General features: G+C 36.6%; 2 pseudogenes; one reads left to right on the forward strand and one right to left on the reverse strand.

Annotated features, from left to right (window-relative positions):
- Positions 1-30,966: 30,966 nt before the first annotated feature.
- LOC149210021 (uncharacterized) lies at positions 30,967-98,217 on the reverse strand (annotated as a pseudogene).
- Positions 98,218-129,712: 31,495 nt separating this feature from the next.
- On the forward strand, positions 129,713-130,859 carry LOC149210022 (mannosylglycoprotein endo-beta-mannosidase pseudogene; annotated as a pseudogene).
- Positions 130,860-144,179: the final 13,320 nt, after the last annotated feature.

Genomic DNA, 144,179 nt, shown 5'->3' on the forward strand with positions numbered 1-144,179 from the left:
TGGCTAATAAATTTACGGTCACAATGGTTATTTACCAGAATAGGTTCATTTTTTAATGAGCTTGAACTCTGGAGGAAACTCTTGCTCGAAAGCTTATGTTTATTTTTTAACGAGCATGAACTATGATGCTAAAACTGCTCGGATCTCGCTTTTCTTTTTTTTAACGAGCATAAATTCCGTGGTAAAACTGCTCGATATACCAGTCATAGGATAAGAAATGTCTTCCTGCAAGATTCCAATTTTTATAGAGCTTGAACCTCACATAAGCTATGCTCCATCTCATCCTTTCTTTATGCAAGTTCGGAAACGGTTAATCCCAAAAACAGATAAATAACCGTTCCTAGCTTGCACTCCAAAAGGTTTGCATGCCCCCAGGTATAAAATACAATTTCAAGGCTGCCCCTACTTATCCGATAAAAGATTTGTTTTAAAGGGTGAGGCTTGCCTCTTCCTGGTTACCCAAAGATTGTTTTGTTAACACCATCAAACGAAAACACTTCCTCGGCACTGTCTACCGAAGTAGACAATGGTGAATGACCTTTGTCAGACAAGTAACCTTATCAAAAGAATCCTGTTCCAGAACAACCCCTCTTCCTTCTTTCGGACGGGGTACGGACTAGTCATACTCTTCCGCGGAAATTCCATTTTATACCCAAGGTTTCCTCTGCCCGAAGCAGACCAGGATGCATGCCCCCTGGGTTCCAGTCCCATCTTTCCAAATCACTCGCACTCATCGGGAAGGAGGACTGGGGGTGGAGACATTTCTTGAGTGAATAGACCATTGAGGGTTGGTATTTGACTATTTGCGATGCGTGATCCCGGAAATGAAAGTTGGTCTACGAGCTTGACCATTCTTCCTTCGTGTGGAAAACACATTACTCTAAAGAGTGAGGAGACTATAGCTCCCATGCAATATATATAGTCTCGTCCAAGGAGTAGGTTATAATCCAAGGGTCCTTGAACAACCATCACGTTCATTTGAACGGTCTTCCCTTTCAATGTAACAGGTGCATTGGGGAGGATCCCTAATGGTCGACTGGTTCCTTTATCAAAGCCCGAGAGATTTCTTATCTCAGGCAAAAGCGCCGGGGAACCCAATGCTTTCCAAGCAATAGAGGAAAGGATACTCACAGATGCCCCTTCATCAATGATAGTTCCAGCCATTACCATCCTGTAGATTTGGACTATGATTCTGAATGGTACACTGGCTGGTAACCGGGGTCTGCCTAGTTGGTTCCAATCAAAGGACACAACCAGGTTGCTTGGTGGTGGGACCGAATACACGGCCGGATACGACCCTGACGATGTTCCTTCCTGCGATAAAGGAATGGGTGCATTTCCCTGATGCTCATCAGAATCTGTGTTGATGAAAAGAATCTGGATGGTGTCATCCTTTTTCTCTTCAGTGAGGGTGTCATTTGAAGATGAATCTTCAGTGACGGTGTCATTTGAGGATGAAACCTCTGAAGGAAGAACCGGGTCAACTGCCGTATTGACCTTTAGACTTTCGTCTGGTCTAGATTCAGTAGGTTCATTTTCAATGGCTGACGCTTCAGCTGACCACTTGAGCGGGCCAGCTGCATTTTCAACCAACGAAGGACTTGGCACAAGTTTTTTGTATCCAGGAGGAAGTATTACTGGTGAAACCGGACGATCTTCCAAAACTCTCTTCGCTTCGTCTAAGAAGGGACAACGGTGGATGGCGTGATCGCCTTCACACAGTCTACAGGGGGATCTTGATCCCTCTCTTTGTCTTGGACCTTCACTTTCATTGGTTGAGGGTAAGCATTCAACATGGCTATCAGAGGTTGATGCTCCCAAATTGTGCAAACGAGGGGACCAGTCCCTTAGTATCCGGGGAATACAGGGACAATCTCTATGGAAGTGGTCTCCTCTACATATGACACATGGCGATTTAGGCCCGGTCTGTGTTGTGTGTGGATTTTTGTCAGATGTCTTTTGCTTGCCCCCAGTCGCCTTAGGCTCCTTCTTCTTCTTCTCTCTCTTCTTCTTCTCCTTCTTCTCCATGGGAGCTTGGCTTTTGCCGGCTCTACCTTGCGAAGATGAAGGATTGGAGGAAGAGTTATAGGAAGTTGAAGGCTGGTGGGCAGCTCTAGACTGGTCTAACTGTTGACTCGACTGCTCAGGAACCATGGTGGTCTGAACTACATTAGTTGAGAATAGCCAAATAGGCAGGCCAATTGTCAGTCCTGGAAGCGACAATGTGGCCATGTGGGGCGCACCAACTTCTCCCCAAGAGGAGAATGGACTAGGATTTCCATCATGTGGAATTCCTTGGTTGGGGCGTTCCATGTTCTCAACCTAAGATCAACGCATGAATAGGAGGTGATTATGTTCCGTTTAAAATAAATTTTATAACGACGCTTAGACACAGCTTGCTTTTTCACTTTTTAAGAGTTGAGAAAAAGCTAAAGATGACTCTAGTCTCCTTCGATGTATTAACGAGCCCGAAGTGACAAATGCTCGGTTGGACTTTTTCAGTTATAGAGTTTGAAAAAGGCCAAAAGAAACTGCTCTGGAGTTCTAGGCAGAGGGTGTGCCAAACTTTTCGCAAAACCACATAATACGTTTTACGGTACGAGTGGTCGATCTTCGTGAATGCTGTGTTCACTGCATTGCGATCAGTAGGGCGACCGACACGGTTTCCTATTGGATAAAGGCTTTATTCCTATAGGGGTCTCCCAATATATACGCGACGTTACGTGGGAGCACAAGTCCGTATTGATACTTATCGCTTCACCGTGGAGGAATCACCCAACCACTCAATGCTAAGATATCACGTTTAACGACGTCGGAACACGTCTCTAGCTTAGACCTCTAGATGTTTGCGTTATGTTTCAAAGCGTTGTTAGGTTCATTCAATATATTTTAAGTTGATCTTTTTAAAGTTTGCCTTTCAGGGTTCACCACGAGATGTATTGATACAAATTCCTAAATGCAGTCTAAGATGAGAAGCAAGCTTTTTCAATCTTTTCGACTTATGAAAATCTTAACTACTGAGGGAAAAGAGAGACAAAATCTTTTCACAAAGATCAAAGAGCACTCGCTAATGCACTTTTTCCCTAAATCAACATACAAACTTATATGCAAAATGCAAAGATGCAGGTATTTCTTTTCTCTTTCTTAATGTTGGCGTAATGCAAAAAGAAAGCTGTTGTATAATTTTGAATTCAATTTCAAGTGAAAGAAAACAAGCTTGTCCAAAATCAAAAGACACCTTAAGATTTACTTGTTTCGACACTAGAAATATATAAACTCAAACCAAATGACGAAAGCAAAAGCCCAATCAGCTATGAACAACAAACAAACTAACTCTTAAGATCAAAACGACACTTTATCACAGGTCTAGATCTAAGAGGTCACAGCAAGACTAGTTCACTTTCGTTATGGGAAACTGTAAATGTACAAGAAATACACAAAGAACAAACACAGTTTCTTTATACAACTGAGGCGGAATAGTGACAAGGAAAGTTGGTTTCAGATAGGCACACTGACTGGTAGCAAACATCAAAAACAAAGGTGAAAACAGGGCAAGAAACAGCAGGAAACCGCAGTAGCACAAGGCAAGACTGGTCCAGCACAGGTGGGACACTGCCTGTTTGACCTTCAGTGCAGGTAGCCCCTTCGGGAACTGCGCTGAAATGCAAACAGCCATTGTACAGCCTGCACTGAAGAACGAAACATTCATTTCTCTTGGTTTCCGTGTCACAGATTGCTCAAATATTCACAGTTTTTGCTCAAATCAGAAGCTATCAGTCAAGGACACACTAAGGGATGACAAGGAGGATGAAAAGCTATCACTAAGAGCTTATTAGAGTCCTTGTGTATCAGCTCTTCAAATCATAAACTTGCCCAGAAACTGAGCTAGAGTAGCTGCCCTCTACTTTGCATTTGAAAGATTCAAATACAGTTCGATTCGGTACTCCCTTTGTTTATGAAATGAATAGCAAAAACACAAACAACCAACAAGATACGATCCCCAGCGGAGTCGCCAATTTGTTGTTGGGAAAGGTATCCAATACGGAATGACCCTATCCCACTATAAGGGTGATAGTACCTCAGCAACAACTGAATGCAAAGCTATTCAAGATTACTTCTTTATGAGATGTAAGAGAGAGGAGAAAGGGATCCACTAACCGTTGTCTTCCGCTAATGGTTGATCCAATCTTCCCTCTTTGCTGCTTGCTCCCAGCTCCTTGCTCTTTCACTGGCCCAGCTACACAAAGATGCTGCAAAAGCACAAGAAAGGGAAACTACAAGAAGCATACATCCATAATTGATTCAAGGATTAGAATAAATCAAATATACAAGCATCAATACACCATTAAGATACATGCATATAGAAGAACCTCAAATGCTTTATTAATGGAAGAAGTAATGTTCTGAGAGTGTTACAACCATAAGAGGCCTAATCCAGCAACACCTCCCAGCAGAGAGAAATCTCCTCTTCACCTCCTTCAAAGCAATCACCCAATAGTTCTATGCACAAACCAACAACACTTCCTTACATTCACAAGATTCCAGCCTCCTTAGACCTCATGAGAGAGCTCTATATATAGGAGTTTTGGAGAAAGGATGAGTCAGCTTGAGGTTGGCATGAAGCTGACTAGTGTCCTCTCCCACTTCAGTTATTCTTCAGTTCTTGAATCCACTTGGAGTTTCTTGCTTCCACTTGGAGATCTAGATCCTCTTACTCATCACAAGGCGAATTCCCTGATCCAAGTGTCATTTTGGAAGCTTCCTGGGCATTTGACACATTGCAGAATGACTGTGCCACTTGGCCAATCTCGCCCAGCGCAGGTAGCCTTCATTTCTTTTGACATTCAGCGTAGGTACAGAGTGGAGCAGTTGACATTCAGCGCAGATGCTTAGTGGAGCAGCTGACATGATCCAGAAATAGCTTGTTTTGGAGTGTTTTTAGGTGGAGAACTGATTTTCAGTGCTGTGGTTTGCTAACCTTGTTCCTCTAGGGGTAGGAACAACATGTTTAGGGACTTTGGATCCCTCAGATTATTGACATTTCATGCTTCATGCTGTTAGGCACAAAAATGTCTATAACAGTTCTGACCGGGTCCTCTGCAAGATACTCCTTGAAATGATAAAGTACTTCACCCTTACTAGATCATAAAAACCCTAATCTACTACAGGCTTCGCACTTTAGGGGGCAATCTGTTACACTAAAAAATGTCACCATGACTATTTGCAGTTAGTATGGCTCCATCCACTGTCATACTATCCTCCTTGGCAAGTCTCATGCCTCTGCTCTCCATGTCAAACTTCAAGAAAGAGAGAAAAGTCATTTAAAGTCAATTATCTCCGGTACGCAGTTTCTCTTAGCCTTACCTGCGGGTACGCAACTCAAGTTCACAATACCTGCGTACTTGTACGCTCTGTATGTAAAGGGGTGGGTGCATACTCCTGTAAAGGTCAAAAAGCGCAAGTTTCACTCCAAAAAAGTTACTTGTGGTCATTTCTAGAGTCTTCTAGAAGCTTGTTTGACGTGTATGAAGCGCCTCCAGATGGTTCATGTATCCCTACCAAAGAGGAACTTATCCCATCAATAGGGGAGCTATCCCATCCAAAGAGGGGCTTATCCCATTGATGGTGGACCTGAATAACTTCCTCTAAAGCACTATAAATACAGGCATTGGGCAAAAGGGAGGGGAGGTTGAAAGCCGAACATTCCTAAGGGTAGATGCTGCTGGAATTAGGACTTCCTTGTAGAAGCTTGTGAGGAGAGATTACCATCTTTACTTGTTTCCATTGGGAGGTGGGTGAGCTGATCAGAGTAAGGGAGAACTCTTGTAGACCCTGGGAGGAGCTTGCACAACACCAAGGCTCAGGTTGTAATGGTTCCTTTTGTTACCTTTTAATACAAATTAGTCCATTCTTCTCAACAATTTGTTATTAATGAGTTGTTTCATATACTCCTTGGTCTATATGTTAAATATGTTTTATTTTATGTGATATTCAGGTGCTATTTAATCGTTTGATTGTTGGTGAATGCAGGTTTCGAAGGGAAGGAGGAGCTCATCTAGATCAATGAAGCTGGACTACTGCAACAGCGTTGGATTACAGGTAGGATCTAAACACTTGATTTCTCATATTATAAAAGCATATTTAGGGAAGGATTGCTCTTATTTGTCTTTTTTGTCATTAGAAAGTCTTAGCCTTTCTAGGAAGGTCGGTTGTGTCCGCACTAATGACTCTTTCCGCGTGACAACCAGACTTACCGTTCGCTGTCTAGATACTGCTCTCTAAGCCCTGCTATCTGGTCCTTACCAGACTTAGCTTTTCTTTTGGCTCCTCTTTCACTATCTAATCCTCACTGTCTGCAACTCTCTGGCTATACCAGAGTCACGCTATCTGGTCCTTACCAGACGTAGTGGTTCAAGAAGCTTCCGCCTTCCAAACACATGCCATCTGATCTTTACGAAACATAGCATTTTCTGTTTCCAAAGAGCAACTCTCTTTTTTTTTTCTTTCTGCCATCTGATCTCTACCAGACTTGGCATAACCTTTTTCCCCTTTTCCTATTGGGTCTCAACCCTCTCGTGAAGGTAGTTAGGTTTTTCTTTTTCCAACTACCTGAATAGCTACTAACAACAATTAATCAACATACTTAATTAAACAGTAGTAGCAACAATTAATTAACATAATTAATTAACAGCAGTAGCAACATAGTTATTTTAATTTTACCAAACATAATCTTAGTCAACAGTTAAATTTTACTGCCTTACTTAAAACATTATCGATTTACTAGGGGCATTACATCTCCCCCTCCTGAAGTTCAACATTGTCCCGATGTTGTTGTTCACCCAGAAACAATTTGGGATAGGCTTCTTTCATGCTCTGCTCATCTTCCCAGGTGGCCTCATCTGGCCCAAAGTGCTGCCATTGCACTTTAACCTGGGTGATGACTCTTTTCCGCAGCTCAACCCTTCTCCGATCTAGTATGTTCACTGGCTCGACCAGGAATTCTCCTTCCGGTTCCACCTAAAACACATAATATTCAGATTAGCAGTTTCTTAACAATCCATCTTTATTTTATGTTTATCTTACAACATCTTCCTACCTGAATGTCCTGCCAACTTATTATGTGTCTAGGGTCATAAACATATTTTTTTAAAACAGACATGTGGAAAACATTATGGACCCGGATGTGGCTAGGTAGGACTAGTTGATAAGCTACCGGCCCTACTTGTGCTAAGATCTGGAAGGGCCCACAAAAGCGGGGTGTGAATTTGGCACAACCATTCCATTGTAGAGTACTTCTCCTTGCCCGAATTCTGACATATACATGTTCACCCACTTGGTACTCTCTAAAGGTCCTTTTCCGATCTGCAAAACTTTTTTGTCTATCCTGGGCTATTTTTAAATTAGCCTGCACTCTCTTAACCATTGCTTCCATCTCTTTTAACATTTCAAGACCCAGTATGAGTCTGTCTTCTGGTCCACCCCAACTGGATGGCGTGCGGCATTTTCGGCCGTAAAGTACTTCGAATGGACTCATTTGCAAGGATGCATGATATCCATTGTTATAGGCAAACTCTACAAGGTGTAAATATTCTTCCCATCGAGTGGGTTGTTGCATCACATATGACCTCAACATGTCCTCCACCACTTGATTCACCCGCTCAGTCTGTCCGTTAGTCTGTGGATGATAAGCGGTGCTAAAATTCAATTGACTCCCCAGTCCTTCAAACAAGGTCTTCCAAAAGGCTGATGTGAATTTAACATTGCGATCAGATATTATAGTTTTTTGGTAGCCCATGGAGTTTAAATATGTTATGCATAAATACATTTGCAATTTGTGCTGCACGATACGTAGATTGAACTGGTATGAAGTGGGCTGACTTACTGAGATTGTCCACTACAACCATAATAGAGTCATTATTCCTCTTGGAGTTTGGTAACCCTGTAATAAAGTCTATGGTGATAATCTCCCACTTCCATTCTGGTATAGGTAATGGCTGTAGCAAACCCGCAGGGTGTTGATGCTCAGCCTTAACCTGTTGACATTCTAAGCATCATGCCAGATATTCTATTACATCTCTTTTCATGCCTGGCCAGTGATATTCCTTCCGAAGCAAAGTGATTAACTTTTGATAACCTGGATGTCCCACATAAGGACTTTTATGATATTCATCTAGAATCTTTTCCTTAATATCACCCTGATTAGGTACATATATTCTTTTCTGGTAGCATAAAATGCCTACTGCATTTAATTCATAACCTTGTTGCATTATTTGGATATTTAAGTTCTGCACCAATTGCTTCTTTTGTTGGTAGATTTTATCTTGTTCAACAACCTCTTTAATTTCTTTGCCAAGGGTAGAATATCAATTTCATAAAGACAATACACCTTTCGGCTGAGTGCATCTGCCACTGGGTTTTCTTTTCCTTTTAGGTGTTTGATTTCAAAATCAAAACCGCCCAAAAAGTCCACCCACCTAGCTTTCCTAGCGTTTAAAGTTGGTTGACTAAAGTAGCTAGTTAAGCTATGGTGATCTGTCATCAATAAAGATTTTCTTCCCACCAAATAATGGCGCCACATTTTTAGTGCATGTACTACAACAGTTAGTTTCAGATCATAGGCAGAATACTTCTCCTCATGTTCTTTCAATTTTCTGGATTCGTACGCGATCACTTTCCCTTCCTGCATGAGCACCCCACCTACACCCTCTTTGCTTGCATATGTGCAGACTACGTAATCTTTTTTCGGGTCTGCAATACTCAGCACAGGTGCAGTGGTGAGCAGGTATTTGAGCTATTCAAAGCTCCATTGACATTCTGTTGTCCACTTAAAATTTTTCCTTTCTTCTGCAAGGAGGTGATAGGGTATGCAACCCTGGCGAAACCTTCCACGAACCATCTATAATATCCAGCCAACCCCATGAAAGACCTGATATCTGCCACGTCCGTTGGTGTTGGCCATTCCATTATGGTTTTGATCTTTTCAGGGTCCACAACAATGCCTTCCTTGGTGATGATATGCCCCAAACACTGGATCTGCTCTTTATAAAAATCGCATCTGCTAAATTTACCATATAGCGGATGTTCCCGTAGTGTCTGTAACACGAGTCTAAGGTGCTCCTCATGCTCTTTAATATTCTGAGAGTATATAAGTATATCATCAATAAAAATTAATACGAAATTTTTCAAGTACTGATGAAATACACTATTCATCAGGCACATAAATGTCGCAGGTGCATTGGTCAACCTGAAAGGTAGTACCACAAACTCGTAATGCCCATAACGGGTTCAAAAGGCTGTTTTGGCTATGTCCTCCTCCTTAATTCTGATTTGATGATAACCAGACCTCAAATCGATCTTCGAAAAGATTGTCGCCCCTTTCACTCGATCAAATAGTTCATCGATGTGGGGTACTGGATATTTATTTTTAACTGTCAATTTATTCAGTTGTCTATAATATATGCACATACGGAGGGTTCCATCCTTTTTTCTAACAAACAGTACAGGGGCTCCCCAAGGGGATACGCTGGGACGCATATACTTCTTGTCTAACAGCTCTTGTAGCTGTATTTTTAATTCGGTTAATTCTGGCACACTCAGCCGGTATGGTGCTCGAGACACTGGGGCTGCACTGGGTATCAATTCTATGGTAAAAGCTAAATCTCTTTTGGGCGACAGCCCTGGTACTTCTTCGGGAAATACATCTGTAAATTCTTGCACTACTGGTATGCTTCCCATAGCAGTAATTTTATCTTCAGATTTGGCATAACCTACTTGTACTGCATATATTTGACATTTTTTCCTGATGCTTTTAGCTAACTGTGAGGCAGTAATTGGCCGGATCTACACTGGTTTAAGGATACCCTGAATTTCCTTTTCATTTCCCAGTTTGTCCCGATAAGAAAATGTTTTTGTCTTGCAGTTTATTATAGACCACCGTCTCTCCAGCCAATCCATCTCGATCAGCACATCATACGAACCGAGAGGGAGTACATTCAATTCTGTCATCACTGTCTGACCGGCTATCCTTAATGGGCAGTTGCTGACCTTAGCCAACACTCGTCTTTTTGCCCTGGTTGCAAGCTATACTAACCATGGATTCTTAAACTTAATGGATTGCAAACTACAATTTTCCACAACTTTGGGACTAACACAGCTTAAGGTAGCTCCTGGGTCTACTAAAATGGAAACAGTTCGATCAAAAAGCTTGCCTTAAAATTCTATCATCGTTGGCTGGTAATCAGCTTGACGATTCTCGAGGGCAGCATTTATTCTGGGTATGGACCGAGCCATGTCTCCCACTGTGGAGGATTCATAAACCTGGGACACCTGATCACTTTCCTCTCGGTGAGCGCAATTTTTAATATAGTGTGGCCCGCCACAACCCCAGCACTGCACTGGTGGCCTAGCTAATCCCTCATTATCAACTCTACCCTGCTACTCACTATATTTAGATTCATTAGGTGGCTTTAATCTGAGCTGATTTTTGGAATGGCTTCTATTGCTGGCCCCTTTGGAGAATCCCTTGTTGAAATTGGTGCGAGCTCCCTTAACTCCCACAGTCATTCTACTTCCTTTTTTATCTACCCAGCACTTCGCAGAATTTTCTCCTTTTTGTTTATTCTGCTGATAACATATTCTAGCTTTCCATCTCGCTTCATCCATGGTCTTCGAATTATCAAATTCGATCCTTTCCCGCATTGCCTAGAGTAGGCTACTAACGAACCGCTGCACTTTTACCTTTTCCTCCTCAATATACGGTACATAGTGAAGCAAAGATGTCAATTTAGTAATGAATTCATCCATGGTCTGCTGCCCAAGCCGCAGATCATGGAATTCCCGTGCCTTTTCATCGTAGAAATGTTCAGTCAAGTTTTTCTCCTTGGAGTATCTTTAAAAACTTTCCCAAGTTACGTCTTGCTCACTCATTCCCCGCACTATCTTGACTTCCTCCCACCATAGAGTGGATTTTCCTTGCAACTGGAAAATAGCGAGCCGCGCCTTAAGGTTGTGATCATATTCGTAATCTTTGAAATACTTGTTCATATTAATTAACCAAGCTTCTATTGATTCCTCCGATTCCCAATCAAAATGTGGTGGCTTGATTTTCCGGAACTCACCCTACAACTCTATTCGCTACCTTTTGGAAGTTCAATGTTCAGAAGCATTATCAGATCGCTCTCCCCAAACCTCTTCCCTTCCTTCTGTCTCTTCCCGTTCAGTGTGATAGCCTTGTTCCTCTGATACATGCATTTGCTCTAGGCTGGGATTCGGTTGACGCTGGTTTTGTTTATCTGACAAACTTTTCAGGATCTTTTCCTATTCCAAAGTTAATCTGGTGTTATCCTCACGTAGACGATCCATCTCGTTCTTCAGCTCCTGGACTACCTCCAATATGGTCAAATTAGTGTTACGATTCTCTTCCCCCAATTGCACCCAAATTTCATGATTCCCCTGAGGTTGAGTGATGGTCTCTGGTCTGGCCTCATTTCTGTGTGGATCACTGTTTGATCTCCTCATGATTTTGCTGTCACGTGCATTTAGCAGATTAGTACATTTCAATAGATATGTGACATCCCTGTCTGAGAGACCTTAATTTTTTTTTTTTTTCAGTTATTCATATTTCATCTTACTGCTATAGTTAATCCCGAGGTCACAGTGTTGTAACCTAGGCTCTGATACCACTTGTGATATCTCTCATTAATTTTTTTTTTTACATTCACACATACATAAGAAATAACTTTGATTATTTTATTTTTGATATCATGACCGTAAAGTTCTTGGCAATAACTATGGTTTGGCTCTCGAAGTTCGAGGTCCTTATTGTTATTAAGTATACACATTGCATGAGATATATTAACCATGCTTTACCATTGGCGCCGGTTGGGTTCTCACGCCATTACATTCCCGGCTGTCAACTCAAGGATTATATTACTTGGTTTGTATTTATTTGGTTTCCACCTGGCACTTGGAGCAGATGTCGGCCGGGGTCTTCACATGGCCACCATGTGGTCTTTGTTCCCGCAAGCCGAGTTGGTGTGCTCAGCTCACCTCTGTGCAGTACTAGTGCCTACCACCAAAACCTTCCTCGGGGTTTGCTATACCATAAATCAACGACGAGGAGGAGCTCTACCATATCTATGATTCACGTTTGGTCCGATGATAGAGAAAGGGTTTTGGGAAAGGTTTCCTCTGTCATTCGAACTTTCTTGGCTGATCTTATGGAGAAGCCACGGCTTCCACAGAACCTCGGCGATCTGAGTTTTCCACCCTTCGGCATCTTCCCAGACCACCCTCGCTACCCTGGATTTTTCGTTTACCACTTATCAAAGTAAGTTGACATGTTTATTGCTCTGATAATTAGTTTACTTTCGTTTGTGGAAAACATTATTAGTTTTTTCGCCGTCTTTTTCCTTACTCTTACAGTGGAATTCTTTGTTATCGCAGGTGCATGTTTAAGGGGTCGTGACCTGCTTCCGGGTTGGCGACCAAGCCAAATCTTCCATGTGGACTTCGCCCTCCGGGTAAGAAGCGGTTACCTTCATTGTTTTTAGGGAAGAAAACACAGTGATTTCAGATGGGTGGTGGAGCTGCCCCTTTCTCTGGGCGAGACCACGGGGGGGTTCTCTTTCTGGTTACGGTGTCACCATTTGTTTGATTCTTTTGATAGGGTCTCCGGCCCATTCCGATGTGTGTAAAATATAAATTTTGTTTCCAGAACAGTTACAAATTTTAAGTGCTGGGCACTAGCACCAGTTATTGACTTTGCTCTTAATGTATTTTTCCATATGGGGCGAGGGTCAAACCCTTGAGTTTTTCCCCAAACTGCCATCAATATATTACTATAATTGCAGGACTTCTTTCTCATATGCACTCTTTGGATTTGTTTTGTGTATTATTTTCATTAAGCCACAAGGAATTGTTTAATATATTTTGTGCCTTTATAACCCTGCTCTATTTGGTTTGCTTATTATAACGCACTCTGTGCGATGCGAAAGGTTGTTTCCTTCCATCGCAGTCTATGCACAGGATTTGGTATCTAGGTTATTTTTTAAAGTTGTTACGCGGTTTCCCAATAGATAACTAATGATTTCAGGGGATAAATGTTTTGTTTTCTATTCCTAAATTTCTGTACCATTTCAAGTCGGATATCATCCCTCATTTTGTGGCAAGCTTGTCACAACTTCCTGTGTAGCTTGAGCATGTTGTCTCACTCTTGTTTACTGAGTAGTGGTCTTTCTTATGACTATGGTTAATCTAAGGTTTGATGTCCTGTTCTTAAAGGTTGTTACAGCCATTTCTTGAAGGAAGAAGCTTCGGTGTTTTCTTGAAAGTTTCTTTTTTTAGCTTGGACTCTTATATGCATAAGGCTAATTTCATTGTAATGACTCTACTTACAAACCCTGAAAGCTCTCGTGTACAGGTATAACCCAGTCTTGGTTATCGTTTGCAGTTATTATATGTATATGTAAGTAGTAAACGAGCATAATTGTTTTGTGCTTACTCGGTTGCTACTAATTACAATAGTTTATCACATTTACAAATAGAAGAACACGCTTGATTCCTTTCTCAATTTTATAATGATTACCTAGCGCACTTAATCATGATTACCCTACGCTTATATTAAATGCCATCATTCATTGCTTGTTCAGTTCATAATTCTGTCATATAAATGCTTACAGTCATAACTCTATTCTCTTTTCTTTTCACAATCAAAGAATTCTGTGCTTTTAAACTGGTAAAATCCAGAACTGTTAATTTGTTAATCAATTCTTACCTGATAGAAAGAAAATCACCTTATTATGCTTGTCCTCCTCCCATCCTTAGGAGGGTCCTGCTCGACCTTCCACCCCCAAGCGCTCCTGCAAGTCTTCTGTTGCTTGCAAGCCTTCTAGCGTTGCTAAACCTGAGCTATCTAGTCATTACCAGACATAGCAGCTCTAGGAAATTCTCTGTTTTCCAGTTATACGCTATCTGGTCACAACCAGACTTAGCGTTCACTGTCTAGATATAGCTCTCTGAGCCCTGCTATCTGGTCCTTACCAGACTTGGATTTTCTTTTGGCCCCTCTTTCACTATCTAATCCTCACTGTCTGCAACTCTCTGGCTATACCAGAGTCACGCTATCTGGTCCTTACCAGACGTAGCGGTTCAGGAAGCTTCCGCCTTCCAAACACATGCCATCTGATCTTTACCATACATAGCATTTTCTGTTTCCAAAGAGCAACTCTCTTTTTTTTCTTTCTGCCATCTGATCTCTACCAGACTTGGCATAACCTTTTTCCCCTTTTCCTATGGGGTCTCAACCGTCTCATGAAGGTAGTTAGGTTTTTCTTTTTCCAACTACCTCAATAGCTACTAACAACAATTAATCAACATACTTAATTAAACAGTAGTAGCAGCAATTAATTAACATAATTAATTAACAGCAGTAGCAACATAGTTATTTTAATTTTACCAAACATAACCTTAGTCAACAGTTAAATTTTACTGCCTTACTTAAAACATTATCGATTTACTAGGGGCATTACATATGTTGGTATAGTGCATGCATACAAATTAAAAAATAAATTTAAAAAATTACGTTAGCATTTATAAATTATGGATTAAAAATCGACTCTAATACGTCAAAATATTGACGGGTAATTTTAAGACGTTTCAAATAATTTAATAGCCGACAAATACGTTTAAAAATTGAAAAAATATTGTCTAGCGTGGAATTCCAGGATTGAGTAGAACCCTAAATAAAGTTGATGTGTATTTGGACATCGTTGTTATCCGATTGAGGTACTTTTTAAAATACTTTTCGATTATCCAAGGCTTTATTTCTTTGCAACAACGCCTCACTTTAGTTAGACTAGATTATACTTAGCTTAGTCATTTCTCGTTACATCTTATATCATTCTATCAACATTATCAAATCACTCGTTTCTCGGAAACTGGTACCATTATCAGAGTCGGAGCCACTATACCAAATGGAAAAGAAGTTGCTTTCAATATCCGGACTGGATGGATTTCCCCATATTGTCACACTGATTTTTGAGACTTCAAGAGGACCGAGCACGTCTAGGGACCTCAAGCATGCCACTCATTCCTCTATTACCTAATGATAGTTTGACATGTTATGAATGTTCATATATCCTCTAACACATAGCAGCACTAACATATGTCATTTGTCAATCAGCTTTACATAGCTCGCAAGCCAAAAACACAAAATCCACATGAATTTCCTCCACCTTGCACTATCATGTCTCCTTTCTCATTTATATAGCTAATATATATTTTGTATCTCGATATGAGAATATTGAAGGTTTTGTGAAGATTCTTGAATTTGGAAAAACAGAAATATGTATGCAGAGAGGGCTTAGACACTGGGTGTTAATACTCAAACTCCTTGTCACTAGTTGCTCCAACTCGCGCCCATAAAATATAAGATATTGGAAAAATATGTGACTACTTTCCTTTCCAAAACAACGGATACATAAATGTGTTGGGTGAGCTTAACATTCAAGTGTTGAATGGTAAGATGTTATGAGCAAGACCTATTACTAGTTTTGAGGTATATCGAGATATTGAGTAATCCTATGAGCTTTTTCATTGACAAATTATTATATGCTGAGCAATTCATAGATGGATTAACACTTGATTTTGGTTTGTTCATTTGTTGACTATGTGTGGACAACAAAACAATTAATTTGAGGGTTTGTTAGTTTGTTGACTAAGGGTAAGCCATAAAAATTAGATTTTCGGATTGTTCAATGTAGTACAAAATTTAAAATGTGCTCCATTTAATTTTTTATATCTTAAAAAATTATTTGGCTAGCCTCGAGCTCATACCACCATGTTGCTTTGTTGCTCAACTTGGCTTCATGTAAGCTTTTTCTTTTAACTTGAACTTACAAGTTCCTTTAAACCTTGATATCAATAGTGTTGGGTCCCTATAATACTAGTGATTACCACATTACTATTGTAGTTATACCCCTTATTTATATTGTTGTGCCCCTATTACCCTCATATTGTTATTTCTGTGCCCCATAGGATCCCTCTATTGTTATTTTTGTGGCTTTATATTATTATTGTTAGGTCGGATGGATTATATTGTGACTCCTTAGACTCCTATATATAGAAAGGAGGTTTTGTCATTTGTATCATCCAAGAATTGTTAATTTATGTAATGTAAAGGAGGTTTCCCCCTCAAAGAGGCTGAATTCTAAGCCGTTGATCTATCTTTTCTATCTTTTCTTGAGCTGGTTTCATAACATTTGGTATCAGAGCTTTGGATTCTAGGGTTTCGCTGCTCCAAACCGGTCATCGTGGAATTTTCGCTATAACTTTTTTTCTGTGACGTTTCAGAAGTTGCAAAAAAATCCCATTTGAGAAGAAATCACGCGGAACCTTGTACCCGAATTTCAGATCTTTTCGTGTGATATTTGCGGAGATATGATTTGAAGAAGATGGTTTGTTTGCAGACTCCTGAATTACATTCAAAACAGGTGAGCTGGGGAAAATCATCATAACTTTCCTTCTGGGGATCGGATTGAAATTTCGTAAGAAGGTACAGAAAGAGGACGGACTGTAGCTTGTTGTGTGTGTGTTTTAGATTCAAAGGTTCAAACAGTGACTCATGGCACGTCGTACAAGTTCGCTCTACTGAACCAGTCTAAAAGCAAGTCACTGTGGGAGATTTCACATAACTCTTCCTTGAAGAATCCAATTTGGCATAGACTTGTGGCATTGGAAAGAGGACGCAGAAGGCTACTACACGTAGCAATTTCAGAATTGGATGATTTGAAATTACAGAGATACATCAGATTCAATATCAGGCTTCTATCAAGTGAAAAAGAAGGTGTGTAGTTTTTTTTTTAATTTTTATGTAAGCTTGGTTTAACGGAATTCAAAGAGAATAGTAAAGAATTATTATCGGAAACTGATGCCCCAAGGAAAGAAAATCAAAACACCTAGTAAGGAACCTGAAAGCTCTAGCATGACTCATGAAGAAGAGGAAGAAATGCTACATGATATATCAAAATTACAAGAACAAGTGCAACAAATGTCACGCTCACAAATGCTAACAGAAGCTAAGATAAGTGGTGTGGAATCTAAGATAAATGGCGTGGAATCTAAGATAAAGGGCATGGAAGCTAAGATGGATGATTCGAAGGCAGATTTGAAGAGAGACATGGCAGATTTGAAGATAGATTTGAAGACAGACACGGAAGAATTGAAGAAGTTGCTACAAGAAAGGGTCACTAATGGTGAAAAGGTAATAAAGGAAACTCATGATGAGAACAAAAGAAATGTTAATCATGATTCCATAGATGCTAATTTTGGATCGAAGAATCACCATATTCCAAAAATCGATATGAGGAAGTTTGATGGCAAGGATCCCGCCACATGGATATTACAGATGGAGCAATTCTTCGATCTCAATAATGTGCAAAACGCACAAAAGGTACGTATGGCAACTGTATATTTGGAACCAAATCAGTTTGTATGGTATCAATGGCTTTGCTCTCGTAAACAATTTATCACTTGGGCAATTTTTACGGAAGAATTGATAGCACATTATGAAGATACAAAAAGCAACACTTTTTTTAGCCAATTGATAAGTCTCAAACAAAAGGGTTCAGTAATGGAGCACATTGAGGAGTTCCAAAAATTGAACATAAGGGTAAAAGATATTCTAGAGGAGCATAGGATTGATGTGTTCATAGGGTCTTTAAAGGATAATATCCAACATGATGTTCGCCTTTGGGAACCTGATTCATTAGAGAAGGCATTCAGGTTAGCAAGAAAAATGGAAAGCAAAATTATGGCAACCAGGAAGCATACCACTCACAACTATAAAGACGGAAGTGTTGTTGCCCCTAGTCTTCCACAACCTATAAGGTTGACACCACAACAATTGGAAGAAAAAAGAGCAAAAGGGATTTGTTACAGTTGTGATAGCAAATACACTAAAGGTCATAAGTGCTCTGAGAAGAAATTATTCTACATAGATTGTGAAGAGGAAGAAGAAAAGGAGCAAGAAAGGTCAAAAGAAGAAGATATACTCCAGGAACAAAGCCTAGATAAAGAAAAAATAAATCCGACCATATCTTGTAATGCATTGGCGGGAATTACCACTCCTCAAACCATCAAGATAGAAGGACAAATCAAGAAGAAAAAGGTAATAGTGTTGATTGATTCAGGAAGCACCCACAATTTTATTCATTGTAGTGTAGCAAAAGAATTGAATTGCTTCCTATATCCAGCACCAGAGTGTCAAGTGATGATTGCAAATGGAGGAACAATAAATTTCTCTGGAAAGTGCCATAATATCAAGCTATCCATGGGAGAATATGTATTGACTAGCCCAATGCTTTCCATTCCAATGGGAGGTGCTGATGTTGTACTAGGAGTCCAATGGCTACAATCCTTGGGTACAATAGCTTTTAATTTTCAAGAACTTTTCATCAAATTTTCTACGGAAGGAAAGGAAGTTGAATTAAGGGGTATTGCAGGGAAACCAGGAAAGATAATCAGCTCTAATGGCATGACAAAGCTTCTAAAAAAGGAGCAAAGAGGTGTAATTGCACAATTATGTTCGCTAGATGTTTCCACATTGGAATCATCTATTTCTCCAGATCTCCAAAAAGTCCTGGACAATCATTCCAAGGTATTTGAGACTCCAAAAGGTCTCCCACCTATGTGTGATCATGATCATGCTATTCATCTGATTCCAGGAAGTGTTCCTCCAAACATCAAGCCGTAAAGATATCCCTATGTCCAAAAAAGTGAAATTGAACGTATGGTTGCAGAAATGCTAGAGGCTGGTATAATTCAACCGAGTCAAAGTTCTTTCTCAGCTCCAGTAGTATTGGTGCACAAGAAGGATGGATCATGGCGCATGTGTCCGGATTATAGGGAGCTCAACAAGCTCACTATTAAAGATAAGTTCCCCATTCCTGTTATTGATGAATTACTGGATGAATTGCATGGATCAATTTACTTCACCAAGTTGGATCTTCGTTCGGGATATCATCAAATCAGAATGAAGATTGAAGACATTCCGAAAACAGCATTTAGAACTCATGAGGGTCATTATGAATTTTTGGTCATGCCTTTTGGCCTTACCAATGCACCTTCAACATTTCAAGGTTTGATGAATTCAATTTTCAAACCATTCCTTAGAAAATTTGTGTTAGTATTTTTTGATGATATACTAATCTACAGCAAGTCTTGGAAGGATCATGTTGAACATGTTGACAGGGTGCTACAACTATTGGAGGAGAAACAATTATATGCAAAAAGATCCAAATGTTTCTTTGGAGTCCAGGAGGTGGAATATTTGGGTCATATTGTATCTCATGAAGGAGTTAAGTTAGACCCTAGCAAAATTAAAGCCATTAAGGAATGGAAAATCCCCACATCCATAAAGCATATGTGAGGATTTCTTGGTTTGACAGGGTATTATCGCAAGTTTGTTAAGAATTATGGGAGAATAGCAGCACCTCTAACAACATTATTGAAGAAAGATTCATTTTCATGGACTCTGGAAGCAACAAAGGCCTTTGAACATCTTAAAGAGGCAATGTGCCAAGCACCAGTCTTAGCTACACCGAACTTCACAAAAACCTTTATTGTGGAATGTGATGCTTCAGGAAATGGAATTGGTGTTATTCTAATGCAAGATGAAAAACCCATTGCTTTTGAAAGTCATCCAATCAAGGGAAAGTTTTTAAACAAAGCTATTTATGAGAAGGAAATGTTGGCAATACTCCATGCACTTAAGAAATGGCGACCCTACCTAATGGGAAGACACTTCAAGGTAAAAACAGATCATGATAGCCTTAAATACTTTTTAGAACAAAGATTATCCTCTGAAGAGCAACAAAAGTGGGTCACAAAGATGTTGGGTTATGACTTTGAAATCATCTACAAAAAAGGGAAGCAAAATGTGGTGGCAGATGCACTCTCAAGAAAGGATGAGGATGTGGAAGCATTGTTGTGTGCCATTTCTATTATCCAACCAGATTGGATAAATGAAGCAAGGGAGGAATGGAAGAATGACGAAGAAGTGTGGGCACTTATTCGAAAGCTACAACAAGATTCCAGTACTTCTGATACATTTAGCTGGAAAAATGATTTGTTATGGTACAAAGATCGCTTATACCTCTGTAATAATTCCCCGCTAAAACAAATGATTCTTATGGAATTTCACACTTCTCCCTTAGGAGGGCACTAAGTATTTTTAAAAACATACCACAGGGTTAAGAAGGATTTTTTTTGGGATGGCCTTCAATCAGATATTTAAAATTTTGTGGCAGAATGTTTGGTTTACCAACAAAATAGAGTTGAAACAATTAAGACACCGGGTCTATTACAACCTTTATCCATTCGAAGCCAACGTTGGGAGGAGGTTTCAATTGATTTTATCACAGGTTTACCCAAGTCTGAGGGAAAGAGTGTCATCATGGTGGTAGTTGACAGACTTACCAAGTATGCACACTTTTGTGCATTATCACATCCATTTAAAGCCAGTACAGTTTCTACTGCATTTATGGAAACAATTCAAAAGCTACATGGAAACCCAAAGATTATTGTAAGTGACAGAGATCCCATTTTCACTGGAAATTTTTTGACAGAATTATTTTCTTGTCGTGGTACTCAGTTAGCTCATAGCTCATCTTATCATCCTCAATATAATGGGCAAACTGAGATAGTAAACAAATGTTTGGAAGGATATCTTCATTGCTTTGTATCTGTTTATGGGTCAAATGGTTGCCTCTGGCTGAATGGTGGTATAACACTTCCTTCCATACAACAACAAAAATGACCCCATTTATGGCACTTTATGGGTATCAACCACCATCCATCGCATCATATTTAAGAGAAAATTCTAAGGTTCAGGCAGTGGAACATCACATCGAACATCAACAACAAGTCCTCCAACTCTTAAAGGATAACCTCGTGTTGGCACAAAATAGAATGAAAAACAGGCAGATCAACATCGCAGTGAAAGAGGTTTTGATGTAGGTGATTGGGTATTCCTACGGCTAAGCAAATGTCCCTAAAGCAAGCTAAGAAGGAGCTTCCATACAATGTGTTGCAAAAGATTGGTAGTATGGCATACAAATTGGAGCTTCCTGCAGCTTCTCAATTGCACCGAGTTTTCCATGTTTCATGTTTAAAGAAGGTTATAGGTGACAAGCTCCCAATTCAAACAATATTTCCAGAACTTGACGAGGAATGAAAAATTATATTGGAACCGGAAGCATTCATAGAAACAAGAATTCGACAGCTACGAAATCGATCAATTTCAAAGTATCTTATCAGGTGGAAGAATTTATCCGCTGAGGATTCCACATGGGAGGATGAGAATTTTATGCAGAAGTATCCAGAACTACTCAAGCGTTGAGGACACCACTTTTTTGAAGGAGAGGGACATGTTGGGTCCCTATAATACTAGTGATTACCCCATTACTGTTGTAGTTATACCACTTATTTATATTGTTTTGCCCCTATTACCCCCATATTGTTATTTATGTGCCCCATAGAATCCCTCTATTGTTATTTTTGTGGCTTTATATTATTATTGTTAGGTCGGCTCGATTATATTGTGACTCCTTAGAGTCCTATATATAGAAATGAGGTTTTGTCATTTGTATGTAAAGGAGGTTGCCCCCTCCAATAGACTGAATTCTAAAGCGTTGATCTATCTTTTCTTGAGCTGGTTTCATAACCAATAGAAACACATTGGTTCAACATTTAGAAAATAAAAACCCTATCTTCCTTGCTTTTAACCAAAAAAACAACCTCTTATTACAAATATATTAAATTAAGCCTCAACCATTAAGCTATTAAATTGTCCGACTTAATGAACCGCACTAATGAGGACATGGAAGGTTAGAAATTTCAACGTCTAAAGGGCTAGGGTGGTCGCTCCAAAATTTTGCAGCAATCTCACCGGCCTCAACGAAATGCCTTATTCTCATAACATTATTCCGAATGACATTATTTCGAGGTCATGCTTGCACAGACATCCCATTTTTAATTCTGTAATTATTGATATGCTTAACTCATAGATTTACTCCTTTTTCAAAGTTAACCTATGGGAATAGTAAATACAATTTATCTATAGATGTGAAACATATTAAAGTCTTATATACACATGGATTGTATATGTGGTTAACATTTTTTTGAGCTGTAATTTTTCAGATATATTTTATTATGTAATTAACTTTGTTCATTCATATATATATATATATATATTAACTATTAATTATATCATTGAAGTTAATGTCTAATCCTTGCATGAATAATTTTATTGCAAAACGTTAACTTTTGTGGAATAGATTTATTTACAGGTGTTTATGTGGGTCACTTTTAGCTGGATGGAAAATTCTTCTATTCTGAAAGTCTAACTACAAAGATAATATTAATATCGATTTTGTAGTTGGGCCGGCATATTTAGAATCTACAATTTCTAGTTGGGCCTTCATATTTAGAATCTACAATGTAAATAATTTCATATGTCTGTGTCTTTTGAATTATAGCTGGGGCACAGTCCAATTCATGGAAGCTCCAATTCGGCTAATTCATAATTGAGATAATCTTGGGTATATCACTTTTCGCATATAGAAAATTCTTTATAAATACTTAATTTGCCATTGTAATTAGACCATTAGATTCAACAAATCTGCAATCTATATAATCTGAAGAAGTCCATTTCTTTTGAAGTACAGCGAAATCTTCATAAACTCTTAGATATATGTCTTTAATTTAGATAGAATAGTGTGATATTGAAGACTAGTTAAGAATCAATACCCACTTACGACATTAAGAATCAAACAGTTTACATGGATCAGTGCATTACTCATAAAGCGAATTAAATTTGAATGTCAAGCTGACGTGCTTACTACTATTATCCTAAGATGCGCCGCTATCTCCACTGAAAATATAAAACATTTAACTGCCATGATGTATCAATATCTCCACCGAAAGCAGAAAAGATGTTAACAACTGCAATATATTATCCGGAAGATTTCAAAATCTATGTGAGAAGACTGAGAAGGACTTAGTGCAGAAGGATAAAAGCAATATGAAATTAGGTTCTATGCTTAATTCTGGTTTTTAAAATTTTGGTGGATGGAATTTATTTGTAAGTAGTCTTACAAGTGTTCAAATATCTGGAGTCACTCATACTTTTGTAGTGCTGAAAGATATAAATAATATGAAAGTTCTATCACCAACTCTACTCTAAAATTTTGGTGTTTAGAATTGATTTTACAGATTTTCAAATCTCTAAAGACCTAACCATTCACTCATAGTGTAAAAGATACAGATAATATAAGGAAAAATCCTATCACCAACACAAATCTCCATAATTTTGATATTTAAAACCATGTTCCACTTCCAGTGTGACATTGTTTAATTGTTAAAGAAATTTCTAGTACATACGTTTACGGCCTGTGTAATGGTTTAAAGTAACCTCTTTATATGAAAGGGATGTGTCGAAATCTCTGCCAATTGCACGTGAAGGTCTGTGCACGAATGGCTTGGGACTATAAGGATCCTTTTGAATATGACCTATTCAGTAAACAATACGTGTTATAATAATAATGTCGATAATGTGCGATCACCTCATTGCAGAGCAAATTCACATTCTACAGCCGTCGCTCTCTCCCATTGTTTTGTCTACTACTAGACTAAAACTCATTAGGAGGGAATAACTTGTATATCTCAAGCCTTTTAACCATAGTTACTAAGTTTGGCAGTATTGGCCATAAAAAATTCTCCGAAAATTTGTTAATTTGAATTTTTTTATAAGTTTTGTATATATAAAATTTAATATTTAAAAATAAAAATTATTTTTTATGTTAAAAATGAATTATAATAAGCCTTACATCGTAGTTAGTATTTGGTTGTTTAGTCACATATAACTTAATTCAATTAAAAAATAATAAACACAAACAAAAAGAATTATTAATGGTTGAATCACAAAAAATAAGAAATATTATTAATTAAAATTATTTGTATTAACATATATACATTTTATATATATGTTTATTATATAGGTTTTATTTTTATTAATAGATATAATTTTTTTAATTAAACTTGTTAAAATATGTTTTAATATAATAATAGTTCACTTTAAATTAAAAATATGGAGAAAAAATTATAAATCATGAAAATTGAAATAATAGAAAAAGAAAAAATAATAAAAATAAGAAAGTTAAATAATAAATAAATAAAATGAAAATTAAAAATTAGTAACTAACAAAAAATGAAATGTTGGTAAACAACTTATAATAAGACCTCAACCAATCACCTTACAAATAAATAAATTTAAATAGTAATAATAAATAACAAAAATTGAATTCTTAATGTTAAACTATGGATGTACATCATAAATTATGTAGTCAAAGGGAAAACTGAATTGTAAAGGGCACATTAAAAACAATTATGATGAAATTTGGTAAAATATTTAATTAATATAAAGTTTAATATCTAGATTCAGGGTTCTTTCATCCATATTATTAATATTGAGAGATCTTTCGATAAAAATCACATAAAAAACTATAATATTAAAAGTATTAAAAAATTATAAATTTTTATGTTAAAAAATAATAATTATGATCCAGAAGGATTTTTGTGATAAAAAAAAGTAATATTTAAAAAAATAAAAAAGAAAATATTTATATCAAAAAAGTATAGTAAATAATAAATTGCATATTAAAAAAATTACAGTTGTGAAAAATAATAAATTTGGTATTAAAATATAGTACAAAATAATAAGTTTGTAGTTGTTAAAGATAATAAATCTCTATAACAAAATATATAATTTTCAATTTTTTTTTTATATAGTGGTATTCTTTTTCAAAATTGGTAAGTATGTTTGTTATAAATATTTGTAATATCCAATTTTTTCCATATTGACTCTAATACATTTTTTTCATATTGAATTTTATAGAGTAGTACTCTTTTATAAATTTGGAATGTATGTTTAGTAGACTCCAAAGCTTCCCCACCTTTGTCGAAATCAACCATCATGAATTATGTTTTGGGTGTGCTTCTATGGTGTTGTCTAATTTTGATTGAGTAGAATGTGCAATTTTCAACGAGGTAAACAACTTTTTCAAAGTGTGCTTTCAACAATCCATAGGAAAGGCTAAAGCTACAAAGAGAATTTTAGGTTGTTTTGGTTCTTATAATAATGTTGTTATTTTTATTTTTAAGAGATATTAAAATTTATCGGTTAAAGTTGTTATTTATTTTCTAAAAAAATATTGTTTTATAGTTTTTTTAATAAAATTATATAACATTACACACATCTATACATCTATAATGTTTTTAAATATTTTAAATTATAAATAATTATTTCTTATAACTATTTTAATTTATAAATAATACAATCATGAAAATAGGAAGTAAAAGTATAAAAAATTTCTTAAATTTTAAATTCTTATTTTTTTATATAAGATATATAATTCCTAATTTTCTCACACTAAATTATACTAATTCGAATTAGTATTCGTAGTCATATTTGAAATTTTATGCTGTTATAGCGCACGCATACAAATTAATAAAATTATTTTACCATTTATAAATAACGGATTGAATTAGTATTCGTAGTCATATTTGAAATTTTATGCTGTTATAGCGCACGCATACAAATTAATAAAATTACTTATACATCAAAATATTGACGGCTAATTTTAACACGTTTCAAATATTTTTTTTATATACTGGTATTTTTTTTTTAAATTGGTAAGTATGTTTGTTATAAATATTTTCTTTATTGAATTTAATATATTTTTTTATATTGAATTTTATAGAGTACTATTCTTTTACAAATTTGGAATGTATTTTCAGTGGATTCCAAAGCTTCGCCACCTTTGTTGAAATTAGCTATCATGAATTATGTTTTGGGTGTGTTTCTTTGGTGTTGTCTAATTTTAATTGAGTAGAATGTGCAATTTTCAAAGAGGTAAACAACTCTTTCAAAATGTGCTTTTAATGATCCACTTGAAAGGTTAAATCTACGAAGAGAAATTTAAGTTGTTTTGGTTATTATAATAATGTTGTTATTTTTATTTTTAAGAGTTATATTAAAGTTTATCGTTTAAATTTGTTATTTATTTTTTAAAAATATATTGTTTTATAGTATTTTTAATAAAACTATATAATATTACATACATTTAGAAATTTAATTTATAAATAATCATTTTTTATAACCATTTTAATTTATAAAAAAGATAGAAATAAAAATATAGAAAATTTGTAAAATTTAAAAATCTTATTTTTTAATATATAAGATATATACTTCCTAATTTTTCACACTGAATTATACTATTTCAAATTAGTATATGTAGTCATATTTGAAATTGTATGCTAGTATACCTCACGCATAAAAATCAAAAAATAAATTAAAAAAAAATAATTTAACATTTATAAATTATGGATTAAATTAAAAAAATTTACTTTCCCATTTATAAATTATGGATTAAAAAACGACTCTAGTACAACAAATTATGGATTAAAAATCGACTGTAGTACAGCAAAATATTGATACGTAATTTTAAGACATTTCAAATATTTTTTATATAATGGTATTTTTTGAAATACCAAAATTGGTAGGTATGTTTGTTATAAATATTTGTAATATGTAATTTTTTCTATATTGAATCTACTATATTTTTTTCATATCGAATTTTATAGAGTAGCATTTTTTTACAATTTGGAATGTATGTTTAGTAGATTTCAAAGCTTTCCCACCTTAACCATCATGCATTATGTTTTGGGTGTGCTTCTTTTCTGTTGTCTAATTTCAATTGAGTAGAAGGTGCAATTTTCAAAGGGTAAACAACTTTTTCAAAGTGTACTTTTAATGATCCACTGGAAAGGTTAAATCTACAGAGAGAAATTTTGGTTGTTTTGCTTCTTACAATAATGTTGTTATTTTTATTTTTAAGAGTTATATTAAAATTTATGTTTTAAGGTTGTTATTTATTTTCTGAAAATATATTGTTTTATATTGTTTTTAATAAAACTATATAATATTACATACATTTATAGTATTTATAATTATTTTAATTTATAAATAATTATTTCTTATAACTATTTTAATTGATAAATAATTAGTTCATAAAGATAAAAAGTAAAAATATAGAAAATTTGTAAAATTTAAAAATCTTATTTTTTTCTCTTGTTCGGGATGAGGAACGGGGTAGTTGAGGATGGCATGAGTGATCATTATCAGGGAAGGACAGCCGGAAGTGACCACATGAATGAGGCCATCCTCCCAACCAAAACAATGAGTAATCAGCCAGCACATGTTTCAAGAAACCGGAGTCAAGAAGGTGGAATGAGAATGATTAAAATAGTGGCGACGGTGGTGGCAGAGTGAGAAGGGTGGCGAAGAGGCATTATATGAAGGTGGCGGAGGGTAAAGGAAAGGTTAGTGCAGATAGTCGAAGGAGTAGCTGAATGAGGAGCAGCTAGAAGGAGCCACCAGGGAGGTCTACGTTCTCAGGTATGTGCAACATGCGACCTCTGTCTTCTTAATATCTATCACTATAGGTAGAATGGATAAGTTTTATTATTGCGAAGGACCTGTTGATGAAAAGGGCCTGAGTGAGCTAAGTCATCCCTCCATAAGGCACTGTGAGGGTCTTCGGGGCTTGTCTCCCATTCGGAATCCTGAGGAAATTTGCAGTGGGGAGCCCAGTTTAAGGATTAATGTGGAGAACCAAGGTGAGAACTCCATGGTAAGAGCAGAGGGGTTGTCTGGCAGTGGGGACTCGAAGATTTTGCCCTTAGCCCACCATTTGATCCGCTTCACAAAGGGCCTAATACATCTTTTGCACCCAGGGAATGATTATCTATGCCAGTTTCAAACAAACGAAGAGGAATTCAGTAGAAGTAGAGGAACAACGAAAGGGAAATTGGTAAGCGAAGACGAGCAGAAGAACCTCAAAAAATTGACACCTGTGATTGATGATTGTTTACAAGAGAGGGTAGGAGAAAGGATGGCACGATCGAGTCGTGGAAGAGGACATGGAGACAGAGGCGTCCAAGACAAGGGAGCTCGGGAGGCAGACCAACAGAAACACCAGGCAATCATCACAGAGGGAGAAGGTCCACCATGACAGTGGTTCAGGAGGCGACACGAGCTTACCAGGAAGGAACAGATGAGGATATTTGTCATATTGTCCAAAATATGGAATCCAGCGTGTTGGAAGAACACTGAGAACTAGAGACAGAAGAATGGGCAGAAATGGTTAGCGACCCAGGAAATACCAGCGGAAGGAAGACACTGTACACACAGTCTCTGCATATTTATTGGGTCCTAAAATGCCTCCTGGCAAAGGCTTTAAAACAGGTAGCAAAGGAAATGGCGGAAATAGCCAACGGGACGCCAAATTTACAAAAGGAAATGAAAAACTTCAAGGTAATCATGATCAAACAAAACAACAAATTGGAGGAGATGTCTCAGCTACTGTCTAGGATGGTTAGCATGCACCCAAACCAGGAGGAAAAATGGATATCCCCATCAAAATGGACCCGAATACTGGACCCAGAAAGGAATGATCTTCTTGAGACTTTGCTATGGTTTTTTGATATTCTCCTTTTTACAGTTTTATGCAAATCAGTGGTAGCTTCATTTGTATAGCGCATATAGCTAGTATGAAAAGACATGTCAAATTTTGTTTTTGGAATGCTTGTAGCAAACTCGGGTGGCCAACAGACCTGGTTTCCGGGTGGCAAGGTGAGGCCACCAAAACGTTGCATCTGCTCTCCTTGTTTATCGTAAATAGAAAAGCATCTTGTTTATAGTAAATAGAAAAGAATCTTACTACCTCCAAAATCTTATTTTTTTTATATAAAATATATACTTTCTAGTTTTCTCGCACTGAATTTTAAATAGTCAAATTTTATCTATATAGCGCACGCATACAAATTAAAAAAATTACGCTACCATTTAAAAATAGACTCTAGCACATCAAAATATTGACCGGTAATTTTAAGACGTTTCAAATAATTTAGTAGCCGGCAAATACGTTTAAAAATTTAAAAAAATATTGTGTAACGTCGAATTCCAGGATTGAGTAGAATCTTAAATAAAGCTGATGTGTATTCGGACGTCGTTGTTATCCGATTGAGCTACTTTTTTAAATACTTTCCGATTATCCAGTGATTTATTTTTATGCAACAACGCCTCACTTTATGGAAAATCACTTGTAGAATTTAATAGAGAGTAAATGTTTTCCGATGGATAAGACTGAATTGGCGATGTATATGTGTCAAACCAAAATCCTCATTTTATATTTTATTTGTGCAGCTTTTGCCCATGATCTACAGTTCTATAACGCCACTCAAAACTTGACAGCAGCAAAACGTCTACGTCTTTGGCATTGATACGTTGTTTTCAGCAATAACAATAAACCAGTAGCCTGCTGTAAGTTGATAAGAGAATAACGGCTACATCTTTAGGGATACGATTTTATTTTCAACGAAAATTATTGATCACACTTAGTGCAGGTCTGTAGCCTTTATGAATTATTCCTCTTTTCACCGAACATATTTTTGGAAATTCATTTACGAATCAACACTGCAAAAATTAACTCGTTCAAAGGCCAACTGACCGCCATGGGTTATAAACTAGCGAAGAAAGTAGCATGCTTCTGTATGACGACTACTCTGGTTGACACTGCACAAGCACATTTCCTTAAAAAAATTACAAATTCTGCTGCAGTGTCGTCCTCTCTTCTCCATTTTTAAATTTGAAATACGTCCGTACGTATAAAACTATTAAAAACAGAAGAATTCTGATCATCACCCAATTTTAAATCCTGTTCTATATCCGCCAAACACCTTTCCTATTAAATATTACAAATTCTGTCGGACTCGGAGTCTCCTCTTATCATCTGTATTTTAATATCCTTCTAGGAATCACATGCTTCTGTATCTACTAGATAAAATAGATTACTGCCTTCTGTACCTTGCGTAGGATTCGATGGTTATATTGCCAGCTTTAAAATCCGGGTTTAAGAAGATTGGCATCTCACGACATGACAGAACTTTATCCAATCACTGCACAGAAGTAATGTTTTCGTCTTCGGGTGAGCATTTGTGTTATTGGGTTAGTTTGGGGTGAACTTTGGGTTTTCCGATTTTTAATTTGTTAGATAGTAATGTTTTATCTTCTTTCAAGTTAGATGTTGTATTATTTTGGGAATTCGAAAAAAAATATTTCAATTAGCCGTCACGGAAATTAGATTTGTTTGCTCGTAAAAAGAGAGAAAGTTTCAACAGAAACATACATGAACCTTTCATGGCAATGCCATAGTTCAACAAGACTGTATCATATAGGAAAGAAACTACTTAAGAGTATGAGTAGAAGCAAGGTCCCGTGAGCTTATACCAGTTGCTGTATAGGGTTTCAGCTTACATTGGAATTGGAAGTGACTCTCGGTGTGGGATAAACCACGATACAATATGTCAAACAAGATAGTTGATAAAGCTGTATTTTTTTTATTTCATTAAGGAAAAAATTGTAGCCTTTTTATTTCATTAAAAGGTTGTATTTTTGTTTATTTATTAAAGGAAAAAAAATTCATATAATTTCTGCTTTTGTGTTTTTTTATGGTTTAAATTATATTTTTTATTTTTTATTTTTTAAATATTTAAATTATATAATTAATAATTTAAAATTATATATATTTTTTATTTTTTAATAAATTTTATAAATAAAAATATATTCAAAAAATATATCAATATATTTACAATATTAAAACTCTATCTATTTTTTTTTTTGAAGTTTGTTCAAATTATATTTTTAAATTTTTATTTTCTTAAATATTTAAATTATATATTTAATAATTTAAAATTATATTTTTTTATTTTCTAATAAACTTTATAAATAAAAATATATCATCTCTTTACAATATTAAAACTCTACTTGTCTCCTTAGTAACTAATGAATTAAAAGGTCTTGAGCTCTGCAACCTCAGAAGCCCGCAACCCGCGGGAGCCGAGACTACGTGCGCAGCCGCTCCCCTCGCGCCCTGAGACTACGTAGGTGCCCCCGGGAAGCCTTGCCTCGAGCCTGCGTGGGATCTCGCGAAGGTTTTGTTTCTGCGCCTGCGGGGATCCACCGAGAGGCCTGCTACAAGCCGCGGCTACCCTGGCTGGGGTTTGATTCTCCATGGAGAAGCCTTCTCCTCCTCCCCCTTCTGCAGCGGAAGCCTTGAAAGCCCTCCTAGCCTCTCTGCCCAAGAAGAAATGCTCAGAAGCAGCGAAATTTGTGAAAAGCTTGGAAGATATCCCGGAGATCGCCCTCCCACGAGAAGTGCCGATCCAAGTAGCTCTCTCCTTGGCAGATCGGGCACTGGTAGGACAGTTTACAGGACTCTGGCCTTCCCCGAAGAGGACCGAGAACTGGGTTGCCAGGAACTGGGCACCTCTGATCCAAAACAAGGTAACCTCTTACTTCCTCGAGAAAGGCTACTTCTTGTTTGAATTCTCTGCAAAAGAAGACAAAGACCTAATTTTCATGAATGGCCCCTACTTCATGGGCCCCCAAGGGTTGTACTTAAATAAATGGACTCCGGACTTCGATCCGGCAGTTGACGTGCCAACAACAGTCTCGGTTTGGGTAAGGCTTCCCAACCTACCAGTTCATTGCTAGAACTGGGATTCGTTAAAGCACATTAGCAACACCCTGAGAAAATTCATATACAAGGCCAATAGCAAGGATCAATACTACTGCGCCAGAATCCGTGTAGAGGTAGATTTGGAGGTCGGACTACCTGAAGCTGTCAAAATAGTGGTTAGTCCCTAGACTCATGTACAAAAACTCGATTACGAGCAGCTGCCATTGAAATGCCGGAAGTGCCACGTCTACGAGCATTTCGCAAGGGACTGCCTGTCCAAAGGGGGGGAAGAAAAAGGAAAGCAAGAGGGATGGAACCAGGCAAAGAGATCCAAAACCTCTCACAGGAAAAACAAAAATGGCAGTGCCAAGAACCCGCAAGAGGGTATTGCTCAAAAATCAGCCAGGGAAAACCAAGGTAAAAAATTTGAAATCCTTGGATCTGAAGTCATGACCACATAGGAAACATAAGTGCCAAAGTAGATCTCTGCCTCAAAAGCTTCCCCCTCCATCCAAAGCATACCAGAGGAGAAGACCCCAGAAGAAGAAGTGGAAACCCAAGAGTCTGAAGAATCAAAGGAAGAAGGGGAAATTGGGGAATCCCAATCCTCTCCGAGAAGGTCTACACGAGGGCACAAGACGGCAAAAGAAAAAAGAGAACAAGAAAATTACAAGGACAAACTCCATGGTAGCCAGCCAATGCTAGAGAAACTCCTTTCAAAAACCCCGAAGGTGATTAGGATTCAATCACAGGGCTCTAAGGGAGCCCTCCAAGGCAGAAATACATAATGAAGTTTGTCTCCTCGAATTGTAGGGGGATGGGTACCTCAGCAAAGGAAGAAGCGATGAGTAGCTTAATAAGATTGGAATCCCCAGATATCCTCCTCATGCAGGAGACCATGTTGGAGGATTCAACCTTCCTCCAAGCAAGCAAAAGATGGTGGAAAAAGAATGGAGCGCATGGAGGGTCGGCCCGGGGAGCGTCGGGAGGACTTGGGATGCTCTAGAACTCAAACAAGTTTTAACTAATCTCTGAATCCCTAAATACCCATTGGATCTTTTTAAAATTACAACATCTAGAAACAATGGAGATTATTTGTATTTTCAATGTGTATGCTCCTAAAAATGCAAGTCAGAAAAAGAACTGTTGGGATTCCATGAAAAACCTAGTAGATCTAGAAAATTTTTGAAATATTATCATTGTCGGAGATCTAAATCTCACACTCCGAACCTCAGAAAAAAGAGGAGGCAGCATAGTTAGGGATCCGACAAGAGAATGGGCCGAAGATCTCATGCAAGAATGGGATTTGCTAGATATAAAACCAGTCACAGGCACGTTCACCTCGTTAAACAAGAGAGTGGGGCTGGGATACATAGCATCGTGACTGGATCATTTTTTGGTCCAAAGCTCCTTCCTTCTCTTGGGGCTGGAGGCTAAAATGCGCATTCTCCAAAGCAATGTCTCGGATCATAAGTCCATCTGTCTAGAACTGATTCCTTCAAAGGATCTAGGGCCTATACCGTTCAGGTTTAGTTCCCTATGGACCAAAGAGGCAGATTTCATGCAAAAGATTAGAGAATGCTGGATGAAGCTAGTCAAGGGATCTCCATTCTTTGTTTGGGAAGAAAAGCTGTGCATGGTAAAAAAGATGCTAAAGGGTTGGATAAAAACCTTACCTAACCCTGCAGTGGATAGGAAAAAAACTCAGCAAGAGCTTTGAAATTTGGCACCTTCATCTGGAAGTTGCTGACATCACCAAAGAAGAGCTAGACAAGGAATATCAGCTGCAGCAAAAATTCCATAGGGTATTCCTGGCAGAAGAGGAATTTTGGAGGCTCAAGTCAAGGAGTCTATGGCTCAAGGCTGGAGACCGTAATTCCTCCTTTCTTCACAAGCAGGCCCAAGATAGAAAAGGTCGTAATAGTATTTCAGAAATTAAAAATGAGGAGAACACCTTAAAAGACTTCATCAGCATCAAGAAGGCTGCATCAAAACACTTTGAAAAAATGTATTTAAAGTCGAGGAGATCACCAAAAATGGCAATCTGTTAGACAATGTCCCCAAGCTAATCACCGCAAAGATTAACCAGATGCTAGAAGATAAAATTTTGAAAATGGAAGTCAAAGAAGCGTTGTTTGCTATGGAACCCCACAAAGCTCTGGGCCCTGATGGATTCACACCCAGGTTTCTTCAAGTATGCTGGGAGATAGTGGAGAAGGATTTTATGAAAATGATAAATAAATCCCAAGAATGCAAGAAAATTGGGGGTTGTACAAACTCAACCTTTCTCGCCCTTATTCCCAAAGAAAAAGGCGCTAACACCTTCAATAGATTCTGTCCAATATCCCTATGGAATATTAGATACAAATTGATCACAAAAGTTATAGCTAACAGATTGAAGAAAATTCTCCCAAAAGTCATCCTGGAGAATCAAGGAGGCTTTATTCAAGGAAGACAGTTGGTAGACAATTTTATCCTGGTCCAAGAGGCAATCCACTCGAGTCAACGACGCAAAGAACAAGGTATGGTTATTAAACTCGATCTAGCTAATGCATTTGATTGTGTGAGACATAAATTTTTCTTTGATGTTATGTGCAAACTTGGTTTTGGACAAAATTTCATTAAATGGATCAAAGCTTGTATCTCTGAACCCTGGATTTCCCCTCTTGTGAATGGCAGGGCTGCTGATTTCTTTAAAGCATCTAGAGGGCTGAGGGAGGGGTGCCCCCTGTCACCTCTCCTCTTCGTGCTGCAAGCCTCTGCCCTTAGCTTCCACTTAAACAGGAAACATCAAGACCAAGAGATAGCTGGGCTATGCATAGCATGAGGACAAAAAGTGTCAACCACGCCCTCTTTGTAGATGATACGCTGCTCCTGGGGGCTGCTTCTCAATGGATGGCAAGGAAATTCAAGGAAGTTTTTGAAGACTACTGCCAAGCTTCAGGCAGTGAATTAAACAAGGGTAAGTGTCATACTTATTGTTGGAATGTCATGGCAGTTGTTGCTAGTGACATAGCCAGATGCCTGGGATTTGCTGCTTCAGCATCTTGGAATTCCTTCAAATACCTCGAGCTACGTGTCTTTCACAAGAAAGCTAGAAGCAAGGACTGGTACCCTCAGATTGAAAAAATCAAAGCCAAAGTGCAGGCCTAGGGGTCAACATGGCTCAACTTGGCCAGGAAATCAGTGCTAATTAAATTAGTGTTGAGTAGCTTGCCTCTCTTTCAATTTTCTATTCTCTTGGCACCAATGGGCATCATAAAAAGAATAGAGGAGCTAATCAGAAAATTCCTTTGGAAAGGAGGAAAAAATAATGAGAAAATGCTCCCTTAGTATACTAGGAAACAGTCTCAAGGCCGTTACAAGAAGGAGGACTAAATTTTAAAGATCTAAACTCTCAAAATTTAGCAATGGGAGCCAAACTAATCTAGAAGATTATAGCGCCAAAGCCTGGTTGGGTGCAGTTGGTGCTGTGGAAAAAATACTTCAAAGGCCAGAGACTCAGGTGTTTGGAACAACAAAAAGAGCACTTCATAACCCCTCTCAACAACCTTATCTCCAAAGTCGGGCCTCTTATAAGAGAGAACGACTATTGGATTCCTGGGAACGGTAAACACATTAAAATTTGGGAGGATAACATCATGAACAAACCTCCACTATCGAACTCGAGCCTAAGCAAAGAGCTGAAAATGTGGATGGACGAGGCCGACATTAAAATGCTATGGGATATTTCGACCTGGCAGGGAGATAGTTGGGCAGGCTGGAAATCAGATGTCCCAGCTATGTGGATGCGAGAATATGCCACGCTCCTTCATCTACTCCATGGAGCTAGCCCTACTCATGCAAAAAAGAAGGATATGAGAGGCTGGGGAGAAAAAAAGTTTGGTTATTCAGTATCGCAGGGCTACATCAAAATCAGGGAGAGACCCCACGTTCCACCCAATCTGGCGCCTTGGAACAACATTTGGAATTTCCCCACTATTCCAAAGATTGACTTCTTCTGTTGGCTGCTATGCCACCAAAAAATATTAACAGAATATAGACTACAGAAAAGGGGCTTCCATGGCCCATCAAGATGCATCGCATGCAAAGAAAATTCTGAAACTGTTGGTCATATTCCTCTGAATTGCAAATTCACAGTCCAAGATTAGCAGGAGCTCCTCGGATCGTGGAATTCGATGCTCATCCTTCCCCAGGCTATCCCGAATTTGTTCAAAGGATGGGTGGCAAGATTCTGAGGCCCATGTCCAAAAAACAAGATTGTCAAACTTGCTTGGAATGCCCTGCCCAAATTTATGAGTTGGCATACCTGGTTGGAGAGAAACATAAGGATCTTCAACGGTAAGGATCAGAACTACAAGGTAGTCGCAAATACAGTCAAGGGGCAGTTAAATGAATGGCTAAGTGATAAAAAGGATGATACAAATCCAAGCCAAGATGACAAAAAGTTCGGAGCCGCTCTCAACCTTAGCTTCCAAAATTCGATGACACCTCTCAGATGCCTTAAAGACTAGCAAATAAGGAAAAACAGGGCAGAGTTTCAAGCTTGGTTATTCAATCAAGGCCTTCCTTCTCTGTTCTTTGACGGGGCAGCTAAGGGGAATCCACGAAGAGCTGAAGCTCGAGGCATAATTATAAACCCAAAAGTTTCTTCCACTCACAGATTTGGATGGGGTCAAGGCCACACCACTAGTATCCAAGCAGAAGTCATGGCGTTGCTCCAAGGGATCAAAACACTTAAGGCCCTAGGGCACATAGAAGCAATTGTATTGGGGGATTCACAAGTCATTATCAATGCTATCTTGACCAAAACAAATCTAGTAGATCTTTGGTTGGCTAGGACAATCTTAGGAATTAAAGGTATGATCATCCGTGAAGCTGGAATTTTTCCATGTCGTGAGAAACAACAATAAAGAAGAAGAAATAAGGCAGCCCAATTAGATGCTGGAACCATTCAGAGAGACAGTGAAGTCTCATGGGACCCAATCCCTTAAAAAGCGATATGTTCTATCGTCTTTTGGTGAAGTAGTTCGTCTGTATATCTAAGCTTGGAAAATCAGCGGGAAAAGATCAAGAAAAAAATTGTAAAAAAATGAGATTCATAAATGAGTGTGCCATGTTCAGCTCGTTGGAGACAATTCAAGAAACCAATCTCAGCTATTGTAACCCAATCTATGGCATTTTGCCTTCAGCTAATGAAAGAATCATACCCTTTTATGTTAACAAGAAAAACTCTACCTAGTTTTTTTTGAAGATAAGGTAAAATTGAATGTTAAAACTTTATGTATTTTTCTTTTAATTTCATAAATTCAATGTAAATCATTTTGCAATAAGTTGAATTTCGTAAAGCAATTGTGAGCGATCTAGTTTTTGTTTTAATAACATTGTCCCTAAAATCATTATCATTTCAGTTTGGAAAAAGTTTAATGCAAGTTATTTTTATTTAAATGTGTAATAGATTTTATTTTTGTTTGTATAAAATTTTATTGGTTACAAATCAAATGAAGATAATTAAGAAGATTCATTTTAATTATTATCAGAAGCTTTGAATTTTTATAATAAACTTTGAGGTTGATTGAATTTATTATTGTTTATTAAAATTGAAAACTTTTGTTAAAGACACAATTATTACTTTGTTTTATTTTTATAACTAAATTTGTACTTTTTAGACTAAAATAATTGGAAAGTGAGTTGGCTTTAGACTTGCACAGCACCGGGTTGGAATAAGACCACTATAAATCCTAGCACAAATGAATATTTTATTTTTATAACTAAATTTGTATTTTTTAGACTAAAATAATTGGAAAGTGAGTTGGCTTTAGACTTGCACAGCACCGGGTTGGAATAAGACCACTATAAATCCTAGCACAAATGAATCCGAAGAGATTTGAACCTTAACATCCTAGCACATCACAGTTCATTTTCATAGTCATAGCAAATTAAGTTTTTACATTGGGTAACTAAATTCATCCATTAAAAAAAATTGATTCTAAATATATATTCAACCATGTATAATAAGTATAAAGTGAAAATTAAAATGATTATTTTTTAAGTTTAAATAATTTTATAAAATTAATATAAATTTTTTTATTAGGTAATATTTAATATTTAAAAAAATATATAAAAAATATAATATATTATAAAAATAATATTTTATATTATTTTTATAAAATGTTTAAAAATATATTTTAAGGGTGGTTGGTTTTCATTTTAATTATAATTTTATTTTTTTAATTAATAATTATAAAAGAATACCAATACTAAAAAACAAAATTCCATAAAATAAAAGTATTAGATATATTTTTGTAACACTTTAAAATTGCATTAAAATTACTGAGAATCACTAAGCGAATCTTCACTAGATGTTCATTTAAGTTTTAATTCATTTTGGTGTTCAACATTAAAGGATTGAGGCTGGAAGGCCAAGAAACATTTATTATAGTTATCTTGTGATTAGCTAAATTATTGGTAACACTACTTTAACGAGAATAAAACTATTTTTTAGTTAAAAGAAATGGTTACCAAGAAGCAATTACCCTTTGCCTGAAAAGGGAAATATAGAGAGGGGAAATGGGTAAGAAAATATGTCCTAGAGGTCGGTAGAATAAACCAGTTGGAAGGTTGCTCAAGATAGTCAAACAGATAGTATGGAGATAGAGGTTGGACAGGAGTCCACAAGCCCATGGTACTAACTGTAACTGCATATTAATCCAGTGTGCAAGGTAGAAAATGCTCAAGGGAGAGCCTGGATGTGATTGCCACACTCGTGGCTAGGAAGAGAGACTTTTTGAAAACTCTTATTATTATTATTTGGAGGATAAAGGTGAGTAAGATAAAGAACTTCAAAGATAATTAAGACAAAGGACCTCAAAGATTTAGTATTGGTCTATATATTTTTCTCTCGACTTACAGGATAATATATTTATTATCCTTAATATAGAATGTTGTTAAAGATGCTAGAAAGCAGATGTTATCATTGACTTGCAAGTTAGATAAATAAACAAAACAAAGGGCACACTTCTATGTAAAAACCTTCAAATATATGATGGACAACGAAGCGGACATAGTGGAATTAATTGTTTTGCAAATCCGAACCATATTATGAAATATAACCCAACAATAAAACAAAGGAATTGTAAATATCTTTCTGACAGACTTCAAAGTAAACATAAATAGTATTAGAATAGCAGTTTGAAAGGTTGAGTACATGTTAAACAATTCTCCTACTCTAAGTTAAGCAAAGAACAATTAAACATATATCATGGCAATAAGAACCATCGGGATAACCTTTACCCATAAGATTCTACGTAATAAATAAATGCAGGTATACACAGTAGATCACTATAAATAATTTCGCTGGAACCCTCATATTTGAATATATATACTGTGTACATATGAATAAGGTCGCAGGACCTTGAATCCTGTAGTATTGAGACAAAATGAGTATATTATATTAACAATTGTATTAAACAACAAATACACATAACTTAACAATTCAAAGCAATCTAAGAAACATCAAACGCTATCCAAGAGGCCACCTAGAGGCACTGTCGACTCTTGCATGCATTTAAGAAGGAATTCATCCAGTCTTTCTTTAAAACAAAACTCAAATCTTGGAACGAGTCACAATATCAATACATTTATATTTACAACAAAAAATATGTGCATTCGATAGCCAGAGCACATCGTTTTCTAAACTTAAACAAAAATGAGTAGTGTATGCATGCATAACTTAATCTAAATCATAAGGAGGAAAAACCCTCTATGAAACCCTATAATGACAGGTTGGAATAGACTATCAAAGGTCTCAGGGCCAACTTGTAAAATGATTGGAAGGTTGTAAGCCCTTACAAAATTAAATGTTGCGAATGCAAACATTAGGATTCCCGTAAGATTGCTTACCTATCACAAAACAGCATGGATTAGTAAAATCAGTGCAGACTGAAACCCTTGCGGTGTAATAATAAATTTGCTAATGATAATAGGGATTCTTACCTAGGATTGAGGCATCCTCATGCTGAAACGATAATATGCAGAATGACGAAGGGTTTTAGTGACAAATCCAGAAGCCGAGGGTAAGAATACATAAACTAGTAGTAAAACTATAATGAGAAGGAAATTGCAATAAGATCTATGGTCATGGAAAGAGTACCTTTTTCTAGTGTCTCAGAGTGTTGGTTGCTTTCCGCCACTTCTGCAACCTCTGAAGCCATGCCTGTAATAGGATGATGAACCTTAGGACAGGTAGGTGCTTGAAACCCCTGAAATGGTGTTAAAACCTCAAGGCTGAGAAAATAAAAACCTTTGTACATTAAGGTCATTGACATACCTACTCCAGGAGGTTCCACCTTCATCCTTGTTTGGAACCAAAGAACAGAATGTATAGGGTTGAGTGCTACAGAGAACCCCGGCCATAATAGAGCAGTGCAGGAGACCGGAGCGGCAGTAACAATGAACCACCAGAGGCTCGAATGTGAGGGGATGGTTAGAGAAACTAAATCTAGCCATTTCCCATCGTTAGATCAACAAAAGAAGATGAACGATGCCAGAGCAAGCCATATGGTGGGATAGAACACCAGTACCACACCTCAGTCAGGTTTGTCCCTGCGTGTTACCACCTATGAGTGTCAACCAACAAAATCTTGCCTTGGATAAATGTGTTCATTAAATTCAGAGGATCCCCGTTCAGATTTTCCCACCTGAACATTAAAGACCACTTGCAATCACAAACAAACGGTTTAATCTTGAATAAATATATGTATGCATGATGAGGGGTCATTGTGGGCTGATGTTATAATCTTTAGGATTGCGGCTGTATACTATTAATTTTTATTTGTTTTGCATTTGTTTTCATTTCAATTAAATTTAATTTAATTTGTTTTGCATTTGTTTTCATTTCAATGAAATTTATAAGTGTTATGTGAAAATTTGTCATTTAGCTTTTAACATTTCAAAATTTAATGAACAAACAAATAATCACCCTAGGTAAATTTTAATCAACAAATAAAATAAATATCACACAACTTGAACCCAAGTACAATATAAGAAAGCCTCATCTATAAACCTTAAGATGAAAGATACTTCTTAAAAGGAAAGGTTCCCTTTAGAATTTGGAAGGTAAAACAATGTCCTATTAAAACAAAGGCAAAGTTCCCTTTAGAGTTTGGAAGGTAAAACAATGTCCTATAGAAACAAAGTCTAAATGCCTTTCAATCTAGCTACAATCAAGTTACAATGTAAGAAAGTAAATATTATACATTAGAAAGGCTTCTTAAAAGGGAATGTTCCCCTCAGATTTTGGAAGGAAAAACAATGTCATATTGAAATAGAGTCTAAATGCCTGAGCCAATTTTGTAATTCTATTTTTTCATTTAAAAAATTCCACTCGCTTTTAAGTGTCTTGATTGAGCATATAATGAATATATTTTAGATTAATTCTTGAAACTTTTAATATCATTCAATTATTGTGCTTTAATATCTTAATTTCAAAATTATTTATCATTTATAATTTGTTTTATTGTTAGTTGTTTTCAAATGAAATTAATTGTATAAAGTAAATGGAATTAGTGGTGTTTGCATGTCCCAATTTAATGTCATCCAAGATCAAAAAGCTTTTATGTAATGATTCAAATTCCATATAAAAGTGGAGCAACTTATTTTCCATAATTCCTATATCTTTACGGAAGAAGATCTTTGTTAGCAGTAGCAATGAAAATGGTAATACAAAATATACTTTAAGTGAAAATTTTAATACAAAATATCCTTTAATCACGTCTAAATGATTGTAAATAGAATTAAAGATTAAGAAGCAAATACCTTATCAATGCATTGAAATATTTTTTTTTTATTAAAATCATTTTGTAATATCAATTTATCGATTTTGAGTAGACTTCATGATTTAAAAATGTCAGAAATGTCTTATAGAACGAAAATCACTTTAATCCTATTTTCTTTCTTAAAAATATTCAATATTTTCAAAGAGAATGTGAGTAAATAATTTCTTAGAACTTTGCACAATAGGAAGCCTTTTAGATGTTAATTAATCTTTTAGGATATTATAAAATATTTGTTTACAATTAGTTTATAGCAGTTAGCAAAACTACTAGTTGGTCAATTGTAATCTTGTAACTATTTTGGACTGTATAAATACTAGAGGATCTAATTTAATAAACAACTGATTCAATTGTGGAGTTCATTTTTTGGTCTATAGCTGCAAGGTGAAGCATCAGAATAATGATTCACGGTTGGTTTGAATTCGAATGAATGTGTCAGTGGAATGTGAACGTGTGAGGTCGACGTAGAGTTCGTGCAGTTGGAAAATCTGGTACGTAAGACAGTCGTTGTTACGTGGATTGACCATATGTCGAGGGTTTATTGAATCATTGCAGGTAGATTTCGAAACCTACTTGCGTTCCCCCACAATGAATGAGGGTTGTTGATTTCCACACAAAGTTGTTTTCCTTAAAGCATTTACGGGACTACTCACCTCATTAACGATTGACGAGTCTGGTGCCTCCGTGCACCCTCAATCCGTACTCGCACCATTGATGGGACGGAAATTCCTATTTCTTACCCTATAGGAATTTTAATGCGGCCTGACATGGGGCCGCATTAAGGCGATACAACACGTCGCTAAGTGATGAGAGAGAAAAATCACTTAGCGGCGTGTTGTATCGCCTTAATGCGGCCCATGTCAGGCCGCATTAAAATTCCTATAGGGTAACAAATAGGAATCGCCTTGATTGGCCCATGTCAGGCCGCATTAAAATTCCTATAGGGTAACAAATAGGAATCGCCTTGATTGGATTGACGTTGTTTGTTGTAATACCGACGACCGTTGTACTGGTGTGTTGTCCCCCGTTGATGGTGTTGAATTGTATGTTGTCGTGTGATGTCCCTTCGTTGCATTAAAACCGCTCTTGCTAGATTGAGTTGGATTAGATAGAATCGTAGAAAAGCTAAAGAAGAATATTTAATTAATTATTTAAATGGTTATTTATTAATAAATAAATAGGTGACGTTCATTTAGTTAGGAATGAAATATATTTTTTTCAAAATAAAATAAAGATTAAATTTTATTGATGAATGAGATTTGATAATTTTAAGTATTCTAGAATAAAATTTTAGATAAGTTTAATGGATGAGAGAGAAACATCCATTAAGTTTTGTAGCTAGAGAAATATGTTAATCTTATAAAAGTCTAAATGCACCACGAGAGAGAAAGGTAAGCTTTTAAGGAAAAGCCTAGAAAAGTGGATAAAATGATCGAGAAAAGCACGACGCCGCTAAAGGAAACCTGATCAAGTGGATAAGTATTCTCAACTCGGGGGGAACTGGAGGTAGATTTCATAGTTGGGTGGCAAGTGTGCTCATTAAGTACGATTCGATGCAGTGATTTCTAGTCAAAAAATCAGCGCATAATTCTTTCTTCAAATACTTGTGAAATTATTTTGATGCATCTAAATTATGCCATTCATTTTTATGCATATTAATATTGCAATGGTTTTATCATATATAAATTTTGTTGTGATTTTGATTACCTGGATTCTCGAGTTATCTGATTTATGGTACATACGAATTCTAGGATTGATTCAAATGCTTATAGATTTTGGGGTTTTTCTTTTAATGCATATGACCAAATGTATAATGTTATTAAAGGAAGATATATAATTTGTAATTTAAGTCAATAGTGTATATGAGAATGTCTAATTCAAGGTAGAATGTTACATCCCTATGTGTGGATTACAGATGACATGAGTTGGTAAAACACTTTAGGAGGATAAAATTTAGTAAGGAAAAATATTAAATATATAGAAATGAAAGAGAGAAGTTGTGTAGTATAACTTGTAGCATTTACCCCTACAAGGTAAAAGATTAGTGCTAGCATCCTCTTCAAATATATACATATATACATATGGGAAAGAAAGTAGATTGGAAAGACATGAGCAATCACATAGGTGAAGGATTTGCGAAGAGAGTGATATTCATGCAAAGATATTGACATTTCAATATTCGACAAAACTATAAAGATGGTATAGTTCAAACATATGTGCCATGTGTTATATGATGAAGAATGAATTTCAGGTGTTGAACAAACTTGGTGAAGATGTAGATTGTGTAAAAACATTTTGTTGAATAAGAATTTAGATATGTTAGGATAACCCTAACAGTCTATGTTGATATTGTAAACTATTGCATCTCGGTTTCCTCATACTTTTATAATCAATTCAAATAAATCAGAGTAGACTTGACTAATTCACTTAGGAGGATGACTAAAAATCATATAATCATCATAAGAATGGTAGAGACAATGGATTACCTTGCGTTGATGTAAATTTAAAAAATTAAAAATTGATACCATGATATCAAAATAACGACATCAAGCTGAATGTTGCAAATGTGACATTAATATTTATTACCCTTGTTTAAGGGATATAAAAATAATTGGGCAGCTAGTTATTCTAAATTAAACTGGGAAATCAATATATTACAGTTAAAATAAGTAGGATTCCATGTGTTAGTGTCGGTATCTTCATCCCTCCGTCAGAGATCAAATTATCTTGTTGCATTGCATATTAGGTGTCTCACTCAGTTAGCTGCATTCCATTAGGAGCATGGATCATCTGACGGTAGTGGCTTATTATAAATTTTCCCTCATGTCCTTTACTTGCTGGCCCATTTCCATCTATCAAGATTATTTGCAGTCACTTTTGTCTTTAAATTTGCAAAAGTCAGTTCTAGGGTTTCAGTTTCATTAGGTCTAAGGTTTCATTTAAAAAGATCTTCAAAATTTCCAATAGCAGCCAATAGGCACATGAGGAGGTTGAATAAAGTTCCAGTACCAAGAAATTTCATAATCAATTGCTCATAAATGTATTTTTCCTCAAAACTTTGTGTATTTTAGGTTTTTATTGTATAAATTCATGTATTTTCAGTTCTCTTGTATGTAAATCACTTCAGTGGCAACCCTGGTCACCTTTCCAAGCCTCAGTAGCTCCATCCCCTGCAAGGAAAACAAAAATCAAGTCATTCAGTTCATCAAAAGGCTCAAATAAAGTAAACTGCTCAAAAAACAGAGGTGAAAAGTAAAGTCGCATGGCAAACATTATAAAGGTGGGTTTTATGAATCAAAAATTAAAAATATCTTGTATATAAATCATTTTTTACATTTAAAAAGCTCATTGGCATTCCAAGAAGAAATATTGAGCAAAGTGAAATCCGTGTTGGAAAAAGCAAAGCAAATTGTAGCAAAGGCACTCAGTTTTGGAGGCGAGGCACACTAGGTGAGAGGCGTGGTGCATACCAGAGGCATGACGCAAAGGGCCGCCCTCCTCAGTGTTAAATTTGTACTGGTGCAACGCACACAGGAGGCACGGTACATAGAGCTGCCAAGCCCGATTTCCTCAAAAATTCCCTCACATTGCCAAAATCACTCAAGTCTTTTACTGTGCAAGTAAGTCAATATCTTTTCCTTGCTAGTGAAGGAGTTTTTATTAAAAATTTATGGTGGTTGTGTGAAGAAACTCAAACCCTATTTCCTTGAAATTCTCAAAAAACCATTGCCTAGGGTTTGCATTTGTCATTTTGCTACCAAGTTCATTCTACCACTCCCTCACTTTTTCACTCGTCCATTTATTTTCCCAGCTTATCCACTGATTCCCTAACCCCCATATTCCTAAAAATCATTTACCCTGTCCCCAAATCCCATTTTCCCAAATCTTAATTACAAATCCCCAAACCCTAATTGTTGACCCTAAGCTTCCATATTATTCCCCAATCCCCTATTTCCCACAAAACCTGTCATAATAGTCCCAAAACCCCTCATATCCTCTCCCTCCACAATCCCTCACATATTGTTACCCTTGGTGCAGAAAACTATAAAACCCATAAATCTCTTCATACTCGTCAAGAAAACTCACACATTAGCAAGCATGGAATCTAATCCTTCATATGACTGAGATGAAGAGACACACAATGACTCTCCTACAGAAATGCATGCACCAAGGAGACCTCACAAGGGTGGCAAACATATACGAGAGAAGCCTACTTCACTTGCTAAGTTGCAGGCCTACCCTTTTCCTATCACATGCTTCCAACACCAATCCTGTTACCAGTTCTGTGAGATGGTTGCTAGAGTCCAATATCATCATGAGTTAGCCCGGTTGTTTGTTCTAGCTGGTGACATTTACCTTAACACCGGAGTCTATTTCTCTAGCAACTGACATTCCTAATGTTGGAGAGCAGTGGAATAAAAGGTAGAAAATTGACAGGGAACACTATAAACCATACGTCAAGCACAGTTATTTGAGACAACTCAGTAGAGTTTTTCCCTTTCAATACTTGAAAGACTCATATGATCCCTTGATGAAACTCATAATGAAGTATTTCAGCTGTGAGGGTCGGTTTTATCGCCTCTATGCTTATCATATCAGATTGTTGATGCACTTTACCAGGGTGAGAATGATGAATCTCCCCTACTTCATGTGCCGAAATATTGAGAAGATGACCACCCTAGTACAACGGAAGACTCCTCAACAGCAGTTTAACAATATATACCATTTTTCACTCATCAAAATTGTGGTCATGCATTAGCTTGGTTTGCAGGGCATCTCATGGGAGGATTTCATTTCTCATGCATTCTTCATAGCTCCTCAGATACCTTCAGAGTCTTTTCATGAGACAGTTGGGCCTTCTCATCAGCAGGAGGGTCATGAGACACAGACCACTAGTGTGCCAGTATTTAGCACATATCAAAAGGGCACTAGATGGTTTTTTGCAGCAGCAAAGCGAGTATTATCTCCACCCGGGGTGGAAGGGGTCTCGGTTCCTTCATCAGCACAGTAGGTTCAAGACAAGGGAAAGATCCCATTACATGATGAGGGGCCTTAAGGTGAGAAGGAAACTGATTTCATTCTCATTCAGGACGATGACACAGATGTGGGCCCATAGAGCTCAAAGCTCAAGGAAGTCATCCAAGAGCAACAGGCGGACATCAATTCTTTGTCCATCAACTTTGAAAGAGCCGAGTGGATAATAAAGTACCTGGAGCAAAGAAACAAGCAACTAGAGGATCAACAAACCATAATGGAGCTAAGAAACATACGAGAAAACCGACAAGCTGCCAAACGGAGGAAAGTCAAGTTCACAACACTTGAGCAAGAAATTAATGTTGATCGTGAGTCTTGGTTGGAGAGGACTAATATCCACTTAGCGAGGATGTTGGAGAAAGCATCAATGAGAAAAATATGTTGAGAAACATGGCATATCATTATTTGTTAATGAATATGGTGTGCCAAGCTAGAATCAGGAGCTTGAAGGCCAAGTTGAAGAAGAGATCCAGGAGGCAAAATGCACAAGATAAAATTCAGATCTTGGTTGAGGCTTCCTTGGCCCAACATAGAAATTGATGGGGAACACTCAGCCCAAATTTCAAAAAATTTGGGACACTTTTGCATTTTCAAAACTTTTGGGCTAAAACACAGAATTTTCTGTCCAATGCGTTGCGCTACCTGGCAATAGCTTTTAATGGAGGCCTCCAAATGACAAAAAATCAACATCTTTGGATTTTTCTTCGAAAAATATCCATGCCTACCAATGGCCAAGAAACTTTGACAGGTTTTGAGCCCCCAAAAAGGTCAAAAACACCCAAAAAATGACCTTACTACCCCTATTTTGACACACAGGAAGTAGTGTTGGGAGAACTCAGTTTTGGAGGGGAAAATGGAGGCCAAATTTAAAAATTCCACTTGTTCTGGAAAGTAGATCAGCAGATATTTCCAACAAGTACATTTGGAGCACATTTGGACACAAGGAAGGCCTCCAAAAGTTGCTGCAAATAGGCAATACGCATAGAGAAATCAGCTCAGCACATAGGGGAAATGTTGCTTAGTTTCACCAAGTATACTCTGTTTTTTGCATGGTTCCTTGACAATTTGATTTTTCTATTTCTTAATGTCAAACTCATGATATAATTAGATGTAATTTGATGGATCTTGATGTAATTATGTTTAATTTTCACTCATAGAGGTAGACTCATCCATGAAAAAGTAGTTTGCAACTGAATGAATCAGTTCCCTAGTTTTTAGAGGCAAGCTGCTCTACTACCTAATTTGTAGTTCTTAGTTTAGAATTAGTTGAAACAACTCCTAAACTCATGAGCTTGTCCTCTAGAGGCTAGGATGAGTTGTTGTTTGCCTATATTTTATGGTTTTCAGTCATTAGCATGGTTTGACTTTTGAGAAAGCTTGGAGCTTCATTGTATACATTTTCTCAGCAGTTTTGGCTAAGTAATAGACCAGGGTTTGCAACACTCTATGGGATTCTTGTGGCATGTTGCTTTAATATTGTGTTTCCTTCTGTAAATGTAAGTTTGTATGTGTTTTATGTATGCCATTATCTCTCTTGCTTCTTCTTAACTAAAACAAACAAGGATAAAGGTAGAATTCATTGAAATTGTAGTGCTCTAACTAGGGTTTACTTAGTTATTGATGTTTTTAGCTATTTGAAGAGGATCCTTGAGGTTTTCTTGCCCTATTCAACTCCTCACCTGTCTAAATATCTCCATTTCATTCAATTTGAAGTATCTAATCACTTGCCTACCTTGGCCCATTGAGATCTCTGCAAAACTGAACCTCATTCCCAAGACCCAAAAACTGCCTTTCCATTTGAGCCAACAAAATATCATCAAATTCAATCAAACCCTTTTGCACAAATACCTAGCCTAAAACCAGTATTCACATTAGTCATCTCAAACCCTCATTGATCATATTTTGCTAAGATTGACAAGGAGAGAGCCCTCTCCTGATCTGGTAGGGCTAGCTACCAGGTTAAGCGTGGTTTGATGTTACCCTAGATCCTACCTTTCTCAGCCTGAGGTAGATTTAGGCCCTAAAACCATAATAATGGCATAGTTATGAATAAATATATCACCGATTTAGAAATCCTAATGATACGAATAGAAGCAAAATGTCAGTGCGCTATGGAACCCGAATGAAATATTCGAGCCAAATGCCTAAGCTACAAATTAACTCCTAGGATTAATGCCTCTGGAGTAATATATTCCTCTAATATTATATGGGCGAACTATGCAATAATTTAAAGAAATTCAATAGGGAACTGAGAAAATCACTAGATCATTCCTTATTATATAAATAACTAACCACACAACGTTATAAGTATAGAAAAGTATTGGATCAAATAAATCATTCCTTACGGAACATTATAGACACACACAAGGCTACTCAAAGAATCAAATTAAGAATTATATATATATATATATATATATATATATATATATATATATATATATATATATATATAATATTGAGAATGAAACTAACATTGGACTAAAATCACACAGTTCAAGTTCATTTTTAAAATATCCAAAGACGATATGGCCTCATATCTAGGATAGTCCTAAAAATCTTACTTTAAAGAAAAAACAAAAAAAAAACATTAGAAGGAGTCATGCAATACAAAAGGTGCTAACCAACAGTTAAGAATTATATAAAAAAGGAGATCTGAATGGGTTTCTTTCTTTAAAACAAGTATTAGTTCTAAATACATTTAGAAACTCAGTGCATCGCTAGAGATAGCGGATGCTGCAATGTTTAACCAACATTTAGGGTAGTAAATTAACTGCAAAGTTAAATCTCATTCCCAATTCAGGGGTATTGGAACGAATTGACTCGAGGTTTCATTTCATCCTCTCCTAAATATTAATGAGTGAAGAGAAACAAACTGATGTTCCTAATTCAAATCGATCCTGGAGGGCAACCGTATGATGAAAAATGCCAAGACGACAAACATGTTGAGTAGCAAGAGTTAATTAAGCGGTGAAAGAATCTTGAGATATAGAGAAAAATAAAAGAAAGGGGACTGAGTTTCCTCAAGTACCTATATATTTATAAGGATATAGGAGAACATAAGAACGTTGGAAGAAGAGTGTGTACTACAAGTGATTGTGAAAAATAAAATTGAATAAGTTTCAAGAATGAATATTGACGACGATGCAGAGCATTACATGATGACATGAAAGGGTCTAAGGCTCCACATTCCTGAAGCAAAAAGTAACTGTAAGAGAAATTGACACAAGAACATCTGGAAAAGTTAATCAACAAGCCACGAACCAAATGACATTTTGTATACAGAGTTGTTAGATACTTTGTGAAGGGTACTATTTCAAGAGGGATACGTTCTTTATCCAAATCGAGGGCTACCGCCATAAAGAATCAATCTTGTCAAAAAGTTTACTAGGAAGGATAAGATGCAATTAATATTGACAACAAAGCACTAACGAAGAAATGGAAAGAAGAGTTAGGAACTCACTAGAATAGGGAGGATCCATATACCGAATAAACTAACAAGGAAGAGGAATGGAGTTTATAAAAGGGATTTCACAGAGAGAGAATGAAAATCAAAGAGAAAAAGGAATATAAATAAAGGAGATACATGGTATATCCAAATCTAAATCATGGTATGGTCGCGAAGCTCGGTCCAAATATTAAACCCTTGCAAGGGTGTTCTAGATGCTAAACTCCTGTATATCGTTCCTCATGTCACATGGAATACCATACACCTGAGGTTTCATATGACCAAATGGAAATAGACCAAATGAAAGGCATGCTAAGTAAAATTTTGCGTCTACGGTTTGAAAAAAATCCCGGTCGTTGAACCTATATTCCCATCTGCACCGTCGATTAGAAATGTTGAAAGGTTGAGAACTAGTAGGCCATGTGAGCATGGCAGGGTGAATGGGTAGGTATCAAATTCATATTGATTGCCCATATCGAGATTGTGTAAGTAGAAAGTGGTGTACCACAATGGCAGTATAAAATTTATTAGTTCATACAAAAAAAACGAAGAGAGAAGGTATGTTTTCCTATGAATCTTGGGATCTACACAAAGGACAATATCATTTCAGTGAGGATCTATTTCATAGTCTAAGAGAGCCATTGTTGTAGACTTCAGAGATCAAGGTAATCAGATAGAAGTGGATTCCTGTATCTCCAACCTAATATGAGTCATAGCCGACAGGACACCATGATTAGAATGTCAAAAAATAACTAGCACACCATGGGGAGGATTTTAACCTAGAAGGTATAAAAATTAAGTATATTTATACCATTATTCATAAGGTTAGGGGAAACAATATCAAGCCATTAGTCATAAATATCACCAACTCGAGGGGATTGATTATGTTATAGGATACCTTAGATAATAAATAGACCTTTTGGAGAAATGGCATTGCTTATATGTGTCATTAGAAGGAGGTTAACAAGCAATAGGCAAGCTAGGACCTATACAAATATACATGTATATGTATATGTGAGGGCGAAGCCTAGAAGAACACAACATGTGGAGCATGAGAATTATGTTATAAGCATAAAAGAGGTATATAAATGATTGTAGCAACACGTAAGCCACATGTATAAAATACATATATATAGAAAGAGGAGTTCTGACAAGTGGTATCAGAGCTTAGGCTCAACCCTTGGGCCTAATGGGCATCAAAACTAAATGAGAATGGTGCATTATCCATACAATTGTCGTAATATTTTTCCTGGCAATCGATTTTCTAGGTTCAACCCTCAGACCTAGTGGGCATAACTATACAATTAATAATTTCTTATGAAAATACTAGGTTACTGGACTTACATTGGTTCTGGAACAACAATATGGAGGAAATAATTATAATAAGTATGTACTAAATAACCATTGAATGGTAAAGGAAACATATAGCTAATATATATGTATATATATATTTAAATCATTATAGATGCACATATGGGGAGTATACAGTAGGTCAAAAATTTTGACCATCCTAAATAATTTTGAGATAATGCTTGAACTAATGAGAATACCATTTCAAGTGGGAAAACTGATAGGTGGATTATAGAAAAATTGAAGAAGCCAATGGGTGGTGAAAAAGAAATTGAGAAAGTTGGCAATAAAAATTGTTGCTAAAGACGACCCAACCTAAAAATTTTAATAAAAAGGATTGTGCCAATTACAAAGGGTGGAGTGGATAGTTTTGTTTGGTTATCACTCGCTGATATTTTATGAATTGTACCAATTCCTAGTAATATACCACAAAATATGAGAAAACTAGAAATTTTTCACTTCTTGATCACCAAACTGAGGTAGAAAAATTAACACTATCAATAATAAAGGGAAACAACATACACCCACTTGATATATGTTTGGATTTGAGGGGAAAAAGTGGGTTCTTACAATTACTAAAGCTTGATTGCAAACAGTAAAGAGATATCTGGATGAACATCTTATCCAGTAGTTAAATAAGTTCTCAAGAACACTGAAATTTAAATTTTATGTTGTGGAAGTTACTAACAAAAACAAGAAATGATATTGTGGTACAAAAAGAGGAGTTATACAATATGTAAGCTCATAAATCAAAAAATAATGGACCCGACCAAATATATAAATAGGTCCAGTCCTGTATAAACTCAAATAGTTCTTATATATTTTACCACATTAGCGTTATTGCAATATCTCTTTTGTTATTTTAAACTATATGAGATGAAGTTTCAAGGAATTCATTCATTTGATTGGTGCCACAATACTTTTCCAAACTACAAGTATACAACCTTATGTCCTACTACTCTAGTTGATAAATAGTGTGTGGTTACTTTGACACTTTCGTTATTGTATACATGGGAACAAAGATTTAAGTATATAAGTGTAAGTTACATTCCATTGTTATAAAACATATTTGATGATAGAAAGATATAATTAAGGGGCATTAGTAGTTGCAATTTGTATGAACATCAACTCATACCATATTCTAAGATAATTGTGCTCACATGAGGATTGAGATCAAATTTGGTCGCACAAAAAGGTTGAAATAATATAAAGACACACCCATGATATGGAATGAGACTTAATAAGTGTTCCTATGAGAGTCACAAATTATCTTCACCAAATTTAGATTGGGAATGTCTAAGTTGACCATTTATGTTCATCAAAAGTGGATGGAGTTGAGCACAAATAATGGCATTGTACATTTTTATTTGTTTGATTCAAGTGCCACTACACTTGGAAAATGAGTCTTTGAGGTGTGTATATGTGGGAGAAAATCTATGAGGATCATAGAAGGAATAAAATAAAGAGACTGGATAGGGAACGTATAGTTATATCCTATTCGGTAATAGATAAAAATTACGATATATCTATATCTATATATATATATATAATGCAGAAAAGTATGCCAAGGCCGAGCTGCAGTTGGAAACCAACGCTGGAAAACATGATGGAGTATTAAAGAGGGTTCTTGTAGTTTTAAACCCCTTACAAAAGTTACCTGCATACGAATTCTAAAAATAGAAAATAAACGATGGCAAGATCATAACACATAAATCAAATATACACAGAGATTTCCCCTTGGATCTCGAAACCGAGACTACCAGATTGATTTTGCATTATGTTCCTTTCAATGTTACAATACATATATATACATGCTGAATCATCCATAAACCACAATCCATTAACCCTGATTAGAACATAACAATAGTTCTTTGACCGGATCTACAAAATACCATGGACCGAAAACAATCGCATCCAAAATAATAGGTAGGTCTGCCCACCTAATATAGGGTCGAAAGAAAAAAAATTCCTCATGGTTTGCCCCCGACCTCGTAGATGGGAGCTATTTCCCCGTCAAACCTCGTGATGGGGGGGCTGCTACCCCCACTGTGAACCCCCTGCTGTGCCCAGTGCAATGAAGGGTGCACTCCGCCCCCCCTCTAACCCCTAGGATAGACTACTGGGGCTAGTCGTGGAAAGAATATAACACAACCCAAAGTTCTCCCACTTGTTGCTTTCTTTCCAAAGGGGGCCAAAAGAGAGCTTAGTCATTGATCCAGCCCTATAATGCTCATTGTTTCTATAAACCAAGAGAAACTCTCAGAGCTCATAGCTTTTGTCAATGCATATGCATTATTCTTCAAAGTTTCCACCTTTATCAGCAACACCCTTTTTTATTCTACCATATCCCTCACAAAGTGATAATAAACATCAATGTTCTTTCTGTTTAAATGATAAGCATGGTTATTTTCCAAGATAATTTCACTTTGGTTGTCATAGGCTATCCTTATAGCTCACTATACTAACCCCATACTTGAATGGAATATCTCCACCCAAACTGCTTCCTTTCTTGCGAGAGTAGCTACCATGTATTCTGCTTCTGTAGTTGAAAGTACCACTACAGATTGTCTCTTACTCATCAAACTGACTACACCTCCAAATAGGCTAAATAGATACCCACCTGTAGATCTTCTCTGATCTAGATGTCTAGCCTAGTGTGCATCAACAAAGCCATGAATGTCCAAAACTCTGTCCAATCCTTGTCTTCCTTGGTAGCGCAAACCATAATCACTAGTGTCACACAAATACCTAAAACCCCACTTCACTATTGTCCAATGCTCCTTCCCTTGTTTTGACATAAACATGCTCAATACTCCCACTACATGTGTAATGTCTGGTCTTGTATAGACCATCGTATACATCAGGCTACCAACTCCCGTTTCATATGGAACATGAGACATGTCCTCTTCCTCTTCTTATGTCTTGGGACAATATTTGGAAGATAACTTTACACGCATAGGAATAGAAACCTTCACCGGTTTACTATCTTGCACATTAAACCTTTGTAGTATTATATCGACATACTTCCTCTGGTTTAACAAGAGTTTCCTCTTTACTCGATCTTGTTAATTTCCATGCCCAAAATATAGTTTGAGACACCATCATATTTCATGTCAAACTTGGAGGAGACTTGGGACTTCAAATCCTGGATAATTTCTTTGTCATTTCCAACCAGAATCATATCATCAACATAAAAGACCAGATAAATAACACAGTCGCCAATTAATTTAAGATATACGCAGTGATATGATTTTCTTCAAGTGAATCCAAGCCCCAGTATAAATGTATCAAATTTATGGTAACACATCCTTGGTGACTGTTTTAACCCATACAAAGACTTTTATAACTTTCATACCAGTTCTTTCTTAGCCCTCATCACAAAGCCTTTAGGTTTCTTATGTATATCTCTTCTTCCAGATCCTGTGAAGAAATGTTGTATTCATGCCCATCTATTCTACCTTAAAATCAAAAGTAGCGACAACAAATAATAGCAATCTAATGGAAGCTACCTTGGTAATAGAAGAAAAAATATCACCAAAATCAATTCCCGGCACCTGGGAATAACCTTTTGCTACCAACCGAGCTTTGTATTTCTCCACCTTTCCTTCTACATTCGTCTTCTTCTTGAACACCCATTTGCTGCTAGTGAGTTTCCTTCTAGCCGAAAACTCCACCATATCCCAAGCCTCATTCTTGTGAAAATATGTCATTTCATCAATGATGGCCTCTTTCTAGAGTTTGTCATCCTCTGAATCTATTGCTTCCTTCAAAGTTTTGGGATCATATTCAGTAATAGATAAAGCAAAACTTGAACCAAAAGTAGATGGACTATATACCTTTCTTGCTGCCTTCTTTCTTGAATTGGTCTTCTCACAACCGGAGTTTGTGACTCTTCCTCTTCTGATTGCTCTTCTGTTGTAGAGTTTGATTCGTCCTCCTTTAGCTCAAACTCTATCTTCTCAGGTTCCTTTGGTAGGAATTCATGTTTAATAACACCTTTCACCTCTCTAAAAGCCACATCTTGACTATACACAACCTTCCTTGTTACTGGGTTCCAAAGCTTATAACCTTTTAAACCATTCTTATACCTAATAGAGATTGAATTTTCAAATTTACTATCCAACTTTGTTCTTTTCTTGTCTAGAACATGTACATATGCATCACATCGAAATACCCTCAAATGTGAAAGAGAAGGTTTCTTACCAGTCCATACCTCTTGTGGATTGTTATCCTCCGACGCTGATGAAGGTGATCTATTGACGAGGTAACATGTAGTCTCCATCGCCTCTACCTAGAATTCTTGTCCTAAATCGACACAACTGAGGATGCTTCTTTCCCTTTCCATCAACGTCTTGTTCATTCTCTCTGCAACTCCATTTTTCTCAGGTGTGTATGGAGTAATATTTTGGCATGCTATACCACACTTCTTACAGAACTCTTCAAATTCCTTCTTGCAAAACTCTCCACCGTTGTCTGTCCTCAACACCTTTATCTTCTTCTTTGTCTGGTTTTCCACAAGAGCCTTAAATTCTTTAAATGTGTCAAAGACTTCAAATTTCTTCTTCAGGAAATATATCCATGTATTCCTCGAGAAGTTATCTATATATTATACATAGTACATAGACTTACCATATGTTGGAATTGACATAGGTCAAAACACATCGCGGTGCACAAGCTCCAATATTTGTTTAGCCTTGTTACCACCGCAAGGGAAAATCACCTGATTATGCTTCCCATATATACAATTTTCATAGAAATCAAAATCCAAAGATATATTAGAGATACCTTCTACCATACCTTTACCATGAAGCATTCAAAGGCCCTTCTCTCTAATATGTCGAAGCCTTTGATGCCATAGCATGGTATTTTCTCCAGAGACCACTAAATTTTCTGCTTCACTTTCAAGAACCATAGAACTATTGCACCCATCAATAATAGTGCTACCTTGCAGGTGTATGGAGTTCCGATATGAACTCCTCGCACCATTACGAGTGCTCCCTGAACCATCTTGTAGGTATCTTTCTTGAAAATTGTTTCTACACTTGCATCATCCAACTTACTTACAAAGATCAAATTTTTTGCCAATCAAAGAATATGCAAAACACCCGGAAGTATTCTAATCCTTACACCTTAAAACTTCAAATTGACTTCTCCATTACCAACGATTCTAGCCTTCCTGTCATCCCCTATGAAGAAATCACCACCATCATACTTATCATACTCGCAGAACCACTCCTTATGGGGAGTGAAGTGAAAGGATGCACCCGAGTCAATCAACCATGCCTCATGATCTACATGTGTACTTGAGGAAGTCACCAAGTACACATCCCCATATTCATCTGAGGTGGTTTTCACCTCTGCAGAAGGAGGGTCATTAGATCCTTTTCCTTTCTCAATATTTTTAGATTTATAGTCCCTTTTGTAGTGCCCTTCCTTTTTGCATTTACAATACACCTTTACAGGTTTTCCTGGATATTTAGATCTCCCTATAGATTTAGATCTCCCACTGGAGGAATTATTTTTGTTTTTGTTTTGGGACCGTCCTCGTACAGAAAATGAATCACCATTTTGGCTCTCCATATTTGTCCATCTCATTTCCTCTATCAACAAGGATGAGACTATTTCATCAAACTGCAAGGTAGTTACATTGTTGCTTGTTACAAAAACTAGATAATCCGATGAATATGGTACATAACAAAACCAACTGATGCACTTATCTTCATCTTAAATTTCAATATAACAGATAATAATTGTCTTACCACAGTATTAAATTCATTCAGATGCTCTGTCACGGAGTCTCCATCTTTTGTCTTCATGTTATAGAGAGATTTTTGTAGGAATAGTTTATTCACCAGAGACTTAGATCGGTATAAAGCCCCTAACTTGTCCCAAAAAGCCTTTGCTATAGCTTCCTCTGATACATTTAGCAATACTGAATCTGAGACATCCAATCATATTATGATTTTTTCCTTCTGATCCAACATCTTCCAGTCTTCATCAGACACTGCAATTGGTTTAGTACCTAGATCTACTACAATCCACTAACCTTTATCCACCAACAAATCCTCCATATTGAGTTTCCACAACTCAAAACTATGACCATTAAATTTCTTGATCTTTATCTTTCCATTGATCACCATCTTCTTTCACCACAAGAATAGATCACATAGATCTCCCACTGAACAGGGTCTACCATAGGCCAGAGAGAAACCCCTAAGTGGAAAAGCAGTCCCCTTGAAGCCAAAACAACTCTGATACCAAATGTAGGTTTTAACCCCGTACAAAAATTACCTGCATACGAATTCTAAAAACAGAAAATAAACAATGGCGAGAGCATAACACATAAAACAAATATACACAGAGATGTTTCCTTGGATCCCAAAAATGGAACTATCATATTGATTTTTCATTATGTTCCTTTAAATGTCAATATATATATATATATATATATATATATATATATATCTGTGTGTGTGTGTGTGTGTGTGTGTGTGTGTGTGTGTGTGTGTTTCAAAGCATCCATAAACCCCAATCCATTAATCCTAGATTAGAACATAACTGTAGTTTCCTTTGGCAAGATCTACATAATAGCATGCACCAAAAACCATTGCCCCCAAAACCATGTGTGAAATCCATGCAAAAAACCATAGGTATGTCTGCCCACCGAATATAGGGTCCAAAAAAAAATTTCCCTTTGGCGCTGCCCCGGACCCTATAGAGGGGAGCTACCTCCCCTCTCAAACCCCCAATACGGGGGGCTACCAGCCCCTTTGTGAACCCACTGATGCCACAAAGGGTGCACTCCGCCCCCTATTTAACCCCCTAGTTAGACTACTAGGGCTAGTTGTGGAAAGAATATAACACAACCCAACAATTCCTTTTAGCTAAATTACAACACATAATCAAAATTTATATGGTATTTCTAACTGTGTTGAACCCTATAATACGAAAATTTGTAATTGACAATGAACAAATATCATGTTTTGGGAGAGATAGGTAGCTGGGTTGAGAAGCTAGCCATATAAATTGACAGTTGAGGTTCAAATTTGATGGATAAATTTTATAGCAAGGTGTATGTGTGAACCATCATACATTTATGAAGGAAACATTTTATTGACAAACAAAATGGAGGTACTAGAAGACAATGTAGAAGCAATGTAGAGATTTTCAATAGTATTCTTTAGTGAAGTATTGAATCAACGTGTGAATCCACATAAATTTGCAAATAATTGAGGAATTTTTGAATATGAACAATTATGAGAAGGTGGATTGAGATTATGCCACTAAGGAATCTAGTGAGGTAGAAGGGAAATCAATAGAGTAGACCATCAAATGAAAAAAACTTAAGAAGGAATTAAGGAAAGGCACATCCAAATCATGGAGAGGAAGCCTTTAATCTAATTTTGTAGTAATGAAAACATACTCATGAGACTGAAGACAGTTTGAATAGGTGAAAATAAAATCACTAATGCATTATGAGTGGATACGTCTAAAAAAATATTAATCAAGTAAGTATATATGCTGGTGATGTTTTAATATCCTCGCTGGCTATCAGAAGCGTATATACATATGTAACAAAAAAATTTCAAGGAAATGGATTAAGATCACGTTGAACAAAAAGAAGAGAATCTGAATTGGTCAATAGAAGATTATCTCACACTGAAATACACTTGATGGTTGCGTATCGGCTACAAATAATGAACTCACAACATAAAATAGAATGATTAAAATGGTCAGGTAATTATGGTGCCCGTTTGTAAGCAATATGAAAGGGAAGTGTGAAATTCCTATATGGAAATTCATAATAAATCACACATATGTCATTAGATATAATTGTGAATAACTCGAAAAAGTAAAAATAAATCTATGGCTTTGTTAATATGTTATGTTAAATGTTAATAACATTTTTGAATGCATAGGGATAATGTGACATATGTAGATGAAGTGCAGGAAGCAAGTGTTAGAAAGAGTGCAAGCATATTGGGAAAAGAAGGCAATTTCCTTCTGCCATTAAAAATAGTTGAGGGTAGACATAGCTAAGCTCAATTGAAGGATGGTTCATTCATTATGTAATAGTCATGAAAAGGGCCAAAGCAGTAAGTGCACAAATGATACTATAATATTTCATGTTTAGACTATTACACATCATCCCTTAATAATTGTAATTTTATGGGAGAAATTTCAAAAGAAATATACAAATTTCTATACTGAAGTTCACATGTATGGCCACGAATTTTATTATAGTAATATAGCAGTAGTACTCACATTGAGAAATGTATTTTAATAGTGTGTTCAGTGCATGTGGGAACAAAAAAAAAAAAAATAGGAGGCACATGTTTGACAGATATGTATATGTATCCCAAGAGTAGCATGGCATAATTGCAAGAATATGAATTCCCCATAATTGAGTCACCATGTCAGGTGAAAACAAATAGTTGAATGGTCGCAGGAAATATAGGAAGTAATTTTTTTTCTTAAGAAAGGATGAAGGTTTGTGACATCATGAGGAATATAGAAAAGACATTACTACGACATTAAACCGCCAACATGGGAACCATAGTGATTGATTAGTATTTATTTGTAATGTCTTGTATATATCATTACCTAATAAATAAGGATATGATATATTATATCTAAGCTATTTAGAAATTCTACAGCTGACGTTAAGAAATAGACTTCTCGATGGTATTCAATGCATCTCAGAATAGAAGAAAATCTAACTCTAGAATTTAGCTATGGATCACGATAAAGTCCAATGGGAGAGTATATATTTGAAGAGGCTACAGGGGAACAAAACCATGAAAAAGGAAAAAGTTACCCAACAAATTTCAAGGAAAAAGTAATTGGACAATGAACACCGAGAACGGTGTTAATAAAAGGGGAGTTGAATGTAATATTCCTCTATTGCAGTAAATCCACTTTGGTTACACTGAGTTAGGTTAGAAATAATTGTGTGAAATCAAATGAATGATATTGAATTAATTATGTGAATGGTTATTTATTAATAAATAAATAGATGAGATGTATGTACTTAAGAATGAGACACCTAGAAATGAGATTCTTGCCAAAAGAAAATAAAGATAAAATCTCATTGATGAAGGAGATTTGATAATTTTTTTCATGGTAAGTATTCTAGAATAAAATTCTAGATAAGCTTAATGTATGGGAGAGAAATATCCATTAAGTTTCTTAGTTAGAGAAAGATGCTAAGGTTAGAAAATCCTAAAAGCACCATGGGAAAGAAAAGAGGGATTTTATGGAAAAGCCTAGGCAAGTGGATAAAATGATCCATAAAAGTGGGATGCCGCTAAAGGAAACCTTATAAAAAAAGGTATTAAATACACATTGAAGAGATTAAAAAGAGGTTCTTCAATCGTGGGCAAGTACTCTCAGCTTGAGTGGAACTTGAGGTACAGTTCATGGTTGGGTGGAAGGTATGCGCATTAAGTACGATTTTTTGTGTTATCACTCATATTTTCCTAGAAGTTGTAAAAAGAGGAAATGCATTCGAGGTAACCACAAATCAACTTTTAGATACAGAATCTAGCCAATCTGTATCCATAGAGGGCTCTCTCTTTAAGGTTTACATTTGTTTTGATAGATATTAGGCTAGTTATGAAAGCTTGGGGTTTTGATTGTGACGGGTGGTGAAATTCAATAGCAAAGGGGTATCATTGAGTATTTTAGGCCATTAGGTTAATGGAGTCAACAGAGAATGGCTAAATTGGATTAGGATTCACAGCAAAGGATGGTTTCACAGGGCAAGATAGCTAAAACAGGGAGCAAATTATAACTTGATAGGATGGAATGGGCTCAAAGAGGGAAGAAGGGAAATTAAGAATCCTTCCACATGTTTTGAGAAGAGGGAAGTTGGATGATCACTAATAAAATCACTTAAAGATTTTTACCAAATGATCAATAATCAATAAACTAGGAAACATGAGCAATTAAGAATTCATTGTTCATGCTAGTTTAGAAGAAAAAATCAAGAATACTAACGATTGAAGACATATTGCAATGAATCACTTTTTGAATTAAGCATTTTCGTTTGATATTCAGACACGAAACATAATTTAAATATTTAAAAAAGAGAACAATAGCACATGAGTTATAAATACTTATTTTTCCGATGTATTTCACATGAATCCTAAGAAAAGTCCTTTGTATTAATTCTTCATCTAGCTAGCCATGCAAAATTTGTCCAACAACACTTTATTCCAAAATAATCAATTTTATACCAATGTCTAAGAATCCACCCCTAATACTCTGAATGAGGGTGTATTTATACAAAAAATTTACAATGAAATATCTCATAACAAAGTAAGATATAATCTGAGATAACTAATCATATTTTACAAGAAAATACGGCTAGATGACTTCATAGATGACAAATAAAGGCAATCGAATGGTTTGCTATCCCTATTGTTGAGAGTGTGCTGGAGTTAGGCTCTATGATTTTGCCTCTTGTTGTCCTTGGTGTAATTTTGTGCTGGCTGCTCTATTTTTATCTTCCTATCGATACACTTTACCTGCATCTGATAGCCTTTATCTGTTTGATCTCTGTTCATCCTTTTTACCCTCATTGACTGCAGTAAAAATCGAAATTTACCTTTTACGAAGGATAAATTACAAAACTCCAAGAATTTATTCCCACCATTTTGGCTGTGGTATTCTGGTTTTCAGGAGCTTTCGGAGGGTTTCATCTATTTTTGTGTACCTGAAGAAGGTAGGTTGAATTGGGAATAAGTGATTTAGTTCACGCTCCACATAGAACATGTTCTCTAGACTATCATAGAGAACTCTACCTGTAGGGAGTGCTTTTATTCCTGACGCACTTGTTGATGAACTTGCTCGATTGCATACATATTGATTCAACTTATGCACATAGTATATATGCCTCATTAATTTGTCATTAATCACTAAAGGAATAGGTAGCCCCTTTCTCTGCAAAATGGTAAATTTCTCTATAAAAGCATTAATCTCTACCTGCATGTCATGACATTTTCTTTCTGAATTTTACATCAAAGTTCTTTTGGTTAATACCCTTTTGCTTTCTAAAATGGTCTTTGTTCTATCTTTAATGCCAAGTTCTTCAAGCTGGTACTTATTCTTACTATTGAAAAAATTTACGAGCCTGTTGGCTTCTTCAGGCATTCTTCCTAATTCTGCTCTTGTCCTTTGAATTTCCTCTTGGGATGCCTTTATTAAATCAATCTACTCAAAAATTATTTGGATTGATGCCCAAACATCATTTATTGATTGAGTGATGTTGGCTCAAAGAATTTTCTTAACTTCTGACAGAGGCTTGTCAAATGTAAGATCCTTTTCTAATGATTTCGCTTTATTTTCTAATCCATTAATCTCTCTTGAATTTTCTGCAACATTTATCTTTGAGAGATCATACCTTTGCTCTAAGTTGGCATATTTCTCTTTTACCTTATTTAGCTCTGAAACTTATAGTTTCATGTCCTCCATTGACTTTATTAGTTCCTCTATGCTCAAATTGGCAATGCTGTCCTCTGCTAGTTCTGTTGTTCCTGTTGTTGTTGTACATGTAACCACCTTTGTTGTGGTTGTTGGGATGTTTGTTGCTAGTGTTGTCCCAAGTGTTGAAGGGACTACGGTTGAGACTACTGGTATCACACTGGGAGGCTAAGAGGTAGACTCTCCTTCCTTGACATTCAATGCTTTTTCTAGTTCTTGTTCAGTCTCATTCAGTTGTTCATTAAGCTTTAAGAGTAAATCCATCAGTTTTTCTTTATATTTTTGCTTTATGATCTCAACAGTCTGTGGATGCCTTGAAGGAGGCAGTTTTAGCTGTTTCCTCAAGGCAGTAATATCTTCATCTTCCTTTTTTCTAAGGCCTCTGTAGGCTTCACATCTTTGGGATCATGTCCTAATCCAATAATTATATATTCTAAAGACCTTATTCTATTATCTTTAGCTTGGGAGGAGGCTTTCTCCAAATGTAGTTGGGCAGTTGTGTTATCCAAAGAATTTTGCAACTTTTGGGCCATCATTGCCTTACCAGTCAAGGTTGAATAAATCATTTTTCCAATTTGTTTATGCAATTCAATATGATCCAAAGGATGAATATCCTTTGCCATGACCTAAAAATTTGTTCTGAGATCATTTACTACTAATTTAGGTTGTTGCACCTTTGGTTTGAAATAGCTCATTATAATTTTGCCTTCTTTGATGTCATAGGCTGACATCAACCTCTGTTGATTTGTGGGGGCCATTTCCAAATATTGATTATAAATTTGAAGCCTCAATGGATCATTCCTGGCCTTTATTTCTGTAAATGTTTTCTTTATATCTAGGGCATCTTTTCCTAGTGGCCTGAAAGATGATATCTCTGCACTTTGTTGTCCTTCTAGCTCCTGTCTCTGTGAGCTAGTGGATATTCCTCCTACTGGAAAAGTTTGCTACATATCTACTCTTTCTTCCCTCTGACTATTTGCAGTCTCTTCAACAAATTCCTCCTCTGAAAGGGGATTTAGTCTTTTCCTTTTTGTTCCAAGCTGTGTTGAAGGTCCACTGGCAGGGGTAGTTGTTTCCCTCTCTCTCTTTTTGTTTCTTTCCTCATTTAGAGGAGTTTTCAAAACTAGAGGTTCTCCCACATTGCCCTGAGTGGGGGGAGTGTGCATTTGGGTCTGTTCCTTGGAAGTTTCAGGCAGTTTTGACATTGTAGATTTCTCTGTGGCTTGAAAGTTGGTCTCTAGTTCCTTGCCTTTGGATGTTGTTGTAGATGGTATGCTCGTTTCCTGTGACTGTTGCTGAGAGGTTCCAACAATAGATGCACCAATTCCTGATCTTTGTACCTGTCCAAAAGAATCCAAGTCAAGTGTTTTCTCAAGATCGCTCATAACATTCTCAATATTGACTTGTTCAGTATCATTTTCTACCAGGGTACCTTCCCTCTATTCATCCATATTTGCAAACTGTTCAATTTCTGGGAATCTATGGTGAATGTAGGGTGACAATCTATTCTTCATTCTTCTATTGCATACAAATTTGTTAGGGTCATATGGCCTCCACCCAAAACTTTTGTTCAGTTTAATATTATCTTCTAGAATTCTCTCTACTTCTCTCCATGCTTCTCTATCGTTGCAAAAATAAGGGCCTAACTGATTTTTAATTATAAGTTGAGCTTTATTTTTGGCTTTATAAAAATGTACGAAGTCTGTATGTATCATTTGTCTAAAGTATTCCAATGCAAACAGTCTCATTGGAACATATTTTGGTAACTTGAAAGGGCAAAGCTCACACCCATATATCCTGATTTCTGTATGGTTCTTGTACGGGTACCAATCACCTATTTTGTACTACTTGGAGAGATGTAGGATTCTCTTAATGTCAACACTGATCCTAGGAGGGGAAACCCTTGTCAATAAGGTGGTTGTTGGATGAACAAATTGATCAATGAACTCATTGTATGAGTAAGGGTTTTCAAAGGATGCATGGAATATGGGACTCTAAAAGATAACAAATCTTGTATTGCCTTTGGTGTCAAGCTTCCTGACAAGAAAAGGGAAGTTCTCTGACTGATAGTATAACATAAGATGATAGATTAAGGTTGTGTATCTGAAGACTCCTTAATTGTCCAGTCTCATGAATTGGTCATGAAGTTTATTGGAAATATAGGAGGCAAAGTCATATTTAATAGCAGGTGGTTGTCCAGGATTAAAAATTGACAACAATACTAGGGTTACCTCATCAACATATTCAGTAGTGTTAAATCCCATATCTAAAGATATCATATCCTCTATAAGTATTCCCATATCTGTGAAGAAGGTTTGTCAATAAGGGGGTGGGCCCTTGGGCTGATGTTTTTCTAACATGAAGGTCTGACAGATGTGAATGAGTTCTGATTATGGTAATTCAATGGATTTCTCAAGTAAAAATCCCACAGAAAGGGGAGTGAGAGCTTGACCAGGGGAAAATTTCAACATTAAAGTAATGGATGCAACTGTTATGGGGAAGAGGACTGCTTAACATAGGGACATGACAACTCTGTGGTTAGGGTCATAGTTTGCTTGGAATTGATGAATTAGATAAGGTAAAACATGGACTGAGGGGAGAAAATACTTGTGAAGGTTCGATTCCCATAGTCCCAGGATGTATGAGCCATTTAGGTAGTTGTCTCTGGCTTGGCAAAAGACCTTAAGGTGATTCTAGTCAGTGGTTATGTCCTTTATTTGGAATTATTTATCTGCAAGAGCTAGATAAGCTAGGTCCTTATAAGGGGCATTGATAGGTGCGACATTCAAAATAGCGAGGGTTTCCATTTCTGGTTCTTGTGGATTCAGAAAAGGAATGTGGATTTACTGTGGAAAATGGGCAGAATAGCAGTTTTATATGGTAAAACATAGACTGAATTTGTACTGAATTTGGCCTTTCCCTATGGATTTTATAATGTAAATGAATACTTGCAGGGTTTCGGCGGAAATTGGATAAATACCTATATTTGGTGAGTGAACAGTGCAATGACAAGTACTGGTAATGGATAATAGGTCCCGGGTTGCGTCTGCTGCAAGTTTCTTAGCAAGGTGGCAGTTGGAAACCTCAGACAATTGAATTGGACGTTCTTTGCATGGGAGCATGGGTTGTTGTAGAGAATAATGAAAATTACGTTTTATTTGTTTTATTTAACAAACTCAAGGTTGGCAGGATTTTTTGTTATTCGGGTGGATGACGTGTGCGAAAAATGATGTTTTGTCATATGCAGAGGGTGGTAAGCAGTATGGTATTGCACCACTTTTGACGAGAGGCAGTATTTGGCTGGGAGCCAGTGCTTCCACAGGATGCTTGACGCGTGGCAAAGGTACAGTGTGAAAACCGCTTGGTGATCGCACATTAACGCATGGTCACCAAGGGTCGTGCGATATCAATAACAATGTTGGATGATGGGGGCACGATTGGACGGCTGACGGGAGACGTGGTGCAGTGGAGTTTAGCTGCGGCAGGCCCAACATAATTTAAAAATTAATGAATTGTATCAGGGTAATTGTGAATGGATGGGGAGGTTATTAATTAACCATGAGGGTTAATTAATTCCTTTTTATGGAGTGGGGGGGTTAGGCTGTTAACTAGTTACGAGTTAACTAGTTAATCCTATTTAAAACATATTTATGGTTATAATTAACCAAATGGGCGGTATATATAGTAATTTGGGGATTTTTAATATATTTAAATATTACGGGAAAGGGTGGAATTGTGCGGGATTTATATAATACATAGGTTAATAGTTAATATGAAAATGTAATAGAGAGTGCTAAGTAAAACATTGGGACTGTGTATTTAACTTAGGCTTAAATGGAAAAAAGGGGTTTTTATGTAATATTATGAGTTCTTCCTAAGTAAAATGGGATTTTACTTAGGAAAAGATTTATGAAGGTGAATGAATGATTTATGGATGGTTTTAAGTACATAGGCCTTTTAAATTATTGGGCCAAGGGTCTGGTCCCTCTAGAAGTCAGAGAAATACTCTAAGCCCCTCCAATTTAGTAAATGCCTTAGTTCTTAGGGGAAATTAATGAATGATTGGGGAAAACGAGAAGGGGAGTTAATTATTCTGACATTTCTTTGCTTGAAATACTTTCCATGTACTATGTCCCTTGGCCTTATGATGAAAATGAAAGATTAACACATTTAGAGACATTAATCACCACACATAATTCTGGAACATCAACTACCTACCCTACCTACTTTAACCTAGCTTTTTTAGTTCTTTATTAGGGTGCACATAGCCTGGCAAACCCTTATCAAATCTTCTTTTTTCTTTTACATGGCAAATCCTATCTACGTCTGCACTTATTACATCTAAGGGCTCATATTAAATTGTTGAGCTCCTTCTATTAACTCCACCTATCTACTTATCTGCCAAGATTACACTATTTGGTCAGATATTTATTCTCTATTTCTACAACATGAAATTGAAAAATGAATTATCCAAGATTAAACAGTTTGACTATTCATGAATTGTCGCATAAATGACAAGCTCCACACAATTGTTTATTTACACAAAAGTAAAAGTAGTGGAATTTAGACTTGCACACTTTCCTGGTCCTTCTTTTGTTTGGGGTTCATTTTCTTTCATTTTTTGACCATTTTTTATTCTTTTTACCCTTTGATTTTTCTTTTAGGGTATACCCTCTTTACATTTTTTACATTTTTTGATTTTTTGAAAATATGGAAAACCTTTGCAATAAGAAAAGGTATGAACATATTACATAGTTCATCAAGTCAATCATGACATATGACAGCTATTGGTATAGGGGCATAATAGTGGCTCCACTTGGGGATGGCTTTCCCTGGTGAAAAGTCAATAACAGTAGATCAAATGGCCTTTGGATGACTTTGACTGTATTCTGCAATCTTCTTCTTCCTGCTACTTTATTATATGTATGACAATGATACTTATAAAGCTTAGGACCTTCTCTTCGGGCTTCAACCCCAAAAGTCACGGTCCAATCAAAACTCTTACATTACAAAGGATATAATATGTACATGTTAATCATCATAAAAATCCTAATAAGTAGGATGAAAGTAGTGTTTTAACATTTGATGATTGATTGGTCGTTCTTTTGCTTCTGTGCCATCCAAGTTTTTTAGAAGCTATGTGTCGTTTCCTTGTAAGGCATAAATAATATATGGCCCTTTCCATAGGAAGTCAAACTTCCCATATTTCCCCTTATCTTGTCTTTTGGAATTCCATCTTGGCACTTTATCTCCAAGATGGAAATCTTCTGCCTTGGTTCTTTTGTCAATATCTTCTTGAAATTTTCCTACCATATTTGGGATGTTTGGTACACTTCGTCTCTAGTCTGCTATAAATTGATGGTCTGACTTATTCTTCTTTGGATATCATTAGGTTCCACTTGATCTTCTTGAAGTAATTTCATAACAAGAACTACTAATGATGAAGGAAATATAGCCTCCATGCCATAAACTAACTCATAGGGATTGGTGCCAATAGATTTTTTAGTTGTCAACCTATCTGCCCATAGTGCATTCATTAGTTTCTTTTGGCAAGTCTTTTTATTTTGTTCCAATAGTTTTTTAGTGATATTAATAAGGCTTTTGTTGGAAGATTCAGCTAAACCATTCCCTTGTGGATAATAGGTTGTGGAATGGCCTAGGGTAATGTGGTATTTGTTGCAAAAACTGATCATCTTTCTTGATTTAAAAGCTGCAACATTATCAGTTATGATTTTAGTAGGGCAGCGAAATCTGGACAATATTTTGGTTTCTAGGAAACCTATGATTACAATGTCATTGGCTTGTCTTGAGGGGATAGCTTCTATCCATTAGGTACAATAATCAGTGGCAGTGAGAATCCATTTATGCTGGCCAGAGGAGGGAGGATGAATTTCTCCAATGAAGTCAATACCCCATTGTTGGAAGGGTTTCTCAGTAGAGATTAGTTTCAGGGATAAAGGCAATAGTTTTATCTTGCCCTCAAAATTTTTTCATTTATGGCATGAAGTAACAAATTTCATTACATTAGCAAGAAAGGTTGGCTAGCAAAAACCAGCCCTTAAGATCTTATCTGCAGTGGACTTGAAGTAGAGGTGTCCACCACAATCTCCTACATGAAATTCTTGTAATGCCTTGTCAGCTTCATCTTTTAACAAACAATTTAATAATATTCCTTCATGATTCTTCCAAAAAAGAGCATTATCTAAAATACAAAAAATTAAAGCTTGCATCTTTAGAAACCTATTTTTCGTTCTGGATAACCTTGGAGGAGCCTTCAGGATTTGTAGCACATAGATTATATCAACATACCAAGGTGAATCTAAAAAGGCTTGGCTGATTTGTGAAGTCACCACCTCCTATTCGTCATCCAGTTCATTTATGTCCAGGGCTTGACAATTTGCTTTTTCCATTAGTTTAGCCAACCCCTGTCCTTTTATTAGTTTTGTAGGTTTTATTTCAATATAATACTGTAAAATGGTAGTAATCCATTTGCCCCTTTTGCACTCAATTCCATCTTGAGCCAAGATTTCCTTGACAACAAAATTTGGTACATAGGCTATCACATGAGAATATAATATATAAACTATAAAATTTTTAATTGCTTTAACAAGTAAAAATGCCTGTTTTTCCATGACCTTGTAGTTCAGTGATGCATCTCTTAGGGCTTTACTAAAAAAGGCTATGGGTCTCTCACATCCATGGTCATCCTTTTGTAGTAAAACAATTGCTATAGTGTGCTCTGAGGTGAAAGAAAAAATTATGAAATATCTTTCAAATTGGGGACTCGTAAGGACCGGTGTTCTAGTCAAAGCCATTTTAATTTATTCAAATGCTTGTTTGGCTTCTATTGTCCATTTTATACTTAATCCTTTCTTAACATATTACTGAGTAACCTAATTAATTCTACTAAATTAGATTTGAATATTCTCAAAATCTTTATCTTTCCTAAGAAAGCTTGAAGTTCTTTGATACTTCTAGGATGAGGTATCTACAAAATTGCTGCTATTCTAGTAGGATCGATCCAAATGCCATCCTTTGAGATAATTTGACCTAAGAGATTTCCTTCTTCCAGTCCAAAGAAGGACTTTTTGGGATTTAAAGAGATACCATATTTTATACACTTGAGAAACACCTCTCTGAGATGATCTAAATGCTACTTAGTTGATTTAGAAAAAACAGTTAAGTCATCCAGATATATGACAAGAAAATCATGAATCTCTTTAGAAAATTCAATATCCATTTCTCTCTGAAAATTATCTCCTGCATTTTTAAGTTAAAATGGCATTTTAATATACATAAATGTACCCCATGGTGTGATAAAGGAAGGCTTTTCTTGATCATCAGGGTGAACTAGAATTTGGTTATATCCTGAAAATCTATCTAACAAAGAAATTCTAGAAGAACCTACTACCCTTTGTAAAATATGGTCCATCTTGGGTAAAAGGTAATTATCCTTCAGAGAAACCTTGTTCACATCTCTTAGATCTATACATAATCTGATTTCACTAGTTTTCTTCCTACTTGGTACTAATTTTGATACCCACTCTGAAAATATTATAGGTGCAATTATCCCTGCTTCATACATACATTTAATTTCTTTTTCAATCAATGGTAGTAATACAGGGTTAATTCTTCTGAGTTTTTGTTTGAAAGGCTTCTGGTCTTCATTCAAAGGTATGGTATGTTGAATTATTGACGTATCATAAGATTTCAGATCCTCATAACTCCAGGCAAAAACATCCTGGAATTCTATCAACAGCTGAACATATTTTATCTTATGATCATGTGGTAAAGACTTTGATAGTTTAATCATCTTTGGATTGTCTTCTGTTCCTAAGTTATATTCCTCAATATCTGCCTTCAATGGTTCCATCTTTGGTTTTTTAGGAATGTCATTGGAATCAAAAAGGTCTTCTAGAGGGGTTAACCCCTTAGGTAGATGATTGTCCTTTAACTCAATGACCTTTGTTTCTTCTTCATTTATCTCATCAAGGTCCATCTGTTTTAGGTCTTGTACTTCTTTCTTGGTGAAAGTTGTGGGATGAAGCATTTGAATTGAGGTTTCCTAAAAAATGTTGACATCTACATCACTTGTTTTTGTATCCATATCTATATGACTATGAGAAAATTCTTGGTCTAAAGTCAAAAAATTATTAATCTGTTGGTCACTTTCGAAAACTTGCCAGTTCTTCAAATTGTCAGGGATGGATGGTCTGTGCCTAATTTCAGCATTGAACTAGTGATTAGGTTCGATAGGTGCTAGAAAACATGGCTAGACTGTGAGCATGTAAGTTGTGTCTCCTAGGTACTACAAAAAGTTTAGTTTCCAAAAAAGTATTAAAAATCTCTACAACTATTCCTCTATAGTATCCTAGTCTAGGATCCCTAGTTGAATACTTCCCATTGATTTGTTTTACGATTAACTCTGAATCTCCTATGATGGAAACCATAATTGCTCCTAATCTTTTTACAAGTTTAAGTCCTAGCAAAAGAGCTTCATACTCTGCCATGTTGTTGGTGCACTTGAAATTTAGTCTGTAGGCATGGCCTTCAGCATGGTCATTTTCTAAGTTGTGCACCCAAATGCCTACTCCTGCCCCTAATTTATTAACTGAACCATCAAATTCTAAGTGCCACAAAATCTCATGGATGTAGTCAGTGTGAGGAGTAATGGGAAATTGTTTAGCAGGGGGATTTAGTTTTTTTTTCTCATCTGGTTTTTCTTTGTTGTCCAAATCATTATTGATATCTGAGATTTCTTGAATCAGAACAGTTATTTTTCCTTTTGTAATTTCTTTTGGTTCTACTACTAAAGCTTGTTCATTGTTGGTAGGATTGGTTTCGAAATTGTACAAAATGAATGAATCCATATTTGAGTGTACTGAGTAGATAGGAAATTTTAATGGTTTCTGATGACTACCTACTACATATTTCGTTAAAGTCTCTCTGTATAGCTTCTTAGGTTGGCCGAAAATAGAAATAGTAGCATAAGACATGTCTAATTGAAGTGATCCTTGAAGCGTGGCACCCCACGACTTGGATAATGACATTCCATATTTTGAAGGTATATCTGCTACTACTATATCCATCAAGATTGTTTTGGTAGGGTATTGAACTAAATAAACACACAAGTATTTTATTAAACCTAAACATCTCACTTGACTTGAATCGAAAGAAAAGAGATCTTTATGTGGCCTAGTGATGTCAAGATCTAATTTCTCCATTACTGACTTGGTCATTAGGTTATGAGAAGCACCAGAATCGAACATGGAATTGTGAAGGGTTTTGTCATGAATATTTAGGCTTACATAGAAAGGAGGAACACTTCCTTCTAAATGTTTCCCATTTACTTCAGGTCTAAAGATTAGTTCTGGTTGATCATCAAAAACATTAACAGAATATTCAGTCTCAGTGATGTTCAATGATCTGTTGATTTGACTTCGGTAGGCATCATGTTTTGCTAATTCTGACAATGGAACAACAATCTTTATCTTTCCTACCTCAGTTTCCAAATTGAAATGCTTTTCTGATTGAGTTTTTGTGTTTCGAACAATGGGATTCTCTTTACTTTCTATATTTTTTGTGTTTTTCTCCTTTTCGGGAGTAGGCTTATCACTAGCTGTTTCTTCTAAATCAACATCTGGGGGTTCTTCTACGTTTCCTTTGGGAGGAGGAGTGGAATAATACTTGTTATTCTATTGACTATCAGAAACATCTTCAATTATTGGATTGGAGGGATTATTGTTATATCTAGACAAAATTTGTACATGTGGAGGGACTGCTTTACCTTTGGTAGGTTGTTTTGGAGCTTTCTGTTTGTTGCTTTCAGGAACATCAATTCTTCTACTCCTTAAGTTATAATTCTTGTGTACTTCATATATAGTTGTATCATATCCTTCTCTGAAGTCAAAATATTCTCTTGACTGAGTTTGAATTGTTTGAGAATGTGGGCCTCTTGATCATCTTGATTTAGGAAAACTTCTCCTCTGTTGTTAAGTCCCATTAGATTTATCTGAGTATCTTCTGGTCGATCTTCTGAGCTGGAAGCTTCTACATAATTTTCCTAGAAAGGAGGTCTAATGTTTTGATCTGGGCCAGTCTTTCCAGTGTTCAGGTTTTGGTTTTTCCAGAAATTTGGATTTCTCCCTGTATTGGATGGCTGACCATCCCAAGGAGATTTAATTTCTATGGTTTCCACTCTATCTCCTAGTCTTTCCATACCTTTGATTATAGCATCCAGTTTTTGTTCAATAGGTGAAGCTTCTTCTTTTAGTGGTATCCTCCTTTCACTCCTAACTTTGGCTCGTTTAGATATTAAGTTAGCTTCAACACTAACAGCTATACTTTGCATTTCTTACAAAGTTCTAGGAGCTCTTTCCCTTAGCTAAAAATCCATATCCAAATAAAATCCATCTGGGAATTTGATTAGGGCAAAATCAGATGGGAGTCTGAAGTTTTGAAGAATGGCATTGTAAACAAAATTGAACCTAGTGCAATAATCTTGCACAGTTTCTTGGGTTCCTCTCTTGAGGTTTTCATACTCGGATAAGATCCGTAGAGGATCTTTATTTTTCTCCCAATGATTCAAAAATTGTGTATAAAGGGTTTCTAGGCTATCTATAGTATTTACTCGTAGAGCCCTAAACTAGGTTCTGACTTCCCGAGTTAGACTCTAAATAAATATCCTCATTGTAACATCATCAACATCAATCTCATATATCTCAAAGTAGTCAGTCATTTTTTTGGTATGTTGATGTGCTGTGTAAGTACCAGAACCATCAGAAGGAGTGATTTTACTTTGGTAGTCTTGAGGCATGGCACCTAAATTTGGTGGTAAGACTAGAGGGGTATACATGTTTGTGATGGATGCAGGTATTGATGTAACAGCATATGGGGTGGGGGTAACAGTAGGAATGTGAGTTGTTGATGGAGGGGTAGAAGGAGGTGTTTGTGGTGGAGGGGTTTGGGGTTGAGATGTGTGAGGGACTGATGAGGAACTTGTAGAAGCAACAGTGATTGTAGACGGATCAGGTGTTCTTTTAGGAGTAAGCTCAGATTGTATTGGATTTTGTAAATGTCTATCAATTGAAACACTGGCAGCTTCAAGTTGTAATTCTTCAATAAATATTGGGTCTCGAAATAGGCAGAATAATTCAGAGTCATAAAAGGTTACAAACAAAGAGTTATCAAATTGCTCATCAAAGGGTTCGTCCTCAAGAGAAATCCATTTCATAGGACAGGAGCTTGATCTATAGAGAGGCTGCGAAATAGTAGTACTTTCTTGACTTTCCTGTCGCCTAAGAATTCTGGGAATTAGGTTTGGGTTCTCAAACATGGGTTGTTTGTTGTCCCTATTATTGAGAGTGTTCTGGAGTTAGGCTCTATGATTTGGCCTCTTGCTCTCCTTGGTGTAATTCTGTTATGGCTGCTATGTTTCTATCTTCCTACTGATACACATTACCTACATCTGATACTCTTTACATGTTTGATCTCTATTCATCCTTTTTACGTTCATTGAATGTAGTAAAAATCAAAATTTACCTTTTATGAAGGATAAATTACAAAATTTCAAGAATTTCTTCCCACCATTTTGGCACTGGTATTCTGGTTTTCAGGAGCTTTTGGAGGGTTTCATCTATTTCTGTGTCCCTGAAGAAAGTGGGCTGAATTGGGAACAAGTGGTTTAGTTCATGCTCCACATAGAACTGGTTCTCTAGACTGTCATAGAGAACTCTACCTATAGGGAGTGCTTTTATTCCTGATGCACTTGTTTATGAACTTGCTCAATTGCCTGCATATTGATTCAATTTATCCACATAGTCCATATGCCTCATTAATTTTTCATTAATCACTAAAGGACTAGGTAGCCTCTTACTTTGCAAAATGGTAAATTTCTCCATAAAAGCATTAATCTCTGCCTGCATGTCATGATATCTTCTTTCTAAATTTTTCACTAAAGTTCTTTTGGTTAATACCCTTTTGATTTCTAAAATGGTCTTTGTTCTGTCTTTAATTCCAAGTTCTTCAGGCTGGTACATATTCTTACTATTCAAAAAATTTATGAGCCTGTTGGCTTCCTTAGGCATTCTTCCTAATTCTGCTCTTGTCCTTTGAATTTCCTCTTGAGCTGCCTTTATGAAATCAATCTGCTTAAAAAGTATTTCGATTGATGGCCAAACATCATTTATTGACTGAGTGATGTTGGCCCAAAGACTTTTCTTAACTTCTGAGAGAGGCTTGTCAAAAGTAAGATCCTTTTCTAATGATTTCACTTTATTTTCTAATCCTTTAATCTCTCTTGACTTTTCTGCAACATTTACCTTTGAGAGATCATACCTTTGCTCTAAGCTGGCATGTTGCTCTTTTACCTTATTTAGCTCTGAAAGTTTTAGTTTCATGTCCTCCATTGAATTTATTAGTTCCTTTGTGCTCAAATTGGCAATGTTGTCCTGTGCTAGTTCTGTTGTTTCTGCTGTTGTTGTACTTGTAACCACCTCTGCTATGGCTTCTGGGACGTCTGGTGCTAGTGTTGTGCCAAGTGTAGATGGGACTGCTGTTGAGACTACTAGTATCACACTGGGAGGCTGAGAGATCAACTCTCCCTGCTTGTCTTTGAATGCTTTTTTGAGTTCTTGTTCAGTCTAATTCAGTCGTTCATTAAGCTTTAAGAGTAAATCCATCAGTTCTTCTTCAGATTTTTGCTTTATGATCTCGGCAGTCTATGGATGCCTTGAAGGAGGTAGTTTTATCTGTTTCCTCAAGGCAACAATACCTTCATCTTTCTTTTTTATTAAGGCTTCTGTAGCCTTCACATCTTTGGGATCATGTCCCAATCCAATGATTATTTCTTCTAAAGACTTTCTTCTATTATCTTTAGCCTGGGAGGAGGTTTTCTCCAAATGTAGTTGAGCAGTTGTGTTATCCAAATAATTTTGCAACCTTTGGGCCATCATTGCCTTACCAGTCAAGGTTGAATAAATCATTTCTCCAGTTTGTTTATGCAATTCAATTTGATCCAAAGGATGAATATCCATTGACATGACCTCAAAATTTGTTCTGATATAATCTGTTGTTGATTTAGGATGTTGCACCTTTGGTTTGAAATAGCTCATTATCATTTTGCCTTCTTTGATGTCATAGGTTGACATCAATCTCTGTTGATTTTTGGGGGCCATTTTCAAATATTGATTATAAACATGAAGCATCAATGGATCATTCCTGGACTTTATTTATGTAAATTTTTTCTTGATATCTAGGGCATCTTTTCCTAGTGGCCTGAAAGATGATACCTCTGGACTTTGCTATCTTTCTAACTCCTCTCGATGTGAGCTAGTGGATGTTCCTACTACTAGAAAAGTTTGTTGTCTATCTACTCTTTCTTCCCTATAACTATTTGTAGTCTCTTCAAAAAATTCCTCCTCTGAAAGGGGATTTACTCTTTTCCTTTTTCTTCCAAGCTGTCTTGAAGGTCCACTGGTAGGGGTAGTTGTTTCCCTGTCTCTCTTTTTGTTTTTCCCTCATTTAGAGGAGTTTGCAAAACTAGAGGTTCTCCCACATTGCCCAGAGGGGGGGGAGTGTGCATTTGGGCCTATTCCTTGGAAGTTTCAGGCTATTTTGACATTGTAGATTGCTCTGTGGCTTCAAAGCTGGTCTCTAGTTCCTTGCCTTTGGATGTTGTTGTGGTTGGTGTGCTCGTTTCTTGTGACTGTTGCTGAGTGGTTCCAACAACGGATGCACCAATTCCTTATCTTTGTACCTGCCCGAAAGAATCCAGGTCAAGTGTTTTCTCAAGATCTCTCATAACATTCTCAATATTGACCTGTTCACTATCATTTTCTACTAGGGTCCCTTCCCTCCATTCATCCATATTTGCAAACTGTTCAATTTCTAGGATCCTATGGTGAATGTAGGGTGAAAATTCGTTCTTCATTCTTATATCACATATAAAGCTGTTAGGGTCATATGTCCTCCACCCAAAACTTTTGTGCAGTTTAAGATGATCTTGTAGAATTCTCTTTGCTTCTCTCCATGCTTCTCTATCATTGCAAACATTGTTGGCATTATGATTCAGGTTTGGCGCTATGACATAGGTGTTGTACTTGATGGAAACTCACTCAGGTGGCAAATCTTTGTTCAGGCTCTCAAAATCATAGAAAAAGAGATACCCGTAGTTGAGCTTAAGAAAAGTTGCGGAACCGCAGGTGCCCTGAACAAGAAGTGCAGGCATACCCGCAGGTTCTCCGAACAAAAGTTGCGAGCGTCAAATTCACTCACTTTAATGCAGAGAAGCACGCACACATGGAAATTTTTATGATCGGTCCATGGTATTTAGTCCGACGTACATGATCCTATGGTTTTGGTCCGTGGTATAGGATCTAAATTGTTGACCCTCGGTTTTGGATCCCTTGTATTGGTTTTCAATGGTTTTGTTCCATGGTCTAAATAAGGGCTTGCCTATAAAAAGGAAAGGAGATCACTTGGCTAGTCACTTGTGAAATTTGAATATCTTAAGATCTAAAATTTTCGGTGATCGGTTTGAAAGCCTAGATCTAAATCAAGGTGAAAACTGTAAATTGTAAGGCAGATCTTTTGATAGGTCGTGATCTCTCTGGCGCATGATCAGATCTGTGGATCTGACTGTCTATGGCACATTGGAGGACTGTTAATTTGGATCTATTTAGAGGTCCGCAGACGATCCAGAGAGTAGGTGCGGAGGTACGCAGCGCAGTAGAAGGCGCAGGTGCGGGGGTCTGCAGCACAACAGAAGGTGCAGGTGTGGAGTTACACAACGCAGCAGAAGGCGTAGGTGCGGGGGTCTGCAACGCAGCAGAAGGTGCAGGTGCGAAGGTCCGCAGCGCAGTAGAAGGTGCAGGCGTGGAGGTATGCAGAGCAGCAGAAGGTGCAGGTGAAGAGGTACGCTGTCAGGTAGACAGTGCAGGTGCGGAGCTGCGCAGTCCAAACATAGAGGAACTATGGATATTCGCAGGTTTCTATTGGTGAAGTTGTGGAATTTTCTTAAAATATTTGTTGGTTGCCTTTTATCTCTTGCTGGAGAGTTCTGAGTTTAGATTATTGGTATTGCTTTTCTGGTTACTTCAATCTGAGAAGTTATTGGTTGATTCATTGGGTGATTGTAAAAGGAGATTGGTTGATTCACATGTACTTGATGATTAATTGATGTTCATGGATCTAGTTTGAAAATTTATGAAACGTGGTCCTTGGAAGAAAAGAAGTAGGTCAACACCTATGCACGAGTAGTTCAACTAGTACAAGAGCTGAAGGGGTTGTAGCTCCCTTCCACGAGAGACTAGAAAACGAGAGAGGGTTGTAGCTCTCTATAGGTTGCAGCCTGCGTACTGGTAAAGGACTGCACCAATACAAAACCATTGTAAAAGAAATTTCTAATTGAAAGAAGATAGAGACATATTGCAGGAGGTGGTTTTCACCCATATTGAGTTTCCACCTTATATCTGGTGTTCTTTGGTGTGACTATCTTTTTTTCTTCTTCTTGCTCATTATTATATGGTACTGACATACAAATTAATGATCAATATCTGAAGGATAAATTAAATTATAAAGCTAGAAGATATATTGAAAAGAATTTGAAAATATTGATTCACCCCCCCCCCTCTCAGTATTTTTCCCAATAATTGGTATTAGAGCAGGTCCTTCTGAAGAAGCTTGATCGCTTGAAGGAAGATCCATCATCATGAGAAACTACGAGAGAGAAGCATCTATCAGGCCACCGATTTCTGATGGTACAAACTTTGTATATTGGCAGGGAAGAGTTACTACCTATCTTCAATCTCTTGGTATAGAAGTATGGGATATCATAGATACAGGGTACACTTTTCCATCAACAACTCCTACAGATCCGGGTGAGAAGATGAAATATGAAACAAATGCAAAGGTTGTCAATACTCTATTAGGATGTCTATCTCAATCAAAATTTGTGAAGGTTATGCAGTATAAATACGCAAAAGAAATATGGGACAATATTTTTTTGAGCTATGAAGGAGATGAACACGTAAAATGAGCAAAACTTCAAACCCTCAGAATTCTGTATGAAAATCTCAGAATGCACAATGATGAAACTGTGGCTAAATATTTCCTTCGTGTAGATGAGATTGTTAATTATATGAAAAATTTGGGTGAAGAAATAAAAGAGGCTGTTGTGGTTGAAAAGGTTCTAAGATCTTTGTCCCCTAGGTTTGAATCTAAAGTTTCTGCAATAGTAGAAAAAGAGAATCTACGAAACCTTACCATGTCACAACTACACGGAATTCTAACTGCTTATGAAATGAGGAAAGGAGGACCATCAGATAGGAGAGAAGCTGGCTTCAAGGCGTCAGGAAGAGAAGATTACTATAAGTCAGGACATGTGTCAGAAGAAGAAGAAGAATCAAATTTCGTCAAAAACCTTCAACGGGGTGTTGGACGATTCCGAGGTAAGTTACCTTTCAAATGTTTTGCTTGTGGAAGAGTCGGTCACTATGATACCAAATGTCCTCATAAGGATAAGGTTGACAAGGGGAAGGAACCCGTTAGATGGAACAAGAAACATAATGCAAACAAGAAAAACTATTACACTCATGAAGATAGTGTTGGGTCCCTATAATACTAGTGATTACCCCATTACTATTGTAGTTATACCCCTTATTTATATTGTTGTGCCCCCATTTCCCCCCATATTGTTATTAATGTGCCTATAGAATCCCTCTATTATTATTTTTGTGGCTTTATATTATTATTGTTAGGTCGGCTGGATTATATTGTGACTCCTTAGACTCCTATATATAGAAAGGAGGTTTTGTCATTTGAATCATCCAAGAATTGTTCATTTATGTAATGTAAAGGAGGTTGCCCCCTCGAAGAGGCTGAATTCTAAGGCGTTGATCTCTCTTTTCTATCTTTTCTTGAGCTTGTTCCATAACATTTGGTATCAGAGCTTTGGATTCTAGGGTTTCGCTGCTCCAAACAGGTCATCGTGGAATTTTCGCTATAACGTTTTTTCTGTGATGTTTCAAAAGTTGCAAAAGAAACCCATTTGAGAAGAAATCACACTTAACCTTGGGTCCGAATTTCAGAGCTTTTCGCGTGATATTTTCGGAGATATGATCTGAGGAAGTTGGTATTTTTGCAGACTCCTGAATTACACTCAAAACAGGTGACCTGGGGAAAACCGTCATAACTTTCTTTCTAGGCATCAGATTGAAATTTCGTAAGAAGGTACAGAAATAGGACAGATCGTAGTTTTATTTTATATATTTTTCAGAGTCAAAGGTTGAAACAGTGACACGTGGCACTCGTACAAGTTCGCTCTACTGAACTAGTCTATAATCAGGTCACTGCGGGAGATTGTGCATAACGCTTTCTTGGAGAATCCAATTTGGATCAGACTAGTGGCATTGGAAAGAGGACATAGAATTCTACTACAGGTCAAAATTTCAGAACTCGATGATTCAAAATTACAAAGATACATCAGATTCAATATCAAGCTTCTACAAAGAAAAAAAGGTGTGTAGTTTTTTTTTTAATTTTTGCATAAGCTTGGTTTGAAGGAATTCAAAGGGCATAGTAAAGCATTATTATCAGTAACTGATGCCCCGAGGAAAGAAAATCCAAACACCTAGTAAGGAACCTGAAAGCTCTAGCATGACTCATGAAGAAGAGGAAGAAATGCTACATGATATATCAAAATTACAAGAACAAGTGCAACAAATGTCACGCTCACAAAAGCTAACAGATGCTAAGATAAATGGCGTGGAATCTAAGATAAAGGGCATGGAAGCTAAGATTGATGGCATGGAAGCTAAGGTGAATGGCATGGACGGTAAAATTGATGGCATGGATGATAAGATGGAAGAATTGAAGATAAATATGAATAAGTTGCTACAAGAAATGGTCACTAAGGGTGAAAGAGTACTAAAGGAAACTCATGATGAGAACAAAAGAAATGTTAATCATGATTCCATAGACTCTAATGTTGGATCGAAGACTCACCATGTTCCAAAAATCGATATGAGGAAGTTTGATGGCAAGGATCCCGCCACATGGATATTACAGATGGAGCAATTCTTCGATCTCAATAATGTGCAAAACACACAAAAGGTACGTATGGCAACTTTATATTTGGAACCAAATCAGTTTGTATGGTATCAATGGATTTGTTCTCGTAAATAGTTTATCACTTGGGCAATCTTTACAGAAGAATTGATAGCACACTATGAGGATACAAAAAGCAACACTTTTTTTAGCCAATTGATAAGTCTCAAACAAAAGGGTTCAATAATGGAGCACATTGAGGAGTTCCAAAAATTGAACATAAGGGTAAAAGATATTCCAGAGGAGCATAGGATTGATGTGTTCATAGGGTCTTTAAAGGATAATATCCAACATGATGTGCGCCTTTGGGAACCTGATTCATTAGAGAAGGCATTCAGGTTAGCAAGAAAAATGGAAAGCAAAATTATGGCAACTAGGAAGCATACCATTCACAACTATAAAGACGGAAGTGTTGTTGCCCATAGTCTTCCACAACCTACAAGGTTCACACCACAACAATTGGAAGAAAAAAGAGCAAAAGGGCTTTGTTACAATTGTGATAGCAAATACACAAAAGGTCATAAGTGTGCTGAGAAGAAATTATTCTACATAGATTGTGAAGAGGAAGAAGAAAAGGAGCAAGAAAGGTCCAAAGAAGAGGATATATTCCAGGAACAAAGCCTAGATGAAGAAAAAATCAATCCAACCATATCTTGTAATGCATTGGCAGGAATTACCACTCCTCAAACCATCAAGATAGAAGGACAAATCAAGAAGAAAAAGGTAATAGTGTTGATTGATTCAGGAAGCACCCACAATTTTATTCATTGTAGGGTAGCAAAAGAATTGAATTGCTTCCTATATCCAGCACCAGAGTGTCAAGTGATGATTGCAAATGGAGGAACAATAAATTGTTCTGGAAAGTGCCATAATATCAAGCTATCCATGGGAGAATATGTATTGACTAGCCCAATGCTTTCCATTCCAATGGGAGGTGCTGATGTTGTACTAGGAGTCCAATGGCTACAATCCTTGGGTACAATAGCTTTTAATTTTCAAGAACTTTTCATGAAATTTTCTATGGAAGGAAAGGAAGTTGAATTAAGGGGTATTGCAGGGAAACCAGGAAAGATAATCAGCTCTAATGGCATGAAAAAGCTTCTAAAAAAGGAGCAAAGAGGTGTAATTGCACAATTATGTTCGCTAGATGTTTCCACATTGGAATCATCTATTTCTCCAGATCTCCAAAAAGTCCTGGACAATCATTCCAAGGTATTTGAGACTCCCAAAGGTCTCCCACCTATGCGTGATCATGATCATGCTATTCATCTGATTCCAGGAAGTGTTCCTCCAAACATCAGGCTGTACAGATATCCCTATGTCCAGAAAAGTGAAATTGAACGTATGGTTGCAGAAATGCTAGAGGCTGGTATAATTCAACCGAGTCAAAGTTCTTTCTCTGCTCCAGTAGTATTGGTGCACAAGAAGGATGGATCATGGCGCATGTGTCCAGATTATAGGGAGCTCAACAAGCTCACTATTAAAGATAAGTTCCCCATTCCTGTCATTGATGAATTACTGGATGAATTGCATGGATCAATTTACTTCACCAAGTTGGATCTTCGTTCAGGATATCATCAAATCAGAATGAAGATTGAAGACATTCCGAAAATGGCATTTAGAACTCATGAGGGTCATTATGAATTTTTGGTCATGCTTTTGGCCTTACCAATGCACCTTCAACATTTCAAGGTTTGATGAATTCAATTTTCAAACCATTCCTTAGAAAATTTGTGTTAGTATTTTTTGATGATATACTTATCTACAGCAAGTCTTGGAAGGATCATGTTGAACATGTTGACAGGGTGCTACAACTATTGGAGGAGAAACAATTATATGCCAAAAGATCCAAATGTTTTTTTGGAGTCCAGGAGGTGGAATATTTGGGTCATATTGTATCTCATGAAGGAGTTAAGGTAGACCCTAGCAAAATTAAAGCCATTAAGGAATGGAAAATCCCCACATCCATAAAGCATTTGTGCGGATTTCTTGGGTTGACAGGGTATTATCGCAAGTTTGTTAAGAATTATGGGAGAATAGCAGCACCTCTAACAACATTATTGAAGAAAGATGCATTTTCATGGACTCCGGAAGCAACAAAGGCCTTTGAACATCTTAAAGAGGCAATGTGCCAAGCACTGGTCTTAGCTAAACCAGACTTCACAAAAACCTTTATTGTGGAATGTGATGCTTCAGGAAATGGAATTGGTGCTGTTCTAATGCAAGATGAAAGACCCATTGCTTTTGAAAGTCATCCAATCAAGGGAAAGTTTCTAAGAAAAGCTATTTATGAGAAGGAAATGTTGGCAATACTCCATGCACTTAAGAAATGGCGACCCTACCTAATGGGAAGACACTTCAAGGTAAAAACGGATCATGATAGCCTTAAATAATTTTTAGAACAAAGATTATCCTCTGAAGAGCAACAAAAGTGGGTCACAAAGATGTTGGGTTATGACTTTGAAATCATCTACAAAAAAGGGAAGCAAAATGTGGTGGCAGATGCACTCTCAAGAAAGGATGAGGATGTGGAAGCATTGTTGTGCGCTATTTCTATTATCCAACCAGATTGGATAAATGAAGCAAGGGAGGAATGGAAGAATGACGAAGAAGTGTGGGCACTTATTCGAAAGCTACAACAAGATTCCAGTACGTCTGATACATTTAGCTGGAAAAATGATTCGTTATGGTACAAAGATCGCTTATACCTCTGTAAGAATTCCTAGCTAAAACAAAAGATTCTTATGGAATTGCACACTTCTCCCTTAGGAGGGCACTTAGGATTTTTAAAAACTTACCACAGGGTTAAGAAGGAATTTTTTTGGGATGGCCTTAAATCAAATATTCAAAAGTTTGTGGCAGAATGTTTGGTTTGCCAACAAAATAAAGTTGAAACAATTAAGACACCGGGTCTATTACAACCTTTATCCATTCCAAGCCAACGTTGGGAGGAGGTATCAATGGATTTTATCACAGGTTTACCCAAGTCTGAGGGAAAGAGTGTCATCATGGTGGTAGTTGACAGACTTACCAAGTATGCACACTTTTGTGCATTATCACATCCATTTAAAGCCAGTACAGTTTCTACTGCATTTATGGAAACAATTCAAAAGCTACATGGAAACCCAAAGATTATTGTAAGTGACAGAGATCCCATTTTCACTGGAAATTTTTGGAAAGAATTATTTTCTTGTCTTGGTACTCAGTTAGCTCATAGCTCATCTTATCATCCTCAATCTGATGGGAAAACTGAGATAGTAAACAAATGTTTGGAAGGATATCTTCGTTGCTTTGTATCTGATAAACATATACAATGGGTCAAATGGTTGCCTCTGGCTGAATGGTGGTATAACACTTCCTTTCATACAGCAACAAAAATGACCCCATTTATGGCACTTTATGGGTATCAACCACCATCCATCACATCATATTTAAGAGAAAATTCTAAGGTTCAGGCAGTGGAACATCACATCGAACATCAACAACAAGTCCTCCAACTCTTAAAGGATAACCTTGTGTTGGCACAGAATAGAATGAAACAACAGGGAGATCAACATCGTAGTGAAAGAAGTTTTGATGTAGGTCATTGGGTATTCCTACGGCTACAACCATATAAGCAAATGTCCCCCAAGCAAGCTAAGAAGGATAATAAATTATCACCAAAGTATTATGGTCCCTACAAGGTGTTGCAAAAGATTGGTACTATGGCATACAAATTGGAGCTTCCTGCAGCTTCTCGATTGCACCTAGTTTTCCATGTTTCATGCTTAAAGAAGGTTATAGGCGACAAGCTCCCAGTTCAAAAAATATTAGCAGAACTTGATGAGGAAGGAAAAATTATATTCGAACCGGAATCAGTTATAGAAACAAGAACTCGACAACTACGAAATCGATCAATTTCAAAGTACCTTATCAAGTGAAAGAACTTATCCGCTGAAGATTCCACATGGGAGGATGAGAATTTTATGCAGAAATATCCAGAACTACTCAAGTGTTGAGGACAACAATTTTTTGAAGGAAAGGGGCATGTTGCGTCCCTATAATACTAGTGATTACCCCATTACTATTGTAGTTATACCCCTTATTTATATTGTTGTGCCCCCATTGCCCCCCATATTGTTATTAATGTGCCCACAGAATCCCTCTATTGTTATTTTTGTGGCTTTATATTATTATTGTTAGGTCGGCTGGATTATATTGTGACTCCTTAGACTCCTATATATAGAAAGGAGGTTTTGTCATTTGAATCATCCAAGAATTGTTCATTTATGTAATGTAAAGGAGGTTGCCCCCTCGAAGAGGCTGAATTCTAAGGCGTTCATCTCTCTTTTCTATCTTTTCTTGAGTTGGTTCCATAACAGATAGTGATGGACTTTCAAATACTGACGAAGATGAACGAGGTAATAACGATAAACTTTTAATGGCTTTTGAAGATGATGATTACATGGATGTTATGGATGAAGAAAGTCTTTATGAAGACATTTCTAAACTCAAAATTTGTTGAGAAGAGAAAAATGTGATTATTGATTCTCTGCAATGTCAACTGGATGAAGGGAAAAACATCATGAAAAATTGGAATGGGAAATTGTTGGTCTTAGAAAAGAGATTGATAAAACAAAAGCTCTTAATCTTAAATTTGTTAAAGGATCTGAAACTATGGATGAGATTATCAATGTGCAGCGTTTTACACTAATCAAGAGAGGTCTGGGATATAATGGAGATGTATCTCAAGCATCGACCTCCAAAAGTTATGTTGATGCAGCAAGAAGGAGCAAGCAAAGGCCTAATAGAAATCATCAGGTAAATCAGGGACAAGTTACCTCAAGAATGAACAAAGACTATCAAGAAAATTGGCGGCAATCTACCTTAAGGACGAATAGAAGCCTCAACCAGCCACAGGTAAAATCTTCCTCAAGAATGGGTGTCAGTAGAAACTACAATCGGTTGGTTGATAGATTTGATAATCGCAGGAGTTACTTCAATGGCCAATGTTTCTCTTGTCATAACTTTGGTCACAAAGCCACTCATTGTGTTGCATGTAAGACAATCATGACTAGAGAAGCTCAAAAACAAAGAAGTATGACTGGAATCACAAAAAGGACCTATAACAACCTTTCCGCCCTTGAAAGTGAAATTGAATGTTCTATTTGTAATAACTTCGTTTATGAAGATTCTGAATGCAGGAGCAAGTTTTGGAAGACAACTCAAAAGGAACAAACCTCAAATTCCAGAACATGGAGAATGAAGGAACCACAACCAGAAAGATGTGGGATAGCTTTATATGCTGAAGGACATGAAAATCAATGTTACATCGACAGTGGATGTTCGAAGCATATGACAGGTGATAAAGAAAAACTTCAATCATATAGTGCTTTAGAAAAAGGAAAGAAAGTTTCTTTTGGAAATGATACCCCTGCAGTCATAAAAGCAAAAGGCACTGTTCAGTTGAAAGAAAAAGTCAAGGTTGGGAATCTCTTGTATGTTGATGGCTTGAAGCATAATCTACTGAGTATTAGTTAGATGTGTGATCAAGGAATCGAGGTAATATTTCGATCAAATGGATGTAATGTTCGTGATCTTAATACATGAAAAACAGTGATCAAAGGCATAAGAACTCCAAATAATTTATACATATTTGAAGAAGGACAACAAGAATGCTATTTGAGCAAGAATGATGAACAATGGATATGGCACCAAAGGTTTGGGCATCTAAGCTTTTCACAGATAAGGAAAGCATGCAAATACCAGGCAGTTCGTGGTCTTCTAGACATCAGAATTCCAGACAATACAATATGCAAATCATGTCAGTTTGGTAAGAAAACCATAACTAACTTCCCTGAGAAGGAAGGATCAGCTAGCAGGCCTCTTGAACTAGTCCATACAGATGTATGTGGTCCATCTAGGAAAAGGTCACCTCGAGGAGAAGAATACTTTATATTATTCATTGACGACTTCTCCAGGATGGTTTGGATAGGACTTATGAAGCACAAAGACGAAGCCTTCGAAAAATTCAAATCTTTCAAAGCCTTGGTTGAAAATGAATAAGATCACAAAATTAAGTGCCTCAGGTCTGATAGAGGTGGGGAGTTTACCTCAAATGAATTTTTCGATTTTTGTGAAGAACATGGAATAAGAAGGGAATTATCTACAGCTAGGACTCCTCAGCAAAATGGAGTAGCGGAAAGGACGAACAAAATGGTTCAACAAATTGCTCGTGCTATGCTTGATGAGTCTGGAACTCCCGCAACATTCTGGGGTGAAGCTGCATTTGCTGCGGTTGTTATTCTCAACAAAGCAAATGTCCGGGTGAACAACACTCAAACACCTCATGAGCTCTGGTATGGTGAGACTCCTTCGGTAAAACATTTCAAAATCTTTGGAAGCAAATGCTATATTAAGAATAATGACGAACATCTTGGAAATTTTGAACCTAGAGCACATGAAGGCATTCTCCTTGGTTATTCTCCTCACATCAAAGCATATAAGGGTTACAACAAAAGACTTGGAAGAATAGTTGACAAAATTGATGTAGTGGTTGATGAAGAAGGAAACATTCCTAGGCAAGTAAATTATGAAAATATCGAAGAGGATGAAGACCATCCTTCAAATCAGACTGATGATGAAGAATAACCTCAAGAGGCACAAGAGGAACAAATAAGGATAGAAGAGAAGACTCCATCTAGGTACGTTCAGAAGAATCATCCAGAATCTCAAATTCTGGGGTAGGAAGAGGCAGGTATACAAACAAGAAGAACAATTGCAAAAGCCTCAAGCTATTTGGCATTACTCTCCTCCACTGAACCACAAAATGTAAAAGCGGCATGCAAAGATGAATGTTGGGTCAAGGCAATGGATGAAGAACTTGAGCAGATCGAAAAGAATAACACTTGGGAGTTGGTTCCTAGACCAAAAGATAAGAATGTCATAGGGACAAAATGGATCTTTAAAAACAAGTTGAATGAAAATGGGGAAGTGATTAGAAACATGGCTAGACTTGTTTGTAAAGGGTATGCTCAACAAGAAGGAATAGACTTTGAAGAAACTTTTTCTCTTGTTGCAAGACTTGAGGCCATCTGAATGTTCCTTGCTCTCTCAAGCTTTCAGAAGTTCAAAGTATTTCAAATGGACGTGAAATTAGCCTTTCTGAATGGAGACTTAGAAGAAGAGGTGTACATTGACCAAGCAGATGGTTTCATTCTTGGGAATGATCCAAATCTCGTATGCAGACTAAAAAAGGATCTTTATGGTATTAAACAGGCTCCAAGGGCTTGGTACTATCGTTTCGACAAATATCTTCATCAACAAGGCTTTTGAAAGGGATCAGTAGATAGCAATCTTTATATAAAAATTGAAAATGACAAATTGCTAATACTTGTTGTGTATGTAGATGATATTATCTTTGGCAGCAATGAAGAAACTATGAGTCAAAACTTTGCCTTGGTGATGCAGAAAGAATTTGAAACGTCATTACTTGGAGAGCTGACATACTTTCTTGGTCTACAAATCCAACAAAATGAAGGCAGTATCTTTTTGTCTCAAACCAAGTACCTCAAGCAGATTTTGAAGAAGTATGGCATGGAAGATTCAAAACCAGTATGTACCCCTATGGTTACAGGATGCAGCCTCAGTGCAAATGATGAATTGGTAGCAGTGCATCAACCAACCTATAGATCCATGATTTGAAGTCTACTTTATTTGACAGCTACCCGACCAGACATCATGCATGCAGTGGGAATAGTTGGAAGATTTCAAGCAAATCCCAAGGAAACTCATCTTCAGGCAGTTAAGAGAATCTTCAAGTACCTTCAAGGAACTCAAAGCTATGGCTTATGGTATCTTAGAGATACAAATCTCACACTTCATGCTTATACAGATGCAGATTGGGCGGGAACCGTGGAGGACAGGAAGAGAATAAGTGGTGGTGCATTATTTATGGGTTCCAGATTAGTATCTTGATTCAACAAGAAGCAAAGTTAGATTGCTTTATCTACAGTTGAAGTGGAATATGTGGCTACTGCATCTTACTGCACTCAACTCCTTTGGATGATGCCGACCCTGCAGGATTTTCAAATCACTTGTACACAACCTATCTCCATCTTATGTGATAATACAAGTGCAATCAACATTTCAAAGAACCTAGTCATGCATTCAAAGACCAAGCACATACTGATCAAGTATCACTTTCTCCGGGAACAAGTGTTGGAACAAAAGGTCAAATTGGAGTATGTTCCTTCTAAGGAACAAGTTTCTGATATTCTCACCAAACCACTGCCCAGGGAAACTTTTGAATACCTTAGGTAGAAGCTGGGAGTAGTTGATGCATCATCTTGCTGCTAAAACTTATCTGTTTCAGAGAAAAATGGGTGTACTCATGTTTCCCGAGGAGGATCTGCGTACATACACTGGTTTGTGCAGAGACAGTCGCATATATGGAGGTTTGATGGATATCAGTAGGGACAGGCTCTGGTTGAAGATATTCTGATATGGGTCTGACAGAGACCATCTGGCATAGGTTTAGGGGGAGCATATATTCTTCTCTAATACGTTGTTGGCATTATTGTAGAAGATCTTGGAGGAGAAAGTTCAGAAGGATGCTGATTTGAATATTGCTGCTAATGTTTTGTCTCTATGTCTTATATCTCTGGTGTCAAGGTCATGTAACAACCTATTTTGGTTTCCCCACTATGCCTGGGATGAATATGTAATGTACTTGGTTGACATATGTAAATTTCAGATGTATCCCCACTTGGTTGGGTGGATGATCCCCACTTCGTTGGGTGATGGTTGTATGTATTGAGTCTTTTGGTGATAGGAAGGTCTTTTATGATATATAAGTCATGGTTCTTCTTGAAGAGCATATTTTCGCAGATCTTGCCTACAGTTAGGGGGAGCATGGTCAGCACAACAGGACAGAGATTTTGGCATGTACTCAGGGGGTGCACAACCCTTTACCCTTGATGACAAAGGGGAAGAATGACTTTGAGGATCTTGGGGTTGCCATCAAGTCCAAAGGGGGAGATTGTTGGCATTATGATTCAGGTTTGGCACTATGACACAGGTGTTGTACTTGATGGCAACTCACTCAGGTTGCAAATCTCTATTCAGGCTCTAAAAATCATAGAAAAGGAGATACCCGCAGGTGAGCTTAAGAAAAGCTGCGGACCCGCAGGTGCCCCGAACAAGAAGTGCAGGCATACCTACAAGTTCTCTGAACAAAAGGTGCGGGCGTCAAATTCACTCACTTCAATGCAGAGAAGCGCGCACATGTTGGAATTTTTATGATTGGTCCATGGTACTTAGTCCGACGTACATGATGCTATGGTTTTGATTCGTGGTATAGGATCTAAATTGTTGACCCCCGGTTTTGGATCCATTGTATTGGTTTTCGATGGTTTTGTTCCATGGTCTGAATAATGGCTTGCATATAAAAAGGAAAGGAGATCACTTGGCTAGTCGCTTGTGAAATTTGAATATCTTAAGATTTGAAATTTCGGTTGATCAGTTTGAAAAGCTAGATCTAAATCAAGGTGAAAACTGTAAATTGTAAGGCGGATCTATTGATAGGTCGTGATCTCCCTGGCACATGATCAGATCTGTGGATTTGATTGTCTGTGGCACATTGGAGGACTGTTAATTTGGCTCTATTCGGAGGTCTGCAGGCGATCCATAGAGCAGGTGCGGAGGTACGCAGCGCAAAAAAAGGTGCAGGTGTGCAGGTCCGCAGCGCAGCAGAAGGTGCAGGTGCGGAGGTAGGCAACACAGTAGAAGGCATAGGTGCGGGGGTCTGCAACGCAGCAGATGGCGGAGGTGTGAAGGTACGCAGCACAGCAGAAGGCGCAGGTGCGGAGGTACACAGACTAGCAAGAGGCGCAGGTGTGGAGGTACACTGTCGGGTAGACAGTGCAGGTGCAGAGTTGCGCAGTCCAAACACAAAAGAACTGCGAATATTCATAGGTTTCTATAGGTGAAGTTGTAGACTTTTCTTAAAATATTTGTTGGCTGCCTTTTATCTATCGCTGTAGAGTTCTAAGTTTAGATTACTGGTATTGCTTTTCTGGTTACTGCATTCTCAGAAGTTATTGGTTGATTTGTTGGGTGATTGTAAAAGGAGATTGCTTGATTCACATGTACTTGATGATTAATTGATGTTCATGGATGCAGTTTGAAAATTTATGGAATGTGGTCCTTGGAAGAAAATAAGTAGGTCAGCACCTACGTACTAGTAGTTCAGCTAGTACAAGAGCTAAGGGGGTTGTGGCTCCCTTCCAGGAGAGACTGGAAAACGAGAGAGGGTTGTACCTCTCTACAGGTTGCAGCCTGCATACTGGTAAAGGACTGCACCAATACAAAATCATTGTAAAAGAAGTTTCTAATTGAAAGAAGATAGAGACATATTGCAGTAGGTGGTTTTCACCCACATTGGGTTTCCACCTTATATCTGGTGTTCTTTGGTGTGACTATCTGTTTTCCTTGTTCTTTCTCATTATTATATGGTACTGACATACAAATTAATGATCAGTATCTGAACAATAAATTAAAGTATAAAGCTGGAAGATATATTGAAAAGAATTTGAAAATACTGATTCACCACACCCCTCTCAGTATTTTTCCCAACAAACATAAGGTCCTAATTGATTTTTAATTCTGAGTGGAGCTTTCTTTTTGGCTTTATGAAAATGTACCAAGTTTGTATGTATCATTTTTCTGAAGTATTCCAATGCAAACAGTCTCATTGGAACATATTTTGGTAACTTGAAAGGGTAGAGCTCACACCCATATATCATGATTTCTGTATGGTTCTTGTACAGATACCAATCACCTATTCTATACTGCTTGAAGAGTTGCAGGATTCTCTTAATGTCACCACTAATCCTAGGAGGGGAAATCCCTATTAATAAGGTGGTTGTTGGATGAACAAATTGATCAATGAACTCATTGTATGAGTAAGGGGTTGAAAAGGATGCATGGAAGATGGGACTCCAAAAGATAACAAACCTTGGATTGGCTTTGGTGTCAAGCTTCCTCACAAGAAAAGGGAAGTTCTCTGACTGATAGTACAACATAAGATTATAGATGAAAGTTGTGTATTTGAAGACTCTTTCATTGTCTAGTCTGAGGAATTGGTCATGAATGTTATTGGCGATATAGGAGGCATAGTCATATTTAAGAGCAGGTGGTTGTCCAGGAGTAAAAATTGACAGCAAAACTAGGGTTACCTCATCAACATATTTGCTAGTGCTAAATCCCATAACCAAAGATATGATATCCACTATAAGTCTTCCCATATCTATGAAGAAGGTTTGTCCATAAGTGAGTGGGCTCTTGGGCTGATGTTTTTCTGGCATGAAGGTTTGAGAGATGCGAATGAGTTTTGATTGTGGTAATTCAATGGATTTCTCAAGTAAAAATCCCATAGAAAGGGGAGTGAGAGCTTGACGAGGGGAAAATTGCAACATAACATTAATGGATGCAGCTGTTATGGGGAAGAGGACTGTTTGACTTGGGGACATGACAACTCTGTGGTTAGGGTCATAGTTTGCTTCACATTGATGAATTAGATGAGGGAAAAGATGGACTTAAGGGAGAAAATACCTAGGAAGGCTAGATTCCCATAGTCCCAGGATGTCTGAGACATTTAGGTTGTTGTCTCTAGCTTGGCAAAAGACCTTAAGGTGATTCTGGTTAGTGGATAGGTCCTTTATTTGGAAGTCTTTATCTGCAAGAGGCAGATAGTCTAGGTCCTTATGAGGGGCATTGATAGGTGTTACATTCAAAACAGCAGGGCTTTCCATTTCTGGTTCTTGTGGATTCAAAATGAATGTGGATTTACTGTGGAAAATGGGCAAAATAACAGGTTTATATCGTAAAACAGAAACTGAATTTTCACTGAATTTCGCCTTTCTCTGTGGATGTTATAATGTAAACCAAAACTTGCATGGTTTCGGTGGAAATTGGATAAATACTTATATTTCGGCAGTGAACAGTGGAATGACAAGTACTGGTAATGGATAGCAGGTTCCAAGTTGCGTCGACTGCAAGTTTCTTAGCAAGGTGGCGGTTCGAAACCTCGGACAGTTGACTTGGACATTCTTTGCATGGGAGCACGGGTTGCTATACAGAATAATGAAAATGATGTTTTGTTTGTTTTATTTAACAAAGTCAAGGTTGGTGAGATTTTTTGTTATTCGGGCGGATGACATGCGCGGGAAATGATGTTTTGTCGTATGCAGAGGGCGGTAAGCAGTGTGGTATTGCACCGCTTTTTAATATGGGTGGTATTTAGCCGGGAGCCATCGATTCCACAGGATGATTGATGCGTGGTGGACGTACGGTGTGAAAACCTCTTGGTGATCACACGTTAATGCGTGGTCACCAAGGGTTGCGTGATATCAATAACAACCGTCAAATGATGGGGGCACGATTGGACGACTGACGAGAGACGTGGTGTACTGGAGTTTAACTGCGGCGGGCCCGACATAATCAAAAAATTAATTAATCGTATCGGGTTAATTGTGATTGGACGGGGAGATTATTAATTAATCATGAAGGTTAATTAATCCCTTTTTGTGCACCGAGGGGATTAGGCTGTTAACTAGTTATGGATGAACTAGTTAATCCTATTTAAAACATATTTATGGTTATAATTAACCAAAAAGGCAGGATATATAGTAATTTGGGGATTTTAATATATTTAAATATTACGGGAAAGGGTGAAATTGTGCGGGATTCATATAATACATAGGTTAATAGTTAACATGAAAATGTAATAAAAAGTGCTAAGTAAAACATTAGGACTGTGTATTTAACTTAGGCTCAAATGGAAAAAAACTCTTTTTTATGTAATATTGTGAATTTTTCCTAAGTAAAATGGGATTTTACTTAGGAAATGATTTGTGAAGCTGAATGAATGATTTATGGATGGTTTTAAGTTCTTAGGCGTTTTAAATTATTGGGCCAAGGGTCTGAGCCCTCTAGAAGTTAGAGAAATGCTCCGATCCCCTGCAATTTAGCAAATGCCTTAGTTCTTAGGGGAAATTAATGAATGATTAGGGAAAACGAGAAGGAGAATTAACTATTCTGACTTTGATTTGCTTGAGATACTTTCAATGTACTATATGCCTTGGCCTTATGATGAAAATGAAAGATTAACACATTTAGAGACATTAATCATCACACATAATTCTGCAACATCAACTGCCTACCCTACCTACTTTAACCTACCATTTTTTTTCTTTATTAGGGTGCACTTAGACCGACAAACCCTTACTAAATCTTCTTTTTTCTTTTACATGGAAAATCATATCTAAGTCTGCACTTATTACATCCAAGGGCTTAAATTAAACTGTTGAGCTCCTTTTATTTACTCTACCTATCTACTTATCTACCAAGATTACATTGTTTGGACATATATTTATTCTCTATTTCTACAACATGAAATTGAAAAATGAATTAGCCAAGTTTAAACAGTTTGACTATTCATGAATTGTGGCATAAATGACAAGCTGCACACAATTGTTTATTTACACAAAAGTAAAAGTAGTAGCATTTAGACTTGCACACTTTCCTGGTATTTCTTTTGTTTGGGGTTCATTTTCTTTCATTTTTTGACTATTTTTTATTCTTTTTACCCTTTGATTTTTCTTTTAGGGTATACCCTCTTTAATTTTTTTTAAATTTTTTGATTTTTTGAAAATATGGAAATCCTTTGCAACAAGAAAAGGTATAAACATATTACATAGTTCATCAAGTCAATCATGACATATGACACCTATTCGTATAGGGGCCTAACATGTTATAGTGATTTCTAGTTGGAAAATTGGTGCGTAATTCTTTCTCTGAATATTTCGCTAATTATTTTGATGCATTGAATTATGACATTAATTGTTATTCATATTAATATTGCAATGGTTTTATCATATATAAATTTTGTTGTATTTTTTATTACCTGAATTCAAGATATATTTTATGTATCCAGGACTGATTCTAATGCTTATAGAATATATGGTTTTTTTCTTTGTAATGCATATGATCTAATGTATAATGCTACTAAAGGAAGATATTAAATACATAGCATATATGAGAATGTCTAGTTCAAGGGAGAATGCTACATCCCTAAGTGTGGATAGAAATGAGAGACAAAAGTTCTTTAGTATAACTTGCATCATTTACCTGTATAGGATAAAAGACTATTGCTAGCATCCTCTTCAAATATATACATATGGGAAATAAATTAGCTTGGAAAGGAATAAACAATCACATAGGTGAAGGATATCGAAGGAGGGTGTTATTCATGGAGAGATATTGACATTTCAATATTCCATGAAACTATAAAAATGATATAGTTCAAAAATATATGCCAACTGTGATATGAAGAATAATGAATGGCAGGTGTTGAAGAAACTTGGTGAAGATGTAGATTGTGCAGAAACGTTTTGTTGGATAACCCTAACAGTGTAGATTCATATTTTACACTATTTCATCTCATTTTCCTCATACTTCACTAATTCACTTAGGAGCATGATTAAAAATCATATAACCATCATAAGAATGGAAGAGACAGCGGATTTTCCTTCATTGATGTAAATGTAACAAACGCAGAATCGATACGATGGTATCAAAATATCGTTATAAAATTGAATGTTGCAAATGTTACATTAATTGTTATTACCCTTGTGGAAAGGATATAAAAAGAATTGTGTAGCTAGTTATTCCAAATCAAACGTGGAAATCAATATCTTACAGTTAAAATACGCAGGAGTCCATACGAGTGGAATAGTTATGAATAAATATATTAACAATCTGGAACTCCGCATGATACGAATAAAAACAAAATTTCGATGCGCAATGGAACCTGAGTGGAATAACGAATTAATTTAAATAAATTTAATAGGTAATGGACAAAAGCACTAATTCATTCCATATTATATAAATCATTCACCATGTAGCTTTATAACTATAGAAAAATATCGGATGACATAAATTATTTATTATGCAACATTATAGACACACACAAGGCTGATGAGAGCATCAAATTAAGAATATATATATATAGAGAGAGAGTAAAACTAGCATTGGAATAAACTTAGAAAATTCTAGTTCATTTTTGAAATATCAAAAGAGGGTTTGCCCTCATAACTAGCATTTTCATAAAAATATGACTTCCAAAGAACGAAACAAAACATTAGAGGGAGCCATGCACTACAAAAAGTGTGAACCAACAATTAAGCATTATGTAAAAAAGAGGAGATCTAAAGGGGAGGCTTCCGTTAAAACAAGTATAAGTTCATAATATATTTAGAAACATAGTGCATTACTTGAGATAACGGATGTTGTGATCTTTAACCAGAAAGACATTTAGGGTAGTAAATTCACTACATAGTTAAATCATGTTCCCAATTCCGAGGTAAGGGAACCAATTTCCTTGAGGGTTTCATTTTCTCCGCATGTAAGTATTAATTAGTTAAGAGAAACAAATTGAAGTTCTAGATTCGTCTCGATCCTAGAGGGTGATCATATGATCAAAGATTCCAAGAAAACAAACCCGGTGAGTATCAGGCATGAATTAACTGATGAAAGAATCGTGATAAGTAGAGCAAGAGAAAACAAAGAGGATTGAGTTTCTACCTGTACTTGTAGAAGGACATAGGAGAAAATATAGACGTTAGAAGAAGTGTTAACAATGAATATTAGTGATAGAGAAGAGTGTTACTTAATGACATTCAGGGTCCAAGGCTCCATATTCCTGAAGCGAAAAATGACTGTTAGAAAAACTAACACGAAAATATCTGGAAAATATAATCAACAAGACATGAAACAAAAGGAATTTTGTATATAGAGCTCTTACGTATCTTGTGATGGGTACTATTTCAAGAGGGCTATGTTCTGGATCGACATCGAGGGTTGCACCATAGGGAATCAGGTTTGTTGAAAACAACACTAGGAAGGATTAGGTGCACCTAATATTGACAAAAGAGCACACCAAAGAAATGGAAAGAAGAGCTAGGAACTCACCAGAATGGGGAGGAGAAATATATATATTTAAAGGGGTTTTCTCCACATGGTTCCGTTAGTAAGGCATAAAGAATAATTTCATTTGTCTTGCGGTGGACATCTTCTTCATTGTTCATTTTCAGCCAAACGATTAGAATAGCCATTGAAGATAGAAATTAAAGAAAGATCGAGGATAAACAACATACCCTATGAACCATAACTTCCAAATAAACTGAACAGAAAGAGGAATGAAGTTTATAAGAGGGATTGCACTGAGAGCACTAAAAATAAAAGAGAAAAATCAATAAAAATAAAGGATATACCAGGTATATCCATAACCAAATCATCGTCTCGTCGTAGAGCTCAATCCAAATGTTAAACCCTCACAAGCGTGCTCTAGATGTCGAACATTTGTATATCATTATCATGGCACGTGACAGACCATACACCTCAGGTGTCAAATAACCAAGTGGAAATAGGCCAAATGAAAGGCATGCTTTGCATCTAGGGTTTGAAAAAAAATCCCAGTTCTTCAATCAATCCTCCCATCCGCATTATCGAAAGGTTGAGACGTGGTAGGCCATGTGAGTGTGACAGGGGTTGTGGGTAGTGTTAGAAATTAATGGAGAATAGGTTACGTAGTTATGATTTTCTCTTTATTTGACATTCAGTTCCTATTAATTAGGAATCTGTTTTTGCCTATGTATCTATTTAATTCCTGATGATTAATGAATAAGAGAAGCAAATGCATTTGCTGGAGGGAGCTCCTGGTGATTTGCACCTGTGAGCTCCCGTGTGTTTGTCCAAACTTCTGTCTTCTGCATTTCTTATCATGGTATTAGAGCTAGCAAGACTCATAATGGCTTGGGCCTTGTCAGCTGGCACATCGTAAACATTCACCGCTCCGTTATAGAAAATAGTGAGTTGAGCTGTGGACGGTTGCTCCGTAGCTTTTGCTGGAGCAGATCTCGAATCCGGATCCGTTTGACCGGTTGCAAAAGGCAAGGTTATATTTGTTTCCGGAACTCTAGGGTTTGAACTGAAATGGCCAGTGCTTAGTGGAAACAATTCTATCAATTCTGCGTGACTCGGTGGCTCAGATTTTCCGTTTAAGCTCTCGGCCTCACGGTTGACATGAATGAAATCGGCCTTCTTGTCCTCTGAAAGCGCGATTGATGAAAGCATCTTTTGCATCATTTGCGGTCTAATCCATGACAGATCTTGCATTAATCTCGGCTTGGCGAATTGTTTTCCAGGGCATGATTCCAAACTGTTACTTCCATTCACAGCCGTTCCATTAGCGCAGAAACTCCAAAGCCACAGATGCACTTGTCGACATTGAGCAAGCTGATAGTGAATCCCTGCGTTCTGGTTCCATTGCCACGGGATAGGAGCGAGGACACCAAGTGGCTGAGAGTTGCAGCCTGCTCCAACGCCTGATCTGTTGCGGGATCGTGCTTTCTAGGATCTAAAGTCGAGTCTGCGGTGGAGTTGAATTCAGTGGATTGAGCCTCTGCACTGTTCGATTCGAGTGTTGAAAACTGCCATGAGACTTAAGGAAGTCACTGGTGCATGGTAAGTTGCATGTGTGTTAAGTCGCTACCATAGCAGAAGCGTGGGGGTGGAGAGAACACACACAGCCAGCGTGGGGGTGGAGAGATCGACACTGAGCCCGTGCGATCTGAGGCCGACTCTTGAAGCTTGAAGGCGTTGAGAAGAAGATGTGGGTGCTGCTGCAACTTTTGACAAAGATTCTCGGACTGCCTGGTTCAGGAAGTCGAGATCGCTTGCCTGGAGGCCGAGATCTGGAGAGATTGCATTCTGCTGATTCACTTCTGAGGAGGAGGAAGACCGGCCATATCAAGCTCCTTTGGTAGAAGACTGTCGTGGAAGCCGCAGGCTGCGTGAGACCGGTGGCAGGGAAGAAGAAATTGGAGAAAAGGTGCATGTGTGATTCAAATTTCTCTTTGGTGATTCGAGTGTTGAAACTGCCGTGGAGGTTGCAAGAGGCGTGGGCACGGAGGAACGCGCACAGAGAAACTCCACCAGGTAGCCTGTTTTTTTTTAAGTTGCCGGGTAGCCTGTTTTTTTTTTCCAAGATGAATTCTCAGATGGCAGATGCAGATACAGACCCAGATCAGAATCTGGATGTTAGACTATTTATGGCCGAGGAGGATGAATCAGATATTTGGTTCGTGGATTCTGGAGCCTCCTCGCATATGTCAGGTAAAAAGCAATGGTTCAGAAATTTTAAAGAATCCAACACTGGAGCAAAAGTCTATGTTGGAGATAATAGTGGGTACGAGATCAGGGGACATGGAGATGTCCTTGTTACTCTGCCTGATGGTAAGATCAGGAATATATCTGATGTGTGGTATGTTACTGGCATTAAGAAGAACCTGATTTTTGTGTCCAAGATTACAGATCAGGACCTCAAGGTAGAATTTTTTAAATCTTATTGCATTATTAAAGATTTGTTGGATCAGATGAAGCCCATTGCTACATGTATTTGCATAGGAGGACTCTACAAGTTGGATGTGAAAAGTATGCCTCAGCAACCCTTGATGGCGTCAAATAAGTCTGCTGAAAATCTGTGGCATCAGCGACTTGAGCATATTAACTTTGGTGATCTCTTTCTCCTGCAAAACAAAGGTATGGTAGAGGGTCTTCCTGTTTTGAAAAAGTTGCATATTGATTGTGAGGCATTTGCGTTTGGTAAACAACATAGAGATGAATTTCCTATCATTAAAGATAGAAAACAGAGGGATATACTTGAACTTGTACACACTGACTTATGTGGCCCGATGCAGACAAGGTCGTTAGGGGGGGCCTATTATTTTTTAATCTGTGTTGATGAATGTACAAGATTCACATGGGTGTATTTTCTTAAACAGAAGAGTCATGCTTTTGAATATTTCAAGCAATTCAGAAACATGACTGAGAAGCAAACAGGAAAATTCATCAGGATTCTTCGATCAGATCAAGGGGGGAATTCAAGAAAGAAGTCTTCACCAAATATTGCAACAAGCATGGGATACAGCAGCAATTCACAACACCTTACACTCCTCAGCAGAATGGAGTTGCTGAGAGGAAAAACAGAACACTGGTGGAGTGTGCTCGCAGTATGTTGAAAGGTAAAAATCTAACCAATGGTTTTTGGGTAGAAGTTGTTAATACTGCAGTGTATTTAAAGAATAGGAGTCCTACTAAAAGTCTTGAGTATAAAACTCCTTTTGAAGCATTGTTTGGCTTCAAGCCTACAGTAATTCATCTTAGAGTATTTGGCTGTAAATCTTTTGCACATGTTCCTAAAGAAAATAGGAAGAAGTTAGATTCAAAGGCCATTAAATGCACGTTCATTGGATACTGCAGTGAGTATAAGGCTTATAAATTGTTTGACCCTGCTACTCACAAGGTGTTTGTCAGTAGAGATGTATTATTCCATGAACAGATTGACGATGAAAATCCTGTCCAAAACAATGAAGAATGGCATGTGCCCTTACTCTCAGAAGAGGATACTGAAACAGGAGTCAGTCAGCAGCAGGAACAGAGTCAGCAGCAGGAACAGAAGCAGGAACAGCAGCAGGTACAACAGCAGCAGGATAATGTGGAGTTCAGTCCACAAAGGGAAGAAATAAGCAGAATAATTGAACCCCCACCACTCAGAAGATCAAACAGGCCAAGACAGTTACCAGCTCGATATAGGGATCATGCGCTTATGACTGGTATGTTAAACATTGCAGAACCTTCTAACTTTTATGAAGCTAGTAAAAGTCTTGAATGGAAGAAAGCAATGAATGAGGAATATGAATCCATCATTAAGAACAATACGTGGGATCTAGTAAAACTTCCTGATGATAAACAACCTATAGGTTGCAAATGATTATTTAAGTTGAAATTTAGAGCAGGCGGGTCTATTGATAAACATAAAGCAAGGTTGGTGGCAAAGGGATATTCCCAGATAGAAGGTATTAATTTTGAAGAGACATTTGCCCCTGTTGCAAAATTAAACACCATCAGAATGATCATTGCTTTAGCCACTAAACATCATTGGAAAATACATCAATTAGATGTTAAGTCTGCTTTCTTAAACGATGATTTAAAAGAAGAAGTATACTTAGTATAGCCTGAAGGATTTGTTAGAAAGGGAGAAGAACATCTAGTGTGTAGATTAAAGAAAGCTTTATATGGTTTAAAGCAGGCACCTAGATCTTGGTATGAAAAAATTGATTATTTTTTCCTCATGAATGGTTATAAAGGGAGCAAAAATGATCCCAATTTATATACCATGTTTAATAATGAAGGGAAAATAGTGGTGATTTCTTTGTATGTAGATGATTTGATAATAACAGGAAGTGCAGATAATCTCATTGAAGAAATCAAGCAGCAATTATCACAGAAATTTGAGATGAAGGACCTTGGAGAAATGCAATACTGTTTGGGTCTAGAAGTTTGGAGAGATTCAACTCAAATTTTCTTGTCCCAGGGTAAGTATGCAAAGAGTATGTTATCCAGGTTTAAGATGGATGAGTGTAAGCCTTCATGCATGCCTTTACAGCAGAATAGCAAACTTCGGATGGATGATGGTTTGAAATTTGCAGATACAACATTGTACAGACAGTTAGTTGGTAGTCTTATTTATTTGACTACAACAAGACCTGACATGGCCTATGCAGCAAGTGTCCTGAGTCAGTTTATGACTCAACCTCATGACAGTCACTGGAGTGCAGTGAAAGGAGTATTAAGGTATCTGCAAGGAACATCAGATTTTGGTATTTTGTATTCTGACTCATTTGATGTCAAGTTGACAGGTTATACAGACTCTGATTGGGCGGGAAATCTAGATGACAGAAGATCAATTACAGGTTACGCCTTTAACATTGGTTCCGGGGTCATCGCAGCAAGAAGCAGCATACTGTTGCTTTATCCTCGGGAGAAGCTGAATATCAAGCTGTCTGTGCAGCGACATGTGAGGCAGTTTGGTTGCGTAGACTTCTCCAAGATGCAGGGGAAGAACAGACAGAAGCTACAATCATCAATTGTGACAATCAAAGTTCCATCAAACTGGTTTACAATCATGTGTTTCATAAAAACACTAAGCACATAGACACTCAATTTCATATTGTTAGGGAGAAAGTGCAGTCCAAAGAGATTTCTGTAGACTATTGTAATTCTTGTGATAATATGGTTGACATATTCACTAAGCCACTAGGAAGACTGGAGTTTGATTTGTTTAGGGACACTTTAGGTGTGTTTAAAAATCCCTTTCTCCATTAAGGGGGGATGTTAGAAATTAATGGAGAATAGGTTACGTAGTTATGATTTTCTATTTATTTGACATTCAGTTCCTATTAATTAGGAATCTGTTTTTGCCTATGTATCTATTTAATTCCTGATGATTAATGAATAAGAGAAGCAAATGCATTTGCTGGAGGGAGCTCCTGGTGATCTGCACCTGTGAGCTCCCGTGTTTTTGTCCAAACTTCTGTCTTCTGCATTTCTTATCAGGTAGGAGTCAGATGTGTATCAATTTCCCATATTAAGACAATGTAAGCAGCAAGTGGTGTATCATCGTGGTAGTATAAAATTTAATAGTTAGTACGAAAAAAATGAAGAGATCAAATATGTTTTGCTATGCATTGTGGGATCTGCAAAAAGGACAATATCATTTCAACATGGGTTGATTTCACAGTCTAAGAGATCCACGGTTGTAGACATTGGAGATTAGGGTAGTTAGTTTGAATTCGATTCCTGTATCACCAACCTGATATGAGTAATATGAGCAATAGTCAAGAGGACACCATGATTAGAATGTTAAATAATAACTAGTGCATCATGGGGAGGAGTTTAACCTAAAATGTCTAAAAATTAAGTATATTTAAATAATGAGAAGGATATACCATTATTCATAATGTTAGGGGAAATGATATCAGGCCATTAGTAACAAATATCACCAACCCAAGTAGGTTGAGTATGCTAAAGGTCAGCTTAGGTAATAAATAGACCTTTTGGGGAAATGGCACTACTTATATGTGTCATTAGGAGGAGGAAAACAAACCATAGACAAGCTAGGACCTATATACATATATATGTATATGTGAGGACTAAGCCTGCAAGAGCACAACCTGTGGAGCATGACTATAAATGTGTTATAAGCATAAAACAAGTATATAAATGATTGTAGTAACAAGTAAGCCACAGAGAGAGAGAGAGAGAGAGAGAGAGAGAGAGAGAGAGCGGAGTTGTGATATGTCCCCATCACATATGTCAATTGTCGTAAATTTTTTCAACATTTTAATGAATATTTTGTCAATCGGTACATCATTATTTGGAAAAAAAATTAAAATATATTCGTTAAATTGTTGATAAGGTCATTCCATAGGGCAGTCGTTCGCATACCAACGATTTTTTTCAGACAATCAGTTATATTTTATTGTTGAATTGAATTATTCACAATCTTTTTTTATTTCATTTAAAAATGACATCCATAATTTCTTTGGTTGGAGTTGTACTTTCTCGAAAAGAAAATTACCTAGAATGGATAAGAAAACTCAAGAGTGCATTAAGCTTTAATTATATGGGGCAAGATGTTTTCCAAGGAAAGAAAGATGTAGACAATCAAGAAATTTGACCAGAACCTTTAGATGATGGTAAGCAACATGCCATATATGAAGTCACGAAAAATAAATGTATGTTATGATTACAACATTATCTTCAAAATAGGAAACTGGATACACTCATTCTCGTAAGATGACATATGCAACAATAGAAATTTTAAGAGAACTCTATGATTCACATTTAGAATTGGATATTATTCAGTGGTTATTTAAGTTATTTAATTTTGAAATGAAGGGAAATGATGTAATGAAATTTGCTTTTGAAATAAAAGTTATTTTCCATGATATAGAATCCAGAGGTGTTAAAGTAGATTTACAATTGATTGCCTTCATCAACGTCATACACCCTGCATGCTATCACTACTTGGAATCTCTCCAAGCTAGTGGAGAATTAAAGGAAATTACTTTTGATAAATTATTAAATAAAATTGTAGAAACAGAAAATGATTTTGGGAAGAAAGAGCTTGCTTTTGTTGCTATTATAGAAACCTTGTACCATGCACAAAAATAACGTAAATCACAAAATGAATCTTCCAATGGTGGCAAGAATCCCAGAGGTCGAGGTAGAAGTAATGATAGACATCAAAATGACCAAATACAAAAGAAAAAAACAAACGAAATCAGATATTAGATGTTATAGGTGTGGAAAAATTGGTCATAGTTCAATTAGTTATATTGTTCCTTGGGAGCAGATTAATAATGACAAGATTAATGATAAGACAAATAAATTACCTGATAAAAATAAAGCAACTGAATCTACACATTATATAGTTTCTCACTACAATTTTAATAATAAAAATGTTTTTAATAATGCATTTTCTTCATGGGAGGACAATTGGATTTTAGATTTAGGTACAAATTGTCATATGACATTCCAGAAAGATATTATTGTAACTTTCGGTGATAATATTGATGGTATTCAAATTCAAGCTTTTGTGACCCATAACTTGTTAATGAAATTTTTTCAGAAAAAATAACATTGAGAATATTTGGTCGACGCTTTTCGAACCAGCTAGTGTGGTTCATCTGGTCCTGAAGATGAACCACACTAGCTGGTTCGAAATGCATTGACCAAATATTCTCAATGCAATTTTTTGCGAAAAAATTTCATTAACAATATTGATGGTGTTGTTTATTTTTTTGATAAGTCTAAAAACTTAAACCATTAGGAATTGGATAAATTTGATTAAAAATTCCACATTTACCAGATTATATATTGAAGGATGTTCATTATATTCCCTAATTTCAAAGGAACTTAATGTCACTCATTCATATCATACTACAAGGACATTCAATCCATATTTTTGATGGCATAATTGAAATTCGTAGAGCAAGTGATAATTCAGTAATTATGACTCGTGTTGAAGAAGATAAACAATTGAAATTGAATAGTAATTCATTTATTACATAGTCTACTACAAATTCATCTTTGTTAGTGCAACAAGATAATATTTTATCCTCAAATTTATTATGGCATGCTAGATTTGGTCACATCAACTATAACAACATTAGAATTATGAATAGCAGGGCATTAAAGGTCTTCCCACTATTCCAAGAAAGATCACACCATGTGATGCTTGCATCTTAGGGAAACACAGTAAACAATGATTTCATAATTTTGTTTCTAGATCTTTTAGAAAACTAGGTCTCGTACATTCTGATTTGTGTGGACCTATACTTGTACGAACTACAAATGGAAATAAATATATACCGACCTTTATTCATCACTATTTGGTGATGTGTTGGGTTTATCTTTTGAAGAAAAGTCACAAGTTTTTGATATGTTCAAAGCATTTCATGCTATATGAAAATCAACAGAATATTGGTATCTTAAGGATTGATGGTGGAGGTGAATATACTTCAATTTTTTTTAAATAATATTTAAGAAATAGTTGCATCAAACACTAAATTACTATTCCATATAATCCACAACAAAACAATTTTGTGGAAATAATGAATAGGACTTTGCTTAGCATGGTTAGATCAATGATGTTGTTCAAAAATGTAAAATTAATGTTTAGGGGAGGAGAAGTACTTTGTGCAAGATATCTTAAAAATAGATGTCCTTCTATCCTTAACAATAGATCCCCACATCAATTTTTCTACAACAGGTACCAACAATTCACCATTTTAAAATTTGTGGATCTACTTTCTATGCACTTATTTCAAAGCATTAAAGAGACAAATTGAACGGTGAAAGTCGAAAGTGTATTTTTTTAGGATATTCAAGTACTTCGAAAGCATATAGATTATATATTGAAGAAAACAAAAAAAATATTCTTTCCAGAGATGTCATTTTTTTAGAATCTGTAAAATATTTCTGTAATATTGATAGACAACTTGCTCATTTAGAGAACTTTACATCCAAGAAATTTTACTTTCAATCTGAAAATACAATTCCACATACTGAGAGGCGAATCGCCATTCTGGATCATTATGTGAGTTTTCCATCTTTAATTGGTGAAGATGTTTTTGTTGAGGAAAAATTGGAACATAATATTTTTTCTGTAGAATCAGAATGTGTTCTTGAAGAACCTACACATGAGAAGATCCACTCGTATTCACAAATTTCCAAGTAAATATGACGATTATGAGTGAGGGATTTCTTCTAGAGACAATGTTTCTCGCTGTTTAAATTATTCGGTAATTATAATTTTGTGGAAGGGAATCATATTATTTCTTCATTGCATCCTTCCATTCATCACATTACTCTCTAATTGTGATGAATGTAAGGATGCAATGAAGAGAGAATATGATGCCTTTATTAAAAATGGCACATGGAGGTTAGTTCTTAGTTCTATGTTTCCCTCATCATCATCTAGATCTTGAACAATAAGTTCATGATTCAAGCATTTATGCCCTTCTTTATGAACCACGGGTAGCTCTTCAATTCCAAAAACCCTTCCAATTGTAGAAACATGTTGATTTGACTAAAAAATACTACCCAACCCAGAAATTCCTCCAAATGGTCGCACGGAAAAAACATCATCCAAAAGATCCATATCAAAGACATCTCAAAATATAGACATACTAATAACACCACTTATTTCACTCCAAAGTCCTTTCCAAGACTCCACACACACCTCTTGATGCGACATCAATTCTGTGCAAATAAAACCACTAAATTCAATGTGGTTGCAGTCAATCCACACAACCACTAATTCACATCGCACCACTTCGAAAGTCAATCAGCACGATACCCCTTCGAATTCACACTCACCACCTTGCTCATGCTTCCCTTTGTGCAGTCCTTTCCAGAGATACGAACTATGCATAAAATTCACTTTAACAAACCACTTCACCAACACGGCCCACGACGGGGGATCACAGTTCAAAGAGGCGCAATTCATAGTTCACCGCTATGGCGGGTGATGCTACCATGATGAAGGATGCCACTCACAAAGAGAAATTTTCACCAAAAATGCATATAGCCACTTGTTAAACGATCCATGCTGCAAAATGCTCACATTGATCCATTGCTGAAAATGTCCACACTAAATTTTCCGCAACAAGGGTAATCACAACTTCAAGAAATTAGAAGAGGTGTAGAAGAGGTGTAATATACCTCATCACTGATACCTGATCTGCCACTCTTCTCGGGAAATCAATGTCTACTGAAAGAAAAAACACAGTGGCGATATACCAAGATCTGTTTTGTTGTGGTGAGGGAGGATGAGCAAAACAATCACCCATAGAGACTACCCAATTCAACCAGTTGTTTCTATTCCAATTTAATGGATTAATTTGTAGGAAGAATCCACAACTCAAAAATTAGTTTAATGGAATATAATTTGAGCGGTTACGGATAGATCCATCCCCATTTTCCATCGTGTGTACTATGGAAAATTTTAAAGAATCAAATATTATATATTAGAATAGTGTTTCAAGAAAATATTTTAGTTATATATAGAGGGTAAATATTTAACAAAAAGTATATAATTTATTATTATTAATTACCTTTTATTAATATTAATATAGATATAAAATAAGTAGCTAAGAAATAGGTATAAAAATATTTATTTGTTTTATGACTAGTTTAGATCCATTTTAATTCCAGATTTATCAAGGGTCGAGAGGGATCAAATCTCTCGAGGTGCAAACTTATTTTTTGAGTGCAAAACTTGAGGAAAGGTTTGAACCTCAAGAAATTTGATCCCTCTCGGTGCTTGATAGGTTGGGTGTTAAGATGGTTCTTGCGTGGTTTCAGTCATGTGTGGTCATACAAAATTTGCTAAACATTTAATTATTTTGATCATTTTAAATATGCTAAATATGTCTAATATTAATTTGGTCAATTTAATTTAAAATTCCCTTAGTTACGTTAGTTTGTTGAGATGAGAGAGACTCTGAGTAACTTGAATGATGAAAAATGATGAAATACAAGTTTTGAGTGCAAAGTGTCAGTGTAACAATTTTGATAGATAGAAAATGTGAATAATAAGAATATAGTCTATTACAAATAATCTTCATTTCAATCAATCTGAAACTATTTTCTTCTATTGTTTCTATTATCACACCTATTAGTTTTTCCATTTTCTCTTATCGATCATATGAAAAGAGTAGTTGGAAGCATAGACCATTCAAATATTTAACTCGATCTACTATAGTAAACAACATACCTTGTCTTTGTTTCGCTCCAATATTAATAGTAGTTTTCTCCGAAGTTAATCATTCTCACTTATGGAGTGTTAAACCCCAAATAATTTCCAATGGTAGTTATTTTCTATTACAGCACTGGAATGAAAATTAATTAACAATGTTGAATGATGGAAAATGGTAATAATAAGAATATAGCCGAATATAAATAGTTTATAGTTTCAAGAAGTAAAAATTTGAAGTAAGTAAACATTTAATATAGGATGAGAATTCAAGTATTGTATGTAATGTTGAATAATTTTTTTATGCTTACATTGAGATAGAGTGTGTGTGTTTTGGGGGTGAGAAGGAGAGACAAGGGGAGATAGAGATATAGATAAGGAGCAGAGGGGACAAGAGAGAGCAAAGACATGGAGGGAGGAAGAGATATAAGTATGGAGAGAGAAATTTTATAGAGAGAGAGAAGGGGAATAGAAAGAGATTGAGGGGAAAGGGAGGGAGGCAGAGATAGATAGATAGATATAGAGAGAGAGTGTATATGATTAGGGGCTAAGATAGAGAGATAGAGAAGGAGAGACAATGGGATATAGAGATATAGATGGAGGAGGTAGAGATGTGATTACACTCAAATCAATGCACACTATTAATCTAATTATTTCAAAATTAATGAACATCATACATATTGTTGCATCACATCATAAATCAACCTCTACAATAAAATATGTGCATGTAGTGAAACCAATCAAATAGGATTAGAAATCAACATCTATACTAAAATCAATGCATTGAGCGAAAGAAATCAAATAGGATTAGTGTTATAGACATATTTGGGAACTGCAACCCCAATCACATATGTCCATAAACCAAGGGCTTCTAAGTCCCTAAAGGTGTTGTTTCATACCCTAAAGGAGAAAGGTGAGCTAATTACATCATCTCCCAGAATTTCTCCATGAAAAGCTACTTAGAAATGGTCAAAGTAGGACCATACAAACTGCCCAGTGCTAAAGGTGTGATGCATCTCACTTGCCACATACAAAAAGTGCAATGCATACTAGAAAGCCCTTCTATAGGGTGCGATGAGCGAGAGCAGACAAATGGAACAAGTAGTTTGCTGGGTGGAAACCCAGAGAATCTTTTAGAAACTACTCATTTGACACTTGCCTCTTTGAGTTCGCCCAGGGATGAGTAAGGGATCTAAAATCTCCATGTGGAACTAAGAATTATCAGAGAGATGACACTAATCAAAATCCCAGAAGTTGACTCACCCCACTACAGATATCTATAAATGGATCCCTCATCCAAGAGATCCAGAGGTTGGAATTTGGTAATTTGCAAAGAGGTGCTGCTGGTTTCTCTTTGAAGACATTGTTGGGTGATCTTGCTTTGTGTGAGGTGAATAGGGATTTCGAGCTGGGAGGATGGTGCTGGGTCAGACCAAGTGGTTGTAATCCTCTCTTCTATGACTTTTACTAATAAAGCTATTTGAGTTGTCCTCCACATTCTTGTGTATCTCTGAATACTGTGTTTGTTATATGCATTTGTATGTTCAATATATATATGATCCTATATTGTTTACAGTGAAAGATCTCTATGCTTTGATGGTATTAAGCTGCTGTAAATCTAGAGGTGCTCTTTGAAGCTGGACAAGTAAGGAAGCAGTGGCGAGATTCTGTCAAAGGGGAAAGGAAACAAGCAATGAACCAAGTAGAAGACTGAGGTTGGTATTCTTTGCTTCTTTCCCATCTCTCTCTCGTAAAGGAAAAGACAAGTGACTTTAGTCTGTTTGTTTCTAAGATAGCTACCTGTCCTAGTGGGACTAGCAGCTCTGAATAGACACTAGATTTCCCAATAAAAAAATGGCGACTCTGTTGGGGAGTGATTATTTTGATTGCTTGTCTGTATTTGTTTGATTCATAAACCACAGACGGAGCCTGAAGTCAAGCCAAGTATCCTTTGAACTGCATTTTCTATGAAAGGGCAAAGTAGATCAATGCTGCTTCAGTCAATCTCTGGGTTTGTTTATGAGCTGAACAATTGACTTGAAAACATCCTAAGTTCCCTAGAGGTCGCTTGAGTAACCTCATTAGATCAGCCCTATACTTTGTAGTTACTGACTATCATTTGCTCGGCCTAAATCCCTGAACTAAACTGCAAACTATGACCAAAAACCAAGTTAAAGTCTCATTCCTTGACCATCACACCCTCTCCTTTAGGAAATATGGATGCTTTGCACCTCCTGTGTGTAGTAGGTGAGATGCATCCTTGTTTCCCTGTGTTACAGGTGCGATGATCAAACAAGACTAGATTTGCCTACAGATTTTGGTTTTCTCTTCACTGACTTCAGTTTTATTCAGGAATTTTGTTATTTATGATCAGTAGACGATTGTAGAAACCCCCTCTCTTTGCATCATCCAACCTCCATTGTACAAAGAATTGTGAATGTTTTTATGTATTGTGCGCCATTTACAGTTCTCTTTTACAAAGAAGTAGCTTAATCGAATTGTTGTCTTTTGATTTGGAAGTGTCGCAAGTGTCGTTTTCAGTCAAAGAAAAGAATCTCATTGTTCTTGATAGTCGATTATATTGTTACTCATGTATTTGATCTAAATTTATATGTATTTCAAGTGTCGAAAGCAGTTTTCAATTCAAAATTGCAAGTGTCGTTTTGCCTTTGTGTCGCTTTTTGAAATGAAAATCGTTAGTGTTGTTTCTTTGAAAGAAGAAATAATTCATATTTGTATTTAGCATTCTTTTTGTCATTCACACATTAAGAAAGTGGAAAAAAATACATGCACATGCATTTTCATTTAGACTGCTTGTTGATTTTGATTTAGGATAGTGCGTCTAATGTGTGCTCTCTACTCTATGTTGAAAGGATTTCATTCCTCTTTCCTTAGTAGCCAAGATTTTCATTGCAAAAAGAAGATTAAATGACTGTTTATCATCTTAGATTTCATTTTAGGAATTGTATATCTACATCACGCAGTTAACCTTAAAGGAAAACTTCTTAGGAAAGATCAATTGTAAAATAAATTCAATGAACATAAAAACGCTTTGGAACCTAACGCACAACATCTAGAAGTCTAGGCTAGAGATATATTCCGGTGTCGTATAGCCTGGTAACTATTGATTTCATTGTAGGTTGGGTGATTCCTCCTCTTTGAGACGATAAGTGCCAATACAGACTTGTGCTCCCATGTAGCATTGAGTATATATTGGGAGGCCACAATAGGATATATCCTTTATCCTTAGGAAGCCGTGGCTGCTGCCCTATCAATCTCAATGCACTGAACACAACATTCAGGAAGATTGACTGTTGTACCGTAAAAAGTATTCTGCAGTTTTGGGATTGGTTTGGTAATCGCTCTCTCTATATTTCTAGAGTAGTCTCTTTCATTCCTTTTCAGACTCCTTAAAGGAAAAGGTCCATCTGAGCACTTGCCACTTCAGGCTCATTAAAAATCGAAGGCGACTAGAGTCATCTTTAGCTTTTTCTAAACTCTTTAAAGTAAAAAATAAAGTTGTGTCAAAGTGTCTAAAATTTATTTTAATCAGAATAATGTCACTATTCCCTCGTTGGTCTTAGGTTGAGAAAATGGAGTCCACCAAGCAAGGATTTCCCCTTAGGGGAGATCCTAGTCCTTTCTCCTCTTGGGGAGATGTTGGTGCACCTCATATGGCCACATTGTCCCTTCCAGGACTGACAATTGGCTTGCCAGTATGGCTTTTCTCGACCTCTACCCTTCAAAGCACCATGATTCCTGAACAATCGAATCAACAACTAGATGATACTAGGGTTCCCCCCCGACCTTCTAATTAGTTTGTCTCTCTCTTTCCTTCTTCCTCTTCGCTTGGTGAAGATAGTAAAACTAAAAACCAAGTAATTGAGAAGAAGAAAAAGGGGAAGGAAAAGAACAAGAAGGAGCCAACGGAAAAAAGGGACAACTAGGCATCGTCTAGCAAAAATCCACACACTACAACATCCAAACCTAAATCTCCATGTGTCATCTTCAAAGGAGACCACTATCACCAAGATTGTCCTCGCATCTCATGGATCCTAAGGGACTGGTCTCCCCACTTGCACAATCCGGTGTCATCAACCTCTGATGATCATGTTGAAAGTACACCGTCAACTAGTGAAAACGAAGTCACCAGACAAAAAGGGAAATCTAAATTTCCCTACAGGTTGTGTGATGGTGATCATGCCCCTCACCATTGTCCCTTCCTGGACGAACCTAAAAGAGCCTTGGATAATCATCCTGCATCATCGCAGTGACTCCCTCTTGGGTACAAGAAACTCTTGTTGAATCCATTTCTAGTTGAAAATCTGACTGACCCACCTTTGGAGTCAGTCGAAGCACCTATCATTGAAGATAAACCGTCTGAGTCCACATCGGACCAAAGTCAATAGGTTGAGATGGTAGTTGACCCCATCTTGGCTTCAGAAGGTTTACCTTCAAATGATACAATCACCAAAGAGAATGAGAGCGAAGTCATTCAAATTATTTTTGTAAACACAGACTTCGACGAACATGGGGGAAATCTTCCAGTCCCTTTACCACAGGAAGGAAATTCATCAAACTTGTATCCGACCATTTATTCGGTCCCACCTCCAAGCAAACTAGTCGTTTCCTTCGATTGGAATCTACTAGGTAGAGCCCGTTTACCATCTAATATACCATTTCGAATCATAGTACAAACTTACAGAATGGTCAAGGTTGGTACCATCATAGATGAAGGGGCTTCTATGAGTATCTGTTCCTCGACTGCTTGGAAATAAGTTGGTTCACCATCGCTTTTTCCTGAGATGCGAAATCTGATAGGCTTTGATAAAGGAACCAGTCGACCGTTAGGGATCCTTCCGAGTTTGCCTATAACTTTAAGAAGGAAAAACATTTATCTAAACATAATGGTAGTCCAAGGACGTTTAGATTACAATCTACTCCTTGGGCGCGACTATATTTATAACATGGGAGCCATCCTCTCCTCACTCTTTTGAGAAATGTGTTTTCCGCATGAAGGCAGAGTGGTCCAACTCGTAGACCAGCTTTCATTTCCCGGTTCACACATAGCTAATAGTAAAATTCCATCCTTAATAGGTGTTTTTTCACAAGGAATGTCTCGTCAATCTCCAGGCAGTCCACCTGATGAGCGCGAGTGATTTCGTGGTCAAGACTGAAACCTAGGGTAGATGCACCCTGGTCTACTTCGGCAGGAAAACTTTAGGTATAGCGTAGGTTTTTGCAGAGGTTATATGACTAGTCTAACAAACCCGTCCATTTAGGAAAATGGGATTGGACCAGAATAAGGTACCTCTATTAGAAGGTAGGCCTTTCCTGATAGAACAAATGTCTTGTTTGCAAATTGATGGAGAAGGTAGGCCTTTCCCGATAGAGCAAGTGTTTTGTCTTCAAATTGACGGGTAACTTTGGAAACTCTACTTCGCTATACCTAGGGGCATGCAAACCTTTTTGCGTGGAAGTGAAAAAATGACCATTTATTTTCTTAGTTTGTAGGTTCTTAACCCTTTAAACTCGTAGGATTGGTCATTCCTAGCTTACATAATGAAAGGAGTCAGAGCATAATTTTGAATGGTGCAATCTCCCTTAGAAATGAACCTATCGATGAGACGTCCTTATTATACGACTAGCACAAGCATTTTTATGCGCAGTTCAAGCTCGTTAAAAATTAAACCTAGAAATGAGCATATCTTCCACCAGAGTTTAAGCTCATTAAAAAATGAATCGTCCTCTGGTAAATAACCATCGTGAATGCATTATCATCATCTTTTGAGCCTTGGTCGTGTTCTTATCATCACCTTCACTCTATTGTTGTCGATCATTTGCCTCCATTTGATTTTTTACCCCTTTTGAGGAACAACTATGATGAGTGATCCTATTAGCCACATTTTTACACTATCGTGATTGGAAATTTCCAAACCTTACCTGGAACCAGCTGCTATCTGAAAACATCACTCATTCCTCAAAAAATGAGTCTCCTTTAAGCTCTTTTCATCTAACTCATAAAATATGAAAAGATTGCTGAGCGATTGGCCTCTCCAGCTCGTTAAAGTGATTGGAAGTGCTATCCCTCCTCTAGATTTTAATATTTTTGGACCTGAGGGATTATTACACAAAAAGTACGAGCATTTGTCTCGTTCGGCTCATTAAAACTATTGAAAATTCATCCCTTTCGAATTGTTTTATACTTTTTCGGACTTAAGGGATTATGTTACAAAAAAGGAGTATTGGAATCTTCTTTCCGTCTCTTTTTAGACTCTGTAAAATTGAAAAGGACTGAGTTATCCTTGTTGTTAAACTCGTTAAAACAATAGAAAAAAACTTGTCCATTCAGACAGGAGCGAGTTTCACTGTCGCTAGGCTCGTTAAAATATAGTGACGGGTTTGCTCGAAGGGAAAATTATGGAATAGGCATATGTTATCCTCCTCAAGAATGACAAAAATAAAGAGGTACTCGTTAGAAATGACTGGAGAAAATTAGGAAGAAAACTCAAAGAAACTTTATTGGTAGCAGGTCGCTCTTGAACATGACACTTTCACTCCATCACCATGATTGAGTCAGATTGGGTTATTTTGTTCACCGGTCATATCACCATTGGTCCACCGTACCATCCACTTTTGGGATTAACGCTACGAATCCATTTCAGTGTCGCCAATATGTTCAAGAGAAGTTGCTCAGAGAATTCACCTACCCAGCTTGTATCTCATCCGCGACAATACCTTCACACTTCATTCTTTCATGATTGCCACCCTGAACCTTCTATCATCAGATCGTTTTCACCTCCACAAAATCATTTGCTCCATTCCGTGTCGTAGATGTGGGATCCATCAATGCCCTCCCACAACAGGTCACTTCTTGTCGACGTCAGCTCATTATCCAAGAAGCCGACCTAGGAACAAACCTTCCAGTACTTTGAAGTTTGCATGCCTCAATGGAAAGTTTCTCACTTCCGGTGATAGGTTTACACTAGTGGCCTTCGACCAAAATATTTTGCATGGTGTTTGACATCAACTCATGCATTCACACCACGTGAATTGTACTATAGTACCTTGAGGGTCATCATCATTATCATTGATTCCTCTCGTGTCTGTTAATAGCTTACATCAATGGTTGGTAATCAGACAATGTCCTTCCATGTTCGATATCAGAACATCTTTTCACATGGATCGACTTCTACTTTCAGGCGAAGATTGAACAATTTTTGAATACCCTGGATGTAGTTTCATCCATCTAGGCTACGATATATTCAGGAAAATAAATACATCAAATGTACATCATTGTTGCACAGATAATCATCGAAACTAAGGGATGATGGCTCTACCAGAATCATCACTCTACACACAGACGGTTGTCTATCCTATGTACATGAAAACAAATTTATCAAGCTGAGCATGGGAATTCCCGCCTCAGATAGATCATGAAAATATTATGAAGATAATTTATTTTATTGTATCTTATTACAGGTCACCTCCCAGTGTGAAAAACCTCGGATCCTCATTATAAAGAATTTCACCCGACATCAAAAGATTTACGACCTCATGCCTTAGGGGGCAACTGTTATAGACACATTTGGGCACTGCAACCCCAATCACATATGTCCATAAACCAAGGGCTTATAAGTCCCTAAAAGTGTTGTTTCATACCCTAAAGGAGCAAGGTCAGCTGATTACATCATCTCCCAGAAGTTGTCCATGAAAATCTACTTAGAACTGGTCAAAGCAGGACCATACAGACTACCCAGTGCTAAAGGTGTGATGCATCTCACCTGCCACATGCAAAAAGTGAAATGCATACTGGAAAACCCTTCTATAGGGTGCAATGAGTGAGAGTAGGCAAATGGCACAAGCAGTTTGCTAGGTGGAAACCCAAAGAATCTTCTAGAAACTGCTCATTTGATAATTGCCTCTCTGAGTTTACCTACGGATGGGTAAGAGATCTAAAATCTCCATGTGGAACTAAGAACTATCAGAGAGATGACACTAATAAAAATCCTAGAAGCTGAATCTCCCCCCTGTAGATATGTATAAATGGATCCCTCATCCAAGAGATCCAGAGGTTGGAATTTGGTAATTTGCAAAGAGGTGCTACTGGTTTCCCTTTGAAGACATTGTTGGGTGATTTTGCTTTGAGTGAGGTGAAGAGGGCTTTCAAGCTGGGAGGATGGCATTGGGTCAGACCAAGTGGTTGTAATCCTCTCTTCTATGACTTTTACTAATAAAGCTATTTGAGTTTTCCTCCATATTCTTGTGTATCTCTGAAGAATGTGTTTGTTACATGAATTTGTATGATCAATATATATCTGATCCTCTATTGTTTACAGTGAAAGATCTCTATGCTTTGATGGTATTATGCTACTGTAAATCTACAGGTGCTCTTTGAAGCTGGACAAGTAAGGAAGTAGTGGCGAGATTCTGTCAAAGGGGAAAGGAAACAAGCAAGGAGCCAAGTGGAAGACTGAGGTTGGTACTCTCTGCTTCTTTCTCATGTCTCTCTCGTAAAGGAAAATAAAAGTGACTTTAATATGTTTGTTTCTAAGATATCTACCTATCTTAGTGGGACTATCAGCTCTGAATAGACACTAGATTTTCCGATAACAATTAGAAATCAATATCTACACTGAAACCAATCCATCTAATCCAAGCAATCAAATATGAGTAGAAATCAGCATCTACATTGAAATCAATGCATCTATTGTAAGGTATTAAATATGATTATAAATCGACATCTATACTGAAATCAATGCATCTACTGAAAGTGATTAAATAGGATTAGAAATTAATATCTACACTAAAACCAATGCATCATGTGAAAGTAATCAGATAGGATTAGAAATTAATATCTACACTAAAAGAAATGAATCTAATGCAAACAATCAAATATGAGTAGAAATCAACATGTACGCTGAATTCAATGCATCTAGTGTAAGGTATTAAATATGATTAGAAATCGAAATCTACACTAAAATCAATGCATTTAGTGTAAGTGATCAAATAGGATTAGAAGTCAATATCTACACTGAAACCAATGCATCATCTGCAAGCAATCAAATAGCAGTATAAATCAACATCGACACTAAATTTAATGCATCTAGTGTAAGGTATTAAATACAATTATAAATTGGCATCTACATTGAAATCAATGCATATAGTGCATGTGATCAAATATGATTAGAAATAAATAACTACATTGAAATCAAAACATCTATTTTAGTGAAAATATAAAATATTCATGACTTTCTAAATCTATCTTCTATGTCTGTATTTGTCTCTGTGAGACTTTTTCTTCTGCCCTCTCTCTCCACCTTACATTTTGTGTCCATATTTGATGCAGGAGCATTCAGCCCAAGGAAAATCATTGTAAATAGTAGACATAAGGGGGTCATTCATTTTAGGAAATAGTTTTCCTAAGTATCAAGTTAAGGTAATATTTAGGCCTTTAAGTGTGATTTAATTAGATAATGGGAGAATATGTAAATTCTCTTAAAAATAAATAAATGAGAACATGAGTGGTAGAACTCAAATCCATCTCTTAAACAGTTCCATGATTCTAGGAACAAGAGAGAGCTTTTAGGAATTAAATGGGAAGTTGATAAGAAGAGTTTTATGTTTTAAAACAGAGGAAAAGATGGAATGGATAAAGTCTCAAGGAGACTTATCTACCACATATGTATGCATGTAGAGAGATTTAGGCCTTTTGTTAGAGGGGTGATCAGACCTCCAATGATCCAATCCAATGCATTCTGATAAATAAGTAAACTTACATGTTTAATAAGAAGAGGCCACTAATGAGGAGAATCAGGCTTGTGTGTGCATGAGACCGAAGTGTCTTGGATGTAATCTTTGCTTTTATATTTAATATATGCAGATGTTGGTTCCTGACTGTGTCAGAGTATTGAAGAGTGTTTCGTGAATGTTTGAATTACTGTGTTGAACTCGTAGGTTCTATGAAAAAGTGCAAGCAGAGTTCTGGAGTACGCTGAGGCGTAATATTGATAGAGGAACCACAAAGGATCGGAATCCAATCGAAGAACAGAGTGGAGATTTGGGGTGAAATTGTGAAGTAAGAATTCACTAAAGGTTTTCAGCTCAGGAGGAAGAGAGAGCCGTGAAAGGGCATAAGGCAGAACCTTAAAGAAACTCAGAATACACAAAGAAAATAAAGAAAACGTAGAAAACCCAAGTAAAAGAGGAAGAGAGGAGAAGTGAAGTTTGACACTAAGCAATCGTTGGATCAATTAGATCAACGATTGAGAATCAATCACATCAGTAGGAATCCCTTTAAATTTATCAGAATAAGAGCAAGTAGCAATTAATCATGGATGGTTGGATCATGGTCAGATCAACGGTCATGATTTTATCACATATCGATGATCGGAGGTGCCAAGGATAAGCGACGTATGACTATTGCGATATCGCCAATAGCGACATATCAGTGATCGACATGGGGGCTTATCGACATCAGGCATTGGAGCTAGCAAAGATCAGAGAAATAGTGTTGGAACAGTGGTGAACGGACTCGATGATATTATAGTTGTGCTTGTAATGAATTTGAAATTTGGCATAACAGTAAGGAGCGGGAATTCCTTTGTATTCCAAAATAATTAATATTTCGATAGTTTATAAGGCGCGGGCTTTTTACCATGAAAACATGTGTTAAACGATTTGATAGTGGAATACTAGAGTTAGAGGGATGATGTATCATATGTATATGAACTGTTGATATAGCTGATAGCGATTGTGATAGAGGTTTTAACCTTGAGTTCTGTGTTAAAGCCATACTAAAGTGGAAAATGTGTTTTGGGAGTATTTCCCTTTGTAATGGGATATAAAGTGCAAAAGCGACGATAGTGTTTTGGGTTAATATATGTGTAATCAAAGCATATATTAAGGTTGTATGTGTGTGTGTGTGTGTGTGTGTGTGTGTGTGTGAACTGTGGTTCGGAAGGGTTCATATTATAAAACCGATAGAGGTTTCAGGTGGGATGATTGAAGTTCCTATGCAAAGAAAATTACAAGAGGGCCACTTGACCATTTACAGTCTGTAGATTTGACTCCTTCGTTGAGTTAAATATCCTAGGATAGGTGTAGATACATTATTGTGTAAAATGCATACTGTGGGTATATGTGCGGGTGGTAGCTTTGCAACATTAGTGGTATCAGAGTAGAATTGAGGTCAAAGCAGAATTACTATCAGAGAAGAAATAAAGTGGGGAATATTTCTGCGAAAAGGAATTTGCACAAACCAAAAGATAGTTTGCTGAATGATAAAGACTACAGTGGGAGATTGTAGTAGTTCCAGCAGAGGCTTGGAGTAAGTAGGAACAGAGGATTCCTTGAAGGAAAGAGAAAGCAAGATTGCTTAGCGCAAGTTCTGAAGGAAAGAGGACTTGGAGACAAAACATAGGAAGATCCATTCAAAGGACAGTTGGAATGGTGAAACAAGATCATGATGAGATCTTAGAAGTTAGGTAACATGTTCTGTTTTAAACTAGGAATGTGTGTTTTCTAATACTAATGCACATGTGACAACAAGAGAAGCTGTTTGAAGAACAAGTGAGTTCTTAAAGACAGAGTAAGGAGACTACTGTAAAGGAGAAGTGGTAGTGAACCTGAAGAATCCAACAAGAGATTGGATAGAGAGGATAGCTGAAGTGTTCTCAAGAGAATGTGAGAGATTGTAGAAGCCTAGAAGGAGTAAAGATGTTGCTCAAGAAGAGGTTCTAGATAGAAAACCTGTGCTTACCAAAAGACTGAGTATCGAGAGCTTAGTGAGGTAGGATTGTATCCAAGAGGATAGATGTTGCAGAGGCTTGTTGAAAAAGAGCTTGTGAAGAAATAAGAGAAGAAGATGACTACTGAAAGTCATAGTAGAGGTTCAGGGAGAAGCCATAGTAGAAGATATGAGAAGAAGGATGCCAAGGCAAATGGCAATAATATGGGTTAAGAGGAAATTGACAAAGAGGTTTCTGAATTAAAAGAACAACTCAATACATTAAGGAGAGTGTTTGAGGAAAGCTAGAGACTAGGTTGGGTCTTGAGGAAGAAGCCAGTTCAATGGCATGAGATGTAGAGAAGGCTGCAACAAAATAAAGTGAAGTGGTTGAAGGGAAAACTCAAGGAAGTTGAGTTAGAAATGGAAGAATCCATTTGTGAATGAGAACAAGGAGAATTTCTGGGAGATAGTGAACATGAAGACTTGAAGACTGAAACTTCAAATAAGGCCAAAGGGTCACATGGTTCTAAATATAACAATTTGTGTATGTTTGTAGGTGAAGGACAATTGGCTGATATTGTCATGAAGAAGGAAAAAGACGAACATAATCAAAATTCTGTTCTAGAAGAGGATGAGGTAGATAGATCTCATATGCAACTGGTGGAAGATGTCAAGCAACTAAGTGAAGGGCTTGAGGAGATTGAAGAAGAGGCCATTGAAGAATTTCTGAATCATATGAATGATTTAGAACAATAAGGAGATATGATGGCTAAACCATCAAGTGAGACCATAGGGTCTTATATTTTTAAAACTGATAGTTTGTGTATGATGGTAGATATTGCAGGAGAAAAACAACCATTTGAAGATATGTTTAGAGGAGATAAACAACAAGGGACTGAAGGCAAACTTGAGGAAGAAACTATGTTAGCTTAAAACATAGTAAAGGATCATCAATTCACTATGATGATGGGCACAATGAAGATAGCCATGGAAACTGTTAAGACAGACAATAGGGAAGAAGGACATGTACTGAAAATGTTAAGAAGGAGGAACCCTATGCAAAGGATTTAACCTTGGGAAAAGGAGTTTGGAATCCCTATCTAAGAAAATACTCCTTTGTTAGTGAGTGTTTTGAAGAGGATGGACAGTCTTTTGAAGATATTGAAAGTTTGGAGGAGTACTCTAGGAGAATAGAGTATGATGGAGAAGACCTCTTGAATGAGGGAAGTAGTGATTACCTATAGCAGAAGGCTCTTGAAATTACAAGGATCAAAGGAAGATTGTGTTATAATAGTATAACACAACATGTAAAGGGTGAATCTGGAAGAAGAGAGCATTGTGATGAAGTGATTGCTAAGTGTGAAGAAGAGATTAAACTGCTGGAGAAATTGATGAGAAAACCTAACGGTACAATAGAAGCTGTAGTTACAGCTTCTGAAGAAAAAGATGTGTCTCAAGTAGGCATGGGGACTGGAAGATGCAATAATTTGTTTGCAGGTTCATTAAACAGTATGAATGAGTATGAGTATGAGATTAAAGAGATTGAGAAGAGATTGTTTGAAGATGGTAAAGAGGTGGTAGGAATCAAACAATTTCAAATTAAAGATAACCAGCAGCATGTTAAAGGAGGAGGAGTTCACTACAGTGTACAAGAGCAGGAAGGCATCATTAGAAGAGATGGTCTGGAAGAGAGACTAATGGAAAGTCTCATGAATTCTACTGAGAATTCGAATCAGCATACGAATATTCTGACAGAGGACGAGGAAATAGAGAAACAAACTGAAATGTTTGAAAAGAAAGAAGAGGCACCAAGGCCTCATGTTTTTAATTTTAACAAGTGTTTTGTGAATGCAGGTTTTGTTGTAATTGCTAGAGGAGATTTGGCATAGGTGAGTAGCCAAGTAAAGATGAAAGAAGAAGACTTCATGGAAGAACTCAATCCATGGAACAAAGATGTTAAATTGCTGGATAAAATGCCGAATAGTCATGATTTGATCATGAAAGAGGGTAAGGATGATAGGGAGGCAACAAGTAAAGCAAAAATGGCAGCAAGTAAAACACGAGCAAGTAATCCAAAGAATGAAGCAAGTAAGAGAAAAGTCAGCATAGAAGACAACAAAAATAACCTAAAACAAAGAGAAGAAGACATAAGTAAGAAGCAGAAGAGGGACCCACCCAAAGATATGCTGGACATAGAAATTGAAGAAATATGGCAGCAAATGATGAAGCAATTCAAATGGAGGAAAATGGTAATAGCAGCAAGCAAGATGAATCAAAAGTTGAACCTGATTGACAACAAGAAGAAAATGGAGCAAGAGACAGCAGAAGTGCAGTGAAAACAAAGGAATAAAGCATCTATACAGTTACAGAGCAAAGTATGGGATCCACAAAGACCAAGACCAGAAGACACATTATCAGGAGATCATGAATATTTTCTACTTTGGGAGTTTGATGCAACATCATTCAGCCCAATGAAAATCATTGTAAATAGTAGACATAGGGGTTCATGCATTTTAGGAAATAGTTTTCCTAAGTATCAAGTTAAGGCAATATTTAGGCTTTTAAGTGTGATTTAATTAGATAATGAGAGAATATGTAAATTCTATCAAAAATAAATAAATGAGAACATGAGTGGTAGAATTCAAATCCAATTCTTAAACAGTTCCATTATTCTAGGAACAAGAGAGAGCCTCTAGGCATTAAATGGGAAGTTGATAAGAAGACTTTTCTGTTTCAAAACAGAGGAGAAGATGGAATGGATAAAGTATCAAGGAGACTTATCTGCCACATTTGCATGCATGCAGAGAGATTTAGGGCTTTTGTTAGAGGGGTTATTGGATTGTCCACTGATCCAATCCAATGCATTCTTATAAATAAGTGAACATATGAGTTCAATAAGAAGAGGCCACTAATAGGAGAATCAGTCCTCTATGTGCATGAGACCGAAGTGTCTCGGATGTAATATTTGCTTTTATATTTAATATATGTAGATGTTGGTTCCTGATAGTGTCAAAGTATTGAAGAGTATTTCATGAATGTTTGAATTATTGTGTTGAACTCGTAGGTTCTATGATAGAGTGCAGGCAGAGTTCTAGAGTACGTTGAGGAATAATACTGACAGAGGAACCACAAAGGATCATTGAATCCAATCGAACACCAGAGTGGAGATCTTGGGTGAAATTGCAAAGAAAAAATTCACTAAAGGATTTAAGCCCAAGAGGAAGAGTGATAAGTGAAAGGGCGTAAGGTAGAATCTTACAGAAACTCGGAGTACACAGAGAAACCAAAGAAAACGCAAAAAAACAAAGTAAAAGAGGAACAATGGAGAAGTGAAGTTTGACACTCAGCAACCATTGGATTAGTTAGATCAACGATTGAGAATCAATCGCATCAGCGAGAGTCCCTTTAAAGTTATCAGAATAAGAGTGAGCAACGATTAATCGTGGACCGTTGGATCATGGCCAGATTAATGGTCATGATTTAATCACATATTTGTGATCAGAGGTGCCAAGGGTAAGTGACATATGACTGTTGCGATATCGCCGATAGCAATATATCGGTGATCAGTTTCGGGTCTTATTGGCGATCAGGTATCGGAGATGGCAGAGATCAGAGAACTAGTGCGGGAATAGTAGTGAATGGACCCTACGATATTATAGTCATGATTGTAATGAATTTGAAATCCAACTTAACGGTAAGCAGCGGGAATTCATTTGTATTCCTAAATAATTAATATTTTGATAATTTATAAGGCATGGGATTTTTAATGCAAAAACATGTGTTAAACGATCTAATAGTGGAATATCGGAGTTGGAGAGTTCATGGCTCATATGTATATGAATCGTTGATATAGCAGATAGCGATTGCGATAGAGGTTTTAACCTCGGGTTCTATACTAAAGCCGTAATAAAGAGGAAAATGTGTTTTGGGAGTATTTCCCTTTGTAATGGGATATAAAGTGGAAAATCATCGATAGTGTTTTTGGTCAATATATATGTAACCAAAGAATATAGAAAGGTTATATATATGTGTGAACAATGGTTCTAAAGGGTTCATATTATAAAATCGATAGAGGTTTCAGGTGGGGTGATTGAAGTTGCTATGAAAAGTAAGTTATAAGAGGGTCACTTATCCATTTATGGTCTATAGATTTCACTCCTTCGTTGAGTTCAATATCCCGGGACAGGAGTAGATGCATTATTGTGTAAAATGCATACTGTGGGTATACGTACGGGTGGTAGCCCTACACCAATATCCCTCCTCCTCTACTCTCTCTTACCCTCCCTCTCTCCCCCGTCTCACTCTACCTTCCTCTCCCTAACTTTCTCTATCTTTCTCTTCTTTCCTCACTCCCCCTGCCATCTATATTTATACCTCCCTCCATCTCTGCTTATTTGTCTCTCTATCCTAACCCCCTAAATACATGCCACACTATCTCTCTCTCTCTCTCTCCCCATATTATTTATCTATCTATCTCTCCCTCTTCCCTTCCCTCTCTATATCATACCCTTCTCTCTCTCTCTCTCACACACACACACACACACAATGGCTCATAATAGCGTGAATTGAAATATTGTAAGAGAGCTTATTAGAAGGTTCCACTTAGTATAATGTTCCTTCTATAGAATGTTCAAGTAGGGTAAAAAGTAATATATATGTATATATATATATATATATCTATATATATATATATATATATATATATATATATATATATATATATATATATATATATATATATATATATATATATATATATATATATATATATATATATATATATATATATATATATATATATATCTATATATATATAGAGAGAGAGAGAGGGAGAGGGAGAGAGAGAGAGACAGAGCCATTCTAAAAGTTGTATGGAGAATTATTGTAACTATTGTCATATAGAAATAACAAGTATCATACTTTCCTCCTATTAATAATATTCTAACTCTCTTTTTTTGTTATTGTTTGCTAAATATTTAAATATTATTTTTCATTCATGTTTAGAATATTTATGCAAGGTACATCATACATGGTATTATAATATTTCTTTTGACCTAGCATTTAGAATATATTTTATAAATATTTATAAGTTACAAATGTTCCAACATCTTTAAAATACCACTTTGATTTTTTTTGTTCAGTAAGATTACTTACAGGGAAGAATTCATTCAGGAACTACACCCCTATAACCCTTATTGGTATCCATTGAAGTAGTACTATATACCATATATCCTATAAATGGAATCTCACTTCCACATACCTTGTGGTATATTAGAATTATTTTACACCTTTTGAAACCATTAATATCTCAACCACTTTGTGACCAATATATTATGATGGAAAGGACAACAAAACTGAAGAAGAATACTCTTGTCTATTAGGTAGTGCATGTAAGGGTATAATTGTTCCTTCTTTGTTAGAGCCCTGAGTTATTGGTATGAGTACTACTATTATACCTTGGAAGCACATTACAAATCTATATCATAGGTAATATCGTTTTTCTTGGGACCATTAATGTATTAGTCATATTTTTTTGAATTCGTGGAAACCCTATTTGTTACATCGAGTTGCAAAATTTCTACACATTTAGTAATATTTAAAATTTCAGCATTTTATCGACATAATATTATTTATTTCATAGTATAATTCTATTGGAGTTTAAAAAAATAAAAGTATTGAATTCATATTATTAGCCCAAAAGGAAAAAATAAGAAAAGAAGAAAAAGTATAAAATGTACCTAGAGCCACCCTTATTTGGGACCTATCTCAATAGATTCCTAATGTTGTGATGACTGAAGTGATATCCACCTTTATTAAGTGAAAATTATGTGTGCCCACCCATATTATTACTAATCACATACCTTTCTTACTCAAGCATGCCACACTAACCACTTTTGTATAGCTCCTCATTAAATCATCTTCTGTGGATGCAATTTCCCCCTTCCCTTACTCCCTCATCACTAGCCCCACCCACCCATTACCCACTTCCATTGGAATTCCATAAAGACTACATTGCTTCTTTGGAAGAATCCTATACAAAAATTGAAAACCAATTTTCCAACACTTAAGCTTAGAACAAAAAAGGAATGTCATGATATTACTTCCACACCTTCCATTAATTCTAATATTGGTATGATTGGTGAACACGTGGTCCCTATTTCTCCATAGTAAATGGTAAACGATGAGGGAATTGATTCATCACATCATAGCTCTCCTTCTCATGATATCCACCTTTTGAAAGTAGATTTGAATAAATTTTATGGTTGTAACCCCACTAGATAGGTCACTCAAATGTAACATTATTTCTTACTACATGGCATAAAATATGAGCTCTTAAAAGTTCATGTGGGTGTCCTCTATTGAGACTAAAAGCATTGAAAATGGGAAAAATGTTGTGAGATTTCCCACTATGGATATCTTGTATCAACTCAAATTGTTGTTGATCTTTCTAAATTCTTTAACATTGATACTCACCACCTTGTCCATCTCACCAAACATAAATAGTGAGTTACAATTGATGTCTACATCACCACCTTCAGGTAATTGGATTTATAAACTAAAATATTTCAAAACATCTTCTTACAAGAATGTTTTATTATTGGTACCACAGATGACATTTATGATCTTGTTTTAATGGCCATCCGTAAAAAATATGTTGAATTTATTCAATAAGATAAAGAAGCACAAAAGGTGGCTAATTTTGAACTAAAAAAAGCCTCGTTTTTCACTATCCCTACACCACCAATACCCATCCTCCATCTTCTCCACTCAAAATTCAAAAGTTAACTACGAAAAAATGGTAGAACACCAACTTGAATGTATCTCCCACAATCATGATGAAAACTATTTTATTGGCCACTAACATAAGGAAGAAAAAAACTCTTTATGGAAATGTCTGTGGAAATTTATCACACTAAAGGTGAAACTCCAACCATAAATGTATTGCCTATGGAAGTTGAGGATAAGCCTCCTCTTGGTGAACCGAGGCTGGAAGCCAAAATATATCTTGATGCTTTAACAAGTATTAGTGCCCCCCTAATTCTGAAATAAATTAGCTACATAAACCATTGGAAATTCATTACCCTCATTTATAGTGGTAGTCAATATATTTGAATTCACCATTGAATAGTTCAACATACCAATAATTATATCTATGTAATAAAAAATTATCACCCTATCTTACAATGTAACCAATGATGATATCTATTGGAAAACAAATATATTTGGAACTAATCAATAGTTTTCGACTTAATAGTCCCATTTTCAAATATTTTGTCCACTTCATAAAAACCAAGCCATGTTGTACATATATTTCCATTAAAATACTTGAATCTAAAATCGTCTAATAGAGCCTAGTGAACTTTCTTAAATACCTTTTTTTTAATGAACCTATTATGTGACCTGGTGCATTGTTGTTGGATGATATCAGTGGATTATATGGCATTCAAGCAAATCTCTCCTAATTCATTTATCTGATCCAAACAATGTTTCTATGTTGTAGTCAATTTCAAATCTACCTTTAAATAATTCCTAAGTGCCTTGATCTAGAGCTCAGTGGAAAAAATAAGACAGTTAGCATACATAAGCTCATATGAATAGAATATCGTGGTATTCTTACATGCAGTTCTATAGGCCAAAATCACCTTTATAAATCTCTCAGCCCAATATCAATAGTGACTAGTTAAAATCTTTGCTAGAATTACCTCAATTTCTTTATTGGTACTCTCCACCTATCCATTAGCTTGCATGTCGTAAGGTGAAGTAATCATGTTATGAATATTATATTTCATGATAATAATTTCAATCAACTGGGAAGTGAATTGCATACCTCCATCTGTAGTTATATCCTTTGGAACTCTATAATGAACATATAACTCTTCAAACAAAAAGTATAAAATAAGCCACACAGTAGCTTTCACTAGTAGAAAATGGGTGTGTTAGTGACGAGGTGACTAAAAACGTTAGTCACCACAACTTTTCCAAGTTAAATACTACAAAAAAGTAAAAAATTTTAAGTGCCAACTAAAAATGACTAACATAAATGACTAATTTAGTTCGGAGTTAAAATATACAACTAACTAATAAGTAACACTGAATAACATGAATGACTAATTTGAATCAATTAGTTATGTTAGTCATTTAAATTATATCACTTCACCAATCTAAACTTACAATTGATAGGGGATTCAAAGGCTGCTATAGATTGGCTAAAAATTTATACTTCTGCAATGTACCTAAATGCACACTTAATTTTTTTATATAACAAAGAATCTTTGCTCTTTCTTGGGAGTCTACTATAGCTATATTCAATTTTAGTTTTTCTTTCTAATACAACATCACTCATCATTCTTTTAATTAAATTAATTAATGGTTTACTCAACAAAAATATTGATTTCGTTTTCCATATATGTTATGCAAAACATTTGTTATATATAATTCTATTTCTTTCTTGTGTTATCTCTTGGCCCATATCCTGGTAGAAAGGGTTTATACACTAGTACAAAATCAGGGATTAGTGACTACTCTACTAAAAAAAGTAGTAACCACAATTATTTCAAGTGAATTACTACTAAATTTGAGCAATTCTAACTCATCCAACTAAAAACGACTTAAATGACTAATTTAGTTTAGGGATAAAAAATATGACTAGATAACAAGTGACCCAACTCAAAGAAACTAACGTAAATGACTAATTTAGTCTAGGACTAAAATATATGACTAGATAATAAGTGACACAATTAAAAATTATTAACATAAATGACTAGTATAGTCCATGAATAAAAATACGACCAACTGAAAAGTACAATGTATGAGGTGTAGACTAGCTGGTTTGCATGTTGTTTATTCATCACCAGATTAGAGGGTCAAACCTCATGGGGAGGGGCTAAGGAGTGAAAGCCACTTTGGGGGAGTTAAACTTCCCAACGAGTGTCTAAGTTTGACCAAAGCCTTGCACAATCCTGGTGATAAGAGTCCCACTGTGTGTGGATCGGTCCTCTTCCAACCAATAAGCGGGTTGGCCCTGGCCTAGGCTTCGCCTAGTTATGAAAGGAAACAACAAAAATAATGTTTGATTACTCAAAGAACTAGAATATCATCATGCGAAAAAGCATAAGGGGCATTTATGAGAAATGTGGGTTGGCTACATGGAGGTTCCTCTATGCCAGCAGACCTCAACATGTGAATATACAATGAGAGGCCAAGGACTTATCAATAAAAAAATTCAAAAATTAATCTATTATTCGTATGTAAATTTTCTTTTTGTTAACAATTTACTAGAAACTTTATACATTATTAGATAATTTTGAATTGTTGCACCAAGAAGGGGTTCCCTAGCATAGTATGGAAAATATGTTGTAAGAAAAATAAAATAATATTAATAACTAAAATAAAATTGAGATAAAATGGTGAATTTATTGTCACGGATCCAAGTTTTGATCTATATATATATATATATATATATTAAACTAGCCTAGATCCATTTTAACTCTCGATTTACCATGTATCTAGAGGGTCGAAATCATTTTTGACTCTAAATGAAATTTTCACCTTAAGGAATTTGATTTTTTTAACATTCGGTAGATATTGAGTTAAGATGGATATAAGCTAGTATAGAAAAAAATATTCCCAATTTTAACTATTATAATGTGTTTGAGATCCAAACTCCCCACCTTCATGAATGTATATTTTTTAATGTACATATAAAATATTGTTATATTATGTAGATTTTCAGTTACAATTTGATTGATATAATATATTGCATTGATTTCACATTTTAAAATAATTTTTACGGCATAAAGTATTTTCATATTTAGGTGACACTAGTTCAAATACGAAAATGAAAACTAGTCAATGCATACACAAAGAAAAAGCACGTAACACAACAACCAACTTACATTTTCTACACCAGTCAAAATCTATGATCCACATCTATTTTCACCATTTTTTGATGATTTAAGGAGCGTATACTTGCATACCACAACAAAATTTACCAATATCAGTCTCTTAGTTGCAGAATGCACCGTAAGGGTGGAACTGTCTCTTGAACTGGATGATGAGTTGTGTTTGATTGAGCAAATGGAGACCAAGGAGTTATCAATACCAGGTTTATGGTGGAAAAATGGCATGGGAAAATAAACACTATACAAAATGGATATCGCTTTGAATGTAAGAGATTAAGGAGAGTCATATTGTTGGAGCCATCCAGCTGTATTTCAAAAAATTCAGTGTTGCATAGACCCTGCAACTGGTGGAAGGTTATTCAATGTGAATAGGGAAATGGTTTTCATTCATGGAGGGAACTGGATAGTGTCTGATGGTTTGCTGCAAATTTCAAAAAATTGTTACAAAGGAGATATCAAGTTCCATGTTGATATGAATTTTAATAGGATTTGTTGTTGTGGTGGGGTTTTATCAAAGTGGCTAGAATTCTATCACTATTATTGATCTATATGGCTTGTTGGTCGGGAAAGAGTTCTAGATTAATGGAGTTGTTGATGGGTGTGGTATTCTCATTTCAAACCCAAATGGGCCATTAGATCATGAACTTTTTCTTATATGTGCAAGGGACACAATCGAACTTTTACACAACCATGCAAGCTTGGCACTATGGGTTGGAGGTAATGAGAAACACGCACCAGATAACATCAATGCATCTCTAAAGAATGACTTGCAACTTCATCCTTCTTTCAATTCCCTTGATATTGGAACAAATTTAATGCATTCACATACATGGATAAAATCTTCTGAAGGTCCTGGCTGACAACTTGATGGAACCCCTGTATACATAAAAGGATCTTTACGGGATGGATTTGCTAAGCGAAATGGATAATTAATAGATGGTCCCTATGAAATCCAAAATCCATAAGGATTTTTCAAGGATAACTTTTACCAATATGGGCTTAATATTGACGTGGGTTCTATAGGTATGATAGTTGCAATGACTTTCAAAACAACAATACCGCCAAAAGCCTATAAAATTTCACTGGTTCAGAACCTCCAAAGTGGCTACATTAAAAACTATTATTATTATTAATAAACTCAAGATGAGATAATATTTTTGTATTTCATAAATTTTTGAGGAAGAATGCATCCCATTAAAATTCGTTCCACATGAACGAGGCGATGTAGGTGGAAAAATGTCAGATTGGCGCTTGGACACACTTTGTTCGTAGGTAGGTCTTGTTTATTTTTATGTACTATGAAAAATCAAACCATTTCTCTTCCATTTATTTTATCACACTAGAAATGAATGATATGGGCAAGGATTTCTATGCCAGAGTTCCAGTGTCATGATCTACCCTGTAACTGAAGTTGTTGCAGCCATTTCAGGCATTTTCATCATTTACTTTATAAGGTGAAAATGGTAGAGAATTATTTGGATATGAAGTAGGGTGAAGACTAACCTCACGGCTGTACTTTCTTGTGAGGTGACAAAAAGGGGAAAATAGAGGATGTTGGAAATGCAGGGTTTTCAGAAAATGCAGGGTTTTCAGAGTGGGTGAAGGCCTTATTTTAGACCCTGAAGTTTGGTTGTTAATGATTTTTTAAGGATATCATTTGGATAATTGTAAGAGGGAATCTTTTCTTATGAGGAACGTGGTCATGAAGTTGATATGTAAAAAACACCAGTGGAGGAAACCAAAAAATTGAATTGGTGAGAAGCATATGTGAGAGGAAGAGAAAAATTGTTTCACAAAACAACAACATTGGTGATAAAAGATTATCATATGTTAAAGTGAATGTGTGAAAAAAGGATTGGAGAATTCTTTAAGGAATAACAATAAGCCAAGTGAAGGTTTATGTAGCCTGTCAAGTAACAACGATACCAACTCTTTTAGAAAAATAGAATGGAAGGAAGACGATATAGGGGCCTTGGATGGAATAAAAGGTCAATCACCTATGAAGATAGTGCACAACTCCTCAATTGTGAAAATTAATCGTGAGCCAAAACATAAACATTCAAATTTCGGTCAGGATGTCATAGATAATTTTTTGTAGAAAACAAAGCTTTAGAGAGAGTCGAGACAAAGAGTGGTAGGTTGCAAGAATAACATAGTTGGAGAGTGTAGGATTTCCTTGAAAATTTTGCAACTACTGTAGTGAACAAATATGAAACTAATCGTTGCAGCAAGACACATAATTTTTCTACCAATTTTCAGTAGAATAGAAAATAAATAAAATAGTCACAAAATTTTGTAGGGAACCCAACCTCAAAAACAATCTGCTAGCTGTAGAAATTTTATTGGCAAAGTTTGAGAAAAATATAACTATTATAGGGAAAATTGTTTCTCTACAGAACAAACTTGCTCTCCCTCCTAGTAATTAGATTGAATCCCTACTTGCAAGAACCTTGTCCTTAGCTCCTAAACCCTTATTTTGGCCCAAGAAATTTCCTCTTATTTCTTATCCCATTCCATTAAGGATTTCCACTACCAAAACAATATGTATAGGAAACTCCTTCACGTTGTTTCTAACTCCACTAGATCATACACAAAACTCATGCTCACTATTGTCTTGTCTCACAACCTTGTTCTCACACAAAACAATTATTACAATTGTGCCTTTTGACCTACTTATAGGAAATTCGACCCATCTAAACCTAGTAAGTTTATTTTTGGAACTAATTTTGTGATTGACTAGTTAACTGAGTCTAACTCACTCATGTAACTCGTGCTAGTCACAAATAACTATTGAGAATTATAACTTGCACAAGGAGACATAAAAATGAGCTTCCAACTATTCACATGAATTAAACTGCTTCATGAACATGTTCTAAATTTTAGGAATTTGTCCTAAATTATAGAGGCTTGTGCATGCTAAAGGACTGCTTGTGGTCTCCTTCACTAAAGAATAAGTCAAAGAATACCTTACTCGCTATTATTTTCAATACTCCTTCTTTCTTAGGAAGGTGCTTTTGGAAGAACCACGTCCACTTGGATCTATCTCCAAGACGTTTTCCATTAATGTAGCTAAGAAACAAGCCTGATGTCCTAAACTTTAGAATCCATTTTTTTTTAATTTATCAACGAAACTATTTGTTTCCATGTAAAAACAATTGAAAGAAGTGATCAAATCTACCTTCACAGTTTTTCACATTTCTAAATAATGAATTTTATTCATTGAGCATAAATATGTATATATATGTAAAAAATTGAAATAAACATATTTGCAAAACTAATAGAATTTCATGCCAACAAAATACTCCGATAGACTTTAAGTTCATATAATGTTTGATTTTGACACATGACATGTACTAGGTGCAAGGACACGAAGACAATGTTTCTTGTAAAACACACTACATAATGAAACAATTTTGTACAAATTAGAAAATAGTCAAAATGATTTTATTTACTTTAAATGGACTTTTCATCATGGGTTTAATGTACCTATCAATGATGTATTGTTGAAACTTGAACTTATATATATACTATGTTTTGTTTTAAATAGGTATGCTATGTAAAATGTTATAGTTACATTGTACATGTTACACTATGTTATGTTATATTTTATATATAGAACTATAATATATAGATATGTGATGTTATAGTTAAAGATTATATATAACTAAGTTATGTTTTGTTATATAGTTACATGATCTTATATAGATCTATATGTTATATATACCATTAATAAAATTTAATTAAATAAAAAAAATATGAATTTTAACTTTAATGATTAATATTTTATTAAGTAACTAATTTTATAAAACTAATTGTACTATATTTATTATTGAAAAAATATATAAAATATAAATTAATTTAAATTTAAAATAATAAAATTAAATAAGAATTTTCATTTGATAAATATAAGTTCACCGTGGGCAACCAAATTCATCATGCCAATTTCAAGCGCTTAATTTTTTATTTATAGGTTATAGTTGGGTTTGTTTTTCAATTTTTTTGCGTTATATTTTTCATCAAATTTGTCTGAAATTTAAAATTCCTTTAAACTAAAAAAAATAATATTTTTTTAAAATTTATTTCACTGAATTCGGAATGAAAAAAATTTTACTATTCAAAATCATAAAATATCCGTAATAAATATGCTGCCAAATTTCAGGTAAGAAAAAAATTTAAAAGCTAAAATATATTCCTTTTGCTGATCTCAATGCTTTTTATTGAAGGTTTTGTGATTTTCTAGGTTGTTTTATGCTTTTCTAGGGTTATTTTGGTTGTTTTCTAAGTCTCTTCTAGTTGTTTTGAATGGTTGTTTTGTGGTTTTCATGGCCTCCTTCATGGATTTTCTATGGTAATTTTTTGTTTCAAATTAATTTATTTAAATTTGCAAGAAAAATAAACAAAAACAACAAAATGGATAGGAAATGTAACTTAGTGCGAGACTCTAAGACGTTGGTAGTGTTGTTGGTGAGGTTGGTTGGGTTGTAGCGTGCTCCAATCCCTCAATCAAGCTCCAATACCTCAGTCGAACACTTTTTTATCTCGTAGTCTATGCAAACGATGTGCGTAGATCACGACAACACATTTTAATAGTAAATAAGGGCTAAATCAAGCTCTAACACTCTATCAAGCTTTAAAGCTTGATCGAGAATTTGAAGCTGAATTGAGGGTTTGTTTTATACCTTCTATGGAGATTTTTTTAGAGCTCAAGGAACTCAACCGAGCACTTAAAACCTCCTCAATCAAGGACTTAACTCTCGAGCAAAACACACCCTCTCTCACAAAAACATTGTAACCCAACTCCATGCTTTCACCCATAATCATTGGATACCAAGGACCTCATCCATGTGGTTGACCTATTTGGGTTTTGGAATTATGTAATTTGGTTCAATATTTATTTCCATGGTTATTTGATACAAGAATATGTTTTTGAGTTGAAGTATAATCTTTGGCATCCATTTGAAATATTTATATGATGTGAATTATGGAAGCTAGAAACTTTAGTGTTTCCCATATCTCCATCTGTTAATACTTGAAAACAGATTGTTTATGAACATCCTTCCTATCTCCAATGGGATCTGCTACCATGTAAAATTATGTCTAAACCTACTAAAGATGGATCTATAGAAATAAAATAATTAATGAATTCTATTCATGAACTAAAAGGAAAAGTGTGAGAGAATACAACTCAATAAAACATATTCTACATGGATGAAGTAATATAATGATGAGTCTAGTAGTGAATATAGAGAGATGTGAACAAGCATTGAAGAAAAATGGCACTTGTTCCTAGTTAATTGGTCGTGCAGTCATTTTTTAATTGTATGATGCAAGTGGAAATTAGTAAACCTCATGCATGCACTTGTGGAGTTCCCACTTGTTGATAATAACAAAGTTTACATGCAAGACTCCACTCACTAGTGTAACTGAAGTACAATTAAGCATATGTTATCTTCAATATATAATGCATAAATTTTATGCTTTTAAATCTATCCATGCATGCTCGCGATGAAACCATGTAAATATTTCTAAATAGGAAAAAGAAATAAAAATGTTTATCTCCAACCACAGATATTGAAGAAAAAAAAGTAAGCATTTTATGTTGACAAAAGAATGTAAAAATGTATATGTTGTTTTGATAGAACATTCTAAAAATTTTTACATGACTGTGATTGTTTATTATAACCCATCGGAAAGCTTGTCCCAAAAGTTGGGTTTGTCATATTGGTTCTGTTAGGACTCTAGACACCACATATCTCCACAATGGTATGATATTGTCCACTTTGGGCCTAAGCCCTCATAGATTTGTTTTTGGGCTTTACCCCAAAAGGCCTCATACCAATGAAGATATTTGTCCATCCTTATATACCCATGATCCTCCCCACTTCTAGTCAATGTGGGACTTTGGTCATATACCCAACAATCCTCCCCTCGAACAAAGGACCATCGAGCCTCCCCTCAAATGATTATCCATCCGTCCATCCTCTACCAACTAGGATTCTCCATTCCAATGCATTGGAAGCACACGCCTTACATGGAAGCACCACCTGCCTCGAGAGCTTGCTCTTCCCAGGTCAACTCCTCTTCACTGTGTTGGGACCAGGACACGTCCATGAAGAATCCGAAGCACACCGCCTGTCTAACCGAGCTCATCCACGAATCTCATCGTGATATTACCGGGGCCCACCACCTTCGTTCGGCATTCCGAGAATTCATCCACTTGGCTAACTTCGGGGCATGGCTCTGATACCACTTGTTAGGACTCTGGACACCACATATCTCCACAATGGTATGATATTGTCCACTTTGGGCCTAAGCCCTCATGGATTTGTTTTTGGGATTTACCCCAAAAGGCCTCATACCAATGAAGATATTTGTCCATCCTTATATACCCATGATCCTCCCCACTTCTAGTCAATGTGGGACTTTGGTCGTATACCCAACAGGTTCCCTTGAAAAGGGATCCTAACCATATTAAAGTCCTAGATCCCTAAATACCCTCCATCATACTCATCAAAAAAACATTTTTGTTAAATGGTGTAGTAGGTTATTTCTTGACATCCTCAAAGGATATATCTAGTTACTTTTATTTTTCCATAAAAACTTGTTGCTGAGAATTATCACTTATTTTCTTGTCTTAGAGAATCATACTGATAGTAAACTTCTTTGCAATGTGTCCTTGGTTACATTTTCTATGCTAATAGATTTTATTGGAAAGTGCATAGAGTTAGGGAAACAATCAAATACAACTAGTTTGGAGATCTGTTTCTAAAATTTAGTACACAATTTAGCCCAAGGAACTCAACTACTAAAATTATCCTCTCAAAATAAATATGTTTATTACATTAAAAAAACCCCTACCATTGGTGTACATTTACCTTTTCGTCATAGTGAAAATTGTGAACCAAAAGTAGCATTGCAGCCTATAACTGGGATAAGATAAAACACATAAAAGATAACCATGCATTTTTAATGGTATTCTTTTTCTTGAAAACCATAACATGAAAATATTTTTAATAAAAATATGTAAGTTGGGCCACCACCTTATAGTAATAGTTACAAATTTGGAAGCTTAGGCTCATTTGAGAAATTTTGAGGTAAAAAATGGGCCTCAAAACAAAAATGTACAACCAAAACCAAATTTATAAGAACCAAAAGTATTCACCATTTTTGGAGTAAAAAACTAAAAAGATTAAAAAAATAAAAAATAAAAAAGTACTTTCTCAACTCGTATTTTGAACTGATCTCCCTACTGTTTTACTGAAATTTCGAGGATGAAAACTCATTGGATGCATAATTTAGTTCCTCATCCAAGGAGTACCAATGTTGCATACCTTTGATGGACCTTGCTACACAAAAATGAGAAATACATTAAAATAATAGTCACTCTTTTTCATGTATTTCTGATTTTTCGTGTAGTAGGGTCCATCAAATATATGCAACATGGGTACTCCTTAGATGAGGAATTAAATAATGCATCCAATGAGTGCTCTTGTTAAAAAATCTAGTAAAATCATAGGAAGTGGAAATAATAGTTTTATCTTTTTTCCTTTAAAATTTGATGATGTAATCTAACCTTATTTTATTATTTCCACTCTTATTTTATAATATTCATTAGGAATCACATTTTATACCTCAAAATTTCTCTACTATTTTATTTTCTTTGAGCACTACTTCCGTATGATAACTATCGACAACCAACATTTCACGTCGTACTGAGTTATGCATGTGTACACAATTGTTTTAGAAAACCCAAAATGCTTAATATGTTTGAATTACATTATCTATCATTCAAGAGTAAAGAATGTGGCCCATCACCAATTTATGTTCCGCCCCAAGAGGAACAAGGTAATTCATATTAGGAAGGTATTTAGCAATATTACTAATAGATATATAAAAACCAATAGCTCCCTTTCGCTGATGGATCATGCATGATTGTAGGTCTTTCGTCTATTTCGGAAGAGTGAAAAGATTATCCTCATCCTTATCAATATGCACCCCATGATTCACCAACAAATCCATGGATATTTTCATCATGAAAGGTATCTAATTGAGTGAATATTTTATTTGATATATATGTTTTCTTGTAGTTAGATTGATTATATCCCCTAGTGCATGTGCATCAATTTCTTTCTTCCCTACTTATCCATGTTTTCAAAAATTGGTTTTTTACCACGATTACAAAACATAAGCTTAATCATCTGAAACCATAGGTCTAGTCTAACAGAGAAAAAGTTTTTGGAGTTGAGGTAACACATGAAACACTAAAGATCACGTATGTTATCACAATACAACCTTTTTTTCTTCGAGAATTTAGAGGACAAATATGACACCCTATAAATATTAAGCCTTAGATAGTATAATTTTCTTATCAAAGTTTGATGTCCCATGACTATTTTCAAAGTATCCTTCAACAGAGGCACCAAACACTGGCATCAAAATTGGGAGAGATGATGTTGTCCTAAGTAGATGCCTTAAAAAAAGAGAGGATAAAATTCCGTGACCTTGCAAGCCTAAGGAAATCTAATCATTTTATTAAATAACAACACCCTGAAGGGAAACATTATATTAAGAAAATTGTATACTACTACCAAACCCCCAATTATGAAAGTGTTAAGCTTCTGCCACTTCGAAGACTCTTCATAAATAACTAGAGTAGTGAAAGTGAAAGCCACCAATGCCTCACATTTTGATTTATACGAGGAATAGAAGAAAGAAAAAGACCATAATTAATGAATCTAACAAAATAACTCCATAGAAAAAGTCCATTTTAGGAGATGTAACCAACTAATTCAAATCATTTACCTTTTTGTATACTTGACACTCTCAGTCATGGCCTTGGGAAACCCTTTCCCTTCAGACTTGGTCAAAATATTAAAAAACATTATTTTAAAATCCATACGTGACTTTGCTCTGTTGGGGTGCTCAACCCATACCCTAGATCTGATAATGAGATCTTAAACAATAATTAAGGTATTAGAGACTCATGTGCATGGATTTTCCTATGTTACTTTATGCAATGGATCGATAAGACTGTGAAATACATAGACAGTGAAGCAGTAAAAGAAACATAATAGACAACACACATAAACACAACAATTTTAATCACGAGTTCACCCAACGCTCTTGGGCTACATCTCATGGTCCAGCCTTTAGTGGTGACCTCTCTATTATGTCTTCAAAATAGAGTTTTACAATATTGAGCTCAATTTGAACCTCACACAATAGATACAAAACAATAAGGCTTTACTTGGATCCCCCAAGACTCTTCTGAGTACACAGACTCTCCTCACTAACTCTCTGTCCTTGTTGCTCTGTCTCAGCATTGCCTGCCCCTGTCTTATGTCTTCTGTGGCTTTTAAGCCAATCTGCGCTACCTGCTAATTTCTCCTTCTCGAGCTCTCTAGGTTCCCGACCTCTGCCCGATGTTGTGGGGAAAAATGCCTATGCAGGACGATCCTATCCACCTAAGGTGTGACAGTGCCTTAGCAACAAACAAAGACAGCTATTCTAGTATTCTTCCTTTATGAATTAAGAATCAAGAGAGATGGATGGACCAACCGGTGTCTTTCGTTTGTCCCTCGATCCAGTTTCTCTTCTCTTTGAGAGTTCCCAACTACTTGCCTTCTCGCTCGCCCAACTTCAAGAGGTTTCTGCAAGATCACAAGAAGAGAACACTACACAAGACATAGATTCATATTCATAACTAGCTCGGGATTAGAAATAAACCAAACATACTAATGCAATCATACATCAAAGATACATCAGTATATAGGAGAAACCAAGATAGCTTTATTGATGAATAACAAGGTTCAGGAAGAGATACAACCCAGAGGGCTCCAATCCAGCATCTCCTTCCCAGCAAATGAAACTCCTATCTTCACCTTCCCTCAAAGCATTAAGCACCCAATGATTCCAATCTCAAACCAACAGCAATTCTTTGCCATAACAAAATTCCAGCCTCTAGATCTCATGGAGGAGAGATCCATATATAGATGTTTGGAGAGACGATGAGTCAGCTTGAGATCTGACTAGTGTCCTCTCCCTCTGTCAGTTCTTGCTTCCACTTGGAGGTTCTTGCTTCCACTTGGTGATTGAGAACCTCTTACTCATCACTAGTCGAATTCACTGAGGCAAGTGTCATTGAGGAAGATTCTGGAAGCTTCCAGGGTTTTGACACCTTGTTGAATGAACTTTCCATTTGTCAATTCCCGCTCAGCGCACCCTGGTAGTGCTTCTACCTGCATTGCAGTGCAGGTAGCAAGTGCAGAATTTGCATTTCAGCGCAGACAGCTAGTGGAGCCTCTGAATTGATCCTAAATTGACCTGTTTTTGAGCAGTTTCTGGTGGAGAACTTCTGTGAATTGCTGTGATTTGTTAGCCTTGTTCCTCTAGGGGTAGGAACAACATGTTTAGGGACTTTGGATCCCTTAGATTATGGACATTTCATGCTTATAGCTGCAAGGCACAAAAATGTCTATAACAGTTGCCCCCTAAAGTATGAGGCCATTTATAGGGTGAAATGCTCTATCAGGAGGATACCAAGTTCATTCATTGCTGGGAGGAGACCTGTAATAAGATACAATACAATACATTATTTTTCATACTGCTTTCATGATCTAGCTGAGGCGGGCATTCCCATGCTCAACTTTATAAATTCATTTTTCTGTACATAGAACAGACAATCGTCTGATGGTAGACTAATAATTTTGATGAAATTATCATCCTTTGGGGTAGGATGACTATCTGCTGCAATGCTGTACATGTCAATGTCTTTATTTTTCCTGAATATATATCGCAGCCCGGATGGATGAAACTAGATCCGGGGTCTTCAAACTCGTTCGATCTTCACTCTAAGTACAAGTCGATCCATGTGAGAAATGTTCTGAAGTCGAACATGGAAAGACATCGCTTGATTACCGGTCAATGAGGTAAACCGTTAACAAGCGCGAGAGGAATCACCGATAATGATAATGACCCTCAAGGTACTGCAGTACAATTCACGTGGTGTGAATAAAGGACTTGGCGTCGAACACCACGCAAAATCTTTCGGTCGAAGGCCATTGATGTATACCTGTCGCCGGAAGTGAGAAACTTGCCATTGAGGCATGCAAGCTTCAACGTACTGAAGGGGTTGTTCCTAGATCAACTTCCTGGATAATGAGCTGATGTCGACAAGAAGCGATCCGTCAAAGGAGGGCCTTGATGAATCCCACATCAGTGACACGGAACGGAGCAAATGATCTTAATGGAGGTGAAAACGATCTGATGACATATAATTCAGGGTGGCGGTCATGAAAGGATGAAGGATAATGTATGGCAGTGGATGGGACACGGTTGACTTCTCTGAACGACTTCTCCTGAACATATGGCGACACTTATGCGATGGGTCGGTAGCATTACCCGAAATATGGATGGTATGGCGAGACCATGGTGATGTGACCGGTGAATGAAACAACCCAACCCGACTGTGGTACGGAGGAAAAGTGTCATGTTCAAGAGCGACTTGCTACCATCAAAGTTTTCTTGAGTTTCTCCCAATTTTTCCCCAGTCATTGCTGACCAGTACCTCTTTATTTTTCTCAAGCTTGAGGAGGATAACATATGCTTGTTCTATAACTTGCCCTTCGGGCAAGCCCATCGCTATGTTTTAACGAGCCTAGCGATAGTGAAACTCGTTCTCGTCTAAAGACAAGTTTGTCGCTATTTAATGCATTTAACGAGTCTAACGACAAGGATAACTCGGTCGTTTTCATTTTTAGAGAGTCTGAAAAGGTACGTAAAGTCAACTCCGGAAGTCCTTTTTCGTCATCTAATCCCTTAAGTCCGAAAAAGTATAAAACAATACAGAAGGGATGAGTTTTCGATAGTTTTAACGAGCCGAAAAAAACAAGCGCTCGATCTTTTTGTGCAATAATCCCTCAGGTCCAAAAAGATTAAAATCTAGAGGAGGGATAGCTCTTCCGGTCGCTTTAACGAGTTGGAAGGCCAAAAATCGGCAATATTTTCATATTTTACGAGTCAGATGAAAAGAGTTTAAAAAAGACTCGTCTTTTGAGGAACGAGTGATGAAACGGGTTAGCAGCTGATTCCAGGTAAGGCTTGGAATTTTCCAATCACGGTAGTGTCACAAGGATGGCTAGTGAAATCACTCTTCACAGCTGTTCCTCAAAATGGGTAAACAATCAAATGGAGGTGAATGATCGGCCAATGGAAAAGTGGAGGTGGCGGTGCAAACACGACCAAGGCTTTAATGGCTGATAATTTACGTTCGCAGTGGTTATTTACTGGAATAGTTCATTTTTTAACGAGCTTAAACGCGGGTGGAAACACTTGCTCGGTCTTATGTTTATTTTTTAACGAGCATGAACTATGTGCTAACACTGCTCGGATCTTGCGTTTATTTTTTAAGGAGCATGAACTGTGTGCTAAAACTACTCGATGATAAGTTTGCATGCCCCCCCAAGATTCATTGCATTCAACTTGGTGGTTGGAATGAAGGTTTACCTTTGAGATTTGGAAAGGGGATTGTTTCATTTTTTAATGAGGTTGACAGAGTAAAAGAACTGTCCTTATGACTCCTTGTTTCATTTTTTAACGAGGTTGACACGAGATAAGAACCGTCCTCGGAGCCCATTGTATTTACAGTATTTCTATTAGGGCGATGATCCATGCTGACAAAATGTTTAGGAATCTTCCGAATCCATTAGATATAGAAGATTTCATATTGTAGGTTTCCACTGTGGCTACTTCCGCCAGATTACTCGGAGGCGGTAGGGAAAAAGTACCCATTAAGGCAGGGTCTTTTAGGAGAGCTACTCCAATGTTTTGAAGCGAATGATTGCTTCCATGGATCGTTGGAGTGCTTCCCGTAACTTGTGAACTGTCGGGGAGGAAAGTTTGTTGGTCGACGACTGTAATTCCTCCTTGAAAGGGAAATGCAATCTTCCTGAAGTAGGTCGACACAACTGCGGCCATGGCATATATCCAGGGCCTTCCCAGTAGGATGTTGTAATCTAGGTTTCCATCGATTACTTCAACATCAACTTCTACTGTTTTGCCCCCCAGTTCAACTTCCAAGTTACTTAAAATCCCGTATGGAGTGTATGATCGTCCATCAAATGCTTTTAACGTCGTTGACGATTTCGACAAGGGTGGTGAGCCTAAATTTTTCCAACAACTCATCGACATAAGACATGTAGATTCCCCCTCATCAATAATTGTTAGATGAATAGTTTTGTTGAGGGCTTTCACTTGAATAAGGAAAGCTAGTTGAGCTGGTAGCTGAGGGTCATATTCTTTATGATCAAAGGCCACAAGATTTGAATCCATTGGGCCAATCCCACCTATTGCTGATAATAAAGCTTGCTCTTGGGAGGGGCAATTTTGCGGTACCTCAAGTGATGACATAGCGGACGGCGATTGGGCCAGGTCCTCTACTATATTATAATTCTGTGCTACTTTGGCACGAGGATTAAATGTCGATTTGTGTACTGCTCCCTTTGGAAAGTTTATCATTGGTTCAGGAATGATGGGTGGCACAACTTTGGTTAAAGTTGTCGTCGAACTACTAGGTTGTTCATTAGCCTTGTTATTCGAAGCCGTGGATTCCCGTAATCTTTATTCCTTGTCAAAGCATCATTTTGCTGCCTTGAGATAGACAACATAAGCACTTGGGATTGGGAAGCATTTTGATTAGCAACCAGTTTGGTTCCTGGGCTTGGAAACGGATCAGTCAATACCGCTGGGCTTTTTGAACTCTTAAATAGTTTCTTAACTTCAGCTATATGTGGACAATCTCTCGTCCAATGATCCTCATCGCATATATGACACCCCGCAGGGGGTCTCATTTTTCTCCCTTTCTTTTTCTTCTTGCCCCCTGGTTGCTTTAGTTGTTTGTCCTTGTCGGTCGACATAACATTTACTTCTGAGGCAAGAAGTTCCTCATTTGCATTTTGACTAGAAATCTTACAGGCCTTTTTAGATGTAGCCTTTGTCGATTTCGTATCTGTTTTGCCAATCACGCCACCGCCGGCGTGAGAGTCATTGTTTGATTTAGGAGGAGGAGGAATTGAGAATTCCGGTCTAGGGGCGTCAGGTATTTTGTCGTAGAGCATGCCAGACTGAGTATAGACCAAGTCCAGATACTGCGCACGAGCGATGACTTGCTCTTATGTTACGACTCCCCCTTTTTCCACATCTTCCGTGATTGTAGGAAGTAAGGATTTGATAAACCATTCAGCTAATAGCTGATCGGGAACGTACGTTTTCAACATCCTACGACGACGTCGCCACTCATGTATATGATCAGATATGTGAGTGGCCGTTGTCTGTTTGAAGTTGGTTAGGAGTTCCGTTCCCGTTTCATACCTTATCGGTAATTGAAAATGGGTTAAGAAAGTCGTGGCTAAGGTACTGAAGTTATCGAACAAAGCTCTAGGGAACACAATATACCA

The sequence above is a fragment of the Pinus tabuliformis genome, chromosome 1_2 (assembly GCF_031772625.1).
Source record: "Pinus tabuliformis cultivar Carrire ecotype Pingquan chromosome 1_2, CPIR1, whole genome shotgun sequence".
Classification (NCBI taxonomy): domain Eukaryota; kingdom Viridiplantae; phylum Streptophyta; class Pinopsida; order Pinales; family Pinaceae; genus Pinus; species Pinus tabuliformis.